General features: G+C 40.8%; 1 protein-coding gene and 1 non-coding gene across 2 annotated transcripts; both read right to left on the reverse strand.

The window, feature by feature from the left end:
- Positions 1-7,204: 7,204 nt before the first annotated feature.
- LOC124556820 (homeotic protein female sterile-like) lies at positions 7,205-80,095 on the reverse strand. The gene is made up of 7 exons (XM_047130835.1): positions 79,627-80,095; positions 72,395-73,878; positions 15,139-15,419; positions 11,400-11,569; positions 11,152-11,318; positions 10,453-11,061; positions 7,205-10,374 (listed from the first exon to the last, which is right to left on the reverse strand). Exons 2-7 carry the CDS (start codon positions 73,845-73,847, stop codon positions 10,262-10,264), a joined length of 2,793 nt encoding a protein of 930 aa, XP_046986791.1. The 5' UTR covers positions 73,848-73,878; positions 79,627-80,095; the 3' UTR covers positions 7,205-10,261.
- Positions 80,096-133,572: 53,477 nt separating this feature from the next.
- Positions 133,573-133,647, reverse strand: Trnat-ugu. The gene has a single exon. It is a non-coding gene; the product is annotated as a tRNA-Thr (tRNA).
- Between the last annotated feature and the right edge of the window lie 10,532 nt (positions 133,648-144,179).

Raw genomic sequence — 144,179 nt, forward strand, 5'->3', positions numbered from 1 at the left:
TGCATAACTGATGCTGACACATTCATGTCAGGCAATATATGAAGTAATGCACTGAATGTCCCATTTGTAGCCCATGAGCTGCTTGATTTGTACAGAGTATTACCCCTACCTTCCAAAATTGAGTCATGTACACATAACCAGAGAAGGATTATTTGTTAGTTGGCCAATCTATGTGGCACTATGCAAAACCAGAAACAACTGCTGTGTAAAGAGACAGACCATGTTCACAAAATTTGTAAGCAAAAGTTAGTTTTGAAGTCCATGTACGATCCCGAAACTTGTGAAACTAGGATGTTGCAAGCAGTAAGGGAAATTCCCAAGGATTGTTTAAAGAAGTTTGGAAACAAAATGATTTTGACTCCATTAAGCCAGGACCAACAGTAACTCATAGCTCCAAAGGAAGGGTTGACTATTGTGTGTAATGAAGACAAAGCCGACAGAAGTGCTGATCGGAGGTAAAGGTAACCTGACATTTTATGGCAAATATAAAGAACATGAACAGAAACTTTCAGACAATATGAACAAAAAATAAGAATTAATGTGACCAGTGAAGAGAGAGTTCCAGCTTTAAATATGGAGATCGGCAGCTATATGATGAACAAGGAACGGAGGAACATTTCTGAACCAAAGCTGGACACGCTGCTGGAGTATTTAATACAACGTTTAGAAGATCTTAAGGTAGCAGGTCTTAAAACAGCAGAAATAGAGGAGAAAACAACTTTCCAAGGGCAGCATAATTTCTGAAATGCCTTGGAATCTTTATTCGTTCTGGCCTTACATAGGAGCTGTAATACTTACCATTATGTTTATATGTTGGGTTGTGCAGATATTGCAAATGTTTTACAGATTGTTTTAAGTATACGTGGCAAGGCATGGGCAATGATTGTTGTGGCAGCATGTGCTTTAGGGCCCCTCCATTAAAGCAGACGAAATAATGTGGAGCATGATGTATGCCCCATTAGCTTTGAACACAATAAGAAAAGAGCCTTGTCATCCACATCAGTTCCACACAGATACAGAAGATAACAGAAGGCATTGCAATACTCCCTAAGTATTTAAGAAATTAGTATTTTGAGTCACACAGGGAAAACTTCACAAAAACTTTGTAAGGATACAATTTCTTTTTCAGGTTTATTACTGTAATCCTGGTTTTCAGTGAGCATGGGAGTGTAGAAGTGACATGATGATGATATTATTATTATTATTATTATTATTATTATTAATGTGTGTATGTACATTAAAGTGAAAAGGTAAGACAAAATTTGATATATAATATGTGAAAAAATATTTTAACCAACTGATTTATATTGTGTTCCTATGTGTATGCAAGTGCACTGAAAAAAAAAAAGAAACATATTTTATATTTATGTTTAGACGAATATGTAAAAGAAGTGAAAAATGAACTCCACAAAGTGCAAAATGTAAAGAGAACTAAAATATAATGTACGTAACACCATTTTTAGAGCTAAGGTGATTTAACTGTAACTTCTAGGCATCAACAGAAAATCTGAATAGTACAGTCATCAAATTCACAGTGATTTAGTGCCAAATAAATGTAATTGCTGATCAAGTGAGAAAATCTGCTGCTGCTGAGATGGCAATAACAGTGCAACAAACATACCATAACACTTTATAGAAGATGTGATTATAAGGAAATGGATGTAATTGCAGTATTTTTTCTTTTAAAAAGACATGTATCTGCATATTATATAGCCAGACTGCAAGTTCGTTGCCAAGTGATTATCAACCAATCATTCCCATTGCTGACTTATTGACTTGTGCGTTGTTAAGCTTAAGGCTGAAGCCAACAAGGATACTCCGAGATAGGGAACCAGAGAAGCAATGCTGAGAGCAGGCAAAAGTGGTAGCATTTAGGTTACCAGAGGTAAATAGTAACCATCTAGGCCTGCAAACCTGCTGATACTCTGGGCAGCTGTCCCAGGCTTGAGGTTTCAGTTCAGAGAATTAACTGGTAATGTCCTATACTGTCTAGATGCTGTTGTCAGGTGTCATGGTAGGTGTAGGTGTAGGTGGTGGTAGTGGTGGTGGTGACTAACAGGTTTGTCTTAGCCTAGGCAGCAAGCTTGATGCTTGTGCTCCTGAGAACAGCAGTGTCGGCGGATTCATTCAGGTTACAGAGGAATGGGAAACGTGAAATTTCTGGAGCAGCGGTCCCCACTCACAAGAGCCGTCAGGACGGGGCAAAGTAACATGTTGCTTCTAGCCATAATAGGAAGGGCAGTGATGGTTAGCTTTCAGTAAAACATTGCTGCTGCCAAACAAGGAGGTAGTCTGTGTAAAAGCCAAGAACATCTCTACCTACAGAGTATTTGGAGAAGACTAGGGATGTGAACATGGTTGTCCAAAGGCACTCCAGAGGTGCAGACCCACCCGTAAGATTGTCCGATGTCTGTAAGGTAAGGGTGGATTGATGGACCAACTACAGATAAAGGGAAACAGCATGCAACCACAATCCATGAAAAAAATTCGGGGTTTCATATTCAAGGGAGTTGTCAGTCAGATCACTGGGACACCAACTCTGTGTCCCAGACTGAATTGCAGGCTGACCAGTAACTCTTCCCCCCCCCCCCCCCCCCCCCCATCCCCTCCAGCACTGGGGGCAGTTCAACTGGTGGCTTCGAACTTTGTTTAAGCATAAAACTAAAACCATTCCATTCAAATAGTTACCACAATTGTTTACGGTCAGATCTGTTCATAATTTTCCAACACAATACTACTAGATATGTAGAAATGTTTCTACCTTTTAGACCACTGCAGTGACCAGATTAACTACTACAACAATCACAATCTTTCAAAAAAGATTCTGACAACATCAAAATGTTGACACTTCCAGAAAGTCTTTCCCCCTGACCCCCTTCCCTAGATAGTATACAGCATGCACTTGTGTGAAATGCTAAAATACACTACATAACAAACCTGAAACAAAATTCACCTACTTAAAACCATTCTGACTCTGTGGAACAAAGTAAATGCATTTGATAGTATTACTGAGCTCTGTCGGTCGCTCACTTACACACTGCCTTTAAGCAGCAAGTTTCAGGTTAACTATGACATCTAGGTGTCAACAGAAAATTTGAACGATACAGCCATCAAATTCACATTGATTCAACACCAAATAAATTCACCTGTTGTTCCAATGAGGAAATCTGCATCTGTTGGCATGGCAATAATGGTGCAACAAACTTAACATAGCACTTTAAAAAAGATCCTATTGTAAGAAAGTAATTTCAGTGTTTTTATTATGACAAGGCATGCTTTAGCATATTCAATTTGATACACCATTAATACCAGCACCACAACTCTCAAGAAAACACATAGGATGTTACCCTTGCTTCCAAGTTAACAAAAACCATAAAAATAATTAGGATCGAAATCTACAACATGCAATGGTCTCACCACACAGTCACATATATAGGCCAAAGCAAGATTCACCCTACCACCTACATACATGATTGTAGATACTTTTTACCTATCTTTCATACACCTAACAAAAATTAACACACACTTCAGCCATTTATCAATTTTTAAGTAGTGGGCAACAGTTTTACTTGGAAGAAAATCAGTAAGAGAGAGAGAGAGAGAGAGAGAGAGAGAGAGAGAGAGAGAGAGAGAGAGAGAGAGAGAGAGAGAGAGAGAGAGAGTGTGTGTGTTGGGAAACTAGACACACAAAAAAATATCAATTCCATTTATAATTTTATTGAAAAAAAAGGTAATTTGTTCCAAAAGTCATACATGTATCATTTTGCTTAAATATTGGAATTTTTACCTTGCATGCTTACACTCAGCTAATATGTTTCACACATATATTTCACATAAACTGACACCAAATGGAAAAAATGAAAGTCTGACAGATGCCATTTTATAATGAGAGGATTGAATATCCTAACATGAAAATGCAATGAAATGTTTTTCCACTAACTGCAGATACTTTACACCAAGTTGGTAACATCTTATACATGAAACCTAATGACACAACAAAGCCACAAGTTTTAACACTGAAGATAAACAGACATTTTTGCTTTGGTATCTTGTTTTCCAACCATAATAATGGACATACTAAACAACAATTTCTGCCTTGGCAGCATCCAAGAAAAAGAAAAAAATTAAGTTGTATTCAGTAATAAAGCCAATAAGTCTCCATACATGCAATTTACATTTTATATCCAAAATAATTTTGCATTCTCTGTATTTTCAGTCAGAAATACTATTCACTAAAAATTTCTATATCTGGTTCATCCAGCCAATTTAAATTTTAAATACACGCCAACAACCTGTACAATGAAAACAAAAGAAAGCAGAGGAGGAAGTTCAATATTTAAGAACTATACATATAAACATTTAACATTTTCCGATTGCACCAAAATGAAGCTACAAGATCACCATCAAGGTGCTAGCAAATCTTGACACTAGACCATATTCTGAGATTCTTCCTTGCAATGAACAAAACATTATGGACAGAGCTAAGCCTCGATGAATAAAAATGAAGCAACTCATGGATATAAGCACACATTTACAGATAAAAAAAAAAGTATGACTGTGCATTCGGAATTTCCTGTCAGTGAGTAGTGCAAATACAGTTGAAAGGTCAAGTTAACATTTGCTCATATGTGGCATTTCCCTCAAATATTTGATCAATTAATCCCATGCTTCACATACATGATACATCATTTTCTATTTTCATAACTTCATGATGATCTCTAGTAGCATTTTTACAAACCATGTGCAGTTCTTCTATCTGCTTTCAGTCCCAGATATCAATTATTCTGAAGGTATTACCCACTGCAGTTACCAACTGAATACAATTATTGAAGTTATGACACTCATTTCAACTAGGAACGACATTTTATTTGCTTGGCACAAACTATCTTCTTCATATCTGTATGAAAAATTCAAATATGAACAAAAATTTTCCACTGCCACACCCACCACTGACACGTAAAATACTGTTTTTAGGAAATACAGAAAGTTAATTTCATATTTAACTACTGGCACTCATTATTATATTGGATATATCAATGAAGATTAATATCTGTGTATATTTCACATAAGGTTCCACAAACGTCTAAACAAAAAAATATGGAAATTATTTTCGTAAATCCAGCCCCACAACTGAAACAAATGATAATATATGAACAGTACATCTCATCTTGACAATAAGTATCATGGTGTTCATTGCTCACACAGGATAAATTTGACCTAATATCTCAGAACCACTCTCGGTACGTGAGCAGCAGTAAAAAACCAGTGCCTAGAAGTAACAGACAGGAGATAATATGATGAAGTAAGAATATAAAAATAGAAAGTATCTAATTTTTGAAATGCAAACTACACCGTGAATCTGGTAACTTTCAAGCTCGTATGGCAAGCCGCCATGACAAGGCCATTGATGAAATACTGTTCCGCAAAACCTCAGTACAATTTGTACATACATCAGATGCAGAAGAAGAAATTTATTTGGTGCTTCACTTTTATTCATCTTATTTGCATGTTCCAGACACAATTTTTTTTATTATTCCTCCACAGATTCCAACTTTTCAAATTACACATGGTACTGAAGCCATTATAATTAGCAATATACGACGAAACAGCATGACACGATTTCAGCTGTCTACAATGCTAACATACATATATTCATATTTATATATTTATATATATTTATATATATATATAATTTTTTATTTTGCACACAAAGGCTGTTATACACTACCATAGAAGAAAAAGCTGTTGGCTTATTTCAGTCACAAATTCTTAAAACTCAATAACATACACTGTGAACTAAACACATGCACAATGTCAACTGATAAGATACAACTTTCCTATGCAGAAAATTCTACAAATGCTTTAAATTTAAAAATTAATTCCACACACTGCCATGTGTCTTGATGAGCTCAATACAACAAGCAGGGGCACTATGTTATATGAAACATCTAATGTTCACTGTACAGGACCACAACAGTTTATGAAAACTCACTATCACCTGCAGAGATCCAAATGGTGACAATAACAGCCAAAAGAAAAACATATGCAGGCAAGGAGTTTTAAGTGAAGCTTTAAGATTTTTTCCCCTTTTAGTTTTATTTAACAGGGAACACCATCTTTACCTTTTCCCACTTTTACGAGCCCCATTCAACATATCCAGCAGACATGATTTTCGCTACACATCATAAATGTCACCAAGACATTGATATCATGCTTCAAATATGCCCATTAATCAGTTATAGTGCGAGAGATGAAACACTCAGCTGAACCGATTTGCTTCAGATCAGCTCACCATTTCCTTCAAAGCAGAATGTTTGCTGAGCCCCAAGTAACTGCTCAAACCTTTACGTCTCTTCCATCTAACTGGTTTGGTGCGCTCTTTTTAAACCAAATAAATAGGCATTAGTCTAACTTCATTTGCAGTTTGTGCTGCTCAAGTTTACTGAACTTTGTAGCATTTGTACAATGAGATTGTGTTCCCAAAGACAAGACAAGACAATACAATACAATACAATAAAAAGTTGCACTGTTGATCCTCATGGGTTTCCACATTTGTGGACTTTACAAATTAAAAATAAGAACAATATGGCTGCAAGTGTCACATATCAACTAACAGTCCATCTACTGTACAATTACTACATATAATGTGCAAGCAAGCAAGCAAACACACACACACACACACACACACACACACACACACACACACAGTTCTCCAACTATCAAGATCAAGACCATTGTTTTAAAAAAAAAAAAAAAAAAAAAAAAAAAAAAAAAAAAAAAAAAAAAAACAGAATATCTGCCAGAAAGCTATTCACTCCCAATTCACTCAGCATCTCTTTAATTATGTATATATGATGAAACAAATTTCGGTATGCGCCACATTTGACCCATGACCACCCACCCCAGGATGGAAAGGGGAAGAAATCTGTCTGCAATTGAAGAATTACTCTATCATTAAAATTACACACATTTAGTTAATTAAGGTATGCCACTGTTAGCACACCAAAAGCGCATCTCATTAAAACAAACACCCAGCAAAGTAAAATGTGTACCATGGCACTGTTCTACATACACCAATAAATCCACTGTCCCATATGACAGACTACAACCACCATAGGAAGAACAACAGACAGGAAAGTACATCGAAGTATAGTTACACTTTCCAACCTGAAGTTAGAAAGCAACAAATGACACACAATACAACGAAAGAAGCCCAGTATCATCCATAATGACTGCAGGCATCAGGTCACTGTTAGCCATTTATTTTTTTTTTTTTTTTCTGGTGGAGCTACTGAAGTACAATGTGCTATATGTTGCAGAAGTCTAATATAAATACCCATGAATTGTTAGATTTAACTAATACATCAATTATCTCTTTGTGAAGATGAACATATCTCAACACACACCATTATCATTAAATGAATCAATTTTTTTTATTTTTTTACAAACGTCTGCTTCTGATAACATGGATCACAACAATTATATACATATATGACAATATGTTGAATTAAACTACTTTAAAGACAGATAATTGGTCATCATTGTTGAAAATATTTGCCAGGGCAAAGCATATAGCAATATAAGCTGGAGAATCAAACTTTCAGAAACCATAGTCAAGTCCACCAAGACGGGAGGGGGGGGGGGGGGGGGGGGGGGATGGTGAAAAAGCTTGAGAAGTTGGTAAACGTCGACATTGTAGTTGTCTCGTCCACAGTCTAAAGACTCATTTGAATGGCTCTCTATTACAGGGGCCATTAATGAAAGGCAAGTAGTCTTCCAGATTCCCAAAATATAAAATTTACAAGAAAATTTATTTATAGTTTGGATAGCTTTCACTGTTTGCATTACGTTTTGTCCTGGATCTAACACTGTACATTTAATCATGAATGAAAGAGGGACACACACACACACACACACACACACACACACACACACACACACACACGCGCGTATGTACGCCCAAAAGTTAACATTTGGTACAAATTGCAAATAATACCGTATTATCTATCTTTACTATAGTTTACACGTGTTTTACTTTTACTCTGAGATTTCATGATTTATGTTTGTACATAATCTGAAGAGTGTACAGCTGTACATGAATGACATGAAGAGGAAGTGAAGTGTAATGTAAATGAACAATGAATAACTTAAAAATTAACTACACTATTTATTGATGAAAACATACTGCTTCCATATACATAATTAACCATGAGATAAATCGAAAATCTCCAAAATTATGCTATAGACACGCTGATAATCTGATTCGTGATTGCAAATTGCTGGGGCAGCCTGAGATGTAAAATGTTAAAAACTGAAAAGACTAAAATAGTAGCCATAACGATTACAAGTTATACCATTATGCTGTCAAGCAGTTTCTTATGGTGAAGCTTGGACTAAACATGTATGTACTTAAATACCCCCAAAAACACTTAACAGAAATGCTACTTTCTTACCCACAGAATTTGCAGGTAACACAATAGTTAACACACACACAAACACTGAACAAAGATTTTTTTGCCATAAATGCTGTATCTGGAATTTGTCCTCTACAGCTTCCAATTATAACATTCATACACTCAGATTAATGTGCACTACTAATCACAACATAAAACCATTATGTAGTAATAATAGAATAATAACTACAATCTACCACATAGAAACACAGACAATACTCTTGGTGATTTAACTAGCTAATGGCATACTTTCCTGTTTTTCATTTTACATTTCTTTCAGTTCTTAACAAATTTCAGTGTGAAAGAAATAAACAACAAAGTCTGCTTACTACTAAGCAAGTGGTCTATTAAAAACAAGTTTTGATTACAATGTTACACTTCACTAAAATTGATATATACTTTATTTTCATTTAAATGAGCCTCACATAGACCTACACACGGCAAGAACACATGAGCTCAAACATACACGGACATATATTTCTGTATACACACATATGCAAATATTTTCAATGTCATCAGTGAAGTTGCTTTTGCTTTGTTTCAAGTCACTCTCTTGTCTTCACTAATTTTCAAGCTGCTTATAATTAAAAAGTCCAACACACACACACACACACACACACACACACACACACACACACACACACACACACACACACACACACACACACACATATATTTATATATATATATATATATTTGGGTAAGGAGGGAGTATGGGCAAATTGGGGGAGGGGGGGGAGCATGCACATGCGCAATACACAACCCCCCTCCCAGAAAAATCACGCTCGCTCGCACACGCACACGCACACATAGGTAAGGAGGAATTATGGGCAAATTGGGGGGGAGGGGGGGGGGGGGGGAGCACACACATTATGCACAAACCCTTCCCTTCCCCAAGACCACCACACACACACACACACACACACACACACACACACACACACACTTAAAATTCAACAACATGCAATTCAAACTCAGCATTGGCTGAGAAAACAGAGAGCAACTCTGTGTCAGAGCTAGCATGTGGCAACAAGTTGTTGCACCGTGGAATAAATATATGCAGTGAAAGTACAGTCACAATAAATTCTTAATTTTAGCGGTCATTGGGAAATGGTAAGGTATTTTTTGGAGCAGTTGGGAAAAATATATAGAAACAGCTGCTACTACACTAGAAAAATGTTTTACAGAAACGACATTTCTATGTAAATTTCACTGAAGAGTTAAAGCAAATCTCAACAACTGTCCATTCATATCATCTTTTTCTTTTCTACAAATATGCCATGAAACAGCAATAAGATAAAACACTGTGCAGATGATAATGATCCCACCTTCTCCTTGGAGATATTTATCTCCAAGATGCCAACAGCAGCAATTCACTTTTCAGATCCAATAAGAAACATCACAATAATCTGGGATGCAGAACACATCATGTGATACACATTCTATCCCAACTTAACGGTACAAAGTACCGCAATCAAATTTGCATTTTACAAGACTTCCAAATCATCTTGTACCCTGTCCCATGTCCATCCAGTTCTCTTTCTGCCAATAACCATTACAACAGCCATAAATCATTATAATATCTGATTTAGAACAAAAGTAATAGACTCCATTAAAAAGTAAAAGATTTGTTGGGTGCAATAAAACACTTTATGTCAGGTATAAAATATTCACTTGTTACTATCAACAGGTCCATATAGTTGTGGGCTGATAAAAACACTTAGACAGAAAGATATGTTTCTCCCTGCCACATATATCCACCCTTAAGAGTTGTTAATTTGATAACGATACATCACTCACTCACTGTCTTAGGCCTTCTTGCCTGGTTTCTTTCTCTCCTTAGCATTAACCCCCCTGCGTTCACGCTCCTTTGTCCTAGTAATGGGTGAAGTCTTTGAAGGGGCAGCTCCAGCTTTAACACCTAAAAACATATAGTCAGTGCAATGAAAAACTGCCAATGTTCATTAAAAAATTCAGGTATTCACAATACCAAACTTACTTCTGGTTTTTGCAGACCTTGTTGGAATAGAGGTTTCAGCTGAATCTGTTTTTTTAGTTGGTGTAGTTTTGATGTTCTTTTTCTCTGTAGTCACTTTTGCAGCTGTAGACGAGCTCTTTTTAGATTTGTTGCTCGATTCACTTTTCTCAGTTTTCTTTTTAGCACTATTTCGCTTCTCACGTGCATTATCACGCTCTGGTTTCTTTGATCCCTCCTTGTCCTTAGCCTTAGGTTTTTCCTTTGAAGGAGGTTTTGCTTTCCCAGTTTTCTTGGTGGATTTTGACTTACGAGCTGTCTTAGCTGGAGGTTCACCACTCTCAGCATCAGCAGCTGATGTGCTTGGTCCTCCTTCAGTCCCAGCAGAAGTTCTTTTCTTTGACACTCGCTTCTTCGAATTCCTCTTTTTCTTCAACTGAGCTTCATCTTTATATAAAGATAAATCAAGACCATCAGGATGTTCTTCAGTCACAGAAGGCTTCTCCACTCCCTTCTCAAATTGTAGTGCACGTGTCAATATGTTTTCAGTACGAGACCTCTCTCCATTGGGAAGCTCATATTTGTTTTTGTCCACTTTCTTCAAATCCAAATTAGTAAGTATACAGTCAAAATCTGAAATACATTTTTTGAATTTTAAAAATGTTAATAAGGAGAAAGTCCTTACACAGATCTGAAATTATAAAAAGGACATTAAGTGTTTACCTGTAGCATCATAGAAGTCAGGAATATACACATTGGAGTCTTTTTCCTTTGGCTCTTGTTCTGACAACCAACGTATACGAATACGAGGACTGCTTCTATAAATGTTTTGGAGAGTTTGGCACACAAAAAAACCTCCTTCTGTATTTCGTACAGCTAAAAACTCATTCCTAGAGGTAAAAGAAAAGAATACCTTTCATTTTCTATCATGCACCATCAAAACATTCATTCTGCTACAACTGTACACTTACTTGTAGAAGACTATGAGTCTGTCATCTGGTGACTTCATCAATGTCTTTAGTTTGGAAATGTACTGCAGTTCTGGTAATGGAGCCTGGTAAGGTTGTGTCCTGGTACGAACACGTTTTGACTTGCGCTCCTCACCGGTGTCTTTTGCATCAGATTTACCTGCCTCATTGGGCTGAACAGAAATGAAGAGTATGTGAATTAAAAAAAAAAGCAAAAATTTTCATACAATCTGTACAAAAAATTGGTTAACTAGATATTTTTGTAGGCTCAAATTTATATCAAATCACACACACACACACACACACACACACACACACACACACACACACTGGGGAGGGAGCAGCTGTTTTACGCTACACTCAGATAATATATGAAGACCCCGAAGCAATGTGTGACTGATAAAGCACACCTGCAATTACTAAAATTTCAATCAAGAACATAATTGAAATAAGTAACATGTAACAAGCAGAGAAAGGAGCATCACAGAGGAAAACATGGAACAGTGTGAAAAAACATAATTTTTTTGAGGAAATTGCACAAAACATTGAAGTATCTTCAAACTACTAACTTGTGATAAGAGTACAAGACGAACTGTTGAGGAAGCAGCACAGGATGAATACAAAGGTACTATAGTCACAGTCATTTGAAAGAAGCTTCATCTACAACTACATCTACACTCTGTGAAGCAACGAAGTACATTGCAGTGGGTACGTGCCATTGTACCAGTTAAGAGAGTTCTTTCCCATTCTATTCACGTATGAAAAATGGGAAGGACTGTTTAAATACCTCCATGTGTGCTGTAATTTACCTAACATTGTCATCAGATTCACTACAGGAGTGATATGTACAGGTTTGCGATACATTCCTAGAACCCTTATTTAAAACTTGTTTTTAAACTCTGTAAGTAGGCTTTCTTGGGATATGTCATGTCTATCTTCACAAGTCTCCCAATTCTGTCTCTTCAGTATTTCTGCGACACACCCCAATGTATCAAACATGTGACCATTCATGCTGCCCTTCTCTGTATATGTTCAATGTCCCCTGTTACTTCTATCTGTACGGGTCCCATACACTTCAGCAGTATTCCAGAATGGGCCACGCAAGTTATTTGTAAGCAATCTCCCTCATAGACTGATTGCATTTCCCCAGTAGTCTAACACTAAACTGAAATCTGCCACCTGTTTAACCCACTGAGCCTATGTGATCATCCCATTTTATATCCCCTACAAAGCATTACACCGAGGTACTTGTACGAGTTAACCGATTACAACTGAGGCTCATTAATATTATAGTTGAAGAATATTACTTTTTTTCTTCTTGTATTGTGAAGTGTAAAATTTTACATTTCTGAACATTTGAAGCAAGTCAGAAATCTTACAAACAACTGACTGAATATTTTTGCAGCTTGTTACAGACAGTACTTCATTACATATACTTTTATCTGCAAAAAGTCTGAGGTTACTATTAACCCTTTGACTGCCACAGATAAGACACACTGCATTCCTTGTTGAGTGTGGCTTTGTTGTCACTGTACTTGTTGTCTAATACAGTTACCTGTGCTGAAAGATGGTGTTCCGACCACTATGAAATACTTATCATCCAATTTTAAGAAAACTATTTGGGGAAAAATTTCATGTTTGCACATCTTACAGTCTCATATCTTCACTCGATAAAGGACTGAATGTCATAGTTACTGTGCTGAATCAAATTAAGTAAGGCACCGCAAGAAATTTCAGAGTGTTTGTAGAGGTAAAAAGGCATTGTGGAAACTTTGTGTATAGTTGATTTTAGCTCGTACATAGCTGTCTATGAAATGTACATAACATATCGAAATTTTAGTTAAAATCTAGAGCAGAATGATAACTCATTTCGTTCTCAAGTTTTTAGTTTTTATACCTGGCATGCAACACCAATTCTCTCCCTACACTTGGGGAATCATGTGGTCATAATAATTGCCATATATCAAACAGTTTGAGACATCGAAACAAGGTTTCTTGCAAATCATAGTACATAGAAGAGGCACGTATTTTGAATGATAAATACTACAAACACTTATTCATCAAAATATGGAGGTAAATTGTACGCAGCAGTGAGAGGGTCAGCACATGTAAATAGTGCGTAAAGAAAACCCAGAGCCCCACACAAACATTTTCTCAGCACCTGGGGAGCAGTGAAGCACAACACATTAGCTCATCCACAGCAGTCCAAGGGTTAATATTGTCAGCAAGATCATAAATATGCAACATGAACAGTAAGGGTAAAAACCTTCCCTGGGGCACTCCCACAGTTACCTATACATCTACTGACTATCCATCCAATATAACTAGCAGCATCCTCTGTATAAAAAATCCTCAACCCAGACACAAATTTTGTTCGATATACCATATCACACTTTTGATAATAAGCACAGATGCAATACTGGGTGAAATACTTTACATGAATCCAGAACTACTGAGTCTACTTGATTGGCTTCAATTATGCATTCAGTAAGTCATGTGAAAACTACACAATGAACTTCATACGAGCGAGCACAGAGAAGGTCATTCTATTCAAAATACTTCATTATCGAAGTCAGAATATGTTCTAAGATTCTAGAACCAATCTATGTCATGGATACTGGACAGCAGTTTGGAGGTCACTTCTGCTACCCTTTTTGTACGCAGGTGTGACCTTTGCTTTCTTCCAACTACTGAGTTCAGTTTTCTTGTTAGAGGTAGATATGATATAGTTAAAAGAAGGACTAACACAGCTGCAATTTCTTTACAGAATCTGATAGGAATTCCATCAAGCCCTGGAGCTTCTTTCAGTTCTGGCGATTTCAGCTACTTCTCAGTGCCACTGACACTAATACTTATTTCACTCATATTTTCAGTGATACAAGGATTAAAATACGGAAATTCTCCTCAGTTTTCCTTTGTAAAGAAACATTTTACAATTAAGCATTTCTGCGTTTTCCTTGCTACACTTAATTTCAGTTCTGATTTCACCTGCAACTGACTGGGTGCTAACTATGGTGCCACTAACAGCCCTTACATACAAGCAGAATTTCTTTGGATTTTGTGAAAGGTCATTTGACATTATTTTGCTACAGTAGTCACTGAAGGCTTCACACATTGCTCTCTTAACAATCAAATACGTGTCATTCAGCATCTCTCCCTATTTATACACCCCCCCTCCCACTTCGTTTTACACCTACTATGCAGTAATTTGTTTCTTCCGAAATTTATTTACAGTGGCTGTAAATATGAAGGGTCACTCCTATTGTGAACTGTTCTACTTGGTACATATCTATTTAGTGCTTGTTTTTTAACTTGAGCCATAGTTTCTCCAAGTGCTTATGCCATATGCTGAAAGTTTCAAGTTCCTCATTGAGACATCACACTGCTGCTTTTTTTCCTAGTTTGCTAAACATACAATAATAATAATTAAATTATTAAATTGTGGATCATTAACTCTGTTGTTGATTTGTTATGTAACCTAAGCTGACACTAAGTGATATACCAACATTTAGAAGAAAATGACGGTATTAATAGTTGCCCCAACTTAGAATTAACAATATTTTCCTCCCAATGCTCAATATTTCACTACAGTTATTGATGTATGGAACATTATTTCACTTAAAGTAATTTAAAGGTTTTAACACAAATACTAATCAAATGCAAAGGTAACACTGTGTCCTCAAGAACTGGGTCAGAAAAGTGTGAAAGAATGAGTGAATGAATAAATAAATAGTTAACCCACCTTTGTCTCACGTTTTCTTTTGCTGCTTCTTGGAGGCGTCGCAACTTTAAATTCAGATTTTGGACCATCAGCCCGAGATTTTGATGAATCACTTCTTGAAGAGGGCCCTGCTATCTGATTATCAGAGGTTGACGGACCAGCACTGGGCATATCACCATTTGAATCAGCTCCAGAACCTCCAACAACGTTATCTTCTGTCTCAGCAATTTGTGCCACTTCTGTAACAGCACTTGATGCATCTGGTTTTGCAGTCTCTGTCTCTTCTTTCTTAGCATCAGAACCTAGAGAAACAGTAGTTTCACTACTATAATGTGTACTGACACGTGAAAAAAATACAGTGCATGCTTTACTTCTGAAGATAAAGTGTGACAGATGAGCACAATTCAGTCTCTCAAATAACTAGCTACAACTTCTCCAGGGAACAGAGCCTTATCATAACACTGACCACGCAGGTGGATGTTTGTGTGTTCACATGAAGCTGAGGACTATGCTGTCGGTAGCATAGCCACTGGCAGGGTCAAGATGGCAGGTCTCAGCTGGTGAAACTGACAAAGTGTGCCCCATAACACCCCATTCTTCATACACCCATTTCCGTAGGGTTTCCCAAATTTCCTACGTACCCAACCCAAGATGTGATGCTATCAATGCTGACTGGTGTGTGGCAAATGTGTTGTGAAAGACGACTCAGGGGTACCTGGTGATATCCCTGAGTAAGTAGCCTTTCACCATAGTGGGGTGCCACTGGTGCCAACCTGATGTCCCCAATTCTTGTGGGACTGAAAGAAGAACACTGACAACTCAAAAACTGAAGAACTTGATATCTAAAATATCTTAACATTGGACAAAGAAAGTCTTCCTAAACATAAACTAGATAGAATGAAATGGCATTGAGCGTAAGGGGTGGGGTGGGGTGGGGTGGGGGACTGTTTCAAGGCAAAAGGAGTAACAGACCCAAGCCTCATCACTGAGAACAAGGGAGCATCTGGTACTCTTACATCGCAGGATAATTGGATACAGTAAATGCCACGGCAAGAAATAGGGAAACAGACCTATGATGCTACAGTCTCGGTTTTTAAGACAGTAGTTGTTCAACAGGTACATCCACCTCACAGCAGTAGCATGTAGTTCAGGCGGCTCTCTCTGAAAAGATTGCATGGACAGAGTGTGTGTGTGTGTGTGTGTGTGTGTGTGTGTGTGTGTGTGTGTGTGTAAATCTAGGCCTCAAATTTAGAAGGATCTACCCAGATTAAGGTGCTCTAATTTGTCTGTTTGTCTGTATGTCTGTAAGGCGATGGGAACAGTGGCTGGGCTTTAGGAGATGGAGCCAAGGCATCTCTCTGGGAGGAGGTGAAACTGCTTGTTGAAATGTAATACCGCATTTGTCACATGATTTCAAAGATAGTTTGGATTGCATGAGTAACTGTTACATCATTAGGTACAACTCCTAAGTAATTTCATCTTTTTATCATCATTTTTGACAACCTCGCGTCAAAGTACTCATTAATTATTACATCCATCCATTGGTAGGAGCATGTACTGTTAATTTGTTTACTTCCAATTAGGGCTTTTCAGTTATGAACAAGCGAGTAACAAAAGAGATATCAAATATACTGTAATTTTATTGTTTGACACTTAACAACTCTGCTTATCTTACTGTCAGCTTGCTGTGCTATTGGCTATCATCACCTAATTACCTAATAATTACTATAATTTATAAAAGAAAACCAGATTAACAATGTAAACAAAGTGTTTATTTGGGCTGCAGCATTATATATTGAAATTCTGTTTACATTAAAAAATAATTTACTCTTATTTGAAACAGGAAACAAGGTAGGAATATCTGGGACAACACAGTTTCAGCGTAATTAACAAACATGTAATCATCATTGTCTATTTACACCATTTCACTTATTTTTCTATGAAAACTAGAGACAGGCAATCATGTTTGTATCACATTCCATGCATTTCAACTGTAACCACCAGATAGCAAAATTTTTTGTAACCATCAACAACTTCTGTAGTTTTAATTTGCAAATTTACTATACGCAACTACATGTCAATTGTTAGCGAGAGTACATAAGACCCACAAGAAATCGTGTGGGTGGGTCAGTATGATTTAAGACCCTGAGCAGCACTCTGTGACAATTTTGCATCTGAAACAATAACTGACTTTTCACATTTTTGAAACCCATGGTGTTCTTGGTCCATTACTTACAGGAAACAACTGCAACGAAGTAGCAAAATGAAGGGAAGTTCTGGTCAATGTTTATTATTTTGAACACACTGAGCTACACCCACAAAATTTCAAGAACATTTATTTCAGCTACCATTCACAAAATTAATATTTCATACAGATGTTTACTTTTAATTATTTTCTGTTGACAACATATGTCACCAGCAAGGTGGTTACACCGCAATATGGCGAAATGAGCTGGGATATTGATTTCATTCAGGTTAAAGTGCTGAAGTCAACTACTGAGTTTCAGGTGGACAATTTTTAACATCAAGACTGAAAGACAATTTTATCTGGAAAGCAAAATATCAGACTGGATGCCCCAACATTCTGAAACATAACAACCACCAAACTACACCATCTACAATTACTTTATCATTTCTACAACATCGTCAATTCAGTGGACCGCGTGAAAAGCTTTTTGCTTAATGAGGTTTTTTTGTGTGTTTGTCACATAATATTATCATGATGTGCGACAACAGGAAGTTTAACAATCAAGAAATGGATGAAGCACAATATTTGATACAAGATAATGAGATAGTTGAAAGCAATGTTAGTGACTTAGAAGGGGAAGATGTTAAGTGGAGATTCTGACAGTATCTGTTCACCGATTCATGTTTTCAGTCACGAAGAGAGAGTTGACAATAGTGGCAATATTTTTAATATGCCTGCAAAATTCACAGGGGAGGGGGGAGATTAGATGAAGTCAGAAACTAGACAGTAGGATTAGGAAAAAAGAACTTTAAAAACAGAGCAAGAAATTAGACAAAAAGTTGGATCAACAAGGAAAAAAGTTTGATCATTTATATAAAACTTGGAGAGGCAAGCTCAGGCACTGAAACGTATCAGAAAAGATTTAGATGATATCAAAGCTCATGTAGAGAAAACTCCGGAGACAATTGAGGGAGTAGAAGTAGATTTAAATTATTTTAAAACACATGTAAACACAGAGTATAGGAATTTGAAACACACATTATTCTTTAGACTCAGAACTGAGAATGTTGAAAACAAGCTGATCAATGAGACAGAACAATGAGAGGAATCTAAAAATCATACATTAAATGAAGGAGACAGCATTAATTTGAAAATGAGTAAAAGAAATATATTCTTTAACAAAGAACTGTCAGACATAAAAGGTGGTGATAGGGCATGAATTAGTAACATTTCAATGTATGGCAGAAGTAGCTGAAATTGAAGAAAATGATGCAGCTAGAAATTTTTGTACTAACAATGATAGTACTTGAAATAGTATAAACATAAACAATTTTTCTGGGAAAAAAATCCACCCAGTGGACCTCATTTACCAGTGTAAGGATAATTTTACTAACAGTATGTCAGCAAACTTGAAAATTCATAAAGAAATTTTTATGATGGAGAGGCACTCTCTTGGCCTAATCAGAATATATCTACAGATATGACTTTTGCAGAATTTGAAAAATTATTTGTGAATAAGCTAGGATCCCATCAGATCTGTTCAGTCGGTCATGTTTCAGAGAAGGCAGCATCCGCCCAAAAGACTTTTGTTAACAGCAACTTAAGACACTTGTACATTTAGATAAACCATTAGATGAGATAATATAAACAGATGCATTAGAGAGGCTATTGCCACATAAAGTATACACTGGGGGTTGGTATATGGACCAGATGATTCTATTGAACAATTTTTAAAATACGTTGATAAACTAGATATGGTACAAGAAAGAAATGAGGGGCAGAGGGATAGGGAAAGAGAACATTGATTTTATCAGAATGAGGACTTGCCCAACAATGATGGAGAGAGAGTAAGAGGAAGAGAGAAGAGGCACAATTCTCACAATTGAATTTTGAGTCTGATGAAGAGCTAATAGATCACGACGTAGTTTAAGAAAGCTTACAACCTGCGAAAATTGGAGAATCTATAGAGAAAGATAAAGCTATGGATTTCAGAGAGATAAAAAGAGGGTTTGTAGTACGAAGATGAAAACATTGATAATTGTGATATACAGCGGAGTCCATATACTTTGGAATATCAAACAAACTAAGAGGTAGAATAAGAGATGGGGATAATTCTGCTAACTTTCCTGTAACTGGAATCAAAATTAAAGGTGCCACTAGAAAAATTTAGTGAATTCATCACCAGAAAGTTTCACTGTCTTTCAAAATAAATGTTTCTTTTGTGCAGTGGTGTTTAGTGACTGATGATTTAAATGAAAGTTTAATAATGAGAATGAAATGGACTGTCAAGGCTAAACTTGGTTTTAACTGGAATGAGATGAAATTGTCATTCACTGATACTAAGATGGGAATTTCTGAGGAGACAGATATTGTGATGTTAAATAACATTAACAGCAATCAGATTTTGGGGAGGGGGGGAGGGGGTCAAGGAATTTGATGATAAGAGGATACTATGAGGAAGATGAAGGATTTTGTGATGGGAAAATAACTAATGATCCTCAGAGTGAACTCTCAGCATAAAAGATAGGGGCAAGCTTGTCTTTGAACTTGGAGGATAAAGAGGAATTATAAAATTTTTTATGGGAATATAGTGACGTTTCTTTATTAGAGACCAAGTGGAGTGAAGAATAGCCAATTTAAACTAAAGCTGAAATCTCATGACCAATTTTTCATTAAGCCTTATGGTGTAGATACCTGCAAAAGAAAAACAGTTGAGTGAGAGTTACAGAAAATGCAAAGTGTAGGATAGTGAAAAAAGATGTCATACAAGCCATATGGAGTACCAATTTGTGAAAGAAAAGTGGTGGAAAGAAAACTACAGGTGACACTGATGTGGAAAATTAGTAGAGTCCTTCAGGAGGATGCACAATCATTTGTGCATCTTGCATGTAGCAAACACAAGGGACCCAAACACGTGACATTTACTCCCACAGCAACACATTTTGGATGTCACACATTTTCTTAGACTACCTTTCAACTTTCATACCCATGAATATACCTCTGACTATTTGATGCGTACACTTTGATCTTTGGATAGGCACATACCTTATAGAAGATGGAACTTTGACTATGAAGGTGCACTTTGTTTTTCTTTATGCACATATACTCCTCGTAACACACACACACACACACACACACACACACACACACACACACTCTTCAATGCCATGATACATGGTATTGGACCAGTAACCACAAACAAGAGTATTATTTTATTCATCTTGTTAAGCCATGTGTTTCAAAACTCTGAACTACAGACTCAATAATTAATTATTTACAATTTTAAGTACTTAAAGTTCAGCACCTATAGAGTGAATTCTATATATACACACCTTGAGCACACAGCTACTTATTAATAGAAGTGTTATTTAGCTATGTTGACCACAATGGTACACTGATGACTATGGATACTGTTTATTACACTAAACTATGGTACTCTGATTATGTTTGCTTATTCAGATTACCAGTGGAGTCAACTCAAATACTGTCACGGATAATGAGAACTGAAAATATTTTACATTTTGTTTTATAGATAATGGATTATGGCTTATAGTATTAACACACGGACAATATATTGATAATGAAGTTGTGAATTACTCTGCCACAATTTGAGATATGTACTGTTATGTGGAAGAGAAAATTGAATTTAACAATCATAAGAATCAGCTCTGTCATAGGAAAAAAGGAAGCTTATACTAATGAGCTCTGTGTGGAAAGAAAACATATATCTGAATGTAAATGACCTACATAGGGTAGATATTGATTGTATGTGCTTTTAGCAATGAGAATAGACTGATGGTTGTTAGACTGAGATTAGAGTAAACATGATGAAACGATACACTGTAACTTGACATTTTGTGTAGGGAGATCTATGGAAATATCACTACATGTTACATTTGAAATGAAAAACTGAGATAGCAGTTTTGCCTACTTAAAAATAAAAGTTACAACATATGTTGGTTTTGTCTGCCCCGTTCCAACACTAATGAAAAATGAGTTGTGTCATGAAAATGTCTAAGTTTGTACTATGTACTGGAAAGTTGAGAAAGTCTTGTTCTATAAATAGTAGTACTGTCACATGACCAACTGCTACTACAGTATGTATTGTAATTATATATACTGTAATTATAATGTTTGGAACCAGCAACAATTATGCCTCTCTTACTGTCAGCTTACTATGTTATTGGCTAACAACATCCAATTACCTTGTTATTACTGTAATTTATAAAACAAAACCAGATTAAAAATGTAAACAAAATGTTTATCTGGGGCTGCAGTATTATATATCGAAATTCTGCTAACATTAAAAAATTATTACTCATATCTGAAACAGGAAACGAGGTAGGAATAGTTTCAGTGTAATTAACAAAGCTGTAATCAGCATTGTTCATTTGCATCATTTCCCTTACTTTTCCATGAAATCAAGAGAGATGTAATCGTCTTTTATCACATTCCATGTAGCATTTCAGTCTTAACCATTGGATAACTTTTTTTTTTGTAATTATCACCAACTTCTGTAATTGCAGTTAGCAAACTTACTATATGCAACAGTACATCATTCACAAGAGTATATAAGAACATTAGAAATATTGTGGGAGGCCCAGTACGATGTAAGACCTTGAGCAGCACACTGTGAGTTAATAAATTTTACGCCTGCAACACTGACTGACTTTTCATACCTTTTGAAAATCATGGTGTGTTCTCTGACCCGTTTTCACTTAAGAAACTTACAGGTAACAACTGTAGTGAAGCAACGAAATGAACATAAGTTCTGGTCAACATTTATTATTTTGAACAAACAAGAGTTACACCCACAAAATTTCAAGAACATTTATTTCAGCTACCACTGACAAAATTAAAATTTCATAAAGATGTTTACTGTGAATTATTTCATGTTGACAACATTTCTCCTCGGCAATGTGGTTACACTGCACGGTAAAGACAGCAGTAGAACTCTTGAAGCAATGAAAGTATCAAATTGTGTCCAGAATGTCTTACACATGTTTCTCAAAAGATTGTTTGAGAAAGTATGGGCCCAGAACCCAAAGATCTCAACGGAGGACTCAATTGTAATCAATTGAAAGGTTGTGTCTGACAGCCAAACACTTGCGGTGGAATTCGGTGAGATATCGCTGAGGGCAGACTATATTTAGAGTTCTCACAAGTTACAGACTTTGGAAGCAAGAATGACTGCATGCTGGTGGCTGGAAGTGTTGCAGGTAAACCTGGAACACAATTAAGGGATCCACTACCATCTTGAGTCAGCCTCTGGTATGACCAGATGGCAGGCAGAATGCTGACCTAGGAAAATATATAGTGATCTAGGAAAATATATAGTGTGTCAGGTGTCTGAGGAACTGAATGTAAATTGATTTATGCTAGAAATTAAAAAAGAAAAGAAAAACATATTTATGTCAAGAATGGAATTTCATTCAAGCTAATGGTGAAGTTCCTGACCATCAGGAAGGAGCCACGAGGGAATTTTTATTGGCCTCAGCTTACCTTCCTTGCATGGAAAGTACTGCTCCTTCCCAGGAAGTGAGGAAACTGGTGGACAGCCGCTCCCAGCTGAATAAAAAAAACTGTCGGTTGGTTGTGATGCCAATGCCCACAGCCTGGCATGGGGAAGTGGCAACATGAACAGCAGAGGTGAGTACCTACTGGAATACCTATAGAAGAGCAATAGAGATCTCTTAACAGGTGTAGGGAGCCTACCTTTAGGTACAGAAGAAAGGAAGAAGTAATTGACAACTTTTTGGTCCATTCTATTGGATAGTTATGTCAAAAAATGGCACGTGGCAATGGAGCCACCCTTATCTCACCAAATGTATATTTAGTATGGGGTTGAAATGTGTGTTAAGCAGACCATGGCCTAAAAGATTCCTTAGGAAAACAGATTAGGACCCACATAAAATATAAGTTGGTAGAATAATAATATGAAATTGCAAAGGAAGCAGATAATAAGACTGCTGAACTTTATATAAGGAATATTTTATCCATGGCAAAATGTACTCTCATGTGCAGCAGAAGGGCCATTGGTAAAAAATAAGAGTCTAAACCCCAAGCGCATGTACTGCATATATCTCAGCAATAGATACTGAATATATATCTCCATAATAAGACCTACGATGATTTACGGGGCTACAGTACGGTGGAACGGAGAAGAACCAAAGGTGGCTGCTAAGGAGCTCAAGAAGGCACAGAGATTGGCCAGCCTAGACATAACTGTTGGGCTGGAGACCATGCTGAACATGCCTCCAGTACACCTCTGGATTACAACAGTGGCGGCGGCGGCAGCAGCAGCAGCAGCAGCAGCAGCAGCTTACACGATGAAACAAACTGGAGACCCTTAGGATATCCAGAATCTTCCACCAATACAATTAAGCCTTTGAGTGCTGCAGATGTGAAATCCTGCCATGCTCCACCTTTCCACAGGGGCTGCAGACATTGTTAGCTGCAGCAATAGTATTTTCCATGAGTGCTGCAAATGGCATTCACTGTTGTGGCTTGGCCAGTATACAAGTCCTAATGGTGGCTTTGGCTTTTACCATCAGCCAGTTCTGCTACCTGTGGTCTCAGCAGTATTTCCATTGGATTTCACAGTAGCTGTTCGACATTCATGCTAGCAGGTTCATGTCATCATCAGCATTCTGCTTCTGTGGTGTCGTTTAGCTTTCTGCTTATTCATCAAGATTTTTTAGAGTGCTATCACTTTTGAGGTCCACAAACAAATGGCACGTTGGTGTGGTTGTACTGACTACGAGATACTCACAAGGAGTGAGTGACAGTGAGTGTGGCATCTTCAGTAACTGTAGTGATGATGATGATGATGATGATTCTTCAGAAGAATCTCTTAGTAATGTGTGTCCACTTATTTCACCTAGTAGAGCTCAGCAGAATAGTTGTTATTCAGATTCTGAAAATTTCCCCAATTCTGCCCTGGCTCCAGAAGTACTCGGCACAGGGTAAGGTCAGCCGAGCGAAGAGCTCAGGCACAGACAGCAGTCCGCGCAGATGGCTATTAGTGCAGGTAAACGGATTAGGAGACTTCAAGGGCACACTCAACAAGGCCAAGAGAGGAAATGTTGGCTGACTGCACAATAACTTCTAGCTGCTTCAACAAACCTTTCGAAGTAACAATTACTGGAAGCAGCGAACAGGTGTAGAACAACCAACCACCCCGTGCAGGAGACATCATCTGTTTTTGATCCACCAAGCAAACCAGACTAAGGTTCTGGGCCTGCGGTATACAGGGGACAGCCTAGACCAGAGAGTGTAATCTCTCTATGGCAGCTGGTCAAGGTATTCCAGCTGGAAAATTATTTGCTATCAAGAGTGTGCGTTGAGGAGAATATGCACAGGTGCTACAAGGATTGTGGCATCTACAATCATTCACACAGCCAAGCAGCTCTAAAATCTCTATCAGTCGCTACAACGAGATCAATGATTTTTGCAGAATGCCATGAAGCCCTTGTGAGACCAGGGGAAAGCGATACGGTAAACCTGCTGTGGGTCCCTTGTCAATGAACAAGCTGATAGACTGGCCACGACAGGAGCGATGTCTCCATTTGTTGGAACAGAACCTGTCTTAACCACCAATAAGACAATGGTACAATCAAAATTATGTAGCTGGATCAGGTGGTGGTACACAGAATATTGGACTAAGACATAAAAACAAAAAAAGACAAGCGAATGATGCCAAAGTCACATTTTAGGAGAAATTCTGCAACCCTGAGCTGGAACAGGAGACAAAGTCATCTCATAGTAGGACTAATGACTGGCCATGGGAACTTAGAGAAATACGTGCACATGATTGGTAGACAGAAAAAAGGCCCACAAGTGTACGCTATATGGTGAGGGGACTGAAACAGCACCCTATTTATTCTTTCAATGTGAAGAATTGGAGGCCAAAAGGGACACAATATTTAGGTCATTAATTCCTGAAGAAATTGTGTCTTAAGGTAAAGGGTCTCCAACTACTACCATTTAAGGGTACTGTCTGTCTTTATTACAATGACAGGGACAAGAACCATAGGCAAGTCAGTTTCAGTGTGGGCAACAGCAGGGCTGGGATAACTCCCCCTCCCTACGCAAATCTGATAAACCACTTACAACATACAGGATAAACCCAAACTCCACTGACAAACTTTTGGTGGCTGTTCAGAGATACATTCTGCATAATTCTATACAAAGGACCCATGGCCTTCAGCAGATCATTATAGAGTTATTGGATTTCGTATGATTTCTTACACCCAGTTCTGTGTCTGTATTGCACTGAAAATATCCACACTATTGTGTCAACAGTATGTGCTGTACTTGCTTGGAAACAAGTTGTTCCATTGACTTAGTACTTGCTGCAGGCAATGCCCATTTCGCTCTTCTACCTGAAATTTTCATTAGGCAATGCTCGGTTCCATCTTGTGTTTGTTTCTCCAGCATTTTTAGTTGTATGTTAACACTGACATGCATCAGTATGGATATGTTTACTGATGAAGCGTTAGCCGACATGTACCTCATGTATGGGTTTTACCATAATGTAAACTGACAGGACACAGTTATTCACACTATGATTAAGGCGTCCACATTTCAACTGAAGATTGTTGCATTACTCTGCGTTTTATGCTTTACATGTTGGTGACAACATATTACAGGCTTTTTCACTGTAGTAAACGTATTTTCACAAATCATAGCTGGGTGGTCAGCACGTGATTGTTATGCGAAGGACCTGGGTTCAATTCCCAGTACTGCCAGCCATTTTTACTTGCTGGGAGGAATGGAGTCGTGTCCCCGCTGCCTTGCAAAACCAAATGAGGAGTTAATCAAACAATGGAAAATCCAGGATGGAATAATGACTAAATTATGAAAAGGATAGTGGGCTACTCGCCATACAGTGGAGATGAGTCTCAGATAGGCACAACAAGATGATGATCAAACAAGTAAGCTTTCAGCCATAAAGGCCTTCATCCGAATTTTACACAAACACACACACACACACACACACACACACACACACACACACACACACACACACTCTTCCAGCTGCCAAGAAGTTACCTGCATGAGAAGTAAAAGCTCTAATGTCTGAGAAGCTGACATTAGCCAAGAGAACTGTGTGCTGACCATATACCCTTCCTTACTGTATCTGAATGACACTAACGGCTGAGGATGAGACGGCAGCTGGTTGGCACTTAATGGATTATCATGGCTCCTTTATACTGGAACACTTAAACTTAAGTAAGTGTCCATGACCAGCATCCAAAACTGTCGGAGTTCAGTTTCACCCTGCGCTGAATGAGTGTGGTAAAATTTCACCAACAGCAATAACTTCCCAGGTAGCAAAGAGGTAAACCCAGAAAAGGAACACTAATAATCTTATAGAAATCGAACTATGTAGGTCAATAGCCAACTTTCACAGATAAGGCCAGCAAAGCAATCAGACATAATTCAATATTTAAATTATACAGAATTCAACAAATAAATGGATACAGCGTTCCAAAATTATGAGAGCATGTTCCCTTCACACAAATTGGCACACACAACATATGGAAGTCAGGAACATTCTGTGATAAACATATCAATGTCAGCTTTGGGTCTATTTGTGCCACATGCCAGTAACTACATTTTACTTAACAAATATCACATCAATTTAATTTTTAATTACTGTTCACTTCTGCAGGTTATGAGAACTTCAAATTTGTAGGAACTGCATAGTGTGTACAAAAGCTGCAGTCTGCCACGTTCAGGGTGGCTATGATTAAACTTTTACTTCAAACTTCCAAATCACGTTTTTTCAACTGTGGTATGGAAAGAGAACCACTCAGTATTCCTTTAATGTATGTATACCTGCAAAGAGCAGCAGAACTCTTGCTGTTGTTTTGATAAACCTGCTTCACGTTTGATAAACCAATTTTACGAGAAAAGCCGTCCACCTTCTTCAGACCCATGTTGACTGACAGCGTCTGTACTGCACACTGATGCTTGTATTCCAACCCTACGTCGCCATAACAATACCAGCACCTAACAGCTGGTCATGACACTAACACTACTAACAACTCAAATCCTGCAGCGCACAGTCTGATCATCATTCCTATAAAGCTGGGTAAGCCATGTGGTAAATGGTTTTTCTTCAACAGTGGATCAAGTAGCAAACTGTTTAATTATAACCACATTGTATAAATGTCTGCCAGCTTGCTTAAAATTTGCAAATTTAAAGAAAGTTTTCGACAAACAAGTTACAGACGAAAGCACTGAATAGTACGAAAACATGCCAAGAATTACTTTCCAGGGTTTAAAAACACTAACATACCCAAACTATAAGAATTTGTAGAACAGTGTAATAACAATGAATGAAGAGCCATCAACTGAGGTGGAAACATGGAAGCCAGTGTCAAGGTAGCTTGTATAATGCCAAAAAATATCCCCACAAGAGAGTTCCAGTGGAGCAGAGTATTATTTGGTCTCCAGGCAACAGTTTTGTCATACAGTGGTATTTGCACACGTACAGGGCATGCTGCTATGAGAAAGCTGCATGCCTGGAACTGAGGGATTGAAGATTGTCATAGAAATAAATGTGTGGGAATGCTCACATGACCACCAACTCTGGCTGGCTGAATCTTAAAATACAGCAGTGTTGGACAGATGTCACTTCAATTGGTCTTCCTGTAACACCACATGCAAAAGTTTGATGCTAACCCAGTGACTACATTCTGGAAGCTTGTACTGTTGAATGGAATGGTAAACAAACCAAAATTTACACTGAATATCTCTCTCTCTCTCTCTCTCTCTCTCTCTCTCTCTCTCTCTCTCTCTCTCTCTCTCTCAAGGTCCAATCAGTCATGAAACTAAAACAGAAAATCCAATGAAACTTTCCGATTCTAGTATGCCATCAATCATGTCACATCACACTTGTCAGTTCAGAGCATTCAGCGAGCAAGTAAACATGGCTACAACAATAGTCTTGCACCAAGTATGATGTGCATGCTGTCATTCGATTTCTTCATGCTAAGTGATGCAATGAAGCCAAAATTCATCAACAAATGAGTAATTGATACAGTGAAACTTTCACGAGTGATAGCAAAGTGCGGAATGATGGAACTTCGAAGCAGGACGTACAAGCATTCATGATGCAGGTAGTCAAGGAAAGGAAGCAAGTGTCAACCTATGACCTAGTTCAACGAGTGGATCAGGCAATTCAAGAAAACTGTCCGTTTACATTTTCTGTGTTGAGTGACCATCGGAGGGGACGAGACATAGAGCTGTTAGGAAAATGGAGACACAAGAGCACTCCCAACAGTGGATGCGTACTCATTCCCAAGTCAAACCAAGTGAACCCTCTCCATCAGATAGTGTATGGCTTCTGTGTTCTGGGACCGAAAAGGAGTTTAGTTTGTGGAATTCATGGAACATTGCACAACAATCAATGCTGCCTCTTACAGAGTGACTATTCAACATCTACAAAGGGCAATTCAGAACAAGCAAAGAGAAATGTTATCTGTCACTGTCCTCCTCCTACATGACAATGGTTGTTTGGTTTGGGGTATAAAGGGACCAAACTACAGGTCATCAGTCCCTTTTTCCTGATGCAAGCGAGGCTCAAGGTACAAAAACACCCAAAGCATATTTGAGAAAGTAAAAGGGGGAAAAGGAATGGGGAACCACACCTAAAAATAAAATGAATGGAATGAACAAAAAACGGGGAAAACATACACCACAAATAAAAGTAGAAGAAGGTATTAAAACCATAGAGCAGATGGTCTGGGCTGCCTGATCACAATAATAAAAGAGGATGAGCCAGCCACTCTGCAACACATTACATTTCCCCCCCCCCCCCTCCCCCCCCAAAAAAGGCGAGATGAACACATGTAGGGAAAAGACAGTCACCAATACAAACAAATGCAAAGAAAGTGCGACAGAGTTAAAATGGAGGGAGGGTGGCGGCCTCTGAGAGAAGGCTAAATGCCCACACTTATATGGTATGATAACCCCCCCCCCCCCCCCTTATGAATAAAATGTAAAACTAAGTCTGCTGTTGAGGCATTGTTGCCCAACACACAAGGTAGGGAGGGGCTAAAAGTGGGCAGTCCAGCAAGATGTGGACGATAGTCATATGTGAGCCACAGTGACACCAAGGTGGGCCCTCGTGACAGGAGAGGTAGCCATTTATTGGCCACGTATGGCCAATGCGGAGCCGGCACAGAACCACAGAGTCCCTGGTTCATTTTCTGTGATTCCAACGTGGCCTGAGGTGCACACAAACACTACGGAACGACTGGACCACTCCAGGGCATAGATGGACTCCTGGATGGTCACTACCGAAGGATGCCAGGGGCAGCACTGGTCGATAGCTTGTATGCTGCTCAAAGAGTCAGTATGGAGAAGAAATAACTCACCAGGGCATGAGTGGATGCGCTCAAGAGCACGAGAAATGGCCGCCAGCTCTGCAGTGAAAACACTGCAGCCATCTGGCAAGGAGTGCTATTCAATATGTCCTCCATGAACATACGCAAAGCAAACGTGACCATCAGCCATCGAGCCGCAGGTGTAAACCACTTCATGGGCCCAGCACATGTCCAGAATCGAGAGGAAGTGACAGCAGAGAGCTGCAGGGTTAAGTGAGTCCTTAGGACCATGTGAAACGTCCAGGCGAAGGTTCGGCCTAGGTGTACACCATACAAGTGTAGAAGAATGGACAAGTATAGGAGGTAAAGGCAAGGACTCCAGACAGAAGAGATTGGATGCAAACTGCAATCATAAGCCCTGACCTGGGCCTCCGATGTGGGAGATGAAGCACCGTAGGTGGGAAAAGGAGACAGTAATCCAGATGCTCAGGAGAACTACGAATGTGTGCAACGTAACTGGTGAGCACTTGTGCACGCCTAACCTTTAATGGAGGAACTCTGGCTCAACCAGGATGCTGGCTGGGCACCAAACTCGTCCTAAAAGCTCCCATTGCCAGTCGAACGCCACAGTGGTGCACTGCGTTGAGTAAACGCAACACTGAGGGCACCGCCAAACCCTAAACCAGACTCCCATAGTCAAGGACTGAACAAGGACTTTGTAGAGCTGCAGCAGCATAGAATGATCTGCACCCCAGTTGGTGTTTCTCAGGCAGTGCAGGGCATTGAGGTGCTGCCAGCACCTATACTTCAGCTGAGAAAGATAAGGAAGCCACATCAACCCGGCATCAAACACCAGTCCTAAGAATCAATATGTCTCCACTACAGTGAATGGATTGTCATTAAGGTAAAGTTCTGGTTCCGGATGAATAGTAGGACACCGACAGAAGTGAACGACACACGACTTTGTGGCTGAAAACTGGAAGCCATGGGCTACAGCCCATGACTGCGCCTTGTGGATGGCTCCCTGTAGGCGCCGCTCAACAACACCAGTACTGGAGGAGAAGTACGAAATGCAGAAGTCGTCTGCATATAGAGAAACTGAGACGGACGGTCTGACAGCTGCTGCTAGACCATTAATGGCCACTAAAAATAGAGATACACTCAATACAGAGCCCTGTGGGACACCATTCTCATGGATATGGGGAGGGGGGGGGGGGGGGGGGGGGAGAACTAGGGAACTATGGGAGGCACCAACCTGGACAAGGAAAGTACAGAGCGATAGAAAAGTTTGGGTGAAAATCAGGAGTAGGCCCCGGAGACCCCACTCATATAACGTTGCAAGGATATGATGTCTCCAGGTTGTGCCTTAAGCTTTTCGTAATAAAAAAAAGACTGCAACTAGGTGTTGGTGTCTGGAAGAGGCAGTTTGGATGGCAGACCCGAGAGAACCTAGATTATCGGTTGTACAGCGACCCTGGCGGAAATCGCCCTGGGACGGAGCCAGTAGGCCACGAGACTCCAGGACCCAACACAACCGCCGAATTACCATACGTTCTAACAGCTTACAAAGAAAGTTGGTGAGGCTGATGGGCCGATAGCTATCCACATTAAGAAGGTATTTGCCAAGTTTGAGCACTGGAATGATGGTGCTCTCTTGCCACTGCGATGGAAAGACACTATCACACAACATCCGGTTGAAGATAACGAGGAGATGTCACTTGTAGTCAGACGAGAGATATCTGATCATGTGACTGTGGATCCGATCTAGCCCAGAAGCTGTGTTACAAGTACACTGCGGTGTGTAGTGAGCGAGAGGACTTTCCTTTCCATCCGACATTTGAGGGTGCGAAATGCTGGAAGATATTTCTCTGATGTGGAGGCTTGAGCATAGTGCTCAGCAAAGTGCTCGGCAATCGCATTTGCTTCAGTAGATAACACACAGCACCCAATGATAGACATGTACGTCTCCCAACATTCCTGTTTCCGTCTTTTTATAAGCTGGCGAGCATGGGCACAAAGCCATTTAAAAGCTATTATGTGCTGTAGGGAAGGGTGCCGCTTATGTGTCTGTAGAGCTAACCAATGCTCTTTAATGGCGTCAGCGATTTTCGGCGACCACCAAGGTACTGACTTTCGCCGGGGGCAGCCTAAAGAACGAGGGATCGTATTTTCCACCACAGAAACGATCGTTCCAGTGACCTGCTCAACTACCAAATCGATGGTACCGTGTGGGGGAGATTCAACGGTGACAGCAGAGGTGAAAGCTTCCCAGTCTGCCTTGTCTAAAGCCCATCTTTGTAGACGTCTGGGGGAATGGCACTGGGGGAGTGACAGGAAGATGGGAAAGTGGGTTCTCCAGTGGACAGATGGGAGAAGTCCTGGGCTGCAGGGGGATAAATCAATGGCCGAGTAAGTGCCATGAACCACACTGAAATGTGTGAGGGCCCCAGTATTCAAGAGGCAGAGGGCGAGTAGAGACAGGAAAGTGTCGACATCTCTACCTCAGCCAGTAAGCATGGCACCACCCCACAAGGGGTTATGGGCGTTAAAATCTCCCAAAAGTAGGGAAGGATCAGGGAGTTGTTGAATCAGTGCAGCCTTTGCGTTCTGGGGTACTGCACCATCTGGAGGAAGATATATGTCGCAGACAGTTATTTCCTGTGTCATCCTTATTCTGACAGCCACAGCTTCAAGAGGAGTTTGAAGGGACACAGGTTCACTGCATACTGAGATCAGGACATAGACACAAACTCCACCTGACACACTATCATACTCACTATGGTTCCTGTAATATCTCGTATAGCTGCAGAGGGCAAGGAACTGCATTGCCGGAACCAGGTTTCCTGGAGGGCAGTCCAGAAAGCTGGTGTTAAGCTTAACAGTTGCTGTAGCTCAGCCAGGTGGTGGAGGAGGATGATATCGTGAGGCTGGGAAGGCATGAAGCACTCAAAGAAGCAGGTTATGCCTCAGGATCACCAGCTGCCACTAATATGAGTATTTGTATCCATTCCTATTGTGGATGAGGCATCAGTGAGATCCAGGTCCTCATGGGACACCAAGATCTCCACCTCATCCGCAGGTGCAGAATTTGTAGGGTGTGGCGGTGCTGGGGCCACTGGAGGGCCCTTTATCTTAGCAGACTTCTTTGTTTGCCTGCTCTCTCACTTCCCTTTAGGGGTTTGCTGGGAGGACTTCTCCAAAGTAGCTTCAGGCACAGAGGAGGATCGTGAAGCTCTTTGTCCAGCAGCTTTTGGCTCCTTTAGCCACTGGAGAGTGTCCACTGTTGCATTAGTGGAGACCTTGGGAGGGGACCCCTTCCGCACAAGAGGAGCTGGAGGAGACTTGCTTCTCCGGCTGCGGGAGGGGGGGGGGGGTAACAATGTCCCCTACATTTTGGGGAACCTTGCTCCTGAAGTAGGTACTTTGGGAGCAACAGACGGAGATTTTCCCCCTACCACCAAGGGGGCGTATGTATTCTGGAGGCCCAGAAGCACAGAGAGTGGTACGACTGGTACTTGTGACGACAATGGTAATGTAGCTGCAGCATAAGTGGATGTCAACCGAACGGGGTGTAATCTTTCAAATTTACGTTTAGCCTCATAGTAAGTCAACCGGTCCAGGGTCTTGTACTCCATGATTTTCCACTTCTTTTGGAGTACTGTGCAGTCTGGCAAGCAGGGTGAGTGCTGCTCTCCACAGTTGATACAAGTACGAGGAGGTGCACATGGAGTATGTGGATGCAGTGGACATCCGCAGTTTCAGCATGTGGCGTGCAGCGGGAAGACATGTGCCCAAATTTCCAGCACTTAAAGCACAGCGGTAAACCATCACCGCGGTAAACCATCAGCTTGACCTTTTCAGGCTGGAATCACCCTCAAAGGCCAAGCTTAAGGCACTGGTAGCAACCCTGTTGTCTTTGGGTCCCCTGTAAACGCACCAGATGAAATGAACACCCCACGGTTCTAGACTGGCATGGAGCTAGTCGTCAGACTTCAAGAGGAGGCCATGATGGAAAATAATCTCCTGGACCATGTTCAGGCTTTTATGGGGAGTGACAAATAGTAATATCACCCAGCCAGTCAAAAGTGAATAACACCTGGGATTGCACTGGGGATGCTGTCTGAATCAAGACTGCACTGCTTCTTATCTTGGACAGCGCTGTCACTTCCCCAAACTTATCCTCAAGATGTTCAACAAAAAAACTGAGGCTTTGTAGGTAGAAAGGAGTCCCCGTCCATTCTGCTACAGACAAAATACTGAGGTGAATATGGCTCTCTTGTTTCTGTAGCCCTGCGTTCCTCCCATGGTGTAGCGAGGGAGGGAAACAATTTAGGGCCATACCTGTCGGCACTGTATTCAATCTTGCCCTTCTTAGAGACTGCTGGTGCAGTACGGTCACCAGCAAGAGATGACTTAGTCCACTTCACTGCGGGTCATCTGCCCTAATGCCACCCACTCCAATCAGCGGCTCTCCTCACGAGTGCCATCGAGCCACAGCAAAGGCCAACTGGCATGATGGCTGTTGCTGGGAGTCCTGATGCCCCAGGAAGACAGTCATCTATTCCTTGGCATACGTGGGGAGTTTACAGCTCAGACATCTGCAGTACGACCCCTGTGTTGTCAGGGGGCTACCACCAAATGGGTACATGACGGCCCCACCACAACGGACTGGTTACCGTGCTGGATATTGGGCGCAGAGAAATCCAATATTGTCATGGGGCCAAAAGAAGACAGGAGACAACAAAAGAAGATGACATACCCCAGAAAGTGTCCTCGTCCAAATAGTTGAATTGCAGGTGGAGATGCAAGCCATGACAAAGAGGTTCAGGAGATCAAATCTAAGGGCACTATGGATAACTCATGCACCACGTAAGGCATTCTTCTCCATGTGGCCCGCAGTTCTATAGAATTTGGAAAGTGGCAGGTCAAACCATAAAATGGGACCTGAACTTCTATAGCTAAAAGTGAGGGACTCCTTTTAGTCACCTCTTACAACAGGCAGGAATACCTCGGGCCTAATCTAACCCCCAGACCCGCAGGGGGTCTTCATAAAAATGCCAGGCCACACATTGCAGCTGCAATAAAGATGTTCCTGCAGAGTTTTCAATAGGAAGCTCTTTATCCCTCACCATACAGCCCAGACTTTGCTCCCTCCGATTTCCATCTCTTCGCTCACACGAAAGCAGGCTAGGACAACAGCATTTTGACACACACAACAAGCTGCAGACCAAAGAAGTAGCAAGATGGTATAGCAAAATGTTGCAAATAAAATATTTTTTACTTTCATTCTACTTTCCATCTTGCGACTGATCGGAACTTTAAAAAAATTTTTTTTGTAACTCCTATATTTAAAATCAGCAAATTTATTTCATTCAAAGGGAATTTAAATTCTTCAGTGACAGAGGAGAAAATAAATACTTCCTGCTGAGATTCACTACTGGAAATTAATACGAGGTGTGGTAAAAAAGTAATGGGGATTCCTTTTTTAATTTTGCACGCTTTGTACATCAGAGTTAAAAAAAAAGTGTCTTGTTGGTTAACATGTTCCTGAATTAATTTTGCATTTTCAGCTGTTTTGAACGCTTAGTTTACTGTCGACAGTTGAGAAGGTTATACGCGTTTTCTGGTGCTCCGTGAATTTTTGTTTCAAAGAAGAAGAATTTGCATTAAATTTTGCTTGAAAATGGAATAAAGTGTAACACTACATTCAAAATGTAGATTGTGATTTATGGCAAATCTACCATGAGCAATGCAAGAGCTTAAAAAGTGGTATAAATGTTTTGAGGGTTGACAGGACGTCTAAGGTGACAACTGCCCTGGACCCTCAGCATACCAATCACAGATGACGATTTCTAAGAAATAAAGAAAATTGTTCTGGAAAAATTGTCAAATAATCGGAGACGTTGCTGATGATGGCCTTTCCTTTGGCTCATGCCAAACATTTTTTTGGATGTTTTTGGGCATAAAGTGTGTAGCAACAAAGTTTGTCCCAAAACCGTTGCATTTTGACCAAAAATGACTTCACGTACACACCACTCACTCAGGAAGTGCTGAATGAATCCAAAACTTCTTTAGAAGTGTATAACAGGTGATGAAACACAGTATGACATTGAAGCCAAGGCCCAGTTGTCCCAAAGGAAACTGCCTGATGAGCTAAGACCAAAACAAATTCAACAAGTTCACATGTGAAGGTTCTTCTCACTGTCTTCTTCAATTACAATGGGATACTGCACCACAAGTTCCTGCCTTATGGTTATACAGTCAACAAGGAATAGTAAACTGGAAGCTATGCACCATTTATGTGAAGTAATCTGAAGAGAAGAACCAGAATTGTGGCAAAACCACTTATGGAAATTGCATGATGATAATACTCTCGCTCACACCTCATCACTGAGTTACAATTTTCTGTGAAAAAAAATTTGCCATCACTGATGAGATAAAAGCAGAATCGCTGAAAAAAGCTGTACGTCATAACAAAAACTGAGTTCCAGTAGTATTTCCAAGATTGGAAAAAGCACTAGCCCAATTTTATTATACCTGAGGCAGAATAAATAAAGATACTTCAAGAAAAACGAAAATTCCCATTACTTTTTGACCACACCCCATATACTTGACCAACTCAGTCCAAATGTTCCAAGTAATCGATGAAGAGGAATAGTTTCAACATATAGCAGACACACAAATGTGTACATCTGTAACAAGGAATGAAATACAATTATCAATAAGTGCATGACTTCCAAGCGATTAAGGGACAACATATCGCAGTATGCTCTTTGAGCTATCACCTAGTCTATAATGTAATACAATTTCCAAATACAATAAATTTTGTGTTTACTGGTGATTACACATGATAGGAGGAGCTACTTGGTTAAACTCAAGTTTCCTCTAGACTTCTAACTGTTCACCAACAGAAACTGGCACAAAGTAGTTGTACAAGTACAGAGCCAGTATTCAAAATTTGGTGAAAGAAATAAGATTCAGTTGAAAATGAGGCTGCTGAGAGACTGAGTAAAACCCTGAATTGGGAAAGGATAGGAAAAGCGGTCGGACATACCCTTTCTTAAAGGAACCATCTCAGCATTTGTCTTAAGAAATTTAGTAAAACTATGGAATACCTAAAACTGGATGGACAGACAGGGATTTGAACTTCAGTCCTCCTGAAAGAGCCCAGTGTCTTTCACCACTTCACTCAGTCTACATTTAATAAGATGACGATAATGGGTTTTGAAGAGACTAAACTACTTGGTCATCAGTATCTCAATTCACAGGTAAATCAAATCAACAGATATGAAACAAGGAAAGTAGAATTTTCAGCTTCAGCACCTGTGATCATATCATTGTGCTTAAAAATGTGCATGGCAGCAGCTTTAGACAGAGGGTTTAAAACGAGATAAAACCCCAGCAGCTAAAAACTGAAGTGGGTCACTGACTGGTACACTTAAGAAGCATTGTTGTAATCTGTACAACTAAAGCTGAGTGAGAAAATAAAATGTGGCAAGAAGATGCAGGCTGTAGGGACTAAAGAGCTGATTTGCCTTGCACAGGCAGATAAAATACATAAGAGTTTAAGAATGTAACACAGTGCGGAAGGAGAGAGAGCCCCAAGGCAACTCTGGGCACACACCACAGTGATAGGTACTCCACTAAAATCATCCCTGACACCAAACGTGGTGTATTAAATTTTGTTATAAAATCAGCTTTCCCTCAGAAAACGTAGGACTTTGGTAGCTGCTAGTTCATTGTCTGTAAGAGAGGTAGGCAGGTTGAGTGCCCATCTCTGATGAGCCTGCAGCGAACACTCACCACTAATATGGGCTATCACGAAATGACGACACCAGCTGTACCGAAGGGATAATCTTGACGCAAAAGGAATTCACAGGTAGGTATGGTGTGGCCAGAGCTTAGTCAGCACAGTATGATGATGGCATCTTAACGAAGGGCATGGAGTGAAGTATGTCACACCTGGAGTGAAGTATGTCACACCTTTTCGTGGACCCCTTCACTGCTCTCAACTAGTTAAGGGTCATGGTAGCCTGCCATTCCATAGCCTAGGTTTTCAAAATTTTATGCCATGGCTGCACTCTGAAGTTTGTACCCGGTCTCAGAGTTCAAGTGTGCCACTATCATTTCTAGGGTAGCACTGAGATATGCCCTGTAAACAGCTTACAGAGTCACAGCAAATCACAAGAAGACCTTTGTGGTGAGAGTTTGAATGTACTGCAGAGTCTGTGTTATGGCAACCAACTCTGCGGTGTATATACTCCACCCACTCAGCAGAGAATACTTCTGATGCCCCTTTGTGGGTGAAAAGTATGACCAACCTGTCTTTGGCTTTTGATCCATCCTTTTAGATGCATGTCAAATATGGGTAGTAGTTGTAGAGAACTGAAAGGAATAGGTATCTGAGAATGGTGGGATCAGGATTTTTCTCAGGGCCATAAAATAAGTCTGTTCAAATCATAACACTGGATAAATACCACAGAGGTGCTGAGAGGAACTCTTGGAACAGACAAGAGGAGGCAGTCCGAGGTCCTTGCATATGGCCTTCAATCATATCCCAACTGGTCTACCCATTTTTGGGTGATCCGTAACAGTCTGGGCTGCTGATTGTGAAATAGTCGAGTAACACAGATGAGTAGGCATCCAACAGACTGTAACCCTATAATTCACCAAGAGTTGCTGAAGTCTGACCCTCAGTGGTAGGATAACAGCTTCAACCAGGAAAAAGCCTACAAATCTTAGGTGGAATGCTCCAGTTGCCAATTTCACATCACTGTGGTGGACAGGGTCTAATTAAGCTCAGTACTGGTTATGGTGTGACCCCATTAGTGACACATTTTTAGTCCGAGCAGAATAAAATCAAAGCTTTGTAGAACAACACAAGAACTGTGCAGCCTGTGCCCCAGGAGGTGCTGTTGAGAAATTTGAAGGTATTAAGTTTCTTCATGCAATTTGCCTTGAGCTGTCATATACGTGGTAACCACATTAACTTATTGTCAAATAAAAAGTCTAAAAATCTGAAAGTTTCAATGACTTCTAGTAACCTGTTATCAAGATAAAGTTCTTGGTGCGTGTGCACAGTGCTGAGTATACGAAAGTGCATAATGTTGGCTTTTGTGGGAGAAAATTTACATCCAAGATTCAGCAACAGCTACATATTTTCTGTATGGGCCCTTGACATTGACGTCCTGCAGTGCACAATGATGTAAAGCTGAAGTACAGGCAAATGTTGCCCACATACAATGATGGTGTGACTGAGTGTCCCACAGCAGTCACTATATCATTGATGGCAATAATAAAGAGGGTTACGCTCAAATCCGATCCCTGAGAGACCCAACTTTCCTGTGTGTATTGGTTGCTGAGGTCAACCCATTTTGGACCTGAAACAGTGCGAGGGAGAGGAAATTCTGGGTCAAAATGGGTGACCAAAACTAGAAGCCAATTCGTGCAGAGTAGTCAGGATCTGACAGAACCATGTCATATTGTACATCTTCTGCAGGTCAAAGAACACAGTGCTCAGGTGTTGGTAATGTGTGAAAGCACTGCGCACTGCAGGTTCCAGACAAATCAATTGGTCTCTGGTGGACCAAATGCCCAAAAGCCACTCCAAAAGTGTCATAAATGTTCTTTACCTACGAGGCATGAACGCAATCATCAGTTGACCATTCCTTCAAATAATTTACACAGCTCATTCGTTTGAGACAATGGTTGATAATTAGCTAAAATTTGATGGTCTTTTCCTGTTTTAATGGTAAGAATAATAATTCTCTCCCACCATGTTTCTGGGGTGTTTAAGCATTTGATTGTAGATTTTATTAGGTCCTGGGGCTGTGTCCAAACACTCTTCTAAAGCACTGTGGAACAGTGGCAAAGTGTCCATTAAGGCTCTAACACTGGACCTACCCAAAAAAATTCATCCAAGCTGGACTTAATCCAACCTGATCACGTACCCTCATACATATTTTCAAATATTTTACTTTTGAACTTCTTGTATGCACCAAGCAGTATAACTTATCACTCCTCTAGCTTTGCAACCAATAGCAGCACAGAATTCCATACTTATTACAAGCACGGCCAGTAAGCTCGTTTCTTTCACGTGGCAGACTGTGGTTTCTATGGCATGGATACAGTTTTTAAAAGCCAAAGTTTGATTAGTTCCTACTTCTCACCAGCAGGTGGATATGCACCCAAAAGGGAATGACAAGTCATTCCTCGGTACCCCAACAGATAGCACTACTTTGCATCGTCTACCACACTAGCAGCAAGCCAGGCAGAATGAGAAACCATTAACTCTAAATTTAAGTGTTTTAAATAAACACAAATATCAAGAAGACACTCATAATTCATAGAAAATAAATGTGAATGTGTCACTGGGTGTCGTTGCAAGATGACAGGAAATAGCCTACGTATTTTCATTGTTCTTCAGACTAAAATTTAGTAGCCTTACTTATTTCAAACATTGGTAGTTCTGTCGCATGTCTGTAGGTTTTCATATCAATAGTACTAGACATGCTTATGGTGAAACCTAGAACATGAATTTTGTGGTTAAAATGTAGTAAGCGGTGGTAATGATTAACTGATTAATGAAGTATATTTCGGTGTGCCATGTCATGTTTGAGGTGCCATCATCATGAAAGGAAAACTGTATGTTGTGTAATGTTTAAATCATTATCTTGTAATGCATGGTATTGTTGACTAACTCAAACTGCCATGGACACATTTGTATCATCACAAGATCTACTGAATCGTTTTAACTGAAAACCCTGCATTCTTCTCTTGTCTTTCTTTGGAAGATAAACTCCAGGTGAAAGAACAAAAGACAAAGCCAAGTCTGTCCATTAAAAAAACTTGCAGAAAATTTGTAAGACATTTTTTAACACAATGGCACAATTCCAAAGTGGAAGTGTCGTAAGAAAACAACTTTTTTGTTTTTACTGTGTACTATTTGGAATGGGCGATGACAGTTTCGAATGGTTTAAGCAAGGGGTGGGTGAAGAGTATCTTCAAAATTTCCTTTTGACAGCTAAAAAGCATGTATACTCCATTTCATATATCACAGCAACTTTTAAATACAATCAGTTAGGTACAGTAAAAATTGAACATGCTCTTTCAGAAGCAAGATGCCTGGAAGCTTTGAAACATAAGAAGGAGGTTGATCGAAACAGAAGTATAATGAAGAGACCCATTTCGACTATCTGCTTTTTAGCATGGCAAGATTTAGCTCTTCGAGAAAGATCATTTAGCATTTGATGGAGTATTTAAAGGCACTTCCTTTGACAAATAGAATGAATTCATAGCTTGTATTACAGATGTTGTTAAAGAACAATTTCAACTGAAGTTAAATATAGCACTTGCCCGCGAAAGGCAAAGGTCCCGAGTTTGAGTCTCGGTCGGGCACACAGTTTTAATCTGCCAGGAAGTTTCATATCAGCGACACTCTGCTGCAGAGTGAAAATCTCATTCTGGTTAAATATAGTCCTTTTATATCAGGATAATCCTACGAAACAACAGATGTCTCAATTAGAAGTCAAATGAGTGCAATTTTTCATTTTTCAAATAACGAATCAGGAGAAATATGAGAGAGATTTATAGGGTTTTATGGTGTATCAAAAAAACCGAGGTATACAAGAAATAGCCATTACTTTGTTGCAAGTGCTACATGGTTGGAATAATGATGAAAACAAATTATATTGCAAAAATGCAATTAAATAGCAGGGAAAAATTATGATGTCCAGTCTATTGCAAAAAAAGCATATCTTCATGCTCTCTTCATCCACTGCTATGCACATCAGGTGAACCTAATCCTCCTCCATGCTTGTAATAAAAATTACGCACGTAAAACTTTTTGTGGCCAATGTATCAGAATTTCACACATTTTTAGCTAATTCAGTAAAAGAAGTTAACTTATGAGGGAAAGGGGATTTAAACTACCAAGTTCTTGTGAAACAAGATGGAATTTTCATTCACGCACTGGACAAACCATTATTCTATGCAGACCTGAGAGCAGCATTTAATGAAGTGATAAATAATGAAGGCTGGGATGATAATTCTATACATATCTGTACATCAAGAAATTGGGCTAAATAGCACACTGGATGATCAAACGTTTCTTTTTCTACTGCAGCTGTAAAATTCAATTTTCCAGCATACAAGTATTTTGTCTGACATCTTACAAAAGTAAAACTGTGGACATAAGATGCTGTAGATTCAAAACTGGAAACTGCATTAAGGCTGTCCAAAGACTGAGATGTGAGGAAATTATTCTGAAATGCTTAGTGGAAGCTAAGAGCCTTATAAATTCAGCCCACGTATATCAAATTAATTTAAATGAAACAGAAGCACTTTCAGAAATTTAAAGGCTAGCATTTGAAATAATTAACACAGTAGTAAACATGGAAACTAGATTCCAGGGCTTCGTGAAACACATTTTACAGAACTTGTAGTAAATGAGGAAAAAGTTCTCGGTTATAGTATGCCAAAATATTTTCCAAAACTAAGTTTAAAAACTGCTTAAAATGTATCCTTTCTTTAACAGTGGAAAACTGAAAGGATAACTTATGTTTATTTACAGCACTGAGGATCAAGGGCTACTTCTCAGGACCTCCTTAAATTCATTATAAACAATGGATTGAAAACAGTGTTCGCTGATTGTGTGAAATTACTGTCACTGATTCTTGCAATTCCAGAAACCACTACGTCTTGCTAAAGCAGCAAAAGTACATTAAAACCTACCTTTCTAACACAATGACAAATGACACAGTCAAACTTGGCAATAGTGAAGGGAACTGTGAATCTTTAACCAAACGGCAGGAGTTCATATCTCGTGTTATCAATGTTTGCGCCCCGAAATAGGATGGGAGGATAGAACTAACTTATAAAAAAACGATGTAACAATGAGTTACTATGTGTTATATTTTTATTAAGGTGTAGCTGTTAAATATTTTATCCATTTATTTACAACAATTTCTGAAGTTGTTTCAATCTTAGTAGAAATATGGTGCATTGTGCTGCCACCTACTGCCAGGTACTCCATATCAGTGACCTCAGTAGTCATTAGACATCACGAGAGAGCAGAATTGGGGACTCTGCAGAACTCCCAGACTTTGAACGTGGTCGGTGATTGGGTGTCACTTATGTCATATGTCTGTAAGCAAGATTTCCACACTCCTAAACAGCCATAGGACCACTGTTCCTGATGTGATAGTGACGTGGAAATGTGAAGGGACACGTACAGCACAAAAACGTACAGCCCAACCTCTTCTGTTAACTGACAAGAGACCGCCGACAGTTGGAGAGGGTCATAAAGTATAATAGGTAGACATCTGTCCAGATCACCACACAGTAATTCCAAACTGCATCAGGATCCACTGCAAGTACTGTGACAGTTAGGTGGGAGGTGAGAAAACTTGGATTTCATGGTCAAGCGGCTGATCATAAGCCACACATCATGCCGGTAAATGCCAAACGACACCTCTCTTGGTGTAAGGAATGTCAACCTTGGACGATTGAACAGTGGAAAAACTTGTGTGGAGTGACGAATCATGGTACACAATGTCGTGATCCAATGGCATGGTGTAGGTATGGCGAATGCCCTGAACATAATCTGCCAGTGTGTGTAGTGCCAACAGTAAAATTCGGAGGCAGTGGTGTTATGGTGTGGTCGTATATTTCACGGAGAGGGCTTGCACCCCTTGTTGTTTTGCGTGGCACTACCACAGCACAGTCCTACACTGATGTTTTAAGCACCTTTTTGCTTCCCACTGCTGAAGAGCAATTTGGGGATGGTGATTGCATCTTTCAACACGATCAAGCACCTGTTCATAATGCATGGCCTGTGGCAGAGTGGTTACATGACAGTAACATCCCCATAATGGACTGGCCTACACAGAGTCCTGACCTGAATCGTACAGAACACCTTTGGGATGTTTTGGACACCGACTTCGTGCCGGACCTCAGCGACAGACATCGATACTTCTCCTCATTGCAGCACTCCGTGAAGAATGGGCTCCCATTCCCCAAGAAATCTTCCAGCACCTGATTGAATGTATGCCTGCAAGAGTGGAAGCTGTCATGAAGGCTAAGGGTGGGCCAACACAATATTGAATTCCAGCATTACCAATGGAGGGTGCCACGAACTTTTAAGTCATTTTCAGCCAGGTGTCCGGATACTTTTGATCACATGGTGTAGATGACAAATACTGTTCCCAACACCCCTGCTTTCTCCTTTTATTAAAAATCGTGCCTCCTCTAAGTCTCCTGAATGTTATAAAATGTTCTGCAGAAGGATGGTGTCTGTGTCTAAGCGATACTCTCTGACAGCTGCAGCTATTTCTTCAGACCAACTCGGCACAGGTATCCAATAGGAACAGTGCTCTGGAGGTGACCACTGTATTGTAATTGTTCCAAGGGTCGGTGGTTTACGAAAGAGAGAATGATAGGAAAGTGGTCAGAGTTGCATATGTTGCCTGGATGTACCACTGGATCAAGGGTAAGATGCACAGGCTACAAACTGTAAGCTCAATGACTGAGTAAGTTCCATTCGCCGTACGGAAATGTGTAGTACAGTTCCAGGTTTAGGAAGATAGACTGCAGTTCTGAAATTAATTGTCCTATTACTTGACCCCTGCTAGATGTGGTTTCCCTGCACTACAGAGGACTGTGGGCACTGAAGGCCCCAAGTGGGAGCTGTTCCACTAGCTGCACCGGCTCGTGATAGTATAAATCTGTCCGGAGGTAAGCATATAATAGTATATAATATCCTAACCGACAGGTAGATATGAAAAGGAACAGCTTCTAAAACAATGGTTAGTGGCACCTGCTCACTGACAGCTTCAGAGCATATGAGTGTAGACTCTTCCAGATGCCCCCTCAGCATTTTACAGTAATATTTGTAGCTTTATAGCTTATGTACACAAATTCTAATGTCAAATCTAAAGAAAAAGGTTTGATGCAATTCCAAGGCTCTCACTTCCAAACAGTGACTGTGGTGGGCATCATTTTACCTATTAATTACTATCCTCCTCTTAGTCTCCTCCAAATTTCTAACACTTTTACGTATCACCCTCCATTTCCTAACTAATTTGCAGTTTCTATTTTGTTAAATTTTCTTTTTAACTCTTTATTATTAGTTTGATTTTTCTTTACTGCAAACTGTATGTGTGTGTATAATGGAAATAATTAAGTTATTACATGATGAAAACTGTCATACATTTTAAACTACTTTGTAACAAGTCTTTATTTCATGTATTGCATGTTTAAACACATGAAAAGCTCTTAACAGTAATGAGTTGGGTTTCTGAGAACTGTCTCTCCTGGAGCTGGCAATGGTTGCTGTCACAGTTTCATTAAAGGCATATCATATTGGGATCTGAGAAAACAGTGAATGGGAAACGAGAGTACAAATCACTTTACTTTTGAGTAGTGTTCCACCACAATGTGCAATTCATCATTGGTATTCATATGCTAGAACTCTGGTGAGATTGGAGCTGGATCGACCAGTGCAGCAGAATTCAGTTTTACTTTCGATTTTTCTTTCTTCCCTTCCCATGTGAGATTTCTGTTTCTGTGATGACTTCCCTGTCTTGACTTCTGGGCCAGAAGGAGGTCATTTTTTCCTACGACCTACAGCCTGTGGCTCTGTCAGCCACTGGTTCACTTAATCCTCGCGGATGGATCTTGGCTGGTGTCCTCTTCCCTGATGCCAGATGATGACGTCTCTGGTTGCCATGATGGGGCAGTTACCAACCAAACTGTGGGTCTGAGGACTCGAGGAAGCTGAAGTCCCCTCCCCCGCCTGGAAAATAGGCCTGACATGTGGCTAAGACCAAGAGTTGCTATTCAAGACTGTATCGTCATGCTTGGTGCGGACCTTGACAATATTTGCAAAGTTTGACATCATATCAATTGGATGGAATTGTCAACTTTTTATTGGCATCATGGCAATACATGCAGTCACACAGTTTATGCTTACTTTTCCCTCTTGAAAACTGTTGAAGGGGGGGGGGGGCGGAGAGGAGGAGGAGTTCTGGGTATTTCACACATGTAGATGGTTGTTCCCAAGGGCTGCCCTCATGCATTGCCCTTAAACACAACCCACAAGTAACCTCATTAGTACAGTGAGAGGACGTGTGTCCCAACCTGTGGCACCTGAAATGTCTCATAGGAGAAAAATAGGGTTTGAAATCACACCTATAAACCATGACTCAACTTTTTCAGGTAAAACATTTCCATTGAAGGCTGGGGTGAAAGCTCCCTGTGTCCACTCTACTATCCTTAGGTCCTTTTTGAATACAACAAACAACTGATATATCTCCGAACTTGTGACAGACTCAAGCACCTGTGATTGGTTAGTATTCGAAGTTTCCATCAACAAAGATCCATTTCTCAATTCCTATACTACAGTAACTTCTCTAAACCTATACTCAATATTTTCGATGAAAAACAGTTGTTGTTGCAAAAGATTTATCAGTCAGTTCTGGAGTATACCCACACCTGATGATGTGGTCAAAAACGTAAACACCAAATGGTTGTAAGCCTCTGCATTAAAATCTTGCCTTCTGTCTGATGAGAAAGCTGTGTTGGCTTGTTCACTGATATGAGCGAGTTTGATCCACTTCACTGTGGATCATCCACCCTGATACCACTCACTCTGATGGCTAGCTTTCTCCATAGGTGCCACCCTGCAATGGCTAAGGCTGCCTGGCATAGAACGCATGCACAGAGTCCCAGTGTCTTAGACTGGGCAGGCACCTATTCCTTGGCACACACAGGTATGTTACAGCTCAGCTACAAACAGAGCAAGTCCTGCATTGTCAAGGGGCTGCAACTGTGAGGGTCCCTTATTCATAATCGACTGGTTACCCACTTATTTAGTCAATGGGTTTCATTTGAGTTGCTCCATGTGTGGTGGGCCTAATAGTAGGTGCCAAAGACTAGAGTGAATGGTGGATAGATTATGCATCTTTCCCCAAATGGCCCGAATTTTTATAAAATTTAGAAAAATTGAGGTCAACCCCATAATGGGTATCATAAGTAATAAAGCCAAAAATGTTGAGGGAGAAGTTGTGAGATGAGCTAAGGCTTACAGAGGTCCTAATAATAGCCAAATTGTTAATGTAAAAGTTTAACTAACAAGGGGAGGCCGCCAATTGTGAAATTCAGATTCGATTCATACTGCGCATAATAAAAGCTCATGGCCAGAGGTGTAATGTGGCAAAGCACCAAGATGCACTTCTCAGCCATTGTCGAGAAAATCGAGTTAAAAGAAACCGTTGCGGTCAAATACTCTCTACGATTAATAATTCTGTACAGCGTCGTGGCGCAGCGGTTAGCGCTGGGGTTTGTAATCCGAAGGTCGCCAGATCGAATCTCGCGCTATGCAACCTTTTTTAAGTATTTGTTTTTTTATGATTTTTTTATATATATATATATATAAAAAAAAAATTCCCGGCAATCAGTTGCAACAATTATGAATATAATAAGTTGTTGGAAGTCGTTTGTCGTGGAAAAACTGGCGACTTCGAACATCACTATGTTTTCCGCAAACAAAGTTGTATTTCACAAATGTTATTAATTGTCTTCATAATGTTAAACACGTATAGTTAACGGAAGACGTAGAAACGATATTCCGAAACGAATACGTATAGCGTAAGTCAAACATTCGAATTAGAATAGAGACCCCACGAACACAAATTTCCTGTGGCAGGTATGAAATATAAACTCCGTTACTCGCTCGTTACACTTGAATGACAGATGTTGAATTGGCCGAAACGAGCCGCCGCATAACAGCGTAGTTGCCTGCTAACTTCGAAAGAAGGTAGATGCGGTCCCTAGCGCAACTTATAACATTGTCTAAAATCAGTGCGGACGGGAGAGCTTTGGTACACCCTGTTTTAAAAAAAAAAAAAAAAAAAAAAAACGGAGAAATGGAGGCGGTACAATTGGAGAGCGATCCGCCTTCACCAACATGCATAAGCAATTTTCAAAAAACTAATAATTAAAAAAAAATTGCATGGCGCGAGATTCGATCCGGCGACCTTCGGATTACGAACCCGAGCGCTTACCACTGCGCCACGACGCTGTACAAAATTATTAATCATCGAGAGTATTTCACCGCAACGGTTTCTTAACTGTCGATTTTCTCGACAACGGCTGAGAAGTGCGTCTTGGTGCTTTGCCACATTACACCTCTGGCCATGAGCTTTTATTATGCGCAGTATGAATCGAATCTGAATTTCACAATTGGCGGCCTCCCCTTGTAAGTACAGGACTCCTTTTGGCTGCCTCTTACAGCAGGTAAGGAGTAACTGCGGGTCTAGTCTAGCCCCCGACACACAGTGGGATAAATTAAATAAGCTTCTGTTTAGGCTTTGAAGCTCCTCCAAAAAAACTGTGGTGGGCAGGCAGAAGATAGCATTACCAGGGTATGTATATGATGACAAGAAAATAAAATTCCTGCATTTTTCCCATACTTCCCAGTTAAAAATACATTTTCTCCCAGGCGAAAACACACTTTTTCCATGGTAAGTGACAGTATACTTTTTCTTGGAACAGTAAAGCTTACCAATCCATTGAACAGTTATGGTTTTATACACCACCGTAGAATTTCCCGGCCATTTAGAAAACCGAACTCAGTAGTAATAATAATAATAATAACAATTATAATAAATAAAAAAGTTTTTGAAATATCTTTGATGTGCAGCAACATGTACACTGCATATTTTCGTGTTATGAAAGTATAAATTTGAATTCCACCAAACACCGCATGTTACTTTCTGAAGCATTGAAATCGAGATTGCGATGCGCTTTTGTAAGCCAGTCACAGCTCATGTCACATGATCTCGCCAGCCAACGACAGCTGATATTCAGAGCATAGCACACGTGACAGTCAGCCAATAGCAACATCACTGTTAAGTATGGTTTAAATTAATATACATAGTGTTGCTTTCACATATAATATTGGTCTCTAAGATTAATAAGCTGCAAGAGGAGCTAAGCTTTCACATATAATATTGATCTTTTTGGTGCGTGTTACACTTTAAGATACATGACACAAATGTGACAGCAAAATTTTTAGTAACGATATAAATGCCTGATCATCTGGGCTCAAAATTTTTCTAAATGATCGTCCTCAAAGCGTTTATTTTTAAATGAGAGGCAAACGCTCTGTGATTTAAGAAATTCATTGTACATTCTCGCACATAGTTCAGCTTGCATAAAAGAAAATTTACTTTGAAAGTAACGCTTTTCAAACAACCATTTGCAATATTTTCCTGCCACCTGTTGGAAATAGGTTCGTTTCAGCAGTTGCCAGAAAGTGCCAGGTAACAGGCGTCACCGTGCATGTGCAGCTACGATGGCACAGGAAGCCCGTATGCTTGAACGTGTAAAACATTACATCATAAAAGATACAAGACATCAGAGGGTACTCCAAGAGCATTGAAATTTTGTGAACCATACTAAAATGCATAATTCGGCCTACAGTGCACATTCATATGTCCAGATTCGGATGTAAATTTTCTTGGAGAACCAGAACTGTATCATCTAATGTTTGGTTCTTTATTACGGCATAATGCCATATGTGCTAGAACAGTTGAAACTAGCCAACAGTGTGGAATTAAACACTTTGTTTCACATAAATTGACTGCCTCGGCAGAAAAGATTAATAAAAGACAAATTTCTTTAGCAAACCGACAAAAATAACTTCATTATTCTGAAAGGCGATTAATACTTGGCTGTCAGAAATGTGGAAATAAAATCTGAAACTAATAACATTTTAGCCTTCCATGAGTATGTGAATGTATTTTAATTCACTTGATAGCTCCCGGCCACAGAAATCCGTTTTGATTTCATTTGACGTGAGAGCAATAAACGAAGAGGAAATAGTAAAATCACTTAATGTAAATGCAAATCACGTAGACCACCCACCTCCCCACTACAACTCTGACTCCTCTGTGCATCAGCCCCATATTTACGATATTCCCTAACCATGGCCCCCCCCTCGAGCGTTTGAGGTAGGACGCCAAAAAGTTGAAGGGAAAAAAAAAAAAAAAATCAACTTTTCAAAAATATGTTCATTTTGTAGTGCACATCTTTCTGAAGAGTGTGATACATAAAATGTGTTCGAAGAAATGTAAGACATGTTATTTGGTCTGCACCAAAGTGCAGTGCCACACCTCTCCACACAGCATTCTTCTATCGCATGTCATTGTATTTCACTCTGTGGAATTCAAACATATAATGGATGCCATGTGTAACATAAAATGAAATATAGGATACATGAAACCAATAAAGGCAAATGACAAGCAAGACAGTCCACATTTCCTTAATCCTGCAGCCCCGGCATTTTTTTCTCTCTAACTTTGCTACAGCTTTGCGTGGTGTCCTTTCCTTTCTGCGAAAGGATCTATTACCTCATCAAACTTCATCAAATGCTTTGCCACATGAAAAAACGAAATGTCGTCGCCTAATACTGAAAAATCTGTTAATGCAAACAGTACCTAAAACTGGTGTGGTTTCTCAACCTGATTACATGTATTTTGTCACTGTCTGCAAGATAAAACAAAATAGGACTGTCTAATACTGCAGCAATTGTAACACACACTAAACAAACAGACTGTTTTAGCACAAATGGTCACTTTTTTTAACACGACAAGATATAATTCACGAAGTATTAATATCAAATGCCTATTAGGCCTACTACAAGCAAAAAGCTTTATGTTCAGAAATAGTTTCACATTTCATTCATACACTTCAGCTTCTCAAGCATGAGATCAAAAAGTAGTAGTGCGAAATTTTTACATCATAAATTTGGAATCGTCATTTTCTCCCATGATTTGTGTGATGTCCCCGTTTCTTCTCCTTCCTCATTCTAACAAACAATCTTGTCATCACTAATTCTGTAACTATTCCAGCCAGTGTCAAAACTTATTCTCCGCTTAATTCCATTGACCCTGCCACAATCAACTGCTTAGTTATTGCGCGTTTATTCTCTGGTTAGGCATTATTACGTGTTCTTACGAAGTGTTTTCCACGCTACTCCCAGAATAGAACTTAGGTGGCTGCTACTGGGGTCTGTACAACTGGCTACTAGTGTAACGGTCTGGCCAAAAATTTTCTATCAGAATTTCATTTTCTTGGATACATCGAGAAAATAGTACATAATTTTTCTTACCTGTTATTCCTACTAGTAGTTTATTTCCACTCTAGTAGTCTGAATCTACAAATTTCACTGGTAATTATAACAACGCTGATCATTCGCAAACCCAGTCAATCACATAAACAAACAGCGATTGACATTCACCCATTCAGCTTTATTCCGCTCAGTTCGTACAGCCCCGTCCCCTTCTGTTTACAGGAAAGTTTTATTTCTAGATGTGATGGGGATTCCCCTGGCAGAGACATGACGTACACTATGCACACATTCAAAAATCAACTTATGATCGATTCTGAAATAAACTTAGAATAAGTTTACAAATGTTCAAAAACCAACAGCGAAGAGTTTCAAAATCATATGAATAATCAATAGACCAACATGCGCTAGATACTAGGCGCTTTGTGAAACAAGGCTTTTTTCCTCAAGAATATGAATTCTTGCCGCCCACGGCAGATACCCCGGTTTGTGGACGCCAGTAAAATTTTTCCGGGTAGCATCTTGCTGCTTGTTGCTACTGCCTACACAGCTAACAGGCATACTTCTGTATCCAGTAACAGGAGAAGGTACTACACATGTGTGACAACTGCCCATGTGCATGAGCCCGCTCGCAACTGCTCAAACGAAACTAATGTAAACAGTTGTGACTTCACACTCATCAGAGGCAATCTGTTGTTATGAAGCACTACAGAGTCTTCCTAAAGCCTTTGACACATTCTGCTGTTGGAAGACGCTTGTATGAGCACTGTTTTGTTGTTGTATATGGCACATTTCCTTTTCAACTTAAGTTTTATTTTGGTTTTTTGTTTTCTCTCTCCCATTCATGTTTTGTTGCTGCAATATTTTTCTGCAGTAGCAGGATGTAGTAATATTCTTTGTTAGAGTATTGTTTCTTACCAGTCAAAATTACAAAAATTTAACTGAAAACTAAAACAAAAACGTCTCGCAATTCTGAAAAATTCCCGGGTTTTTCCCAGTTTTCTCCTGGATGAAAAAATTCCCAGGTTTTTCCCGTATCTCCCGGTTGTCCCGGGTGGTATACACCCTGATTACGTATGATATAGGGCAGTCATCCACAGCAAATCAACAAGCTACTGAAGTTTTTGATGGATGCTGATTTACTTGGAAGGTATCTATAATTTAATGGAGACAAGCCTAAAAATATTTTGTGCAGTATAAGGCAAATCACGAAGTTCAAAGATAATGCCCGACTGTACTTCAAAATTAGCATGCTGGAAAGTTTGATATCTGGCACGGACCCTACTACATAGCCTGAAGTACCATACAGATGTGCAATAGTAATCATAAATGAACACTTAGCTTCCCTTAAATGTGTATGTTGAAATTTATAGGTTAAAAAACAAAAAGAAAAACTAACTAACTTTGAGACTGACAGATTCCATCAGTGGCAGGGGGGGGGGGGGGGGGGGGGGCAGAGTTGCTAGTATGTAGCCAGCAGTGCATGACAAGACTCCTTATGTATCTACTGTATTTCTAGGACATAGCACTCTACAAAGAGCTCTATTGGCTGATTGCTGCTCCCTCTCACTCAGTCCACTGAAATGCAATCAAAGTTAGTATAGTTCAATTCTTTTATCTTGGCGGCTCGCGCATGCCTGCCCAGACGCGGGAGATTGCTGCGTTGCCAGTTGCACACGACGCACGCGCCAATAGAAGCAGCGCCATAGTATAGCATAGTTCGCAAGCTTACGTTTAGGGGGGAGCGCGCAGTTCATGAAGTAAAGCTACCACGGCCGCATTAACCCTTTCGCTGCTACAAAGACATGCTCCCTGCATTCCGCACTGTGCGCAATTTTGTCACTGCACTCCTCGCCCGTGCAGACACATCGTGTTCCGACTGCTTTGACACTCTTGTCATTCAATTCCACAAAAACTATTTGGCCCAAAAATTAGATTTTTACATGTCTTCTTGACTGATACCTTCCCCCCATAAATGGCTTAATTTTGTTTCGATGTTCAACGCAGTTATTATGCAGCATTAAATATTGTAAACCACTGCACGAAATTTTGAAGAGTTTGCAGAGGTAAAAGTTGAGGGGGGAAGGTATCAGTCAAGAAGACGTGTAAAAATCAAATTTTTGGGCCAAATAGTTTTTGTGAAATTGAATGATAAGTGTGTCAAAGCAGTGGGAACACCATGTGTCTGCACAGGCGAGCAGTGCAGTGATGACAAAATCGCGCACAGCGCGGAATGCGGGGAGCACGTGTCTGCAGCAGCGAAAGGGTTAATGAAGAGACAAAGCACTAGAAATTTCAAAAAATTGCATTCAAACGAATATAATTCGTGAAGTAATGCACTTCCATTTTGTTTTCAAATAATGAAAATTTTACACACCACACAAGGCTTGAACTCATAACCTTTGGCATGGAAGCCCAACACCTTAACCATTACACTAACACAGCTCGTCTACACACAGAATGCCATGAGGACTCTAACATGTCACGCAAAGTACTGACAAAAACTGTTGGTATGACTATGAATTACTCACGCTTCATCGAAGTACAATAGGAAATAAACAATTACCGCTGTTCTTTGTTGCGAAAAAGCGGTTTGTGAAATTGATACAAACACCTTTCCTTGCTATCGCCTGAATTAGGAGTCTTATTGCTTGTTTGGTTTAATTAATTAATAGAATATGAAGCTATTGGTATAAAGAATACTTTTTCCAAACTTTCTATAAAAGAAAGTCTGCTATCAAGACATTGCTTTTGTTCTATTACTTTATTTATGACTGAACGTTTCTAAAACTGAAGACACTCGTCCATGCTCTGCACTGCAGTCGAGATCTGGCAACGTCGTTCTCTGTTCATTGGCTGACTGTGTTTTGTGACGCCAGATGCGCAGAATGAACCTAACTCAGCCGCCAACATAAATGATGCGCACTTTAATAGCAGATATGGGTCTCCTGTATTAAGGAGTTGTCATTTTGTCAAATTTTCAATACAAATCAACTAAACAAAAAGAAATTACAAAACTATAACTTGGGGAAGTTCAGTAGGTTACACACAGTTAATTTACCAACAGAATCACCCTTGATGGTAACCTTACACGGTCTGCACATCCCCAGATTACCTATATGGCCGGATCAATGTAGCACTGAGTTACAACGTTTAACTTCTCTGTTTTCATGTCTATACCAGGTCAATATCTCCACCATACAGAGAGCAGTTGTATTTGCTCATTCCACCGCAGACTAAATACACTCCCTATGAATGTGTGATCTATTGAGCCTCTGTCATTAAGCATCCATATTTTTTTCAGAACATGGATTGGAGTATGTAGTTTAAATAGCCTCAGTGTGCTCCATTCACACTGGCTGATAACATGTAACACAGGGTATTTCACAATGTGAAAGAAATCATGAGCAAGGTAAGTTTTCAGCTAACATTAATATAGCTTCACACTGAAAAAGCACATGTGACTACACCATTATAATTATCATAGAAGCAAACCATACAACTGTCATGGTAATCTCAAATTATATACCAACTGCTTCCCTTTCATTAAGTCCATGACATGTAGGGTTTATCACATTCCTATTCACCTGTCAATATATTAATGAGCAGCTGTGCCCATAAAAACACTAGAACATCAGTACTCACCATAAATCTTCAAGCACAACACAAGAAAACCATGCATACAGTAACGACAATTCAAAACGTTGGCTTCTCTGACGTTTGATACAAACGTTTAGAATACTGGAGGAATGATACTGAAAAACTCTGACAATACTGTATCAAAAAATACTTCATTTACAATCTGCACTTACACACCACCACCACCTTCAAAACCACCACCTTGTACAGCAGTAGAGCACTCCCAGCATTTCTGCCACTGATAAAATGTGTCCTGGAAGTCTTCTTTTCGAAACTTGTCAAGCACCTTCTGCAATTTGTGCTGGAACTCAGTAGTGGTAGCAAAATGGTAACCTCTGAGCTGTACCTTGATAATCAGGAAGATGGCATTGTCTGCAAAAACCAAATCCGGTACGGTGGGGAAGGACTGTGATAATACTCTTTCTGGTGAGAAACTCTTGTGTTAATATGAAGCAGTGACAGGGTGCACAGTCATGCAGCAACCAGTTTTTCATACACAACAAACATGGTCCCTTTCACTGAATGTCCCCTCCACCTCCCCCCATTACATGGGTTAATACCTCTTGGTAGAACTCACTATTGACAGCCTGAGCCCTTGGGACAAATTCATGATGTACAATGATGCAAATGTCTAAAAAGACTACGAGTGTGCACTTTGTCATGCTGTGGATCTGCCTTGCCTTTTTCAGTCATGACTGGCTTTTCCACTGTGATGACTTGCTTCGTCTCACAGTCGTACCCATACACAGTGCACATTTCATCATCTGTAATGATCCTCGGCATGAAGGATGGGTCCTTTAAGGCATGTTGATGGTGGTCTCGGCAGACTTCAACACAGCGTTCCTTCTGCAACCGAGTTAGCAGCTTGGGGACAAACCTGATAGCAACATGACACATACTGAAATCACACGTAAGGATTGCCTGCACAACAATAGTGGTCACAACGCTGTGGACTGTTCTGACAATCTTCACGCGAAAGTTGCCAAATATATTTGACATTTTTCAGTGTTTTGCCTGTGGGATGTCGAACCGATCTCTCATGTCTTCTGCTGATGATGCTATCTTCTTGAAGCACACGTGCCAGTCAAAACACCTTGCACAACTCATTGCAACATCAGTGTACACTTACACAATCACAGTGAGCATCTCTGATGCTGATTTCCCCAGTTTCACACAGAAACTCACATTCACTTGTTCTAGCTTGCTACTCATGCAGACATGGAAACAAATGTGGTGAGAATAGCCACAGCTGTACAGCTCGCAACGTAAACAGGATGCTCTCTCATGGCACTTCTGGATATCGGTACTTCCAGTATCTGTGTGCAGCCTTGCACTGGTGTATTACAGAGCCAGTCATGGAACTTTTTGATATCTCCTTCAATATATCAAACAAGCGACACATCTAATGTGTGTAATCTGATACAATCACACTAGTTGGCACAGAACAACACCAGAAATTTATTTACTTTGCTTTGTTATAGTTCAGTCCTAATATACAGATGGATATCTGCTTCTAATGGCATTTCCTGTTCAACTACAACCACAACTGCTGAATCCATTGTATAAGCAATTATTATTCACAAGTAAATGCACCGGTGATGTTCAAGACAGTACATAAGACTACTTGTGTGGCATGTAGTAAAAAGTAAGAGGACTAGCAAATAGCTTAAAATCCTCCAGTGGCAGCTCACAAGTATACATTTTGGATGTTTACAAATTTTTTGACTCTTATAAACCTAAAAGCCTGAAATAGGCGTCTGCTGTATAACGGTTAAGACAGTTAACAAATTTATACAACTGCGGCCACTGCCAATAACAATAGTAACAATAATTTAATAATTACGTCCAATATAATTTTACTATATAGTGAGTCAATTGGCATATCTGAGGAGTGTGCTACCATCTAACGGCATTTATGCCAACTGCAAGAGACCAGAGGTAAATATCTGCACAGTGCATTGCCACCTGCTGGCACTGATGAAAACTTGTAGTTGAGTGGTAAGGACTAGCTGTGTATGCCACAAACTGTGCAGGTTGTTTATCAAGCCTGTATGTATTTGAACTATAAGGCAATTATGTCATCCCAGCTGCACAGGCGCAAAAGATCCATAAAATGTACACAATTGAAGATGTGCTCATAACTCTAGAGGAACAGTATTGAAGTATATCACAGTAGATTATCCTATCTACGTTACATTTAACAGCATTCAATGAAAAATAATCAATAAATCTGCAAGGTGTCAAAAGTTAGGGTGTTCACATACTCTTGTTACTCTTACACAGCAGCCATAACTGCAATCCTCAAATGTGATTTTGCGTTTTCTTTAGACAAGCGGTATAGTTGTGTTATATAGCAAGCCTATCCTCTAAACTCTTATTTGCACAACAGGCTTAAAAAGAAAAGCACAGAAGTTGAAAGAAAAGAGAAATCAACATAACTGTTAAAATTGAAGAGTCACATAAAAATATTCATACTTCCATGAACAGTGATCACCAAAAATGAGTCCCTTTAATAATTTAAAAGGAAAATTTGTGTAAGTAGTCTAGACATTGCAAACAAGACCATAAATTTCCTATTTTAGATTTCTAGGATTATTATCCTTGCTCTCATAGTCAGTCCAAAGATTGGTTCTATGCAGCTCTCCTGCCTATCACAACTGCAAACCATACAAACTTGGACCTGCTAACTGTAGTCAAACCTTTACCTCCCTCTAACACTTTTACCTCCACACTTCATCATGCTACCTAACTATGCCTTGATGCATCAGAATGTATCCTACGAACAGATTCACTATTGTAAGGGTATAGGGGTTTGCACGTAGCCGTACAGTATGAAACTCTTGCTTGCCAGCCGACCTATCTTGGAATGCTGACAATTTGCTTGGTCAGCAGACGTGCGTCCAGCCACAGTGCGCCACATAAGAGTACGCCACTGGCCGCCATCTGCAAGCCCGCCAGATAACCAGCGCGCGAATATGACTCTTTTCTTAACTCACCATGGAGCACTTTGATACGATTGTAATTAGCTGCTGTTAGAATGTCAGACACAGTGATGAGGGTGCGCGTAGTGTGCTTGTTTTATAATTAGCCATTTGTTAGTAAAACTATTTAAACTTATTTCTTTGTGTTCGCGTATTGCCGTACCTCAAGGACCCACCACGTACAAATTCTGACAAATATTTCGTGTAATCATAAACCGGGGCAACAACACAAACAACTGGTGTCAGCATTATGGAAAACCTACAGTCCTGAAGAGGTGCAGCACAACGTGAACTTTGAGCAGCAGCAGCAGCATGAACATCTTCCGACTACTCGGGGACATCCAACGCTGGAATTCAGGTTGGCCTACTCCAGTTTGGTTACAATACGAAAGGCAGTGATGGAGTTTTATTTTACACTTGAGTGACTCATTGGCGTTAAATTAGACGAAATACCGCAATCCAGTCAAGAGTAACATTGTCAATCTACAAACTGTTATTAATGAACTGCAAGAAGAGATTCGGCAGTTAAAAGCAGAAAGACTTGTCAAATGACAGTTCATGCAGAACAGGTACAACTACAATAAAGAATTTTTCATTATTGCCATCAGTACCAGTGTTTAGCGGGAAACCCGAAGACGATGTGAAAGTGTTTTTTTCGTAAACTTGAAGGTGCCGCACTGTAGGATCATGGACAGATTCCGATAAGCTAATGGTTACCAAATTAAGAATTCCGGGAGTAGCACAAGATTTCATTAGTGCAGCACCTACTTGCATGAAAACAGAAGATTACAATGAGTTTAGAATGTAAAAACATGATCAGATGTATAGAGAGCAGCTTTACAGTTTGCGAACGCAACGAGATGAATCTATCGAGCAGTTTGCCGACAGAATTCGAAACATCAATGCTCAAACGTACGAGTTAGTAGAAGATAAAAATGAAAATCGCATTCAGTTGTTCAAAGCCAACCAGAGAGCCTTGGACACATGTACTCATGGGTTATACGGAGAGGAAGTAAGCAAAGCTGTTAGAATGGCACGATGTAAAACGTTTCAGGAAGCAGTAGAATCAGCTGTTGGTTTCGTTGAAGCACTAAGACGACTGAATGAGATGCAAAAACAAGAACACAGAGTTTTCAACATAACAGTACAATGCTACAGATGCAATAAGCTGGCTCACAAGCGTAAGGATTGTAAAGAGAATCGAATCTGCTATCATTGTGGGATGCAGGGTCATGTTTCGAGAAATTGTCACAACAAGGATGGTAATGCGAACAACAGACAATCTGCCAGATCTTTAACTGAGTATGGGGACGTACGGGCCATCACTCTGTCCGCCCCCTGCCAGAGACAGTGATTCCTATTAGTTCCAGCAAAAATCAGACCGAAAATGACTATGATAAGTGCTTTATATCGTGGGAGAAACATCAAACTACTTATTGACACAGGAGCACAGACCTCATTAATGAGGTGCTGCATAGATAAAACAGGATAAACTGAGACTGCCGCTATTAAAAGTGCGAGGATTAAATGGAGGAAAACTACATAACTATGGAGAGGTTGACGTAGAATTAATTCTTGGCCAAGGCCAATATGAAAGTGAAAATAAAGATAAATACACAGCAAGGGCGCAGGTAGTTTCAAATAACAAAACGCGTTAAAATGGTGTACTTTGATTTTATTTCTTGTCCGCTAATGAGGCAGAGAGATTTGTCGCAGAAAGAAAGATCAGACTAGGCCATAGCAACTAAAACCTAGGGAATCTTTCTTCAGATCGTACTCAAAGGAGCAGCACTACTGATGTCGTGGAAATGAACCGCCCAAACGATGCATCAGTTCAAATTGTCCGAGTCGATGTTCAAATTAATCAGCCTCAGCAAATTCCCAGGGGAGCAGGAAAGACAATCTATGTTGAAGTTAAGTCACCCCAATGCAAGGAAGGAACTTTGTTATTAATTGAGCAATCCGAGAAAAGTGAGTTACTGGATACTATGTGTTGTTATGTCTCTAGCAGTGTAGGTGTCGCTACAATGGTGAGACGAATGTCACTAAAGTCCCAGTTACAATAACGAATATGAGCAATGAGGATGTTGTTTTGCCACGAGGAACAAAAGTTGCTGAAGTGTCGAGTATAAGTAAAAGTGACGTAATACAGATTCCAGATGAAGTAACAAACACAGCAGTTATAAACACAGATTTTGGTACAGTCCACACAATTGCAATGAGGAAACAAAGTTGATAATGAACTGAAGTGCAAGATTTGGAAGAAGATAGAACATTTGACAGGTGATGAACATAAGATTTTAGCACCTGTTTTGTTGGGAGTATGCAGATTTATTCCAAGAACTTGCGAATTTACCTGTCACTCATTTAGTTCAGCATCGTATTCATACAGAGAATGCAGCTCCAATCACACAGAAACATTACCGAATATCATTCAGTCAAAGACAGTTGGTAGAAGACATGGTTAAAGAACAATTAGAAGCTGGAATTATAAAACTAAGAGATCCTTCAGACCCACCGTTGTGTTCACCTGTTGTAATTGTAAAGAAGAAATCAATTTCTGGAGAACCACAGTTGCGTTTTTGTGTTTATAACCAATCTTTGAATGCTGTGACCACAACTGACATTTACCCCCTACCAAATTTAGTGGAAACCTTGGATTACTTGGGCAGATGTTGAATTTTTTCAGTATGAGATTTAACATGTGGTTATCACCAGTTAACAATGCATCCAGATGATCAAGCAAAAACTTCATTTGTAACAGCAACAGGAGTATGCCGTTTGGACTTCATAATGCTCCAGCTACATTTCAACGTCTGACGAATTCAGTTTTACAAGGGCTCACCCCAACACAAGCACTTGTTTACCTTGATGATGTAATAATTTTTTGTGAAAAAATGAAGCAGCGTACTGAGAGACTACAAGCTGCATTTGAGCGTGTAAGAAGTGCAAACCTGTCTTTGTCAGCAGATAAATGTCATTTTGTACAAAGAAAGATTAACTATGTTGTCATGTTATAACCAGTGAAGGTGTTCGACCTGATCGAAAATTAATTGAAGATGTAAAGAATTTTCCTGAACCACAGAATTTGAAAGAACTACAATGATTCTTTGCATTGTCAAATTTCTACAGACGATTTATAACCGATTGTATGAATATAGCATGTCCAATGACACAGTTACTGAAGAAAGGAGCCACATTTAATTGGTCAACAGAATGCAAAAGGGCAATGGAAGAACTTAAAACTGCTCTACCCACAGCCACAGTGTTCGCCTATCTGGATCTCAGTAAACCTTTTATTCTTTCAACAGATGCACCCAATTTTGTCATAGGTGCAATCTTGTCTCAAGAAGTTGATGGTCATGAACATCCAATCTCATTTGCTTCCAGACAATTAAACAAAGCAGAATGTAATTATACTACTAGTGAGAAGTAGCTTTGTGCTTTGGTTTTTGGTATAACACATAACAGATGTTTCTTAACAGGAAGGGAATTAACAGTTATTACAGATCATGCCACACTGAAACGGTTATTGAGCTTAAAGGATCCAAGTTTCAGATTAACAAGATGGGCATTAAGACTGAGTGAGTACCAATTTAAGGTTATTCACTGACCTGGTAAACACCACGTGAATGCTGATGCAACGAGTCAAACTCAACGTTTGTGTTACAGTAAGTTGAGAAGAAGAGTTAAAAGCAGCTCAAGAAGATCAACAATGCAAGTAATGGAAAAATTATCAACATTTTGTCAAAATAGATGGATTATTGTACAAAATCACTAGTAAAGAAAACCGCTTATTTATCCCAGAAAGCATGAAAGAGCAAATCATGAGAGAACAACACGATTGTTTATTATGAGGACATTGTGGTAAAAAAAGGCAACAAACATTAAAATAGCTCAAACATTTTGGTCACCAAGCCGCAAAGCTAATATTTTTGAGTTTATTTCACAATGTGATTCCTGTAACAGACGGAGTAATGTAGGAAAAAGTATAGCACCATTGCAAGAACTGCCAGAAACAAGTGAACCATTTGAATGAGTAGGACTAAATGTCGTAGGACCGTCGCCTAAGACTAAAGATAGAAACAAATACATAATGACAATGTTAGGTCATTTCTCTAGATACCTTCGCATGATACCAATACCTGATCACAACGCTGAGACTATAACTAAAGTTTTTGTAAAAGAATGGATTCTTAAGTCTGGATCACCATTAAGTATAATTAGTAATCAAGGAATGAATTTTATGAGTGAATTACTTAAACAGACTTATAAGCACATGTAAATAACTCAGGTAAGGACTAACCAGCACACCCTGAAGGAAATGGAAGAGTCGAGTGAGTGCTCAGCGAGCAACGTGCTCAGCAATTGCGTTTGCGTCGGTAGATAATGCACCATTGATGTTAATGCCAGGGACACCCGTTGGGGTCTGGTACCCAAAAAGACGTCTGATCTTCATCCAGACTTGGGAAGGTGACCTATGGCACCCAATGGTAGACATGTACCTCTGCCAACACTCATGTTTCTGTCGTTTTATAAGCTGGCGAACATGGGCATGGAGCCTCTTAAAGGCTATTAGGTGCTCTAGGGAAGGGTGCCACCTACGTCGCTGTAGAGCTCACCGACACTCTTTAAATGCCTCAGTGACTTCCGCCAATCACCAAGGGACAATCTTTCGCCGGGTCACCCTAAAGAACGAGGGATCGCATTTTCTGCCACAGAAACAACCGTTTTAGTGACCTGCTCAATGGCATCAATGGCACCATGTAGGGAAGATTCAGCGGTGACAGCAGAGGTGAAGGCTTCCCAGTCTGCCTTGTTTAAAGCCCATCTGGGTAGGCGTCTGTGGGTATGACGCCAGGGGAGTGACAGGAAGATGGGGAAGTGGTCACTACCACACAGGTTGTCACGCACTGCCGGGAACCAGGTTTCCCGGAGGGCAGGTATAAAGGTATAAAGCAGGTATAAAGCTTAACAGTTGTCGTAGCTCAGCCAGGTGGTGGAAAAAACCGCCACAATTCCACTGGAGGATTACATGATCGTGAGATTGGGAAGGCATGAAACACTCAATGAGGCAGCCTACACCTCACGGTCATCTGCTGCCACCAGATGAGTACCTCTGCGATCGACATCCATTGTGTCAGAGGGGCCAGCGAGATCTAGATCCTCAGGGGACACCAGAATCTGCACTTCATCCTCAGACACAGAGCTTGTAGGTAGTGGTGGTGTGGGTGGCACCGCAGTGCCTTGGTTCTTGAGGGTCTTTTTCTTTAAGTTTCTCTTGCTGCTCCTTAGGTTTGTCCGGGTGGGAGGGCTACATTGATTCAGTCTCAGCGACAGAGGAGGACTGTGAAGCCCTATGACCAGCTACCTGTGGTTGCTTCAGCCACTGGCAGGAACCTGGGAAGGGAGTGACCCCAAGGGACCCCTTCCTGGCGAGAGGAGCCGAAAAAGACTTGTGCTTCTGCAGCTGAGAAGTGGGGACTGACAAGCTCTTTGCTTCTGAAGTAGGTTGTGCAGGAGCAACAGTGAGGGAAGTGTCCCCACCATCAAGGGGGCAGGTGGAGTCTGACGGCTCTGAGAGCCAACTGTACGCAGGGGAACGGAAGATGGTAGAACCGTTGTCATAGCGGCAGCGTCGGTTGACGTAATATGCACAGGATGTAGCCTCTCATATTTTCTCTTAGCCTCAGTGTAGGTCAGTCGGTCCAGGGTCTTGTATTCCATTATTTTTCTTTCTGTCTGGAGAATCCTGCAGTCTGGCGAGCAAGGCAAATGGTGCTCTCCAGAGTTGACACAGATGGGAGGTGGGGCACAGGGAGTATTGGGATGTGTAGGACGTCCACAATCCCAACAGGTGATGCTGGAAGTACAGCGAGAAGACATATGGCCGAACTTCCAGTACTTAAAGTACCACATTGGGGAGGGATATATGGCTTTACATCACAACGGTAGACCATCACCTTGACTTTCTTGGGTAATGTATCAACCTCGAAGGCCAAGATGAAGGCACCGGTGGCAATCTGATTATCCCTCGGACCCAGGTGGACATGCCGGACAAAATGGACACCAAGCTGCTCTAAATTGGCGCGCAGCTCATCATCAGACTGTAAAAGGTCCCTGTGGAATACTATACCCTGTATCATATTTAAGCTCTTATGGGGCATGATGGAAACAAACATCCCCCAACTTGTCACAGGCAAGTAGTGCCAGTGACAGGGCAGAGGAAGCCGTTTTGATCAAGACCGACCCTGACCGCATTTCAGACAAGTCCTCCACCTCCCGGAGACACGCTTTGGAGTCTTATTTCTTAGCATTGAAGTTAGACCTTGACCACTTAGAGACTGCTGGTGTTTGATCACCAGCAAGTGATGACACGGTATGCTTCATGGCACGTCATCCGCCCTGATGCCACCCACTCTGACAGGGAGCCCGCCCCACGGGCGCCATCCAACAGCAGCAAAGGCCACCTGGCAGGAGGGCCATTGCCGGGAGTCCCAATGCCCCAGGGTGACGGGCATCCACTTCTTGGCATACGTGGGGAGTTAACGGCACAGGAATCAGCAGAGCGATCCCTGTGTGGTCAGGGGGCTACAACCAACAGGGTACGTCTGTCCTGTACAAGGAGTCAGTTCCTCCATATGAGTCCATTCATATCCCACTGGAGTATGGGAGACATTAGCGCCGTTGTTTCAGTTCACCCCTATCTTTTGGCCATGATGGTGAGGCACTTTTAGAGCTAAGGGAGGTGAAGGGGTTGTCCGAGCCTGGTAACGGGGCACTGAATCCATGTCACCGTCCTCGTCAGTCAGACATGTCAGGATGACATCTGTTGGTGTCCAAGACAACTTTTGACCCAAACATTGTGACCCCTCCCCTGCTCCCATTGCCTCTGAGGATGATGGGGAAAGGGGGATGTGAAGAGTCGCTTAGCTTTTGGATTGCATTCTTGATGCTTACGGCAAAAATGTCGCTTTTGTCTTCTGTCACAGCTGCCTGGATTTCTATGTCTTTACTCGCTCTGCTTTGGTATGTACAGGTGCAAGCCCAAGTGCTGGTGGTGCATAAGGGTGCACCAGACATGGTCTGAGTTGAAACTTCCACCTTAGAAACAGGTTTCTATAATATGGAAGCATATAAATTGGCAAAAGCAAGGGTTGTGTCACCTTATATTCTATTTTGGCTTCTGCATAGTGGACACCACTTATTTCCTGAATTTTGCATTCCTCAGCAAAAACAGGGCAGTCTGGGCTCCAGAGTGGTTGGTTCCCAGAGCAGTTAACACAAAATGTTCGAGACACGCAGTCAGTCCCACCAGATTCATGGCCTGCCTTTCCACACATCTCGCAGGTCGCTTCGCCTCCACAATGCAGCACCGTATGGCCAAACTGCGAGCATTTGTAGCACCACATAATGCCTAAGCCTAAGTCTCAGGAATCCTACCATAATGTGTTCAAGCAGCATTGGAGAACAGAAGGTCAGAACGAAGGTAGTGGTCTTCTCAACTTCTATTATTCTTTTACAACCACATCCATTATCCCTTGAGATGCCCAATGTTGTTCTAGTCCCGTGATGTCTCTGTTCATAATATCGAAGCACACAAACCTACTGCAGCCTACATCCTTCTGAATCTGCTTAGTGTATTCATCTCTTGGTCTCCCTCTACGATTTTTACCCTCCACGCTGCCCTCCAATACTAAATTGGTGATCCCTCAATGTCTCAGAACATGTCCTACCAACCGATCCCTTCTTCTAGTCACGTTGTGCCACAAACTTCTCTTCTCCCCAATTCTATTCAACACCTCGCAATTAGTTATATGATCTACCCATCTAATCTTCAGCATTCCTCTGCAGCACCACATCTCAAAAGCTTCCATTCTTCTTGTCCAAACTAGTTATCGTCCATGTTTCACTTCCATATATGGCTACGCTGCATACAAATACTTTCAGAAATGACTTCCTGACACTTAAATCTATACTCGATGTTAACAAATTTCTCTTATTCAGAAACACTTTCCTTGCCATTGCGAGTCTATATTTTATATCCTCTCTACTTCGACCATCATCAGTTATTTTGCTCCCTAAATAGCAAAACTCCTTTACTACTTTAAGTGTCTCATTTCCTAATCCAATTCCCTCAGCATCACCCGACTTAATCTGACTATATTCCAATATCCTCGTTTTGCTTTTGTTGATGTTCATCTTATACCCTCCTTTCAAGACACTGTCTATTCCATTCAACTGCTCTTCCAAGTCCTTTGCTGTCTCCGACAGAGTTACAATTTCATCGGCAAACCTCAAAGTTTTTATTTCTTCTCCATGGGTTTTAACACCAACTCCAAATTTTTCTTTTGTTTCCTTCACTGCTTGCTCAATATACAGATTGAATAACATCAGGGATAGGCTACAACCCTGTCTCACTCCCTTCCCAACCACTGCTTCCCCTTCATACCCCTCGACTCTTTTAACTGTCATCTGGTTTCTGTACAAATTGTAAATACCTTTCCCTCCCTGTATTTTACCCCTGCCAACTTCAGAATTTGAAAGAGAGTATTCCAGTCAACATTGTCAAAAGCATTCTCTAAGTCTACAAATGCCTTTCCTTAATCTAGCTTCTAAGATAAGTCGTAGGGTCAGTATTGCCTCACGTGTTCCAATATTTCTACGGAATCCAAACTGATCTTCCCCGAGGTCGGCTTCTACCAGTTTTTCCATTCGTCTGTAAAGAATTCGCATTAGTATTTTCCATGCATGACTTATTAAAGTGATAGTTTGGTAATTTTCACATCTGTCAGCACCTGCTTTCTTTGGGATTAGAATTATTATATTCTTCTTGAAGTCTGAGGGTATTTCACCAGACGGTACATCTTGCTCACCAGACGGTACATCTTGCTCACCAGACGGTACATCTTGCTCACCAGACGGTACATCTTGCTCACCAGACGGTACATCTTGCTCACCAGACGGTACATCTTGCTCACCAGACGGTACATCTTGCTCACCAGACGGTACATCTTGCTCACCAGACGGTATGGTAGAGTTTTGTCAGGAATGGCTCTCCCAAGGCCATCAGTAGTTATAATGGAATGTTGTCTACTCCCGGGGCCTTGTTTTGACTCAGGTCTTTCAGTGCTCTGTCAAACTCTTCACGCAGTATTGTATCTCCCATTCCATCTTCATCTACATCCTCTTCCATTTCCATAATATTGTCCTCAAGTACATTGCCCTTCTATAGACCCTCTATATACTCCTTCCACCTTTCTGCTTTCCCTTCTTTGCTTAGAACTGGGATTCCATCTGAGCTCTTGATATTCATACAAAAGGTTCTCTTTTCTCCAAAGGTCTCTGTAATTTTCCTATAGGCAGTATCTCCCATTTTTCCCCCGATTTCCTCCTCCCTCTTTATCACTACAAACACAATACAATTTAAGACTCCTTGAACCCCATTGCTAAATGCAATATGATTATCAGGACTAGCCTCTGTCATTCAATCGGATGACTGGGTGTGACTATCTGCTTGACTGAGTAAACTTTATACAACTGAGGTGCAGCAGATCCCCAAAGGTCACCCATTGAATGCTCCACCTTAATAGCCAAGTACCTCATTGGTGCACACCTCACCTTTAAGATTGAGAGTTTTCTTTCTTTAGAGAGGTTTGTACTGTCCTCACAACCTGGGCAATTAAGTAGAGATCTCCTGTCTCTGTGACCTATGACACACAACATTCCATTGCCATGCCACATGAGGGTCACTGAAGAATGCCCAGAGGTTACAGTGACAGAGAACTGGAGGTGATCACCAACCTATAGCTCAGGAACTCTGAGGTTGCCAAGTTTGTATCCAGCAAAATAATGCTGAGCCCCAGAGGGCTAATAATGTGTGTCAATACATCACAACCATGACTAATTAAACTGATGGTTCAGCAATATTCACACCCAGCACTACCTGCCTCCTTTGGAATCTGAATTATTACAGTCTTCTTCAAGTCTGAGGATATTTCACCTGTCTGTATACCAGGAGAAATAATTTGTCATAGTATGTTGTCCCAAATATCTCTCTAATTATGAGGGAATGTCATTTATTTCCACAGCCTTGCTCTGACCTAAGTCCATCCAGTGCTCAGTGAAATTATTCTTACAGAGTTGTATCATCTGCATTTACTTCTTCCCTTTCTGTAACATGTCTTCAAGTTCACTGTCTTTGTATGGCACTTCTACATATTCTATCTTAAAGCCTTCCCTTCTATGCTTAGTACTGGCTTGCCATGTAAGCCATATTCCTACAGCTGCTTCTCTTTTCTCCACATGTGTGTCTAATTTTTCTTTCCCATCATCCTGCTCGATTCTACTGCTGTTCGTTTCTCCTCTATCTGTTCCTGTTTTACCACTTTGCACTTCCCTCAATCGAATTTTTCTATACACCTGCATTACCTTTTGCCTTCTTTATTTGCTGCATTTTTATATTTCCTCCTTTTGCCAATTAAATTCAACAACTATTGTTATCCAAGTATTTCTACTGGGTCTTTTTGTCTGCTTTCACTTCTCAACCACTGAAAGCTACCTGTCAGTCTTTTAGCGCATTCCTTTCCAATGTAAAAATCTTTGCCTAATGCTCCTTTCTACATTTAATCTGCAATTCACAACCAATAAATTTTGGTCGGAGTCCACTTCTGCCCCTGGAAATGTTTTGCAGCTTACCCTCTGCCTTACCACACTCCAGATCGTGAAAAATGCAAAGTTTACAGCACAATTTGTCACACGGAGCCATGACACAAACTGACTAATTTCTTGCTAGTAGTAAACTTTTCTCTTCTGCACAGCTATCACATATTCTTTGATTACATTCGATGTAACACGACTATTGTCTTATGACCAGTACCACCAGTTTTCCAGCATGGGCCATTTTGTGTAAAAACTGCCAGTTTTGTTCAATCAAAGGTTTATCAACACATTCCTATGCCACATCCAGCCGACACAGATTTCACATCAGCTTCCCTGGTCACAACTTTTATCTCTGGTTCGATTTATTTCAGTACTTCACTTAGTATTTTGTTCTTTTAACAGCATTTGGCAAGTTAGTTTCTTTCCTCACTCTTCCTTCATTTAGCTCCCCGCCCCTCCTTTCTTCAGACACACCTCATTTGCAAAACCATTTTAGCAGAAATGGTCATGGACAATAACCAATCCTTCCAAACATCGCCCCATTTTTAACTTCAAAATTCTCCTTCAGCTTATTAAGTTCCAATTATGCCTCAGCTATCTTTTATGGTTTTTCAATAAACCAATGGCAATGTCAAAATTTTCTTGATTTTGTGGTGATTTAAACAGATTTGTGTGTATGGGGAAGGCAAATAATTGTATGTTGTCAACGAGTGAGAGGTGACACGATTCAAAATGCCTTCCATTGTTCTACTTCTCCCTATGAAGCATTTTGTTGGCGCATTGCTGATAACTCATTCATGAAAAATCAATTGTGTCTACTAATTTTCGCCCAATACTTGCTATTTTCGCTGCTGTATCATTCTGATCAACAATTGGCATCCCCAAAAATGTGAGGCTTCTGTTCCAGCAAGTCCTTACATTTGACTTACCTTCTCTGTTCATTTCATCATTCTATCCAGTTTTATAAGAAAGCCTGTTCATGAATTTCGCGCATTAGTGAAGCAAATGGCTTTTCCTGAACTATGAACTCATTATTAATCCATTCCCTTCAGTGTATTGTAGTTTTTATCTTTTTCCATGTTGGTACTGCATTTCTCCAACAGTGGTCTTAAGGGCTATAATTGTCACTGCACTGTATTTTGCACTGAAGATTCTACACATCTGCTTAACAGTTCTGCAATAGTTCTGAATATACTTCCACTCAACACTGTTCTGTTAAACAACAAAAAAAGTACCTCACTTGAATTTCTAATGTGCATCTCAGTGCATTTTCCAACAGATTATCTGTATTTATTGCTTAGTATTTTACACAATTTGTTAGTATTGCTGTGTGGCACTTTTGGGTTGTGAAACTCAGTCCAAAGACAGGTTCGATGTAGCTCTCCACACTGGTCTACAGTCTTCCTGTCCCTCCTCTTGTCTGCATAGTTATTGCAATCTATATATCGACTTGCATCTACACGTTGTAGCTATCGTAACATGTAAGGAATTCTCTTTCTGCAAAACATACTGAACTGATTTGCATATATTTCACACAGTTGCATGTATAGTTCGACCAAGATCAAGCTGATGATATGACAATTGTACAGAACCTAGGAAGACAGATTTTACTGTACAATCAGTGATGGGGCATTGCAGATGGACCAAAGATTCTGACTGGACATGAATGGAGCAGAAAATTAAGGGTGGCATTCTTTAAAAACATGAATCTGGATGCCAGAACCAAGTGTAGAAAGGACCATATCTCTAATTGCAAATTTAATTCAAACTCTTAACCACACTCACTTGAGAGCTGTCTAAAGCATCCTCAAATATTAAAATTCCCTATAAAATATAAATACAACATGATAACCACTATGTTTTATCGCATCTGCAAAGTTAGACATTCCAGCACACATTTCTTCTTCATTTTGTTTTGATAAAAACAAATTTGAGTTGTGACTCCCGGCCTTGGACAAATCTTTCAATTTTACGGTACTTCAGTGGCTTGCATGCCAATTTCCTTGTTTACTTTGACTGAAGCAGTTTCTCATTTGGTCTAACGTAACCGAGAAGATTCAGTTCTACAGCTTTCCATCGCAGAAATACCAGAGTGTCACAATGAACTGAATTTCAGCCCTACTGTTAACAGTGAGCAGCATTAAATAGTTGATAACAAAGGCAAAAATGTTTTATATTGATGCAGCATACCTGGCAAACATTTAACCACGACAGAAAGTATCTGTGACAAAAAGAAACAGACAGACATTACCTTATGGATGGAAGAAAAGAACCATGTTCATTGTGGAGTAAAGAGATATTATAGTGCTGTAACATTACAACAGCAAATAGTATGTCAATACATTCCAATTACATCTTACTACCACAAAGCCACTTAATACAGCTTAGCTTACAGAAGTTAACAGCAACTGAATCTTCACAATGCCTTTCATCATTGTTGCCTTTCATCTTATTCGAGTCCCCAGCTGCCATTTGTCCTCTAAATAAATACTGCCACTGCACTGCAGCTTAATAAAGAAACTTTTTTTCTGGTATATGGTATCACAGTTTCTCAGAAAAATTGACATGGGTAGTAAGTAAAGCAATCTAAAGTTTGCTTGAAATGCTCTAAAAGTCATAAAATATCGGCCCCTCATTACTTTCAGTGACCACAAGCATTACTAAAATGACAAACTAAGTTACAGAATGAATAAGTTTTGCAATCTAATAACATTCGTCACTTGAGTGCTCAAACACATTTGTTACTGCAGAGACAAATGTTTAGTTGGCAGTGTGTAAGTGATGTGCAACAAACACACAAATTTTATAAATTATAGAGTGCAGCCATCATGCATCCTTTTTTAGATTTTATTACGCAAATCCAGATTTCGGCTAGTGACTGGCCATTCTCAATGCACTAAATGTGACTGACGCCCAAACAACAGGGACTTACATGCACCGAGAATAGATTATAATATTTACTGAAAATCACTTTACTTCCAACAGTTGCCATGAAATCCTTTATGATTTGCTACGAGTTTCAACTGTTAAAAAATCACCATCAGACACAAGAAATTTTTCCAATCCAGAATCCGTATACATACATGATATCTCGGTCCACACAACACAAGGAATGCACAAATCGCTTTTCATGTTTAGAACATGCATTTGATATTACACAGAGTGGGGAAAAAACAACACATTTGTATCCAAATGTATAATTTGGGGGGGGGGGGGGGGGGGGGACACCCTTGTGTTTGACAAGGATTTTTAACAATCTACACTAGCAGCAATAATAAAAGTCTATACAGTAACTGATGGTCACGAACATGATTTTTAATAAATACATAAAATTTTACACACACACACACACACACACACACACACACACACACACACGCACGCATGCGAGATCAAATGGGAGGTTGACACTTCTATGGGTCTTTACTTTTTGTGAAACTTTAGGTAGCAACAAATGTTCTATTGAACGCATGTTCTCTAACAAGGATGTTCTCTTGCAAAACAGCAGAAATGGTTTCACAAGCACGTGGATGAACAATACATCTCCTTGAGTGCCCACCTTCAAACTATTATTATGGAGCATGTGAGATGGTAGAAAACACTTCTGGGAATAATTTAGCAAGGGTATACATCCATACAGTCCAAAATTCAGCTAAAAAATAGGTCACTTGTAGTCTACATTCACCATATAACATTAATTTGGGCATACAACTGTGTGAAATATTTTCATTTTTTTTTAAAAAAGCTAGTCTTCTCTCCAATTACCAACACCAGAAATCTTTCACTCAAACATCAGTTTTCTTTTAACATCATGAAGTCCTAATGTGTGTGTGTGTGTGTGTGTGTGTGTGTGTGTGTGTGTGTGTGCGCGCACGTTCACACATCATATGAAGCATGTATCTTGTGTGTATGCTGTGTATACTCTTAGACCGAAACAGCATTGTTTCCATCCATGAAAGGCAAATAAATTGACCAATATAACACCCATCACATAATTAGAGCATTGATGTGGACAGCATGTTCTTCAGACCTGTGGTGCCATTCAAGCCAATAATGTATAATGTGTAACATGTTTGATTAAACTAAATATACATTCATGGATACTGAATGAGTATTTCTTAATACAAATACCCCAAAAAATTACATACTGTAACAATGTACCAGCCTGAAGAAGCAAGGTCTTCTGTTACCACCAACAACAAATTAAAATTTAGTAACCCTGATTCACCATAAAACATCTAACCAACATGTCTGCTATACGAATTAATGGTAAAACACACAAAATAGTTAGTTCTAAAGATGATTTGGCAACTTGAAACTACAAACAGCTTCCACATACCTGCTGTACTTGAAGGTGTTTCTGTGTTCTCTGACGTTACATTTTCATCTTTAGGGGTCCGCTCCTTTCCACTTGTTTCTGCTTGGGAATTTTGTTCTTTTTCCCCCTGTTTCTGCTCTTCTGTTTCACTTTCTGGTACACTGCTGGCGACAGCTGTCGTCAACGTAACAGCAGTCGACACTTCTTGGCCCTCCAGTCCAGAGTTTGGTTGTGTCTGCGTTTCCTGGTTATCCTGCACCGTAGATGGCTGTTTCTCTCCTTGGTTCTGTTGTTGTGGCTGCTGCTCTTGCAACTGCTGTTGCCCTTTCCCATGTTGTGCTTGGGCTTGTTGCACTGAATGTGATATTGTTGAATTTTGTTGCTGAGATGGCTGAACCTGCTGCTGTACAGATTGTGGTGTCACTTGTAACTGAGGTTGTGCTTGCTGCTGTGGTTGCATATGTTGCATCTGCTGCTGTGTCTGAATATGTGGAGGTTGGAGATGCTGCTGTTGCTGCACTTGCATGTGTGCTTGATTCTGTATCTGTTGCTGCCCTGGAACATGCTGAGCTTGCATGTGCTGTTGAGCCTGCAGCTGTTGTAATTGCTGTGCTTGCATCTGTTGCTGCTGTGCTTGTAGATGCTGTTGGGCTTGCAGGTGTTGCTGTGCTTGTATCATCTGTTGTGTCTGCATTTGTTGTTGGGGTATTACGAGTTGACCGATTCCCTGTTGCCCTAGCATCTGTTGCTTCTGCTGTGCAATCATATGTTGTTGCGCGATCATTTGCTGTTGTGGTAGTATTTGTTGGGATGGTCTTGGCATCCCATGTTGTGTCATAAACTGTGATTGTTGCTGCTGTTGTTGCTGTGGCAACATCTGCTGTTGCATCAGTGACTGTTGCTGTTGGGGTACAATTTGCTGTTGTGACATCATCTGTTGCTGTGGTAACAGCTGCTGCATCTGCAGTTGTTGTAACTGCAACTGAGACTGTAACTGTGTTCCCTGCTGTGTTGGCAGAACTGATTGTTGTGTTGTCTGGGATGTAGGTAATGTGACACTTGAATCAGCTGAATGATTTGCAACTGCTTGTGATTCATCTGACTTCTTATCATTTCCTGAATTTGTTAAACTGTGTTGGGGCTTAGTTGGGGACCCTTCCACACCATTTGATGTAGGTTTCAGAGCACTTGAAGGTGCAAGATCTCTGTTCTTGTCAGATCCTCTTGGTGGCCCAGACACGGTCTGGTTCTGACCGCTTCCATTTTTGTGTTCCTGAACTAAACTAAGAGGCATATTTGATACATTGTGATTAGCATTTCCTGATGCTGGTGGCTTAGCTGGGCTCACAGCTGACAGTTTTGGTACACCTGCTGACTGAGAGTTATTTGCAGCCCCAGAAGCAGGTGCACCTGGGCCAACTTTAGTTGGAGTTCCAGAAGCTGGGAGTGACTGTTTCACAGCAGGGGCACTCATTTTAATGTTCACAAAGATGACTGGTATATTCCTGCAAAATAAAAGTGAATGTAAGAATTTTTTCCTCTATAATTTATATGGATAGTGCCTATTTCTACTGTATGTTGACACCACATCCAACTGTGGGTACCAGAGCCAATTTAACAGGAAGCTGGTCTACAAGTTAGAGGAACACATGGGCATTTTGTACCCAAAAGGACAATGTAAAAAAAGGGGGGAGAGGGGAAAGGAAGAAAAAAGAAAGAAAACTGTAATTAAAACAGAACTTTAGAGTGACAATTGCTTGCCTTTTATACAAGAACTGAGCTGTTTTAAAAAAGAATTTCACCCAGTATACACAAGGACAGTTTAAAAAATGAACAGAAAGAAAAAAAATTAATCTTTTCTAAATAAAACTAAAATCATCTATAGAAAACCTTGTACCCTGAATACAAGTATAGAGGCCAACTATTTACAAAGAAACCACATGGAACAAAACCCAAATTCTCAAAGGCAAATAGTAAACAAAGTCCTGCAGTTAATTTGAATTCACAATGCAAGATTTATAGAGATCAATTTTGTCCCCAATGGTTTTCCCCCCTCTTATGTATCATACAAAACATAAAAACCATTTTAAGACATCAAGCTGCAACATAAATTCAGGTAATTATGAGTTCATGTTGAAGCCAAACTTCTACAAAATTTCCAAGGTTCTCCAGTGTATTTCCCAAGTATTTTAGTATAAGAGAATCATAGGCTTATGTGGCTCATTACAGAGTAATAACAACCATGATTTATTTGGCTTGTTACCCTAACCACATTGTAAAGCGCAATCATCTAATAGTAAAAGTGTAATGCAACAACCTTCTGATGAAAAACATAATTACCAAAGTTTGGACGTTTTGTTCTGCCAGTGTACAGTTTAGTAACACCAATATTTGAGGCGCCCAACAGCAAACTCATCATCAGTAAATATATCCATACTGTTGTATGTAACTTAACATACAGTTAACATTGCCAGTATAAGAAACCCAGGACTGCGCCAAGCAATACTGATCACAAGCTTGAGGGCAGAAAGTTAAATTGGTATTACTGCTGTTACATAATGAGTGACTCAAGAAAGTTTGTTTCCAAACGAGGACACAGCACATTATTCCTATATTTGCACCACTGTGTAGATATTTTCCATTTCATTTCAAGTACATAGACAATGGGAGTAGGATATTGCATGAAATGCAGTTAGTCTGATAGGTCACCTGACACCATAGGTCCCTTATACCAAAATACCGAGGAAATATTATTAACAATCTTTGAAATTTTGTCCGAGTTTGGGTTCATCCTATATAGTGTCTTCCACACTTGGTGCTAGAGGATTCTACAAATATTTTACACATACTTCACCGTGTAGCTACTGATACTAAATGAGTCTTGGCCTCTGCCATGGTATTAAGATAAACAACTTACTTTGAGAAATCCTGAAGTTTACAGTTCCAAAAGCAGTACAATTTTTCAACATTTCCCCCAAACTTCGCTATAAACCAAAATGGTTCTCTAGAGAATAATTACACAAAATAAATCAGTACTTTAATATATTTGTAAAAATACTGAAAATGAAACTGTGGAAGACAAGAACAGATACAAAGATGTCTTAACTACACAAAAATGAGATGACACACTGAGGCCTACTTCACTTACAGAACCAGAGAATAGAAACGAGAATTCTTATGGACAAGCAGACATCCAACACAAGTTAATTTGTGATTTGAGGGCAGCAGTTCATCTCACTGTAACTGCATATTAACAAAACCGTAACCTGAAATGTGGGAATAATATAAAGACTCAAGAGTTAAATTGCTTATTACCACTGAAATCTAAATTACACTGTAACAATAAATCCCTCAATACACAAAAATCAATGAGGAGTCTCACTAGCAAAATACCACAGAAGATAAAAAAACTGCCCATGTGCCAGATGACGGGAATGAAATTTAAGAACATACGTAACATAACAAGATTATAGGGAGGGGGGAAATAAAGGAGTGGTCGAACGATGTCAGTGGAATTAGTGGTTTGATGAGACAGTACTGGGGCACAAGGTAACATGGGAACTAAAATAAAAGGAGGTTAATATTCTTAGCATCCAGATGAGAATTAATTTATATGCACTACATTTCACTGTTCAATTGTGAATAACTTGTGTTGATTTTCTCTTCATTTTCTTCCTTTGGTGGCAGTCTACGTACAGTCTACTCAATTTTTCTCTTTGTCAATACACATTATGAGTAATGGCCCGAGTTGCCGGTCATGTGTGCATGAGGTGTGCTTGCTTGTGTGAATATGGTGTGTTTCTCTCTCTTTTTCTGAAGAAGGCGATGGCTGAAAGCTTACGTGTAAGTGCCTTAATTGTGCCTGTCTGCAACTCAATGTGTTATTTCTATGGTAAGTAGAAATCTATCTTTTCCTACATTGTCCACATTATGAGACACACCTACTTTTCTTACATTTCTACTCAATTTCATGTCACGTTCTCTGCAATTCTACACATTTGCTGTTTCCTTGTTAACTTATTTCATATCTCCTATTTTCCACATGACTTTTTTATTTCACCTTTACTATTACAATATTAGTGATAACTGTTGCTTTACTGTTATTGCCCAATCCAGCCACATGAGAAGAAGCATTATCAACTTATCAACAGGCCTACAACCCCAATTAACATCTCAATTTTCTTGAATTTTCTCACTCTGTGAAACTGAAGGGCAATCTGCTTAATTGCTAAAAACCATTCAACAGTTGTGATCGCACATTTCTTTTTCTTCTTTTAAGACAACTGGTTTCAACAGACTATGAAAAACCTTTTATAATGTGCATGAGGTCAGGGTAAAATGGAAGTATTTTACAACAAAAGATTTTAAGACCTGAAGATAACAGCATATTCTGTTGAAATTGATTCTCTTAGACAAAAAAATATTTTATGCAATCTTGGTTGTTGAATGGTTTTTAACAATCTCAATTTGCGTCTTCCATTTTATAATGACCAGCTTCTCCTTAGCTTCTAGCTTCACCAGTCTTGGCTTTTGTACCTGGTGCACATTCCACTCTGTTACAGAGAAACAAAATACTCAATCACAAAACATGGCCTTTTTATTTCCATCACTTTTAATAGTAAGCGATTTTTTTTCATTTTTGAACCAATAATAAATTTCCAAAAGAATCCTCCATTACAACACACTTCTTTTTAGGTTACACGCAGCCGATGACAACTTGAAACAGCAATGAAACAACAACAAGGCTGTTAGACTTTAAGAAAAGTTATAATACTTTCAAACATATTTCTACAATGAAAACAAGTTTAAAAGGCATAGCTGAGTTTTCAGTTTTAATTGCCTATTCTTGCACAAATGGATAAATAAAAAAGGAGGGAGGGAGTAAAGCAATGTATGTTCATGCTGGGATTTGAATCACAATCTTAATAATTTCTCGTATTTCCTCAAGTGCCATTGTCCTGCGTTCATGTTCAAAGAACTACCTGTTGCAGGTCTTCCTGAATTACCAACAGATAATTTTCAACATTAACTGCATGTGACCTTAACACTCATGATTTTTGTTCTAAAGGTGAAAGTTTACTTCTCTTGCAATCACTATCAGAATTTTGCAACTGGTGAAAAAAAAATTAATGCATCTTTGAGACCCTAGTTTTGCAGCTTGAATCGCTACAGTTTAGCTCAAATCTGAGACAGAGCACTACTTCGTTACCACCGACTTCAGCAGTCAATACTAGCATGACATATTTATATTTGTTTATCAGGTCACAGTTGCCATTGGAGAAAGGTATGTGGCTAACAACCTGAAACTGTGTTTGAAAATCTCGTACAGGTAACTGAAGAGATACACAGTTATGCACATTAATGACTACGTGGGTACAAGCAATCTGTAGGGATCTTAGAAAGACAAGCTGTTTCCTTTTGTAACACTTCATTGGCTGCACTATGCCCATGATCCTATACCTTCTTTTTCACGTGAAAATGCTTCCTTTTTACTCCATTTCTTATATATACTATCAGGAAAATAGTTTATGAGAAGCTATGTTTACCATTCAATAAAACTATTTATTTTATGCTCTAACACGTTAAATGTATCTTAATTATGATTTCTACAAGGAAATAAATGAGATGGCTGAGGACAGAAAGATTGGAAAATTAGATCTCTTCAAGCTTGCAGAAGCCTGCACAAGATCAGTGTAGTAAATACATGTACTAATATTCATATTCATATCCAGCCACTTCAGAAGCACAGATCTAGTAGAAGGGCCAACTCCAGACATGCTTCCTAGGGTTGACTCAGAAATGTCTACAGTGGATAATTTAAATTATCACTTCATTACAACTTCATTTAAAATCTTACGTATGTTTTATAAAACTCAGTTGAAACATTAAAGCTGTGAACATGCTACATATGTTTAACATCCCTGTAAACTCAACCCTTAATATTACATTGCTTCAAGATGCAAAAATCCCACTCCCATCTCCTGGTATGTAATCTATACCTTAATCATGACTACAATACACCCACTAACTAATAAGATACACACATCTACACACTGCATATCAGCAGAATATAATTTAAATGGAACCACGAGAATATTTCTGTAAGATGTCATTAACCTGGATTCTGCATTAAGTAATGTATCACATCACAAGGTATGTGATGCACATTTACCAAATGTCCGTAACTAGAAAGTGTCTGAAGTTAGAAATGTAATCCAGTTTCAACACAAACCCATGAACTCACTAACTTTTTAAAAATGTAATATACGGTACACTTTGTGTGTGTTGCTCGTTCACATGAACTCTGCATTTGAATACATATATTGGTTCTCAACTTGATTCATTAGTAGTGTGAAGTACCAGGTAACACCTACAATCTATGAAGTCTCCAATAACAAACACAATAAATGAAGCACTGCCAAACAAAGACAAAAGTAATTTATTTTAAAAAGTAAACATAGCCACGATTGGAAACAGTAAAACTTGTGTAGCACTGAAAGCTTACATCAAAGCAATATTAGAAACCTAAAACAATAATTAGTTTAAACACACAGGCAAATTAAAGCATATTTCACGGTTTTAAGTGCCATGCTATTACTAAAAAATCTCAATTTTTTTCTGTATACAGTTAAAATCGATATCTTTGAGTTAACTGAATACAAATGTTTCGTCCTAGAGAAATGTGCCACTCGCTCAGAGAATTTGATGAGTGTCACAGTAATCTCTCGTGTATATACAAAGGACGTCTTGTTTACAATTACGATACACACTGGATAATATGTTGATAAAACTGTAACTTTCCACATTAATATAAGCTGAGTTATTTGAGAGTTTATTCAATAATGTAATTACCTCAGTAATCAACCGACATACGCCTTATGCGTTCAGCACGAAGTCTTATAAATGTAGAACTATACAAAAGAGTGCACAGCCAAAAGTACACATCACTGGGTATCAGTAAGTTTCCAACAAAAGTTTGTTTATGTTATAAAAATTCTTCATTATGTACGGAATTTAAATTACACTAAAATTTGAAATAAAACAAAACAAAGCTGAAAAAAATAAGTACATAACATGCAGTGTGATTAAACAAGTTACAACATGCCGAGATAATGGAAAAAAAGGCTGGCAATTAATACTACGCATCAAAAATTCGTTATCGTAGAACATAAGCCACTTCAGTAAAACAAAACAGAAACTATACTAATATATCATATAAGCATACGAAATGGGATTAAATGTGTATAACATACGTTTTGTTTACGCCAATCGAGTCGGTTGGGAAATGTCCCACTACCCTCTTCTGTAGATGCTACAATATTGCCTTTCCGTTTAGAGAAAACTTCACCGAAAATACAACACAGAAAACTGAGTTCGATGAAACACTTAGTACAATCACAAATACACTTATTGATTTAAATCATAAAGAACGCCACTCTGCTGCCGTCTATCGCTAAAAGTTGCGCCATTATGTCACAATTTTTGCTCTCTGGCAACAACTTTAGATGGCGTCTCACCGCTCCCGAAAGGCTTTGCTACAACAACGGACTGTCGTTAGACGCTAATTGTACGTTGCCATGACGTAATTTTATGTTTCCTGCGAAGTAAAATAAACATACGCGCGTATCTGAATTAAAGGAAACACGACTATTTACGGCCTAAATGTATCCACACAAGAGCAACTTCTACTAATAACTTCTCGGACGTTCCGAAGTAACGTATACAATAATGTCGACAAAACACCAAAGTACATCGTTTTTGAATCCTGGTCGAAACTTGTTTTCAGAGATTGCAGTTTACTTTGTGCTAGTTCATAATAGTGAAAAGGGTTTTTACTTCATCAGTGCTTAATTTCGGTCACGCAACACGTAATTCAACCTTTTTTTATTTCAGCTAATATAAGCTGATGCTAATTGTACTATTGACATTTAATTAAAGACATACAAATGCTACAAACAACAAGAGTACAAAGCATCTGTTAACCAATTATTTATCTTTATGGTAATTTAATGAATATAGAACGATTCTCTTATATAATAGTATATGTTCTTTCCTGGCTCTGACAAGAAGCTTAATGAAACTACTGAAACTACATCCAATTGCAGTTAATCAAGATGTTACATCATTTGTAGACAATGTCTTGAGACTAGGAACTACGGGGGATGCAAGATTTCACTGTCTGCAAGCATTAAAAATTAACATAGTGGGGCCGCTAACTCATGTTATAACAACGGATTTCGTGCTTTTGCGGATTTCCAGCCCATATTTTATTAGTTTCCTCTGTTTTAGGGGCTAACTGCAAATGTTTCTTGACGATGTGGATATTTCTTCCGCATGTTTTCTTCCTCAAGAAAGGTAAGAATGGTGAAAGTGGGATAATGGGTCATATGAATAGAACAGAGAATGTACTGTATTGTCGGAATTTCGAGAAAATTCTCAGGTTCACACAAGTAAAGCAAGTCGTAGAATATTCTTCACATGAGAATGTTCTCAGTTTGACTGAAAGGGTGAGGAAAGTTGTTCAAAGTGGAGAACGTTCTCCAATTTCATATGAATAAAACTAGGGAAGATTCTCACAAGTAGAGAACATCCTACAATTTTTAAAGTAAGCTCTGTAGCAGACTTCGAGCTGAGTAAGTTCTGTTGAGGTTAAGCTTTACAGAGCTTTTTAGTAAAAATGGTAGTATTTATGTTACCCAGAAGCCAAAAATAGGTACACATCGCCGAAAGAAATACTGAAGAGAGAAACTGTAGACGTAATGCCTATATAAATTTAGCAATGAATACATTATTTGGCTGGCGAATCACTTCCTGAAAATCATGAAAGAAGAGGGGGGGGGGGCATTCTTCCAAACAAATAGCAAACGAGAACGTTTTTGTGCTATTTAGTAGACCTAGTTCTTCAGACTAGTGTAGGAGAAGACTTATGCATACATCAGACAACTTTGCCACTGACATATTTAGATGTTCTTCATAATGTTACTAATGAGCACCTTTGCAGATGTGATTTCCCAGGAACTTGGGAGATCTATAAACAGTAAAACATAAATGGCAGTCAAGATATCAGTTTCTATGTCCAGTTGTAAGCACATACCAATCATGGTATTTAATGCACTTGGAGACGAATATATTAACGGAAAGGTTTTTTTCTAGTACCAACCTGCAGGTGACATGTGATTATGGTGAAATGTTTACTAGTGCCAATGCTTTATGGCCTCCATCTGTACATGATGCTAAGACATGGGGAAACTGTGATGTATGCCAGATACTAACCAAGAACCATTCCAATGCATGAATTGTAGGAGGCAATGAGTGTGGCATCGCATGGAGACTAATGACACCATTCCAGAATCCACAAACGCCTGATGTGAGGCATGGCAGAAAGAACTGTTCCAGAAAATTCAGTGGGCGAGATGATTATTTCATCAAATATCTACAGTGATAGTGACACTCAGGTAAACTATATTGGCATAAGTTTTGAAATTTTACTAACAAAGCCTTATTATTAACTAATTTTAAATGAAGTTCATCTGAGGAATTCAGTCTGCATCAGGCAATATAAATATTCCTGCAATACTGGCATACTGTTTTTAGTATCACTTTTGGTTTTCCTCACAGTGGCAGTGGGCCTATCCCTCACGGCATGAATATTATGTTTTGTTACGTTACGAATAAAAAGGTGACTCATAAATATTAATAAATCATTAATTACAAAACTACTGATCTGTTTCTTTTAACAGAACTGCTCTGGCAACCAGATAGTACAGGGTGTGTAGTCACAGAGGTCCAGAGTAGGCCGCACTTTTCATATGACAGAGGAACTTGTCAGATATGCTAATGCATAATTGAGGAAACGATTTAGGCAGGGAAAAGTTAGTAACAGTTTTGGCTACCAGGTGCAAACCTGGTGTTGTACGAAAAGGAAGGAAGATTAGACTTTAACGACCCGTTAACACGAGGTAGCTGGAGTCAGAGCACAAGTTCAGATTGTTTCAGGATGCGGAAGGAAATGAGCCACGCCCTTTTCTAACCGTCTTGGCATTCGCGTGGAACAATGTAGGGAAATCAAGAAAAACCTAAAACAGGATGGCCAGACACTGATTTGAACTGATATCCTCCTGAATCAGCACTGTACAACATCTTGTCAATGTCCCCAGTACTTATTTTGAACAAATTGTGTGATCAGCAGTTAATAATAAAACCACCATTATGCATTTCTCACTTGCTTGACCTTATCTGCCCACATCCCATTCCTGGTCCATTACATACGGAAACATTTCTTTATGTTTTCCTTGCATTCACAGCACCAGATTTATACTTGGTGGCACAATTGGAACTAACTTTTTTCCCACATAAATCATTTTCCCGTTAACACATTATAATATCTACCAAGTTTCACTGCCATACAATAATTACAGCCCATACTGGACCTCTGTAAGTAGCTGCACTTTAATTATAACTGCCCAGTTCTTGACATGCAAGTGGACCATGAGGTGTCATATTTGGGCAAATTTGTCTTGTATTAGATAGCTCTGACAGAGCTCTGGTTTGGAGTAGATGAAATTGTGATGGTTTCTTAAATTTTCGTGTTCACCAAACTTCAATAACAAAAGTGTTTCCCACATATCGAAAATTCGATTTTTGTGAGCTGTCCTTTTAATGTCTTAATAATTTGTTGCCACATATAAGACTTAAGTCAAAACATAGTATAACTCTCCCAGAGTACACTGTTGATAGTTCCATATTTTTACACTGAATAGTTTGACTGTTTGAACGAACTGAATGAAATGCAAGATTTTGTGTGTGTCCTGTGCGGGATGCGGAATGGAACACAGACTGAAAACTTTCTCAAGAAGAAGGGGAGGTACTAAGAAAGAACTCCCTGGTCAGAGAATATGCTTTGAATTTTTTATTCATATAAAATTGAGAATTTTCTGAGAGAATGTTCTCTTGTCTCGAAAATCTTTTCTGGGAAATGACCTCCTTTTTATTCGTACGACCCTATGGATGGTATGAATAAAACAGGGAATGTATTTTACTCTCAGAGTTTTTGAGAACATTCTCAGATTTCCACGAATAAAGTGAGTTGGAGAATGTACTTCACCTCAGAATGTCCTCAGGATGAGTGAAAGTGTGGGGGAAGCTGTTCAACACGAAGAACATTCACCAATTTTGTATAAATTGTATTAATTCTCACATGTGGAGAATTGTCTCCATTTTCTGAAGGGAGCTCTGTAGCGTACTTCGAGCTGAGTAAGTTCGGTTGAAATCAGTAAAAATGGTAGTGTTAACGTTGCTTGGAGTCCAAAAAATGAATACAGAGCTCCAAGAAACATTGAAGAGAGTGACTGTAGAACTTTATTCAGGTTTAATAATAAGATCATTATTTGACAGGCAAATGTCCTACCCAAAGATCATGAAAGGAGAGATGGCGACCTTTCAAATGAAGTGAAAATGAAAACATTTTTGTGATATTTAGCAGGCCCAGGTTTTCAGATTGGTGTAATAAAAGACATAGATATACTCCAGACAATGGTGTTACTGACGTTTTAAAATATTCATCATCATGAAACTTCCTGGCAGATTAAAACTGTGTGCCCGACCGAGACTCGAACTCGGGACCTTTGCCTTTCGCGGGCAAGTGCTCTACCATCTGAGCTACCGAAGCACGACTCACGCCCAGTACTCACAGCTTTACTTCTGTCAGTATCTCGTCTCCTTATAAGACCATGCCTTGGATAACCAATTAGTGATGAGAAAACGTATTTCTCAGTATTTCTGAGTATTTCTTGGTTATTCTGCCACTCTTTGTCACCCAGAAAGTGTGATATTGTGGCAAGCCAATTTCTTGCCATCTTCAGGCATTTCAGATGATTGGTTACCTTCCACTGGGAGCCGCCATTGTATCCCCTTCCCAGCCCCACCCCACCCCCCACCAGCATACCATCGCTGGGTGCAGACCTGCTGCAATGGCAGGGGAGTGCATCTGTAGGGAATGATCTGATGTCTTCACTCCCACTGTCACCAGTGCTAGACACTGGGGTGGTGACAATACGTTCTTGTCCTCTTTAGTTGCCATGACAAACGCATATCTGCACACAGGTTTTTGTTGTGCTTTGACCATGGTTAGCGCTGGATCCCAGCTCTTGCTTAATTGAAAACCACTGGCTTTATTTATTGATTCATAATGTAGGCAGATCTTTGCAGACTCTATCAGAATAAAAGGAGTTCGACTGCTGTAATAACTTGGTGCCATTCTAATTCATATTTCCATAGAAGATGCAGTGCTCTGCCACAGTGGACTTCATCGAGCGTTCAGTGTATGTGTAGCATTTATGCTCAGCACGTCTCTCTTGTACTGTTCAAATAGTCTGTCCTACATAAAGTTTCTCATACTCGCAAGGGATACAGTAGACTCAAGTCCTAAGTCATCCTCGACTGATCCCAACAAGGCTTTCGTCTTGGCTGGTAGGCACTTGACATTATGTTTCCAGATAATTCTTCCGATTTTTGCTAATGTGTTCGCAGCATATGAGATTATCACGACCGCAACAGTTTCCTCTTCATCCTCAGCAGGCTGTGGCCTCGACTTGTTTGGTCTTATGACACACTGTATCTGACAGTTTCTGTAATTCCTCACACAGAACATGGTCTGTGGGTGCTGTAGTTCAACCGCTAGAATGTCTTGGTCTGAAATCTCAAGTGGTCTATATACAAATGAACTTAACATGGAGCAGTCCAATGCAACATGCCGAAACCTGCCCCGAAATTTTTTATACAGGAAAAATACATTGAAAGAAACAAATGTCAAAAATTTAGCTGCTAAGTAACATTGTATTTGTTAAAAATGTTGAAAATTGCCAAATTCGTAGCTGGCCAGGTGCGTGAAGAAATATGCACCCCTGCTGTAGCTGTAGCACACAGTACATGCACAAAATGGTGGGCACACCTCATTTGTAGAAAGAACATTGGTAAACAGATCAGGTGGCCCAATGTGATCGTAATTTGTACAGTGAACTTCAGTTGCCATTGATAGTTTCTCTGACTGAAATGCTCACAGTTACTATTTGCTCGAGTTTGCAACTCATTTAATATCCATAATAAATAGCGGTTGCCTTTGTGCTATCACTAAGTATTAATAATCAAGATAAAAAAATGAATTTTCTTTGTCATTTCTTAATATATGCTTGTTGATAGCATCTGTCTTTTTGTGCAGGCTCCAGTGTTTGACTGTGATGTGGAATCCAACCTTGTGGAGTGGACATATGAAGAATGTGGTATGCAATCACAATCACCTACTTCTCCTGAAGACCAACATTTGTGTTATTTATTAGTTAATTTCTTCTACACACATTCGAATGACGTCGATATTTCGTTAGAAATTGTGGAAACATTAGAAGAAGCAAGAAATTTGCTTGTGCAGTCGATGAATGTGATGACACATTCGTATACAACAATGCCAATGATAAGTATCGGTGGAATATTGTTTCCTCAGTTTTATATCTGTCTTCAGGGACATCAAGGCAAATTATGATTAAAAATTTAAAAAAAAGGACTGTTTACTTAAAAGTATCTTATAATCGATGTAGCAAAATCTGGAAAAATGGGAGGGAATCGTTTTTAATGTTTCATCCGAAACGTCTTCCTACCATTTGTAGAAAATAATTCTTTACTTTTGTTGGACTGCTGACTGGGACCTCTGTCTTTAGGAGGAAGTCGAAAAGACCGTTAATATCACTCGGGTTCCATCCAGAACTAATAGTGTAATTCAGCCTCTCGATAAAAATGCATCTATTAAAGCATCTTGCACAAAATTATTAGACAGTATAGTTTATAATAGCTCTTTGTCATATCAGATTTTTCAGCAGAACAATATTGCTCAACTTCAGTCATTCCTGTATTGTCAGTTTGCATAACCACACTTTGAGAATTTGACCAAGTATGCCTGGTGAGCAGCACAATATGCAGAACAATGGACACAACCATTACTTACTCCATTCCAGATCTGTCTAAAAAATCTAGTAATATCTGTGAAGTACCTGAATGTTTGTTTTCATCATCCAATACACACACTTCGCATTTTTGTGATGGATAATGGGAATAAAGAAGGAACTGTTTCATTACTAGTAAAATATAGAGATTCAAAAGTTATCATAAGATCTGCAGGACAGGAGTTGTTATAAAATTTTTAATATCAACAAATTAAAGTCCCAATTATGGGAAATCAACTGTGGTGTAACGTCATACACTGCCTTGATTTTCTTTCCTGTGCTAGTTACTTGTGGAACAATTACATGTGCAGCAGTTTAGCTGTCAACATGAACTGCAAGTTATGGAAAAATTAATGATTTGAGATTTTTTAGTCTCATTTAAATTATTACAATTCGCCCATGCATGTGTGTGTGTGTGTGTGTGTGTGTGTGTGTGTGCTTTTTTGTTTTTTACTGAGTAACAAAAGGGCAAATAAAAAATTTCAACAATATGTGCCATCAAACTGAGGAGTAATGAAGAGGGAAATGGCACGTTCATTTCGATATCATTTTTGAGTAATATGCCCTACAGGATTGGCTGTCTTCTGACTAGAAAACAGTCCTACAGGATTGCTGTCTTCAGACTAGAAAATATGGTTGTAAATTTACCTTCTCTGCTAACAACAGATTGAAGAAAAATTTTATACATACATTAAAAACTGAACCAGATCCTTTCACAAATTCAGGCGTCTACAAAATGACCTGTAAATATTGCCCTATTGCATAAGGCAGACTCGTCGAGCTATTAAAGCCAGATATAAGGAGCACCTACTGGGTACAAAAGGGGAAAATGTTCATAGTTCTTCATTTGATGAACATTTACTTATTTCAGACCATTCTCAGAGGAAATTAGAAGAAATCGTAATTTCACATAAGGAAATAAAGGACTGGACATTGGATTTATTAGAAGAACTTGAAATTTATAAACATCTTGCGAAGAGAGATGCTAACATTTTGAACGATCAGTTTCAACTTGCAAATATGCACTTCCTTGATGGATTTAAACTGCTGCTCACGGTCACATGATACATGTTTACCAACCTCCGCAAACATCGGTGTATGTGCCATTTTCCTCTAAATATTTTCTCTCTACTATATAGCTACAGACATCTCATAAGACTGAGTTTCGTTTTTCGGAGCCTTTTGAGCACATGTTCCAACAGTTGATATTAAAAAAGTTAATTGTATTTGTACACTTAATCAGAAGATTCTCATTTTTTATCTTATGATGTAACTTGCTCTTGCTCTTCTTTCACTATGCCTTTATAACAGTGGTCCTTTGTAAATAGAGGTCTAGCTTCTGCACGCTGAATTTACCTACAGGCAAGTTCAGGAATGCAGTAATACAAGTCACTGAAGAACTAAATGAATAGGAAGTACAGGGAAGTTATGACGAAACGGCTGCATGAAAAATGTGAAGAAATCGAAAAAGAAATGATTGTTGGAAGGACTGACTCAGCATATAGGAAAGTCAAAACAACCTTAGGTGAAATTAAAAAGCAAGAGTGGTCTTTTGCCACTACTGTTCAATCTGTACATAGAAGAAGCAATGATTGAAGTAATAGAAAGGTTCAGGAGTGGAATCAAAATTAAAGGTGAAAGGGTAGGAACGATATGATTCGCTGATAACATTGTTATCTGAGTGAAAGTGAGGAAGAATTACAAGATCTGTTCACTGGAACGGACAGCCTAATGAGTACAGAGTATGGATTGAGAATAAATTGAAGAAAGACAAAAGTAATGAGAAGTAGCAGAAATGGGAACAGGCAGAAACTTCAAATCAGGATTGATGGTCATGAAGTAGATGAAGTTAAGGGGAGCTACAGAGGACAAAAAAGTTTTTTCACATTTTCAGATTTTCATCTCATTATAAAATTTGCTATTTTTCGAATAAAATAACATGTAATTTTTTATATAGAAGGCTCCACATTTCTGTGTTATAAAAGTTAAATTACATGTCTGTATAGGTAGCAATGTCAAAAACAGTATCGTATCGTTTCATAGTATAAACACGCGTTGTATGTCGAAGTGCTAACGTTTTTCCGAGGAAAAATGAATAATAGTTGGTAAATCTCTCAAAAAGTAAAGAATGACGCCAAAACGAAGTGTTTTTTAAGAATCGTAGGTTTCATAATAATTGATTTTCGAATAAAGGGAAACACTGTGTTCAACATGTGACATGTGAAGTTGCAGACAATGAAATACAGGCAATTTCGTCAGTATCTATTGAAACACCCATTAGTGCTTTGAAGATTAAAATAAAATGTTGTGATACACAGTTTTGTCAAAACGAAATTGATGTAATTGGTAGGTTGAGTTATATTCTAATAGATTTACGAATCCTAACAGGGGGTGAATGTGTGTGTTGTAAAATATGTGGAGGGCCAGTTAGTTTACATAAAGACATTGAGGTATCAAGTGGACTAGCCAGGAAACTTGTCATTAATTGTGCCAGTTGTAAATATACTATCATTAATAGTGCCAGGTGTAAATATACTCATTCATTTTTTAATTCTGATAAGTGTAAAGGTAATTATTTTGAAGTAAATGTTAGGTGGTTTTATGGATTGAGAGCTATTGGCAAAGGACACACTGCAGCAGAAACAAAATGTGCTGTGATGAATATGCCATGCCCACCTTGTAAAATCGACAAATATGCAGGGTTTATTGGAGCTGCTGTGGAATCTGTTGCATGTGAATCAATGAAGGGTCCTGCAAACGAAACTGTTGCAATAAATAATGGTGTGACTGACATACCAGTAGCTTTTGATGGTACTTGGCAGACATGAGGCTAACAGTTCTAAGAATTCTGTTGCTACAGTGACTAGTGGGGATACTGGAAAGGTAATAGATATCCAGATTTTAACCAAACATTGTTGTGAGTATAAATCAGGGAATGAAGAAGGGCATATCTGTGACAGAAATTATGAAGGAACAAGTGGTGGCATGGAGGCCTCTGCAGCTATTGAAATTTTTAGTCGATCTGTGAACGAAATGGGAGTGTGTTACTCTAAGTTCTTAAGTGATGGAGACTCAGAAGCATATAACAGTGTAGTAGCCGCTCAGCCTTATGGTGAGAAGATTATCACAAAACTGGAATGTGTTGGTCATGTCCAGAAGAGGATGGGAACCAGGTTGAGGAAGTTGAAACGAAGTTTGAGAGACAAGAAACTTTCTGATGGTAAAACCATAAGAGGCACACTGCCAGACAAAATGATTGATGAACTATGGCAGTATTATGGGATGACCATTAGAAATAATACTGAGGATTTGTTGAAAATGAAGCAGCCAGTACAGGCTGCCTTCTTCCACAGACTGTCAACTGATGAAAAACCGGTACATCATCTTTGCCCTCCTCTACCTGATTCATGGTGCAATTACTGCAATGCCTAGTGCTCAAAAAGTTCATACAGTCATAAACGTTCCATCCCAGCAGCAGTCATGTATATCATAAATGACGCTGTGGCCGAGCAGTTCTAGGCACTTCAGTCCGGAACAGCGATGCTGCTATGGTCGCACTTTCGAATCCTGCCTTGGGCATGGACGTGTGTGATGTCCTTAGGTTAGTTAGATTTAAATAGTTCTAAGTCTAGGGGACTGATGACCTCAGATGTTAAGTCCAATAGTGCTTAGAGCCATTGAACCGTTTTTATATCATAAAAGCTATTTACAGAGACCTGGCAAATCCTGAATTACTGAAAAAGCGTCTGCATGGTCAGACTCAAAATCCCAATGAGTCGTTCAATTATCTTATATGGACTCACTTACCAAAAAAGGTTTTTGTTGGAATGAAGACACTGAAGTGGGGCCTCAGTGATGCTGTTACTGCTTTTAATGATGACTACACTGGTAGGGTGAAAGTGCTACAGCATATGGGAATTAATCCTGGAGCAAACTGCATCAGAGAACTTGAACAGACAGACAAGTCTCGCATTGATAAAGCAGAGTATGCAGAACAGTTGGCCACTAAGGAGTCCAGAAAGAAGAAAAGAAGAAAAAACTAGGAAAAAAGATCAGGAGGAGTATGGTGTAGTGTGCTTCTGAGTGACTAAAAACAAAAAATTAAGCATATATTAAGTGAGTTACAATATTTTAAAACTTTAGAGGCCATTCCCGAAAATTTACATTTTTGTTGCATTTTGCCCTAAATCTCAGAAACCACTTCGAGTAGAGTATTCAAATTTTCAGGGAGTAATAACATACATATCCTGAGTCTATTGAACTAAAAGATGAGTATAATGTTATGTATAATTAAAATTATTTAGGATAATGTACAAAAAAGTACACGAAATTTTAACCATGTAACTAAAAACTGGTATTTCCAAAATCAGTGGATGAAATGCAATTATTGTAGTTTAGTAGACTCAGTACATACAGTGTATTATCCCATAAAAGTTTTATGTCAATGGCTACAGTGGTTCCTGAAATACAGGGAAGCGAAGTCACTAAATTTAACGTTCTCGGGACAGGTTGTTCCAACTCCCCGTACAGAATTCCACCACCTAGGCAACAAAACAACCAATTATGGATGGAGCAGGGAGGGCATCAAAAGCAGACTAGCACTGGCAAAAAGGGCATTCCTGGCCAAGAGAAGTCTACTAGTATCAAACATAGGACTCGATTTGCAGAAGAAATTTCTGAGAATGTACGTTTGAAACACAGCAATGTGTGGATGTGAAACATGGGCCGTTAGAAAACCTGAACAGAAGGGAATCGAAGCCTTTGAAATGTGGTGCTACAGACGAATGTTGAAAATTAGGTGGGCTGATAAGGTAAGGAACGAGGAGAGGAAAGGAATATGTGGAAAACACTGGCAAGGAGAATGGACAGGAATGATAGGACATCTGTTAAGACATCAGGGAATAACTTCCATGCTACTAGAGGGAGCTGTAGAGGGCAAAAACAGTAGAGGAAGACAGAGATTGAAATTAATCCTACAAGTAATTGGGGATGTTGGTTTATGTGTTACTCTGAGAAGAAGAGGTTGGCACAGGAGAGAAATTAGTAGCGGGCCAGATTGAACCAGTCAGAAGACTGAGGACTCAAAAGAAGTGTAACTTTATCCATTTTATTCTTTCCTTCACATTTTTCTAACAGAAGTAGATTTTTGTAATAGAATTGTTATGTCTGCAAACTAAATTTACATGCAGTATCACTCTGCTACATAAATGTTTTACAGATCATTTTACACTCCTGGAAATGGAAAAAAGAACACATTGACACCGGTGTGTCAGACCCACCATACTTGCTCCGGACACTGCGAGAGGGCTGTACAAGCAATGATCACACGCACGGCACAGCGGACACACCAGGAACCGCGGTGTTGGCCGTCGAATGGCGCTAGCTGCGCAGCATTTGTGCACCGCCGCCGTCAGTGTCAGCCAGTTTGCCGTGGCATACGGAGCTCCATCGCAGTCTTTAACACTGGTAGCATGCCGCGACAGCGTGGACGTGAACGGTATGTGCAGTTGACGGACTTTGAGCGAGGGCGTATAGTGGACATGCGGGAGGCCGGGTGGACGTACCGCCGAATTGCTCAACACGTGGGGCGTGAGGTCTCCACAGTACATCGATGTTGTCGCCAGTGGTCGGCGGAAGGTGCACGTGCCCGTCGACCTGGGACCGGACCGCAGCGACGCACGGATGCACGCCAAGACCGTAGGATCCTACGCAGTGCGTAGGGGACCCCACCGCCACTTCCCAGCAAATTAGGGACACTGTTGCTCCTGGGGTATCAGCGAGGACCATTCGCAACCGTCTCCATGAAGCTGGGCTACGGTCCCGCACACCGTTAGGCCGTCTTCCGCTCACGCCCCAACATCGTGCAGCCCGCCTCCAGTGGTGTCGCGACAGGCGTGAATGGAGGGACGAATGGAGACGTGTCGTCTTCAGCGATGAGAGTCGCTTCTGCCTTGGTGCCAATGATGGTCGTATGCGTGTTTGGCGCCGTGCAGGTGAGCGCCACAATCAGGACTGCATACGACCGAGGCACACAGGGCCAACACCCGGCATCATGGTGTGGGGAGCGATCTCCTACACTGGCCGTACACCACTGGTGATCGTCGAGGGGACACTGAATAGTGCACGGTACATCCAAACCGTCATCGAACCCATCGTTCTACCATTCCTAGACCGGCAAGGGAACTTGCTGTTCCAACAGGACAATGCACGTCCGCATGTATCCCGTGCCACCCAACGTGCTCTAGAAGGTGTAAATCAACTACCCTGGCCAGCAAGATCCCCGGATCTGTCCCCCATTGAGCATGTTTGGGACTGGATGAAGCGTCGTCTCACGCGGTCTGCACGTCCAGCACGAACGCTGGTCCAACTGAGGTGCCAGGTGGAAATGGCATGGCAAGCCGTTCCACAGGACTACATCCAGCATCTCTACGATCGTCTCCATGGGAGAATAGCAGCCTGCATTGCTGCGAAAGGTGGATATACACTGTACTAGTGCCGACATTGTGCATGCTCTGTTGCCTGCGTCTATGTGCCTGTGGGTCTGTCAGTGTGATCACGTGATGTATCTGACCCCAGGAATGTGTCAATAAAGTTTCCCCTTCCTGGGACAATGAATTTACGGTGTTCTTATTTCAATTTCCAGGAGTGTATATTTAATGTATACCTCTAAAATTATTGCATTTATTACTGGCCTATAAGAGATTGTCATTTTGCTTTAATGTAAAATTACGTTACTTAACACCAGCAAGACACAGTACTTGTGTGCATATGTGTAGCTCCCACTGCATTCTAATTTTCCTTATTACTTAAGCTTCTGTAGTGTTAAGCGGAAGTTTCTCTTTTTAGTGACTTTGTTTTAGCTCATATTTGCTCTTCTCTCCCCACGCATTTATAACAGAGATTCTTTATAAATAGATTCTGTCTTCTGCACAGTTAATTTACCTATAGTATTACTGTGTCAACAAATATAGTAGAGATTTTATGCATATGTATACCCGTAAATTTATTGCATTATTTGCAGCCTTGTGAAGGAAATTTTCATTCTTACTTTAATGCAAAACGCTGTTACTTATCAGCTGGGCGAGAAGGCCGAGCGGTTCTACGCGCTACAGTCTGGAACCGCGCGAATGCTACGGTCGCAGGTTCGAATCCTGCCTCGGGCATGGATGTGTGTGATGTCCTTAGGTTATTTAGGTTTAAGTAGTTCTAAGCTCTAGGGGACTGATGATCTAAGCAGTTAAGTCCCATAATGCTCAGAGCCATTTGCACCATTTTTTGTTACTTAACACAAGAAAGGCGTGGTTCTTATGCAGATGTATTTAGCCTCCTCTGCAGCCCAATTTTTCGTTATCGTTTGAGCATGTACCTGTGAACAGTTGGCCTTTGTCTCTGGCATGCTGGATACTTAGATTATGCAAATATTTTATGCTGTAAGTCCGCAGCCCGTGGTCTTGCGGTACCGTTCTCGCTTCCCGCCCACGGGGTCGCGGGTTCGATTGCCGGCGGTATCAGGGATTTTCCCTGCCTCGAGATGACTGGGTGTTGTGTCGTCTACATCATCATCAATCATCCCCATTAGGGTCGGAGGACAGCAATGGCAAACCACATCTGCTACGACCTTGCTTAGTCAGCGGTGTGGGTCTCCCGCATCGTCCCCTACGCTCCTTGGAGTATGGGACCTCATCATCATTATCCTTTAAAATCTTGTTATAATTTATGTTGACAAGAGCCTTTACCACTGTGTAAATACATTTATGCTGAATCTAATCTGACTGCTATCTTAAGCAATGGCATGTGACGTTTCTGAGGTTTTTTTATCGACTTTATGTATCACAAGAACCGCTCGGCTTCAGCTACTGTAATTAATCACCATGTGCTGTAACAAGTGAGTACGCTTACCTCACAAATATTTTTCTATTATTAATATTTTTTGTGTATGTAAAAACAGTTCATAGCTGGTTATATACATTTTTAGGATCCACTCCTTCTGAAGAAGATATTTTTAGAAATATCGACACCTTGATCTAGCATTAAATAAACCTTTGGTTTGCAACTGACTGGCTGATTTTTTCAGTCTCTTCAACTTTATACAGTTGTTAATGAGCAGCCATTTTTGGGATTTTTACATACAAACGTATCAAAAATGAGATGGACAGGAAGTGAAAAATGGCTCAGCAGGGATGGCTAGAGAACAAATGTAAGGATGTAGAGGCACTTATCACTAAGGGTAAGATAGATACTGCCTACAGGAAAATTAAAGAGACCTTTGAAGAAAACAGGACGACTTGAATGAATATCTAGAGTACCGATGGAAACCCAGTACTAAGCAAAGAAGGGAAAGCAGAAAGGTGGAACGAGTATATAGAGGGTCTACACAAGGGCGATGTTCTTGAGGACAATATTACGGAAATGGAAGAGAATGTAGATGAAGATGAAATGGGAGATATGACACTGCATGAAGAGTTTGACAGAGCAATGGAAGATCTAAGTTGAAACAAGGCCCCAGGAGTAGACAACATCCCATTAGAACTAATGACAGCCTTGGGAGAGCCAGGCCTAACAAAACTCTACCATTTAGTGAGCAAGATGTATGAGACAGGCGAAATACCCTCAGACTTCAAGAAGAATATAATAATTCCAATCCCAAAGAAAGCAGGTGTTGGCAGATGTGAAAACTACAGAACTATCAGTTTAATAAGTCACAGCTGCAAAATACTAACACGAATTCTTTATCGACGAATGGAAAACCTGTAGAAGCCAACCTCGGGGAAGATCAGTTTGGATTCCGCAGAAATGTTGGAACACGTGAGGCAATACTGACCCTACGACTTATCTTAGAAAATAGATTAAGGAAAGGCAAACTTACGTTTCTAGCATTTGTAGATTTATAGAATGCTTTTGACAATGTTGACTGGAATACTCTCTTTCAAATTCTGAAGGTGGCAGCGGTAACATACAGGAAGCGAAAGGCTATTTACAATTTGTACAGAAACCAGATGGCAGTTATAAGAGTTGAGGGACATGAAAGGGAAGCAGTGGTTGGGAATGGAGTGGGACAGGGTTGTAGCCTCTCCCCGATGTTATTCAATCTGTATATTGAGCAAGCATTGAAGGAAACAAAAGAAAAATTCGGAGTAGTTATTAAAATCCATGGAGAAGAAATAAAAACTTTGAGGTTCGCCGATGACATTGTAATTCTGTCAGAGACAGCAAAGGACTTAGAAGAGCAGTTGAACGGAATGGACAATGTCTTGAAAGGAGGATATAAGATGAACATCAACAAAAGCAAAACGAGGATAAGGGAATGTAGTCGTAATTAAATCGGGTGATCCTGCCGGAATTAGATTAGGAAATGAGACACTTAAAGTAGTAAAGGAGTTTTGCTATTTGGGGAGCAAAATAACTGATGATGGTCGAAGTAGAGAGGATACAAAATGTAGACTGGCAATGGCAAGGAAAGTGTTTCTGAATAAGAGAAATTTGTTAACATCGAGTTTCGATTTAAATGTCAGGAAGTCGTTTCTGAAAGTATTTGTATGGAGTGTAGCCATGTATGGAAGTGAAACGTGACGATAAATAGTTTAGACAAGAAGAGAACAGAGGCTTTCGAAATCTGGTGCTACAGAAGAATGTTGAAGATTAAATGAGTAGATCACATAACTAATGAGGAGATACTGAATAGAATAGGAGAGAAGAAAAATTTGTCGCACAACTTGACTAGAAGAAGGGATCGCTTGGTAGGGCATATTCTGAGGCATCAAGGGATCACCAAATTAGTATTGGAGGGCAGCGTGGAGGGTAAAAATCGTAGAGGGAGACCAAGGGATGGGTACACTAGACAGATTGAGAAGGATGTAGGTTGCAGTAGCTAGTTGGAGATGAAGAAGCTTGCACAGGATAGAGTAGAATGGAGAGCTGCATCAAACCAGTCTCTGGACTGAAGACCACAACAACAACAACACAACTGAATTATTTTTTTTCAAACAGGTGGTCTTTATACTCTCCTCCATCTTCAGTGGACAATGAGCTGCATTTACAACCCAGTTGAAATTTTAACCCAACCAAATATAAGTTTGCATGCATTGCTTTCTATACTACAAATGCAGTGATACACTGACCTATCTATGCTGATATCCCTTTTTGCACGTATCTCCTTAGCTCTGTCAGCTAAAATTCGATCTTTACTGTAATGTCCTAGGAGATCTTTATTTGCAGTGTAGGTTATGTCATGTTATCTGCAGGCCTCGTCTAGTAGAATGATTCCCTTGCCACCATGCACAAGTCGTTTCTCAAGCTTCATTTCTGGTCTGCGATAATTAGAAGTGGGGATGCGCAGTTTCATAGATAACTTCTTGAGGACACTACTACCTCTGCTGATGAGGCTCCTATCATACATGTCATGTTACGCTATTACATAGTTTGATGTTTGTGAACCTTGTTGCAAAGCAAATCATTGTCATTCACCTAACTGTTGTGCAAAGAAGGGAATGCATTAAACGAGAGCCTTGTTTCCCTGATGCTTTGTGATGCCTTCTACGAGAAAGATGGCTGGTTCATATCTTCTCTTTAGTTCTTCACTGTAAAAACTGCCTACTCCTTACTGCCACTGCTATACTTTAAGATGTAAGTACTAAGGTTTGATCGTTGCACCTTGGAAACTATAAATATCTCTGTTGGCCAATTTCATAGGTATGATTTCTCAAATACAGTCTTATATTTTGATATACATACTAAGTCACATACATTTAATTAATGCTTGTGTGGATCTGCCGGCCGCGGTGGTCTAGCGGTTCTAGGCGCGCAGTCCGGAACCGCGCGACTGCTACGGTCGCAGGTTCGAATCCTGCCTCGGGCATGGATGTGTGTGATGTCCTTAGGTTAGTTAGGTTTAAGTAGTTCTAAGTTCTAGGGGACTGATGACCAGAGACGTTAAGTCCCATAGTGCTCAGAGCCATGTGTGGATCTACCATTGTAGCATACAGGGTGTCCCAGCTATCTTGTCCACCCAGCCAGCCGCGGTGGCCGTGCGGTTCTGGCGCTGCAGTCCGGAACCGCGGGACTGCTACGCTCGCAGGTTCGAATCCTGCCTCGGGCATGGGTGTGTGTGATGTCCTTAGGTTAGTTAGGTTTAAGTAGTTCTAAGTTCTAGGGGACTTATGACCTAAGATGTTGAGTCCCATAGTGCTCAGAGCCATTTGAACCATTTTTTTGTCCACCCAAAATATCTCTGGAACAATTACAGCTACTGGAAAACGACTTTCACCGGTATCAATGTAGGGCTGGGGCCCATGAATGTACATATTTGGAAACATTCTAAAACGAAAGCATATGTGTTTTTTAACACAAACTTATGTTTTTTTAAATGGACCTCCTATATTTTTTCTTCAGCAATCCATAGCATGAAAAACCACATACACAATGCCGTTGATTGCATCGCAATATTCCCATTACATCCCGAGATACTAAGACGCGAAGTTGACGCTTGAAACACCCGACATGCGCTGCTAGCGCACGTCCTGAGGCACAGGCGTGAACCCCATGCTGCCCGTAATCGCGATGTGACTGACATGCGTAATCACACTCCCATACTTATCAAGAGGTCCGAAGCGAATAATACGGTCTGCTACCATCCTGCATTAACGTCGTACATTCCAGCAGGTATTTATCCCATAGGCTAGGGGTGATGCGGTTCTGTAACATATCTGTGTACCGCAACGTTAGTCACAAAGTTAACTTCGCTTATCGTTAATCCGTTACTAAGAAGGTAATGCCGTTCAACGTTAAAACTTTACTTTACTGTTGATCTAGAGCAAGTGACAGTTAATCATTCACTCGTAATAGTAAAATTCATGTTGATTGTTTTAGTGAAACGAGCAAGTGGACTAAAAGTTTTACCGTTGTTTAGGTAAAAATGTTTTGATTTGGGAAGTTCAGGTAGGACATAGAAGATGAGTGTAAACATGTTTAACCAATTAGTTTTATTATCACATAATTATCAATGTTATGTTTATCTAATGCGTTAAATGACAAATTGTTGCAAACAAATGTTTCTTAACATCACTGGGTAAAATGACCCTTTGTAGAATCTTCCACTGTGATACCAGTACTACATACTAAACATAGCGTTCACATCTCATGCTCAAAGTGATGCCCATTGGCTTGCATACATAGGGTCACTCTGCGGAAGAAGGATGCCCTACTTCGTGCTACTGTTTCCTCTTTGATGGCTGTACAGCATCAATAATGCGTTGCTTCATGTCCTCTGGTATTGTTGGTTCATGTTGGTAAACAGCATCCTTCACTGCTCCCCAAAGAAAATAACCCAGCGGTGTAAGGTCTGGAGATTGGGCAGGCCACCTAACTGGGCCACCTCGTCCAATCCACCTACCAGGGAACTTACGGCTCAGAAGTCGTGCTCGTAAGGCGTTATGTGCAGGGCATCCGTCATGCTGATACCACATGACCATTCTCCGGTTCAGAGGTACGGTGTCCAAGAGAACAGGAAGATTGTGTCGTATAAATCTGGAGTATTGTCTGCCATTTTGGATGCCATTTATAAAGAAAGGTCCGATAATGGTATCTCCAGTAATCCCACACCAAACATTAACTTTCCACGGACGTTGATGCTCTACCTGACGGAGCCGTTTTGGATTGTCTGCGGACCAATAATGCATATTCCTCATATTGACAATTCCTTTGTTGGAGAATGATGCCTCGTCGGTAAAGAGAACATCTGCAAAAAAATTTGGATTAGTCAGAAGTTTTTGCTGAGCCCACCGACAAAATGTTACGCTATTGCGGAAGTCATTTCCATGAAGATCCTGGTGTAAATGAACATGGTAAGGATAAAATTTATGACGTTTAAGAATACGCTGTGCACTTGATCTCGACACACCAACTTCACGTTCAATTTGACGTGTGCTGATTTGAGAATTCACAGCTATGGTAGCGAGCACAGGAACTTCAGCCCGTTCATCTGTGCGTGTTCTAGGACGATGTCGAGGTCTTGGATCTAAGCTTCCCGTTTCACGTAGGCGAGATGTGAGACGACCAAACATCCGGCGCGAAGGCGATGGCTTGTCAGGGAATCGTCTTCTGTACAGTCGTTCTGCCTGAACAGCATTTCGTCCACCTACAACAGGGTACAGTACAGGTACGTAGAGTAGGGTAGAAAACAGACATATTAACTTAATAATCATAATGTTCGCTAACAGTACTATCAACAACCAAGCAATCTCATAACGTATTTCCCGTCAACGTACATTCTCCATAGATCAGCAGCATTTCCACCATATCTTCATGTGTGTACATTATACTGTACAGTATAAGTTCCACAACACAACGTTTATTCACAATGTGTACTACCTCCGTGCCGTCACTAGATTACTCTGATGCACAACTACACTGGCAAGCGGTGTACTGCACGCCAAAGCAACAACAAATGGGCTGCTCGGAGGGTAGTGGAGTACAGGAGTTTGCATGGGTCGCAAATCATAAACAAGGCGAAGTGGTAACTGTTGCAGTAGTGGGAACTACGTTGGACACTTGACTAGGTAGAGCCAGGCCCTGCGCGACAGGCACAGTGGGTCATATAACGCATTAGATAAACCTTATTTTGGGTGTGCAGGATAAATAAGACAACCTGACGGGTGTACACCGATGGGTACTGGTTCATATTGTGTACGTAGGTACGTAAAACGTGCAAGAGGGAAACCATTATGTGCTTATGAGAGTTGATGGCAGCAGACCGTATTATTCGTTTCGGACCTCTTGATAAGTATGGAGGTGTGATTACACATGTCAATCACATCGCGATTACGGGCAGCATGGGGTTCACGCCTGAGCCTCAGGACGTGCGCTAGCAGCGCATGTCGGGTGTTTCAAGCGTCAACTTCGCGTCTCAATATCTCGGGATGTAACGGGAATATTGCGATGCAATCAACGCCATTGTGTATGTGCTTTCTCATGTTATGGATTGCTGAAGAAAAAATATAGGGGGTCCATTTAAAAAAACGTAAGTTTGTGTTAAAAAAAACACGTATGCTTTCGTTTTAGAATGTTTCCAAATATGTACATTCATGGGCCTCAGCCCTACATTGATACCGGTGAAAGTCGTTTTCCAATAGCTGTTATTGTTCCAGAGATATTTTGGGTGGACAAGATAGCTGGGGCACCCTGTATATTTTGTATTTAGAAGCTCATTGTCATAAGTGCCGGTTGGTTTCATTTTTATTGTTTGGTGCATGGTACGATTATACTGGTCAATGGTTTGTGAGAAGATATCCATCAATTTTAAAGCTCTCTACGATGGTATGTTTGAATGCTGTCTGAGAGCCGATTGGTTCCCACCTGCAGCAATTCACAGTCACCTGTGCAACTGCTTTCCTTACTTTGTATCTTTGTTTTCACAGGTAAGACCGAAGAAAATTTTGAGCATGTACCAATCACCATTAAAATAAATTTGAAACATTTGTTATTCCATGAATATTGTCCCACATCTGTGAGATCTCCCTGCCATAAGTTGTCCAGTCCTCAAATTACAAAATCCCTCCATAGAAATGTCTTGCATGCTGGTTTGTGGATATCTTGACCTATTGTCGCCATTACTCGATAATGTGTCTTTCTTGAAGCTCTTAAACTACTGATGCTTTCATTTGTATGAATTGTTTTCTCATGTGCAGTCAACACTGTGAGTAGTCTTAATCGTTAAACTATTTAATCGTTAAACTATTTTGTTGGGATCGTCATAGTATTTGTACTGTGAAAATCAATTTTTAATTTTTTATTCTGAATGTCGATAATTCCATCGCCATGTATGGCCTCTAGCGTTGATTTAATCATATTTTTCTATTTCGAACTGCTGAGACTTTTTGTTCCAAATCCATTGGCTTTCTTACATACTTCAGTTATGTGTAACATCTGACCCTATAGGACTCTTTGTTTCGATAAATATTTGTCAATTTCTGAAGCTTTTAAAAATATTTGATTCGGCAAACGTGTTGTTCTCTCAGATTCTCAATCACTGATGTGTATTGCATCATTGATTTAACTTGATTGAAAACAGATGCAGTCGATTAGCACAGATTTATGTTAAATCACGACCTTCAATCATCACATTACATGACTCTCATAACAAGCAGTGGTAACAAATTGCGTTTGCGTGGAGTAAAGCGCGATATATCAAAAATAATTCCTATCGGCTGACCCAGGCATAATGCGAAGTGCGAGAAGAATTCTACAATACACGGCCCATGAAACCCTCGTGGAAACTTTGCCGACGTGATCCAACAAATTATCAGTGGCCAGAGCGGGCGCAATATCACCGAATTCAGCGTGGCGGAGCAGCGTCGTTGTGTGGACGTCGACCGACCTTGTGGTGCTGCAAGGCTGCGCTCGTCTATTCACTCCCAGCTATCTTGCTCAGTACATAGCTGAACCAAAACTTCCTATCTCCAATTCTCTCAATTCCAGATACATATTCACGCATAGTGTTTACTACTTCAATTAATGCAGCATCTCTCAAATTTCTGTCTTTGTATGATTTGCTTTTGTGGTTCCAAAGGCATTCTCGTTCTTGATACACCTCCAAGAATCTCACAATTGTCGCTGTTGACCACTTTTTCGACTTATTAATAGCAAAAGCACTATCTGCGAACGAATATGCACTAGAAAGGTTTGAATCCAGCCGCGAGGTAGCAATCGAATGACATTATTGATCGTGGAAAAGGCAAAATTGCGCAACAAAGTAGAACCAAGTTCAACTTTTTGTGGCGTGACAAAAGTTGCGCTTCTTAAATGGCGCCACCGAAAACTAGGAGTTCACAAATGCAACTACAAAGCAACTGCAGTTCGCCATTAGTAGTGGCGATACTTTTGTTGTCTGTGTGAACCCGTCTTAAGTCCTAAACTGCAGAGATGCTCACTCTTTCTCAGGCAAGCTGAGTCAAGAACGCCATGTCCGCACTCTAGGCAAGCTGCGAACGGAAGACCTCTATGGAGACTTCTCATAGGCCGCTCATTGCCTCGGTTTCCCCTCCAGCAAAATCACTTACGCCAATTGCAGCGCAAGTCGCGTCAATTATGCGTCGCTTCCCAGTACCGACCAATGCCTGCTCTGGGAAGTGAACAAATTCCCACAAAATATTTCTTCCTCTCAACTTCTGCTATTGTGCTCCCCGCAGGCCACCCATCAAGGTTAGCATCTGCACAAACACCAATTTTTCCGGAATTCTGACTCCCAGGAGAGTACTTCAAATTCCTTGTTCCTACAATCCCATTGGAGGCTGAAGTATTTCATGCTGTCGCTCTTCACCTGATTTACTTCAGGCTCTGCGGACCGTGAATTCACCGTGAAGTTGCTATAGTCACAAACACGCATATTTTGATGTCTGTTGACCGCTCCACAATAGCTTTGCACGGCTTTTTAACATGTTTCACAGAAAACGGGACAACGGACATTTATCAACAGGCGTAAAGTTCTCCACCTGTTTCTCAGTATACCAGCATGGAGTCGGGGTCAACCACCCACTCACTGTCACTCATCTTAAGGCAGCTGGAGGCCGCGCCGCATTACCGCTTTCTCAGAGCTTGAGCCGCCCTAAGCTGCCTATTGTCGCTTCCCTTAGCCGCTCTGCCGGCGGCCACGGTCAATTCTGAGTACTTCCCTGTGGTAAACTAGCCTCCAGTAAATCGACGCATTTCCACAAAGTTTTTATGTCATGTGAATTACTTTAAAACCATCACCCGACATTAATTATTCCAATACGTCCACACTATACCCTTTACAAGATGCATTGTGCCTTGTCAGTCATTTTTGTTCAGCACTACTGTTCGCTCAATGTGAGTTAGGTGATCTTTAATGACTTCATGTAAGGGGCATAGTTCTTACCATCTTACATAGCCCCTCTCTTCAAATCAGTTTTGTAATGCAGGTGATGACTCCTATGGTGTTACCACCTGTGGTACATTATTAATATCTCCATAACTGTTAGTTTAAATCGTTCGCGTGGTTAGTTACAGGCGACTGAATACCAGTGCCTCCTCTCTGATGCAAACTCCGACTCATTCCTAGGGTACCTGCCTTCAATGACTGGATTTCCTGTTAAAGACGTGGTCATTATTTAGTCTAATTTTACTTTAATCTCTGCCGATTCCTGAGACAATTATTGGTCAGAGTACTCAAAAGAAAACTACAATTATATTACAAGGACACACGTCACAAAGGGCAAATACACATGTTTAAGCACCTCTGTGCTTGTCATTTGAATGGCAAGACCCGCAATTATAACTTAAGGTCCATTCCCTCTCAGTTATCCATCCCTACTCGACTTAAATTACTAAAAACATACATGAACAATATTCGTGTAACATTTTGTGAGGTTGATAGTGGTTGCTCTCAATCAATTATATGTGAACGCCCGTTTGACATTTTCTAAATAAAGGGTTTTTTTGTGTCTCACTATCTCTGGACGTTTATATTGTGCATGGTGCAAGTGTCATCTTTACACAAGTCAACAAGGTCTGGCCCAGTCCAGTGTCTGGATTGTGTACACACATGTACCTTATATATATATATATATATATATATATATATATATATATATATATATATATATATATGAAACACAAGCAAGATGACAAGAATCATTGCGTATTGAGCAACCACTGTTGTGTATTTGTAACAAGGTATAAGTATGAAATCTTATTCTAACACAAACAGACGTGGCATGACAAATATATGACGTTTTAACAGATGGCACATTTATAAAATCATAACCTTCTTATAACATAATTCATAAACAGAACAAATGAGTACGTTCGTTGTGGCGCACGTTATTCTTTTGAATCCACACTGACACACTCACACACATGGCACAAGTTTCTTGCAGGAAAGGAAGTGATATTAGTTCTGACTAGCAAGTTGAGGGTTGGCTAACGGCTGAGAAGAGAAACGTCGATTACGAAGATGGCGCCACAGGGGCCCGCATCTTCTTGAGGCAGGATGGCTCTCACCTAAGAGCTCGTTGTTGACATCTTGTCCGACGGGCACAAGACCCCATCGGTGCGTCTATGATCGGTGATCTCTCGCGGCTCAGCCACAGGTCATTGCTCGTTCTATAGACGTTTTAGGGCAAGGAGGGACCGTGATCAGACAAGAGCCTATTTTTTGCTCAGGCCTTCAAAGTTGGTGTCATTAGGCGCAAAAGGTCATCTGGGCTGTCGCTCCGCCTGATGTGGCGAGCAACAAATATAGAAACCTTCTCGGACCTCTTCATTGCTGCCCCCGATCCGTACCGTGTACAGAGACCAGGACCGACCTCTTTGTCGTACACAGAGGTGCTGGATGTCACCTCTCCTTGGCTGCTGAGTTGACCACCGTTCCCATCGATTCAGGGCGTGGTCTGCATGCCATCACCATCGTCAGCTGTGTGCTCCCCTCATTGCTGTCGTCCTCGTTCCTTGTCAGCTCGTGTGTGGTGCGCCAGGTGTCGTAGCTTCAAGTCCCTCTTGCTCAGTTACGCCACCTTAACACACTAAGACAACTAATTTTAGTACATGGAAAGTGCTCATGTTTAACCATCAGTACCATACATTTTTTTATACATAAACATAAAAAATGTACAAGACAACTTGCTTCACAGTCGTTCACACACACACAATCAAGGGATAGGGAATCAATACTATCTGGACAGGATCCCATCACCATTTCTAACTACCAATTCCTACGACTAACACGGTGTTGACCAACCCGACTACATATCTACTATTTACTACTTTTTATCTCTAATCTTGTTTTTTCTTCTGAATTTCCTATGTGACAGACGTACCTCATATTGTGCCTGCGAACATGTATAAAACACAACAAACTTAGACATGTGTCAGTCTTACCAAGATTTTTTTGCTGGAAGTTTGGATGTGTCCTTTATCGTGTTCTATTGCGACACTTCTTCTCTCCTCTACTTTCTTTCCGTTTTCTCCTTTTGTCACGAATGGTTTTATAATAGCTGTGAACATGTTTCGGATTAGCAATGCCATAATGGCACAACACAAATATAGCTCACTGCTCACACTCGCAGTTGTTATACTATCTATGTGTCAACAAGTATTTCTGGCGTATCAGTGCTGCTGTTCGCTCTGTAGATGATTACATCCGGTTCATTTTAACATACTCTGGGTGCGCTAATTCACGCAACTGCGCATAGCTGTCCACCTCTTACGTATTCAGCGGCATACGAGATGCGTCGGTGCGTCCTCGTAACGACCTACGGGACTGGCCACCTTAAATATGTTCTCCAATGACGGAGATACAATTACCGGGAACTTTTCTGTAATTTACAGAGTTCCTAATCAATCTTTTTCTAGGGGTACGCTCAGAAATACTTGTATTCCATTCTTTAATCATGTGTTTTTACAAAATACTCTAATGCTTCACTTTTACAACATCGAGAGGCGAGATATAATTATTAATAATAAAACACAAAATATAGGCACATATAAACGAGACATTCTACCACTAAGATCAGTATATACACAAACAAACAAGACACTTTAACAAAATCCTTATTCTAAGCCTATATTTAATACGTCCGCGCTCTGGTCTAGTCATTCGTAATCCTGCCCGTTAAGGTGGGATGGACCAGGCTTCGGAGGGCGGACTTCGACCTCTTCCTGGTTGTTATTTTGGTAACCATTATTCCTGTTCCTTCCCGATTGCTGATTACCGCCCCAAGTCCTTTGTAATTTATTATGTTGCACCGGAGAGTGTCGCTCATCTTCCGTGTACCTTCTTTTCGAGTTGCAATTACTCTTATTTTGATTGTGGCCGTTGTAGTTCGGCACTGGCCTACTATCCCACTGAGGTCCATTATTGCGACGGTTGTTATTCTGTTCACGCTGTCGGCGTTTCTCCCGCGCCTGTTCCTCTTGAAATGTGAATTCCAGTTCGTGCAAAATGCCCTTAAATACCTCAGTATCACTACCACAACGACCGGAAAGTGATTGTTGATACGAGATGGGAAGTTTCATGTAGCATAATCTGATAATTTCCGCACCGCTACATGGGTTGTCTAGGTACTGGTTCCTTTTTGTCATATTTTCAAAAAATTTGACCAGACTCCGGTACCCTGCCCCTTCCATATCTCTGGGCATCATAATTTCTTGTTTGATCCTTTCTTGGGTTTCTTCAGACCAATACTTGCCCAAGAAGACATTTTTGAATTCTTCGAACGAGACGCTCGTCTTCGCTACATTTCTCATGTACTCAGCGGTCGCGCCCTCCATATGGGAGCACACAAAATCCAGCTGGTACATCAAGGGCCAGTGTGGGGGCAAAGATAACTCGAATTGTCCCATAAAAGTTTTTGGATGCAAGCTATTACCTTCGTCCTTGTAGTGATGGAACTTTCGGACTGACACAAAATGCTTGTGGTCAAACCGGTCATCATTCCAGTTATCATTTCGCCCGTTCTTACGATTCGTATGAACTTCGGGACGTGGACTAATTCGTTCCGACACGCTATCGTCATCTCTCCCCTTCTGTATGTTCGACAGTTGTTCGGTACATCTAATCAGCTGACAGCAACTGTGCTCACTGGACAGCTGCGCGTTGCCCGTATTTACCTCGGTCGTTGCCTCAGAGCTGTGAATGAAGGCGTGGCTCCCGTTGCTTATAGTGTCAACTTTGTCACACCGTGAAGCGGTTATCTGTGTTCCGGCAAGTGACGGTTCAGCCGACGCAGTACTTACACCCTTCTTCTTTCCTAATCTCTCTGTAATGAGACGTTTTACCTCGTCCTCTAAATTTCTTTTTAATATCGCCAGCTCCTCTTTCAACATCTCGTCAGGCCCTATGTCCGGTTGCTCTTGTTGCTTCTCTTCGACACGTTTTATCCGGCTTTGTAGCCTTGATAACATGACCTTTCCTACTTTTGCCGTGCTTTTCGTGGAGTCCCGAGTTTCTCTCGCTATTTTCCTTGCACCTTTCGCAATTAATTTGGCTTCAATTGCCGTTCGTTTGTTGATGGAAATCTCTTTCTCTATTTTGACGCCGAGATTCTTTACCTCCTCTTTTACTTGCTCTTTCAACTCCGCATTCGCCTTTTTAATTTCGGCATTAAGGTTCTCTTTCAGCTCCGAATTCGCCTTTTTAATTTCGGCATTAAGGTTGGCGCTCTGCTCTAAGTTCACCGTTTGCATCTGTTGCAACAGGTCCGTAATGTTTGTGAGAGTAGCCGCATTTTGATCCTCGTCCTTTTGTGGTTGAAAATGCGACTCTTCTCCTCTGTTCTGAAGAACCCTTCGATATCTAGACCAGTACCGTCTCCACGCCCCCGTCGGATCACTTGTGAATGAATCGTTTGATAATCGTCGGACACCGTTTTGTTCCAACACACTCTGGCTTCTTACGCTGGATCTTCCATACTTATGGATAAATCCCGTACTCCCTGCGTCCCCCGAGCCCTCAGTATCACTACCTGAATCAACGTCCTTGCTATTCAGCGGACTAAACCAGTCATGAGACGCAGTTTCAGGAAGTTGCAACTCGCGTTCGTCACGCTCATCGGTAGAGGTTTCCCTACTATCACCCATGTTCTCCCGAGTAACAGTCTGATTATATTCTGCCGTTGTCTTGGCTTTTCCCCTCGTTATCATTTGCACTTTTATGTTACATGAAAACTCAAAACCCAAGTACCCCTTACACTCAATAATTGGATAACACAAAACATATATCAGGACACAAACTGATACACTGGGTATGAGCAGTGACCCGACAAATAGTTCATGAAGCATTCCCCCAAAAGGGCTAGTAGCAATGATTCTGTTCTGTGTGCTCAGCATCGGCTGATTACGGCACTGCACATCACAAGTACTCCAACAAATCACAAATATAATGCATAGGCACCTATAAATGTCAATTTGAAAGGACAGCGCATGAAGAAGACAATGTAACTTATTGTAACTAATGCTACCCGTTTTTCAATTAACAATGGCTAAGCAAGGCAAAAAGGCTAGTACCAATGATAGTGTTAAGTGTGCTCAGCATCGGCTGATTACGGCACTGCACATCATAAGTACTCCAACAAATCACAAACACAATGCCCAGGCACCTATAAATGTCAATTTGAAAGGACAGCACATGAAGAAGACAGTGTAACTTATTGTAACTAATGCTACCCGTTTTTTTTTTTTTTTTTTTTTTTTTTTCTTTTCAATTGAAAGTGGCTAAGCAATGGATCACATGGAAAAATTTCCTTTTTCAAGACTGCTTCCTAGCAAATCCTGAAGTATCTTATCCTGGCATGGGCCAGCCATATGTAACATCCCACCCGTCACTTATCTGGTTTTGGTGTGTGTTCACCCCAGGTAATTGACTAACAGATCAACAGAGAGTGCAAAACTGCCGCAATATCGGATAACGCAAAGAAAGCAATAAGGCCCTGTGACTCCTGACTGAACTGTGGTGGCAGTGTTGACATTAATTGATTCAGAGTTGATCCCGTTTAATTAAAACGGGGTGCACATTGATGTTATATTCAGATATTAAACACCAGATGCAAATGTTGAACATAAAATTAACTCAGAAAGTGACTTGAGATTTCAACTACTTGATTGAAAACAGGTGCAGTCGATTAGCACAGATTTATTTTAACTCACGACCTTCAATCATCACATTACATGACTCTCCTAACAGGCAGTGGTAATAAATTGCGTCTGCATGGAGTAAAGCGTGATAAATCAAAAGTAATTCCTATCGACTAACCCAGGCGTAATGCGAAGTGCGAGAAGAATTCTACAATACACGGCCCATGAAACCCTCATGGAAACTTTGTCGATGTGATCCAACAAATTAATCAGTGGCCAGAGCGGGCGCAATATCACCGAATTCAGTGTGGCGGAGCAGCGTTGTTGTGTGGACGTTGGCCAATCTCATGGTGCTGTAAGGCTGCGCTCCTCTATTCACTCCCAGCTATCTTGCTCAGTACATAGCTGAACCAAAAATCCTATCTCCAAGCTCAATCGTTCCCTTTGCTAAGTCCTAAACTGCAGAGATGCTCACTCTTTCTCAGGCAAGCTGAGTCAAGAACGCCATGTCCGCACTCTAGGCAAGCTGGGAACAGAAGACCTCTATGGAGACTTCTCACAGTCCGCTCTTCGCCTCAGTTTCCCCTCCAGCAAAATCACTTACGCCAATTGCAGCACAAGTTGCGTCAATTATGCGTCGCTTCCCAGTACCGACCAATGCCTGCTCTGAGAAGTGAACAAATTCCCACAAAATTTTCCTTCCTCTCAACTTCTGCTATTTCGCTCCTCCCAGGCCACCCATCAAGGTTAGCGACTGCACAAACACCAATTTTTCCGGAATTCTGACTCCCAGGAGAGTACTTCAAATTCCTTGTTCCTACAATCCCATTGGAGGCTGACGTATTTCATGCTGTCGCTCTTCACCTGATTTTCTTCAGGCTCTGCGGACCGTGAATTCACCGTGAATTTGCTATAGTCACAAACACGCATATTTTGATGTCTGTTGACTGCTCCACAATAGCTTTGCACGGCTTTTTAACATGTTTCACAGAGAACGGGACAACGGACATTTATCAACAGGCGTAAAGTTCTCCACCTGTTTCTCAGTATACCAGCATGGAGTCGGGGTCAACCACCCACTCACTGTCACTCATCTTAAGGCGGCTGGAGGCCGCGCCGCGTTACCGCTTTCTCAGAGCTTGAGCCGCCCTAAGCTGCCTATTGTCGCTTCCCTTAGCCGCTCTGCCGGCGGCCACGGTCAATTCTGAGTACTTCCCTGTGGTAAACTAGCCTCCAGTAAATCGACGCATTTCCACAAAGTTTTCATGTCGTCTGAATTACTGTAAAACCATCACCCGACATTAATTATTCCAATACGTCCATACTATACCCTCTACAAGATGCATTGTGCCTTGTCAGTCATTTTTGTTCAGCCCTACTGTTCGCTCAATGTGAGTTAGGTGATCTTTAATGACTTCATGTAAGCGGCATAGTTCTTGCCATCTTACAAAATGTTCTCCACGGGGAACACACTTTGAAGATGTAGAGATTGTCAGTCATGCATGTAGTGAAAACATGGCTACGACTACAGGACAAGAGCTTTTATCAGCAGGGAATGCATGCTCTTCAACAATAACAGCTATAGAACGTAATGGAGACTACATAGAAAAATAGGACATGGACAAGACATGTTGATGTATATTGTCACCAAATTCTGACTCTTAACAATACATACGTTCTGAGAAAAAAATGTGACTCATTACTTATTGAACGACCCTAGTAATTCTTAAATAACAATGCAGTTCTATGCCTACATCTAGTGTGTTAAACTCATATATAGTTCTGTGTAAAGATGTGTATCACATGTCAAAATATTGAGCTATGTTTTCTTCAGTGAGATTCGGAATTTGCTGTGACAGTTCTATTAAATTGATCCATAAAAGCTATAAACATTAGGCTGGCAGCTTAGTCTCTGGTCGAGTGCCTAGTGTATAGTGTAACTCATATACATTGATTTCTTGAAGGTCTTCTCCTCCATGTGAGTGGGCTCTGTTCTGTTGAAAAGTGTAGCTGTTCATGAGAAGTCATCTGTGCTGGTTGTGTGATGACACAGTAACACTGCGGATGTATTAGTATTTTAAACAATCATACACACAACTTTAGTTGAATTATCACACAACCTACACCATTCTGTAGGGGAAAATATCACTTTACTGCCACAGTATTGTGGGTTTTCAAAAATCACAGCTGGGTTGAAGCCCCAATTTGACATAATCCCAATAGTGATACGTTTACTTTGGCTTCAGTTTAAACTGAGTGATATGTTGAATATTGATATGAGCCCTGTTATGGCATCTTTATCTGGGGATACTTCACAACGTCACGTGGAAATAAAAACAAGTGAGTTAAAGCATGCGCGCGCACACACACACACACACACACACACACACACACACACACACACACACACACACACACTATGCTCACCCAAAACTTACATATGGAATTATTACTGCACACAGTACGTTAAAAAATAATTCCACTTAGTTCCCTCACTGTAATGCTAATAACAGACTGAATTCTTCTTGCAGTGTTAAGTTCCTATCCAGCTTGTAGTGCTACATCACGCAAATTGAATCTTAGTGATTTTAGCCGCAGTTTAATTCGTTCATCCCTCATGATAAATGAACTGTATTTCACAGGCGACAAGTTCCTCCAGTTGGAATACTGTCCCCTGAGTTCCACTGTACGTTACTGAAGATCGACTTTGACATGATGCTTGAACAGAAAGTCTAGCCCTAGGATTGTACAGTAACTTCCACGTGCATTACACATTACATTGCAAGTGTGACCACTTTTGTGAATCTCTCGATCCTCAGGCACACATTCTTCAAAGGATTTCTCCTTGTCAACCCAACCATTAGCCTTATCAAGTTCCCTCGTTTTCTCCCACACAGCGCCTCTCCCCCCTCTGAGGGGGCGGCGCCATCGCAGGTGGTGACAAATCTGTGCCATTCATAAATAAATGCGTCTGTACCACTTCATTACTCACATCTGCAACGCAGATGACATTATCAATAGCTACCTGTGCATCCTCCGCAGTACCTACAATAAAATTACTGTCTGCAGTTCCACACTGCATTACACAAATATTCGTGGTCATATGAACTTGCCTATACATCTGGCCCAGGTTCCACAGTCTGTAAATAACACTCATTATCACTCAGTGGGATATACATTACTGCACTTAAATCACCCTTGTTGTTTACACACGCTCATCTACTTCGGAACAACACACACTTAATTCGTCTGGCGCTACAAACGATCCAAACTTTTCATTTCCACAAGATCTTGCAGGCGACAATTCTATATTACTCTTCTCAACTTCTACCACATTAGTACTCTGCACATCAACTGAATTTCCCTCTCCTTACTTTCCGCTTCTGCGCAAGTAGGCCTCTTTTTATCTTCTTTCAGTCTTCTCCAAAATCCTCGTATTCCTTTCTGACAGAGAACTGTGATAGTTTTAAACGACAGACAAGTAAAATTCTTTCTGCGTCTTTTCTGCATGTAGTAACTCTTCTGTGCAATGCTATGTTCTGTTTCTCATCTTTACTCGCTTAGGTATTAGTGCATTATGCTTCACATCCTACCAAACTGAACTGACAAAGTTTGCAATGCTTTCTCAAGGGTAGGCATCTGTGCTATTGACGACAACATGATTAACCCTTTGCGAATTACAAAAACAACAACAATGAGAACAAAACAGAATAATGACAAGGACGTGTAAATGTAATACTATCTTACTACTTCTCGACAAAACTCACCTTCACCTCCTGAATCGCTACACATAGTTAACACCCTATACACTTCTAGACAATTAGACACACACTTCCAAAGGCATACACCAAACTGTAGAGGTCCTTAGTGGATGACCTCTGCAGTCTCAGGGTTCAGATGAGGCAATGGAGAGGGGGGGGGGGGATGTTTAAGGGGGACTAAACAGCGAAGGTCATCAGTCCCTGAGGCAATGGATGACGACCAATTGTTGCTCAGAGAAATATCATTATTAATCAAACATGCTACTGGAGAACGAATTGTAGCACTCGTAGCGATGCTCTGCAGTGACAGTTCCCATCTGGGCACAAGCTGAAGACAGCGAGTGTGGAGGTGCTGATGCAAGCGGGCTGCCAATGGCCTGCTGTTCTGCTAGCAGCTGGGCAGGATTGTTCGCATTCGAAGCCCGCAGCAGCACTTGAACTGTCCGAGGACACATCGGAAGACACGGAAACCTATAACGATTCTTGTAGAGGAAGACATCCGTCAGTAGAGGTGTTCGTCCTTTCGAGTAGATGCTTATAGTATCAGTATGCCAACACAGGCGTAGATCATTGAACAGCTGCACTGCCCTGGCCTCGAACTGCTGCTCTCAATGGCAGAAGGCAGGCTGCAGCTGAATGGAGCCCGGAGGTGGATCGCTGGCTGGAGGGCGCTAAGTTAACAACAGTGGACTTGGAGCCAGCAGTTGCCTGCCGTCGGCTGAGGCCATGTCTTGTGGTGGCTGCTTACAGAGACGTGTCTCCCTGTCATCTGCTTTAGACCTCCTCTCGTAGATGGTGGCTGCTACACCGTGATCCCTTTAGCTAAAAATGATTGGTATTTATACTGTTTGTACTTACTTTTTTGCCGAAACACTGCTTCTGACAACATACTCCAAAACAAGTCTGTAGCTCGGAAGTGTAGTAACCGGCCTGCTGACCCTGCAGTCGCACAGCCTTTGTCACGTGTCGTTGTTGGCACCTAGCTCAGCCGCAGTGTTGAAACCCACTGGTGGCGTTGACGCATCTGTCGTAACGATGTTTTTGTCGTCTCCGCACTTGCCTCCTCGTATGACCTATTGCAACACCCGTGGCAGCTCGCTATTTTACGCAGTAGCCCTGAAAAATGTTGGCTACACTGCACCGTAATAATACTTTATGTCCTTTAACAAATTTCATTGCAGATTTTATCAGGTAGCTAATGTGTAAGTTTTATACACAGTATATTCACATTTCATTAATGATGACTTATTGACATGATTTACCTTATATGTACTCTAATAAAATCCTAGAAGTGCTTTGCATATGACACCGCACTCATCAGGAACTCTCAGTAATTTAGCAGCTATTCAAATGTGATACAATTTTGACATAAATTACTACAGGTGCTAATAACAGGAATGTAAATGCTAGCCTTTCTTCAGGGTATGTTACATGTCAGTTATTCGGTTATTAGTGTAACGCTTTGAAATTTCCTCCTCAATTGTAATGCGAAACCAGAGGGAAGTGTCAACCAAGATATGTGAAAAGTTTTGGAATAATGATAAGGAAGGCTCGAGCTGAAGTTCAGTGTTATGTGTACAGGTCCCAAGTACTTCACACGTGCGCACAAATCCAGATACCTAGGCATACGTTCTTCTTTTCCTACACCATATTGCTTGCTTTGTAAAAATTAATGCGCTCGCCATGCAAACTAATCCTACCTGAATACCGTATACTACAGGTCAAAGTTTTCGATGAACTACCACAACTATGGGTTTGTGGTTAAAAGAGGGATTTCGTTTTGAATACTCTATCATCTCCTCGTTTTGATAATAAAGAGAGTTTAAACATGTAAAGACTAAGCGCTTCCTTGACTGCTTGTTCGCACAGTTACACATCACTTTACCTCAGATGGTTCCATTCAAATAGGCCTCATTCCTTCAACTGTCCGTGTAGCGTACAGTACCCAGTTTACAATACACTGTGGGCATTTAGTAGTGTGTTTAGCCGGCCGTGGTGGCCGTGCGGTTCTAGGCGCTCCAGTCCGGAGCCGCGCTGCTGCTACGGTCGCAGGTTCGAATCCTGCCTCGGGCATGGGTGTGTGTGATGTCCATAGGTTAGTTAGGTTTAAGTAGTTCTAAGTTCTAGGGGACTAATGACCACAGCAGTTGAGTCCCATAGTGCTCAGAGCCATTTGAACCAGTAGTGTGTTTATACACCAGATCATGTTCACACTATGTTACCTCTTAGTAGGACGGAAGCAGGAGATTGCAAATGCAAAACATGCTGCAGAGTCGCTCTGCATCAGAAAGTCTATTCTAGTAAGACAACAGCAACAAAAAGTGGCGTAGCCCAATTTATAGTAGTGTATACATTGCAGTGGTTCTAGTAAACTCCGTGCGGTTCTAGGCGCTTCAGTCTGGAGCCGCGTGACCGCTACGGTCGCAGGTTTGAATACTGCCTCGGGCATGGATGTGTGTGATGTCCTTAGGTTAGTTAGGTTTAATTAGTTCTAAGTTCTAGGCGACTGATGACCTCAGAAGTTAAGTCGCATAGTGCTCAGAGCCATTTGAACCATTCAAGTAAACTGGTGGCACTGCAAGTGCTTCGCGACCTGGTAGGCCTCGGGTAACATTATACTTTGAAGAGGTTAAAATCTAACCATATTGTATTGTACTTAATGACAGAGGGAAAAAAATATTTATTTTGTTTGTCTATTGAGTTTGTACGACGTGTTTGTACACCGAAATAAAGTATATTATTTTCATCGTGGGTGATCAAAAACTGTTGACTGGAAGTGTAGTTTTGCATCTTGGCTGTAACTAGTGTTGTTTGGAGTGAAACCTGTGCAGTCCCAAAAATCAACCACCGTTAGTAGGGTTGGCACGCTGTCCTGGTTCCCTTCCAATCGCACCAGTTGTTCGTGGGTACAAATAGAGAACACTGTCACACTACCTGCCAATTATCTTTCGCTTCCAGAGTAGACTTAATAGAAATAATGCATAGCATGTGACGCATAATTTTGGAATGATGAACAGATTAAACTGAGTGTAGGATTAACATTTCTGCGTCTCTTTGGAAGGCTTGGAGCAATATTGCTATCTGTGGACGGGCGATGGGGGGCAATAGAAAAGGATTTAAATGTATCAGAAACGACCGATATGAGTATTAAATTCTCAATTTTCGTGGTGTATACGAAGGCTGATAACATGGTTCGTTTAATCGAAGAGAACATTCTGAAAAAATATTTAGAAACTAACAGAACTTTTAGAATCTTCTATAGGAACTGAAATGAAAGATATTACCTCATTACGTTTTGAAACATGGTTCATCTTTTTATTACACACATAAAAATAGATGAACGTAACTTTTATTAACTAGAATTAAGTTCCATACAAATTTCTCGGGTACTACTTTCAACGTATCTCGAATAACTCAGGTATTATTTTCAGTCTGTCGAGTGAGAGTAATTACTGAAAATTAGCTGCAATTTACTGCATACAACGGAGAGTGCACATCACAGTTTTGTTGGTGTAATCACAGTGCGCAGTGCAAACACTGCATCTCGAAGGCATACATCCTTCTTTTAACTGCTTTGAGGGGACGAAGTATACGATTGAATTGCTAACTCGTCTAAACTCTGAAGTTGTTTTTTCTGACCATCTCTAAACTAGGGGTGCTCAAGAAATATCGTAGCTGTTAAAAATAACAAGCTAATGAGACGTTACAGTTCTCGGAATAAGAAATAGGGCAGCGAGCGATGTAACGCAGTGCTTAGCACTCTGGTTTCGCATTCGGGAAGACGAGGATTTTAGTGTTGAACGTCCCGTCGACAGCGAGGTCATTAGAAATGGAGCACTAGCTCGGATTAGGGAAGGATGGATAAGGAAATCGGGTGTACCCTTTCGGAAGAACCATCCCGACATTTGGCTTGAGTGATTTAGGGAAACCACGGGGAACTTAAACCAGGGTGGCCGGACACACGTTTGAACCGTCGTCCAGTGTGCTCACCACTGCTGTACACCGCTTGGCCGAGACGACGACATTTCAAATGCACGTCCGGCCATTCAGATTTACGTTTCCCATGATTCCCCTAAATCGCTCCAGACAAATGCCGGGATGGTCCCTTTGAAGAGGAACGGCTGATTTCCATCACCACCCATGAAACATTCCGAGCGTGTGCTCAGTCTCTACAAGACCTCGGTGTCTATGGCACGTTAAACCCGGATCGTTTAGGGTAGGCTCTTAAATCAGTCCAAACTTCTCGTTCTACGGAATTCATAATATAATGAGAGTCACATGTCATTTCGACTGTTCTCAAGAACGTTACAAGAACTAAAAGTCGTTGACGGTTGCAACTTACATCCACGTGTTCATTTTTCTCTTGCATTTCCTTTTTTTTAATTTTTTTTTATCGGGTGTGGAGATGCCTCAAAGGCTTATCAGACCAAGCCTGACATGAAACATGCGGCCATACAGATAAACAAAATAGAGGGTGGATGGCTACGCTAGGCCTGGCGAAGTGTGTATCCCTGACGTTTCCCCTTTTCCAGTTTTCGACGTTCCTACTAAAAATCTAAAACAGCAGCTGAAGTAGTTGCGCGCCGGCGAGTACGATCTTCTGCTTACTTCTGTCAGTGATAACAAAATCTTTACGTTATTCTTCAACTGATCCTTCTAAAGCTTCAGAGGAGCACCACTTCACTGTAAAAAAATTTGTCGAGGAAGTCGGTCGTTTCTCATGCGTTGGGGATGTTCAGTCCATCTGAGTTGATGACTAATGACGGTGGCTACTGTTCTGAACATCTTCGGCTTCTCAGGAACACCATGTTTGATATGAAGTCATCCCATTTTATGTTCATAATGTATCCAAGCTTCTGTTGGTTGAAGCGTTCTAGTTTCTTAAGATCACTGCGATAAAGAGTCTAGGTTTCGCAACCATAGGGCTGGGTAGAAACAACAACTGCTCGGCACACAATCACTTTGCTGCACAGTGTCAGATCTTTGTTCAGGAAGACACGACGTGTTACACGTCCAAAAGCAACATGGCAGCACGTATAATGTTGTTCACATCCTTTTCCGATGAGCAGTTACTTAATAACAAACTTCCGCAATAAAGGAAGTTATCTACTTGTTACAAAGATGAACTATAAATAGAAAGAATGAAATCTGGAAAGGCAGCTCCAGGAGCAGTCTGTGAGAGTGCCTTTGTTTCTGCGATGTTTATGGTCAGGCCGAATCGTTCATATCCACTACTGAGACAATTTACAGAAGGTTATTACTCTATGGGTGCACGAGCTGAAGCAGCATTGTCGTCTGCGTATTGCAGTCGAGTTACTTGGGTGAGACTTGCGAACGTTGTAGAATGGATTCAGGACAGTTTAAATAGTCCTCCATCAAATACATATTTAAGTTGTACACCTGCATTGTTTACAGACGATATCTCATAACGCATAGCTGCGAGGTAGAGGTTAAACAATGTTGGCGTGGGGACATGCCCTTGATTGAACGCACTAGTAACAGCGAATTTATCAGATATTCCACTCTGGTATAGCACTTGCCAGGATATGACATCACGGATAGCTTGAATCAGTTCAATAAAGTGTTTATGGCAGCCGAAACATTTCAATACCTTTCACATAGTTTTTCTGGGCACCATATCAAAGCCCTCTTCTTCATGATAGGACACTAATAATAAGGGATTATGTTGTTCCCTCCTCTTCTCCTGCAGTAGTCGTGGGGCCGAGCCACGCATGGTTGCTTTTATACCCCACAGCTAATTCGCTGCAAATAATAACCTGTAGCTGTGTCCTGCTGTCGGACAGTCTATGCATTGGCTAGAACTGCGAGTTAATAAAATGCGCAGAAATGACAAAATAAAAATAAAATGAATGATTTTAATGACTCGGGTTCTATTCTCCCATGAGGGGTTGCTGGTCCTCATAGTGCACCTCCCCAGGTGGCGGATAGGGGGATGTTCAAGCAGACAGATGTCTGGTGGGTACCGGGGAAATTAAATACCAGCGGTGGACCAAAACTAGTGAAGAGGATGTTAACTTCTCTGATGACGGAAGATAATTTTTATGACATTCCAATGGCAGAAGAGGCGGAAGACATCTCTACAGGGGAAGCAGAGCTCGTAACCTTGGAAAGGAAGTCTGCTTAGGAAATGGTAATCCAAAACATTACTCAGCAAGCTTGAAAGCTGTGTGATGGGGGACCCATCACCAAGCTTAACCTGTGCAGCGCTCATAACGCGGCCAGAGGATTTTTACATACTGGCTCGCATCAACAATATGCCTCGGATAATGGATGCAAAGGAAACAGATGTAGCATATGGAACAGGAATTCACGAGATGGAAACAAGAAACGGGACTTCACACTCGGTTGGCTCTGAGCACTATGGGACTTAACTTCTGAGGTCATCAGTCCCCTAGAACTTAGAATTACTTAAACCTAACTAACCTACGGACATCACACACATCCATGCCCGCGGCAGGATTCCAACCTGCGACCGTAGCGGTGGAGCGGTTCCAGACTGAAGCGCCTAGAACCGCTCGGCCACTCCGGCCAGCTTCACACTCGGGACATGGAGCGTTCGTAGTCTTAATAAACCAGCTGCGGCAGAGACTTTGATATATGAATATAAAACATACAAGATACATATTGTAGGTATACAGGAAATTAAGTGGCTTGGAGAAGGGACACACACAGAGGGTGATCGTGTCATGTTTTTATGGGGGAGATGAAAAACAGAGTGGATTTGGTACTGGATGTGCTGTCAAGAACAAGACTGTTAATATGGTTAAAGAATTCTATCCCATTAACAAAAGAATGTCTTGCATCACAATCAAACATCAGTTGTACGATATAACATTCATAAACGTTCATGCACGACTGAAGATTCAACTCCAATAAGATATATAAGAATTATCCTAGAAAATTTTAGTGGAAAAGTAGGTAAAGACGATATGATCACCCCCGCAGTAGGAAAACATAGCAAGCACTGCACCACAAACGAGAATGAATTCGCTCCACGATGTTCCCTCACAAAGAAATTCACAGAGGTATATGGTGCTCTCCAGATGGAAAAACTGTAAATCAGATTGACCATGTTATGGCAGACAAAAGATGCAGTCCATTCATAAGAGATGTCAAAACACACAGAGGAGCAGATCGTAACTCAGATCACTTCCTAGTGGTGTGCGAGATGAAAATCAAGATGATTTGGAATCAACAACCACAATCCACACCAAAACCTAAGTTCGATGTAGAAAGACTGAAGGAATTGTCTGTTAAAGAAACCTACGTAATCAAAATTAATAACCAGTTTACAGCATTGCAAGGAGTTGGGAAGGAAGATAGTTTTGGGAAGGCTTGGGAAAGAGTAAAGACAGTAGTAACAGATGCGGCAGAGAAAACATTGGGCTAGAAGAAGAAATGAAGAAACGGAAATGGTGTAACGAAAGGTGTCAGAGAACAGTGGAAATGAGAAAAGAAGCCAGGAGGCTCTGGCTGCATAACATGGAGAGTGAGGACAGGAGAGAGATCTTCAACACAGTGAGAAGAGAGACAGCAAGAGCTCTGTAGCAGAGAAAAGGAAATATATAACTGGAGTCTTGGAATCCATAGAAGTGGAAAGCAGGAATAGAGACTCAACGAAGCTGGTTCAGCATACAAAGAAGAGTAAGAGAGGTTATCAAAGCGAAAACCTATTCATAAAAGATAAAAATCAAAACATGCTAACACAGCTGGAAGATATTCTGGCAAGATGGAAGGAGTATTTCCCAGAAATGCTAAATTGCATTGACCCCCACATGAACAGGAAGTGGTACACACCATTCAAAAGATGAAAAACAACAAAGCTGCAGACGAGGACCAGATATCAGCAGAGATGTTACAAGAGGGCGGAAACAAAATACACAAAGAAATTTATAACCATATCACAATGATGTGTAAAAGTGAAACACTACCTAAAGACTGGAACACTGCAATAATTTGCCCCATAAACAAGAAAGGAAATAAAATGGAATGTGGAAATTACAGAGGAATCAGTTTGCTGAGCATAACATACAAAATTCTGTCAATCATCACTCTCGACAAAATAAAGCATTACGCAGAAGTATTATTCAACAGTACCGGGCTGCATTTCGACAAAACAGTTCCGCAAATGATAAACTGTAGGCAGATTTTTGAGAAATACTGAGAATTTAACAAAAACATCAACTGTCTGTTCATTGATTTCCAGCGCATCTACGACAGCATCCACAGAAGTAGCCTCTACAACACACTAAGAGAATTTAGGAAACCCAGTAAAACCATTACGATAATACAACTGTACATGGATGGCTCATAGGCAGCAGTGAAGTTCAGAAGAGCTATTTTCCCCAACTTCCCGATCAAAACAGGCTTACGATGACGAGATGCTCCTTCATCTCAACTTGCATTAGAGAAAGTGGTTCAAGAGCGTAATTTACAGCTATATAATGGTCTCCGATTCGATCACAGTGAAGTAAAACTCCTGGCATACGCATATGATACAGTTTTACTCAGTGAAACAGAAGAAGAGCTGAAGGACATGTACAGATCTCTCAGGCACAGTGCCAGCAAAATGGGACTTTCTATAAACCAAGAAAGAAACGAATATATGGAAATAGGTCGAGTCATAAACCCAAATCCCCACTTTTAAATTGACCACCATTCTAGAATCAGAAAAGTCCATCATTTTAAATACCTCCGATCGCGATCTAGCAGAAAAAATATCATAACACTGGATATAAATGAGAGAACAATATCAGGATCAAAATGTCTGTACAGTCTAAGCAGCCCACTCAAAAGTGAGGCTTTGTCAGTCACCAGTACGATGAAGATATGTAACACTGTCATCTGCCCAGTAGTACTGTATGGTTCAAAAAGCTAGACGATTACCAAGAAAGAAAGAGAAAAAGTGAATGATTTCTAAAGAAAAACGGTGAGAAAAATCTGGGGACCTGTGTTGGAGAATGACATATGGAGAGTTCGAAAGAACACTGAAATTTATTAGTTAATGAAGCAACCCACTATCGTCCAGAAATTGAAAAGCAGGAGATTGCAATGGGCTGGGCATGTGCCAAGGATGGAAACCAACAGAATTCCTATGAAGGCGTTTGAGGGCACTACCCAAGCAGCAAAACGATTGGGCTGACCTCACACACGGTGGAAAGATGACATAGAGAAGGACATCACAGCGTTAGGAATCCACGCAGGGTGGAGAGAGACAGCAAGAGATAGAAGAAGATGTAAGCAGATCATTGATGCAACACATAGTCTACAGGGCCTGTGATCACTGAAAAGAAGAAGGGTTCTAGTCTAACGTTTGGGGTCTCCAGTGCGTGTCTCTATTGTTAAGTCACCGCAACGAAGGTCAAACCGCCCAATGTCCTAATTACAGATCACGTTACTAAATACCACCGACCACGGACCACGTATCAGCCTCCTTTGATGGCGCAGCCCCCAAGCAAAGTATTAAGTCGCGTCATTCTGCTAATCACGAAATTCCAGACTCGCTTGTTGTTTGTGTCTTTCTCAAGAGGCCACTCCCTTGTTGTCTGTGTGCACCGAAGCTCCAAAACATGCGGACGGAGGATTGCATCTCTCCTCAGAATACATTGTTCCTATTGGCTAATGTTGGAGACAAAGGGAGAGCTGATACAATTTCTATATCAAAAATAGAGTGAAATAAGTCATTTTCACTACCCTTTCAAACTAATTATTTAACAATTTATAGCAGCCAAATAGATCGCTTAAAACACTCATCTCCACCTTACAACGATCCTTCTCCGTAATAAGACATATTTTCAAAGTTTGAGTATCACACACAAACATTATGAAAATCAAGTTATGAAATAGACTGTAGTGCTAAAGATATAGGAGGTCTTATATCCACCAATATTCGAGAGCGCAAACACCCTCCACCAGCACCACGTTCTACTAAACATATTTGGTGAAAAAAAATCCTACCGATCACACACACTAGCGATAGCGAGGCGCGCGCCGTTTGCTGTCTACATCTTAGCCCCCACCCGCTCCAGCTAGAGAGAGACCCACACACCCGAACGCATGAGTGCGTGCAATACATCTATCAGAAAGGCGATTGGGTTTTGAAAAGTAGACACGACATAATTAAACTGTGATCAGTTCGGTAGTAATAAGCTGTTCATGGATAAATGTCGGAGATCGCTATCAATCGGGAATCTGACATCGCGATTGGGTTGTTAAAGCACTATATAACCCTTAAGCTGCTTCTCTCCACTTCATTCGGAGGAAGGACAAGGAGGAAAGCCTACTGGATGACAGGGTAGAGACAACAAGTACCATGGCAAGACAGAGTCCACTGCAATGTACTGAGAAGCACTAAACAGGACACACTCAAACCACGATACAGTTCACAGTGACAAGTTGACATGGTGAGAAGTCAGAGATCTCTATCAATCGTGAATCTGACGTCGCGACTGGGTTTTTAAAGCACTATAGAATTCCTAAATTGGTTCTCTCCGCTACATTCGGAAAGAGGGAGAAAGATTCTGCTACATGATAGAACAGAGACAACAGCAAATACCACTGGAAGAAAGAGTCCACTGCGATGTATTGAGAAGCACTACACACGACCCATTTAAACCACGATCTAGTCCATAGCAATAAGGTGTCATGGCTAGATGTCGGAGACAGTTGAAAATACTCTCACATCCTGCGCACTCTTGTCCTGAGGTCCACAAGTAATGTGCCCGTTCCCCTGTACATCGCCAGCGCCGACGTACAGAGGTTAGTGGAAATTTCCGCTGCCGCCGCAGCCGGAGTCATGGACGTGTGTGTATGACAGAGTGTACCACCTCCGGCCATGGAGGCCATCCGGGGACGATTGGAGTGATAGCAATGCAGATGTTATGAATACGTCCGGGGTAAACGTCCATCATTTTGAAACTTCTCTCAGCAAAATCCACGTTGTTCTTCCATTTCCTGTATACTGTGGAATCTTCCTAATTTTCCTGATAAGAAACACCACTATAACTGTTCGTATTGCCTTTCATACAACCTCGTGTTATTCCTTCGAATAGTCGAACCACAGTCCTGTCGCATTAACTCATTTCTGGTAGAAATGCTGCCTGCGATTTGGAATCAAGTCTCTCCATTCAACCACATGCTTTCGTTGAATCCTATAGAAACGTCTTTTAATGATTACAGCCACTCGTGAATAGTATCCGTGCCACTCTCATATCCCGAAACGAGTCACCTTCTTCGAATCTATCTGCTACAGCAAAACTCCAACATGGTTTTAGACATCTTGCAACATTTCCTCAGTCTCTGTCCCGGCCTCCCTGCAGCTTCCTCCATGTGATCGTCCCAATTTAAGTCAAAACTAAACGGAAGTTGGAGAGCGCTATATCCACCACCTTCTGTAACCCATGCAGAAACAGGCTGAGCAGAGTTTTCTGTACGTCTGTGTTTGTGCATGTATCGTGGATAGCTCCCATGACCCAGAGTAGACCCAAGTTAGGGTTTGAATCTGGATCTGCCACACGTTACATCCAGACTGATGCTGAGAGGCGGATCCACAATATGTCACATCTAGGATAGGGCTATAAGGTGGACCAACCACACGTTACATCTGGAGATGCACTCTATGTGCATAGTTGGATCCATCAGTGGCAACACCAGGTCATGAGAGCCTTCTGCGTCACATGCACAGACACAGACATACAGAAAAGAGAGCAAATGCATTGGAACTGGGGAGTATGTGATTGAAGGTGACTGGATGCATTCGAGTACAGTGCTATACTATGTCACCCGACCAGAAAAATAGTGCATTTGGGCAAGGTGTTGGCAACTGTACTACATTTACAAGCAATTTTAGAATGTGGAACGAGAAGTGATGTCAACTGTATGTCTATTGAGGCAACAATGATACATGCTGGTTGACTGCTGTCTTTGATGCTTTCCTGGAAAAACGAGAACCCTCTGCCTTCAAACTTACGGGCATCTGCGTTAAAGGATGACAGGGAGTGAATGGATCTATCGGTTGTGAAGGAGTTGTAACGAGGTGTGATTTAATGTAGGAATGATGATGCATTCTAGAGAGAGGGGGTGACGTTGGTGCAGGTCATTTGAACATTTTTTTCCAGTTGTTCTGTTGGGGTGCAATAGTTGTGTACCATACCCTGTGTTCGACTCTTGTACAACTGCGTGTTCTGTATGTGACTTATACAACTGTCTACTTGCGATCATTAACAGCAAACCTCTCAGTTATCAGAGGACTTCCATATCATGAGTGATGTTACGTGTCCATCCTATTTGGACACATTCCTCTAGTCTAGACGAACGAAGATTTATGTGGCTTACTCCATTCTCCTGCCGAATCTTGGGCATAAAATCGAGTCTTCAGTTTCCTAACTGCGGTGGTTGTAAGTTAGCAACATGTGTCTGTGATGTACTACACTGTCCGTGTATTCATCTGCTTGACAGATGTCCTGTTTATTACGGAGTTAGTGGCGGCATGCTGTATAATTTCACCTGTCACACACTGCTGCTATGCTTCCTGGCAGATTAAAACTGTGTGCCCGACCGAGACTCGAACTCGGGACCTTTGCCTTTCGCGGGCAAGTGCTCTACCGTCTGAGCTACCGAAGCACGACTCACGCGCGGTACTCACAGCTTTACTTCTGCCAGTATCTCGTCTCCTACCTTCCAAACTTTACAAAAGCTCTCCAGCGAACCTTGCAGAACTAGCACTCCTGAAAGAAAGGATACAGCGGAGACATGGCTTAGCCACAGCCTGGGGGATGTTTCCAGAATGAGATTTTCACTCTGCAGCGGAGTGTGCGCTGCCATGAAACTTCCTGGCAGATTAAAACTGTGTGCCCGACCGAGACTCGAACTCGGGACCTATGCCTTTCGCGGGCAAGTGCTCTACCATCTGAGCTACCGAAGCACGAAGCTGTGAGTACCGCGCGTGAGTCGTGCTTCGGTAGCTCAGATGGTAGAGCACTTGCCCGCGAAAGGCAAAGGTCCCGAGTTCGAGTCTCTGTCGGGCACACAGTTTTAATCTGCCAGAAAGTTTCATGTCAGCGCACATTCCGCTGCAGAGTGAAAATCTCATTCTGGAAACATCCCCCAGGCTGTGGCTAAGCCATGTCTCCGCTGTATCCTTTCTTTCAGGAGTGCTAGTTCTGCAAGGTTCGCTGGAGAGCTTTTGTAAAGTTTGGAAGGTAGGAGACGAGATACTGGCAGAAGTAAAGCTGTGAGTAGCGCGCGTGAGTCGTGTTTCGGTAGCTCAGATGGTAGAGCACTTGCCTGCGAAAAGCAAAGATCCCGAGTTCGAGTCTCGGTCGGGTACACAGTTTTAATCTGCCAGGAAGTTTCATGTCAGCGCACACTCCGCTGCAGAGTGAAAATCTCATTCTGGACTGCTGCTATGCGTTTGTCTCTTTCTTTGTACGAGACGTTCTCCATTACTAACAATAATTTTATAAAAGACTGATGGGAGCATATTATAATTCCTGAACTGTGATCAGGTGTGAACAGTGGGCGTTATGAACCACTGGAAAGCTATATCGTGCATGTATGACAAAGAATCGGTGTTATAAGGTAGCAGTTTTTTCATTTTACAGTTTGTGACCGTAGTTTGTCGCAGAGAATCCTGCAAGGAGAATGTATGTCATGCGCTGGAGATATATTTCTTACATTGGGATAGCAGCAGAGTTGCATTTCACACGACTAATGGGTCGGAAACCGCAATCATGTAACATTATAGCGAGTTTTAAGTGCAGAACTGTGTAGTCTTAGCAGTGTATGTGTTTATGTTCTCTCCTACCGATACCTTCTTGGTACTGGCCAGAGACACTAGAACAGAACAGTACTTTACAATTGATAGCTTTAAACTCCATCCATCTGGAGCGCGACAGAAGCCGACATGTGTGTGTTACATGAGAGAAGATTGAAAATGATGGACGTTTGAACTGGACGTATTCATAACATCCGAATTCCTACCACTCCAATCGTCCCCAGATGGCCTCCATGGACGGGGGTAGTACACTCTGTCATAGACGCGCGTCCACGACTGCGGAAATTTTCACTGACCTCTTTATGTCGGCGCTGGCGGTGTACATGGGGAGGGTCGCGTTGCGTGTGGACCTCGGGACAAGAGCGCGCAAAATGTGCGAGTATTTTCAGCTGTCTCCGACATCTAGCCATGCAGCTTATTACTATGCACAGGATCGTGGTATAAGTGTGTCGTGTGCAAATTTGGAAATTAGTGTACGGCCTATGGGACCAAACTGCTGAGGTCATCGGTCCGTATACTTACACAAACTACTTAATCTAACTTAAACTAACTTAAGCTAACTTACGTTAAGGACACCACACACACCCTTGCCCGAGGGTGGACTAGAACCTCTGGCGGGGGGGAGCCCGCGGGAACCGTGAAAAGGCAAAATAGACTCCGCACCTGTCGTGTATATTGCTTCCCAATAAACCACAGTGGACTCTTTCTTCTAGTGGTATTTGCTGTTGTCTCTATTCTATCACGCGGCGGAATCTTCCTCCCTCCTTCAGAATGTAGCGGAGAGAACCAATTTAGCAATTCTATAGCGCTTTAAAAACCCAATCGCGACGTCAGATTCCCGACTGATAGAGATCTCTGACATCTCGCCGTGACAACTTGTCACTGTGAACTGGATCGTGCTTTGCGTGTGTCGTGTTTGGTGCTTCTTAATAAATTGCAGCGAACTCTGTCTTGATGTGGTATTTGTGTCTACCCTGTCGTGAATTAGGCTTTCTTCCTTCTCCTTCCTCAGAATGTAGCGAAGAGAATCAATTTAGGAACCCTATAGTACTTTTCAAAACCCAATCGCCTTTCTGATAGATGTATTGCGCGCACACAAGCGTTCGGAAGTGTGGGTCTCTCTCCAGCTGGTGCGGGAGGGGGCTACATTGCAGACGGCGAACGGCACTCGCCTAGCGATCGCTAGTTTGTGTGATCGGTAGGATTTTTTTTTTTTCACCAGAAATGTTTAGTAGAACGTTGTGCTGCAGTAGGGTGTTTGTGCTCTCGAATGTTGGTGCGTATAAGACCTCCTACATACACTCCTGGAAATGGAAAAAAGAACACATTGACACCGGTGTGTCAGACCCACCATACTTGCTCCGGACACTGCGAGAGGGCTGTACAAGCAATGATCACACGCACGGCACAGCGGACACACCAGGAACCGCGGTGTTGGCCGTCGAATGGCGCTAGCTGCGCAGCATTTGTGCACCGCCGCCGTCAGTGTCAGCCAGTTTGCCGTGGCGTACGGAGCTCCATCGCAGTCTTTAACACTGGTAGCATGCCGCGACAGCGTGGACGTGAACCGTATGTGCAGTTGACGGACTTTGAGCGAGGGCGTATAGTGGGCATGAGGGAGGCCGGGTGGACGTACCGCCGAATTGCTCAACACGTGGGGCGTGAGGTCTCCACAGTACATCGATGTTGTCGCCAGTGGTCGGTGGAAGGTGCACGTGCCCGTCGACCTGGGACCGGACCGCAGCGACGCACGGATGCACGCCAAGACCGTAGGATCCTACGTAGTGCCGTAGGGGACCGCACCGCCACTTCCCAGCAAATTAGGGACACTGTTGCTCCTGGGGTATCGGCGAGGACCATTCGCAACCGTCTCCATGAAGCTGGGCTACGGTCCCGCACACCGTTAGGCCGTCTTCCGCTCACGCCCCAACATCGTGCAGCCCGCCTCCAGTGGTGTCGCGACAGGCGTGAATGGAGGGACGAATGGAGACGTGTCGTCTTCAGCGATGAGAGTCGCTTCTGCCTTGGTGCCAATGATGGTCGTATGCGTGTTTGGCGCCGTGCAGGTGAGCGCCACAATCAGGACTGCATACGACCGAGGCACACAGGGCCAACACCCGGCATCATGGTGTGGGGAGCGATCTCCTACACTGGCCGTACACCACTGGTAATCGTCGAGGGGACACTGAATAGTGCACGGTACATCCAAACCGTCATCGAACCCATCGTTCTACCATTCCTAGACCGGTAAGGGAACTTGCTGTTTCAACAGGACAATGCACGTCCGCATGTATCCCGTGCCACCCAACGTGCTCTAGAAGGTGTAAGTCAACTACCCTGGCCAGGAAGATCTCCGGATCTGTCCCCCATTGAGCATGTTTGGGACTGGATGAAGCGTCGTCTCACGCGGTCTGCACGTCCAGCACGAAAGCTGGTCCAACTGAGGCGCCAGGTGGAAATGGCATGGCAAGCCGTTCCACAGGACTACATCCAGCATCTCTACGATCGTCTCCATGGGAGAATAGCAACCTGCATTGCTGCGAAAGGTGGATATACACTGTACTAGTGCCGACATTGTGCATGCTCTGTTGCCTGTGTCTATGTGCCTGTGGTTCTGTCAGTGTGATCATGTGATGTATCTGACCCCAGGAATGTGTCAATAAAGTTTCCCCTTCCTGGGACAATGAATTCACGGTGTTCTTATTTCAATTTCCAGGAGTGTATTTAACTCTACAGTCTATTTCATAACTTGATTTGCATAATGTTTGTGTGTGATTCTAAAACTTGGAAAATATGTTTTATTAAGAAGAAGGATCGTTGTAAGGTGGAGGTGAGTGTTTTAAGCGATCTGTTTGATTGGTATAAATTGTTAAATAATCGGTTTGAAACAGTAGTGAAAATGGCTTATTTCAATCTATTTTTGATATCGAAATTGTATCAGCTCCTCCTTTGTCTCCAGCATTAGCCAATAGGAACACTGTATTCTGAGGAGAGATGCAAACCTCCGTGTCCATGTTTTGGAACTTTGGTGCACATAGACAACAAGGGAGTGGCCTCGAGAAAGACACAGACAACAAGCGAGACTGGAATTTCGTGATTAGCAGAATGACGCGACTTAATACTTTGCTTGGGGGCTGCGACATCAAAGGAGGCTGATATGTGGTCCGTGGTATTTAGTTACGTGATCTGTAATTAGGACATCGGGTGGTTTGACCTTCGTTGCGGTGCCTTAACGATATAGACACACACTGGAGACCCCAAACGGCGGCTACTATACTGCACTTCATTCCATTCATGATCTGTAGTCCACTTTTGTAGGGTTTAAATGTCAATACAGTAGGACTGCTGACTGTTTCTCGATCTGTAAAAAATAGTTTGCCTCTGAGATTCTAGTAATTTGTCCATCTGCAGAAAGTGACGTTGTGTTGTGAAATATGTCATGAACTTTTAGACATGTAATTGTTCTGATTTTCCTGTCTGTGATTAGACACGAATGTACTTCGAAAAGTGAGGAAAATAAATAATATGAGCCTTAACATCCCTGACTCCAGCAGCACATATAAACTAAGTCTACTCACCATTTCCATATGCGATCAGAAGAAAAAATCGCCGCAATTGTTTAAATATTCCGTACTGTGATTTGCTAACGAATTCTTTAAATAAGCTATATCGCATACACCATCTTGTATCCTGTAAATTGTTTAAATAACCAGTATTCCATACACTGTAGTCAATTTCCCCTCAAATTCTTTAACTAGATAAACAGACCATATTCCATACACATCCTTGTATCACATAAATTGCTTACATAAACAATATTCAATACACTGTAATCGATTTCCTGACAAATTCTTTAACTAAGTAAATAAACTATATTCCACATGTCACCTTGAATCCCATAAATTGTTCAAATATCCAATATTCCACACATTGTCAAAATCGTTTAAGCAATATTGCATACACTGCAATCGATTTCCATCCAAATGAGTGATCAACTGAATTTTTGTCCCACCAGTTTCCTGGTGGTGGTGGGGAGGGAGGGACTGGGGTGTTTTCCAGACTGTGGATTTAATTAATTGATCAACTTAATTAATTAGTCAATCAAATTTATATCAAAAGTGTGCATGTATGGGCGAGGGGAGTTCCCTGAGGGATGGTGGAGTAGGAGGTAGAGGAGGAGGAGGAGGAGGAGGGGGAGTGTGGGGTAACAATAGGTTAAGGACGTGCCATTCGGAAGGAAGCATTATCCTCAGGGGGCCATAACCTATCAATCGAAAGTATAGATTATCCCCAGGGGATCTTAATTCTCTTAGCAGAACAATAGATTAGGGACCTGTCAGTCAAAGGAGAACAATAGGTTTGTCCCTGAATGTGGACAACCTGCAATAACAAAGTGCACCAAAACGAAGTTTACCCTACTACTGGCCATGTGACATCCTCATGCAGCCAACTTCCAGTCACCCCAGCAAGCAAATTCGGCTCTTCTCAGTACCAGTACTAGGTGGACGAATAACCCACCTACATACTCATAACATCACAACTTAAAATGATCTCCATGGGGATGCTGTCAAGTCTGAAAGCCTTTCTCTTCTTCATACTACCTAGAACCTTATTAAATTCACGAAATGTCAGTGGGACTGACTTCAAAGTTATGTGACATGTTTGAGGAAATCATCAGCAGCAGTCAAGCTATGGTTTAAGAGTAAACTGAAGTGTTTTTTCCAGCGACTCAAGATGTCCTGAATGTCAGTGAGGATGCTTGTACTACCAGCAGCTTTTCCGGGGTCCTGATGAGGAACGAACAGTTCCATATATGCCTTTTATGAGATAATAAGTGTTTGCAGCATGAATGTAAACATTCACTCTTATAGCGGTTAGGTAAGCAGAATTGCCTGTCGGAGATAAAAAGCTCATACTCAGCAAAGAGACCAAGAAGTAGCAGTCCATGAGGTTTCCGGTATGTTGATTATCTATGATGTTTCCCCAAAAGCCACTCTCTCTTCTTACCCTAGCAATGAAGTTCTCAAGCAAACAAGAGTTCATCTTTGGTATGTATCTGGACGAAAACAAAGTTCAGTTAATGGTAGAACTGATTATATTGCAGCTGGTCCCAGCGAAGGTTCAAGTCCTCCCTCGGGCATGGGTGTGTGTGTTTGTCCTTAGAATAATTTAGGTTAAGTAGTGTGCAAGCTTAGGGACTGATGACCTTAGCAGTTAAGTCCCATAAGATTTCACACACATTTGAACATTTGAACTGATTATATCTTCATCACTGTCTAAAGTGGGAGCATAGCCAAAGATGAAAGGAATTCAAAGATTCATAATTTTTTCACTGACAGCAACAGGGATAATAAACATGGGTAATCGATTTTCTTTCAGTGCTTATATTTTTACTGCAAATGCTACAACACAGACATATGGTTGCCCTGCATCCTTTCCTTTCCAAAAGATGGTGAAGGAGCTAATCTCACTGATGGATCCTTCGCCTGATAGCCTGGTTTCACATGAGGCAGCAATGTCGATATCTAATCTGACTATCTCATGGGTGAGAGTTGTTCTTTTTTCTAATCTGTTACCATTTAAGTCCATAATGTTCTGACATTCCATGTCCCAATACTCATAACCATATTGTTATACCTCGGTTTTCGTTCGCAGATTAGGAGTGACCGCTGGGTACAGATCACCAGCCAAGTGCAAGTGTAATTACCGATCTTTAGCACACCTTTTCTACACCCTTCCCCATTTGGAATGTGCAGTGGTTATCCAATAGGTCTGTCTAGTCCCAGATGCAGCACCAGATTGTTGAGTAGTCTCAGGAGTTCTCAGGAAGGCGACCATCACAACCTGCCACTAACGTGCAGGTCCAGACTAGCAGCTTCTATACTCGCTTAAGCATGCTAAGACCGTTCTTATTCCACTGTAATTCAACTTTGAGGACAATGCCAGGTAGAATTGCCAATCACATGATTTTATTTAAGGTGGATCTCTCTCTGCAAGGAAATATCCCACTCGCTATGATTCTGGAACCATTCATCACAGCAGACAGGTATGAACAAGTGATTTCAGACAACAGAACTGCAGCAAACTGCTGCAAGCTTAAGGACAGTAGAACAGCGTCTTTACAGCCAATTCTTGTGACTTGGTACCTTTTGGCTATACGATTGTTTGGAAACTCAGACGTGGAGCGTTCCTCTTCCTTCTGCTTTGCTGTTGGGCCTAGAGTGTAGGGGAAAAGGACTATGGAAAAGTATGTACTAAGAAATGTGACATTGTGAGACACCCTTCGTCAGTTTCATCCGCTGAGACATTTCCAGCTTGCGAGATCCTGCCAGTAGCTGCTGGCATAGCACTCAGCTTCACGCAAACTCATAAACCTCTCCACCCACAAAGTTAGTGCTACAATAAGGTGGTATCCTCTTGAGAGAAACATCTAAAAGTAGCATTCAGCGCTGTTTGGCATTAAATTACATTGCATTAATACTTGTCTATATATGACGGTAGTATCCGTTCCCGAAAGAACAGTTACCATGGATGACCATGCAGCTTTGCTAGAAATGAAATGATAATTAAATGGTCACCCTAGCTGCAAACAGACGTTGATGTACTTCATTGGGGACATGTTGAAAATGTGTGCCCCGACTGGGACTCGAACCCGGGATCTCCTGCTGACATGGCAGACGCTCTATCCATCTGAGCCACCGCGGGCACAGAGGATAGTGCGTCTGCAGGGACTTATCCCTTGCACGCTCCCCGTGAGATCCACATTCCCAACATGTCCACACCACTACATTCGTAGTGCGCCTAATAGATGTTTGCCCATCATACTCATTACTCATGGTAGATTAATCTACCAAGTCCCGTACGAGTTCGGGCATAGCGTGTGCATTCGCACAAGAAGGTCAATGGCCGGGAAGCCATATTTTAACTATATATGACGGTAGTATCTGTTCCCGAAAGGACAGTTACCGTGGATGACCATGCAGCTTTGCTAGAAATGAAATGATAATTAAATGGACACCCTAGCTGCGAACAGGCGTTGATGTACTTCATTGGGGACGTGTTGAAAATGTGTGCCCCGACCGGGACTCGAACCCGGGATCTCCTGCTTACATGGCAGACGCTCTATCCATCTGAGCCACCGCGGGCACAGAGGATAGTGCGTCTGCAGGGACTTATCCCTTGCACGCTCCCCGTGAGATCCACATTCCCAACATGTCCACACCACTACATTCGTAGTGCGCCTAATAGATGTTTGCCCATCATACTCATTACTCGTGGCAGATTAATCTACCAAGTCCCGTACGAGTTCGGGTTCGAGTCCCGGTCGGGGCACACATTTTCAACATGTCCCCAATGAAGTACATCAACGCCTGTTCGCAGCTAGGGTGTCCATTTAATTATCATTTCATTTCTAGCAAAGCTGCATGGTCATCCACGGTAACTGTTCTTTTGGGAACAGATACTACCGTCATATATAGTTAAAATATGGCTTCCCGGCCATTGACCTTCTTGTGCGAACGCACACGCTATGCCCGAACTCGTACGGGACTTGGTAGATTAATCTGCCACGAGTAATGAGTATGATGGGCAAACATCTATTAAGCGCACTACGAATGTAGTGGTGTGGACATGTTGGGAATGTGGATCTCACGGGGAGCGTGCAAGGGATAAGTCCCTGCAGACGTACTATCCTCTGTGCCCGCGGTGGCTCAGATGGATAGAGCGTCTGCCATGTAAGCAGGAGATCCTGGATTCGAGTCCCGGTCGTGGCACACATTTTCAACATGTCCCCAATGAAGTACATCAACGCCTGTTTGCAGCTAGGGTGTCCATTTAATTATCATTTCATTAATACTTGTTCCTTAGATCATGTATACAACATTTCATAATGATGTGCAGTGTGTCAGTTTAGCATAAGTTATGTTCGCATGATAATTTTTTTTCAGTTACTACTTTATATCTAAAAATTTCTCTATTAAGTGGAAGTAGTTGTTGTTCAGAAATTATTTTAATTTATTTTTAAGCCCTTGTTGGCTATCTATCAGACTTTTAATTCTATTTATTAAAGGACCAAAAATTTTTGTGGTAGCATAATTCAGCCCTTTCTGCCAAAATCAGATTTAACCCAGAATCGTGAAGATCATCATTTCTTCTAGTGTTGTGGCTATGAACTTTGCTATCATTTTTGAACTGGAATGGTTTATTAATAACAAGGTTCATAAGTGATTATAAGTATTGCGAGGGTACTGTGAATTTTCCGAGTTCCTTACATAAATATCTGCAAGGTGATATTCGGTGGGCTCCAGTTAGTATTCTGATTACACACTTTTCTGGAATGAATACTATTCCTCGATGAATTACCCCAAAATATGATGCCATATGAAAGCAGTGATGTGAAACTTTCCTCACCTCACTTTACTCCCCCTTATGTTACAACATTTGCTATAGCTGCATTTTTGTTAACTGGAAATCTATGTGGAATCATTTATTGAATTCGTGCTTCTTAACACTTAATAAATGTAAATCTGAAACAGAAACCACATACGAGTCTATTTAAATCGAAATAGTAATGATGGCCTGATATGACACAGTCAGAGGAAACATTTAATATCGACCAATACAAGAACAGGTAAACCCTAAAATCAAATATTCTCTTCATTACCGTCACTCAAACATTTTCTGCATTTATTGTGCAAAAGAAGTGCACTCATTGCATACAATAGCTGTTTTCCAGGTTAACATTGTTTGGGAGCCAAAGAATAGCATTCCATTCCACTGCAGAATATGCATTCAGTGCGTTTTTCTTCAGACCGTACATCTGAAGCACTGTCCTGTATTAAACATGTATCAGACTCCAAATAACAGGAATATTATAGTTTTGTGTTCTCCTCTTTTTGTTTTTCAAGAACAAAAATGTCACTTCTGCCTCCTTTGATTCCACTACAACATTCTTCTCTCTGAATTTTTTCAAACGTTCACTTATTTGGAGACAATATTTGTAATTAACAGATTCAGAAAATGACGATTTGACTAAATCTGGTGGCTCTTGATTAGATTTCTGATTTTGAGACTGGGCCAGATACCATGTAGACTCATATTCACTCTGTTGTTTGCATCTTGTACATCAGACTCCTGGCGTATAGCAAAGTCATTATCTCTAAGTATGAGTATTTGCTTGCTACATGGGAAGAGTCCCGTATTCCAGATGCTGTTTAAAACACTTTCCATTGTTACTGCTCACAAGTAGACCGCTCCAAATAACCTTGCAATCAAAAAGCAGATTACTGCTTGCCCTAGATTCGAGGGCGTCCATACAGTATGTGTATGTGTGGGAGAGGGGAGGGGCGGCTTGACCCGGCTTGCCTCCTGCCACTTATACTAAATTTATCTGCCCTTTTCACGTCTGGCGATAGGCTGGACTCTTTAGTTGCATCTAAAGTCTCTTAGGTTCATCTATTACAGGAAAATGTATTGAAGAGCGAGATTCTGATTCTCCATTATGACCACGGTCCGACTTACTGCCACAGCAGACTGGTGAGACTACACAGCAGCACAGCTCACTAGACGGGGTTTAATGTTATATAGGGAGCATACCATTGCCACAGCTCCGATAAACCCAGTTTGTGCTTTAGTATCGTTTGTTGTGGTATTCAATAGACCACTGCAGTTTCTAAATTAATCGTTGGGTTGTATTGGATTAATGATTTAATGTGCAGATAGAATATGGTAGCCCTCCCTCCACTTGCCAATCTTGTTAGTTGTCATCAGTGATTGAGTTTGTTTTCTCATAGAATGTTGATGCATGTACTTTGTAATTGGCGAATATAATAAGTAATCAGTTTATGTTTTATTGGCATTTTTATTTGAAGGTAGACATAGTTCCCTTCAATTCACTGATTTATTCTATTGATTGAATGGATAGTTGTATAGTAAGAGTACTGCAATTTCCCATCTTATGATTCTCTGTTAGGGCATTTCAAGATAGCAATTTCATTACGTAATTTATCGCCATGGAGTCTTAAGGGGAGTATGACGGAATCTGGGTAGGTCCATTACCCTGATAGGTTTCACAATCTCACACACTGCATGATATTGCAACATTAGTGAACTCCCCCAGAATAGGCACCTTTCCTTTGTATTCAGAGCATTTAGAATAATTACAGTATCATTTTGTGGTAAATTAAGAACGAAGTCAATTCATAACATAAACAGGTATTTTCTCAAATAAAATTCTAACTGCAGGAAGGCAAAGCATAGTACCATTCCATCATCTGACACCTATAGTTTGATACGCACAGGCCATAGTAATTATTAAATCAGGGAGAAAGGAACGATAATTTCCGTCGAAAACCATATTCTAATCTGGTCCTGTGAATTAAAAGGTCGTGTAATTTTGTATCTCCTTATCGTTTTTGGGCCATTATACACGCCCAACAGGACTTTTGTCTGGCAGAATTTGAATGCTGAATAACTAAAATTATTGTTACCAGCATATTTGTAATTTTACTTCCAGATCAAAATTTAATAACTCGTCATTAAACATTTATTCTCTCTTATTCAATTTCAACTTAATGATTTTTTCTGCTGCACCTGCTTTCCCATTCTGTCTGCTACTTCTGCGAATAATTTTATGGATAAAGACAAAACTTTACCTTCAGAAACTTAATTTGGATCTGACTGTTTTCGAAATTGAGACTGACAGTGAATTTTAGTGTTCCTGAACAAAAGGGCCAAATGATTTCCATTGAGCTTGGCACTTGCATTTGAAAATGTAATTTGAAAAAAAGTGTATCATTACCAGTTTCATTTGTGCCAAGGAACTGAATAATTATCCAATTATTTGCTTTCTCCAAAATCTGACATCCAAGCTTCCTCAAAGATATAATTTTACCACAAGTCTGACTGATCTAAAATCACTTATTGCTCAGAATAATAATATTCTCTCATGGCTATAAAACTGAATACCCTTAAAATAAGTTGGATGAATTTTGTTAAAAATGTTGTGAGTTTTTTGATACAGTTTTTATGAGCTTGTTCTACAATAGTTCTCTTAAAGACTACAAATAATTTGCTGCTGTGTTGTGCTCATGAAGACAAGATAAGCCACTATGAAGGCCATTGACACCTACCATGATGGGGAGAAAAAATATTGGCCAGATGGCGGAACCAATGAGTGACAGATAGGCACTTCAACTGTGAACTACTTGCACAGCTACACCAACACCTCCTTCAGCCTGCATCTAATGCTGCCAGTCAAATCATTACATATTTCGTGATAGCTTCCTCTTATACAGTATTTGGCAATTGGAGTCATATAACATCAAAACGAAAAATCATTTTACAACACTTATTTACAATGATCGCATTACTGCACTGAATTTGTACAAAAGTCATATTATATGTTATTTTATTATTAGTAACATACCATGAGTCGATTCATCAGTGCAGTAGAAGGAGTTGCCCACCAACAAATTATTTAGGCTCCTCTTAAACTGAACTTTATTAATAGTTGAATGTTTTATTACTGCTGGCTAGTTATTGGAAATGTGTATTCTTAAACAATGGACAAGTTTCTGAATCAAAATAAGTGACTTATTACTCTTATTTCTAGTACTGATTCCATGGATAGAGCTGTTGGTTTGAAAAAGAGATAATTTTTAATGTCAAATTTCATTAAGGAATAAATATATTGGGAAGAAGTAGTGAGTATCACTGGTTTTCTAAACAGGCCTCTGTAGGATGTTCTTGAGTTTACACCACAAATAATTCTTATTAGATGTTTTTAGACTTAGAGTTACCCCAAAGAAATAATCCTGTATGACATTATACAATGACAGTCAACAAATTGTGCTAGTTTTTTAATTTTTATATCACATATGTCTGACAACAGATCCACTCGAACAGGAATTTGTTAGGTGCTCAAGCAGTTCTGTGGTATGCTTCTCCCAGCTGAGTTTGTTATCAAGCTGTAATTATAAGGATTTAACGCTGTTATTCTATTTACTTAACATTTTATTTTAGGTATATACTGGCAGGAAACCTCTTACAAGTTCTAAACTGTATACAGTGTGTTTTATTCAAAGTTCAGTGACAAAGACTTGTCTAGGAACCATTTATTAATGTTCATGAAAATATCATTAACCGATCTTTCTAAGACTACACTTGCTTTCCTGTTTATTTCAATATTTTTATCATCTACAAACAAAACAAATTAGACATCTGGTAATGTAGTCACTGACATTCACAAGAAAAAGTTCATGCCCTGAGATGAATATTGTGGGACACCACATATAATTAGTTCCCAGTTGTATAATGGATGATAGAATAATACATTGAAAGTTTAGCGTCTTTCCTCCTTGCCTAGGGACGCCAGATGAAAGTTGATGTCAAGCCCTGAATCAAAATTGCGCAACGGATAACTGGGGAGAGGAGCTTGAGAGCGCTACCTAGAAAGCGTGTCCTTTCTGTACGATACTAGGCAAGGGGCTGGAGGGCTCACACACTGATGTGTGGGTCCCTGCATTCTATAGCTTTTATTTTAAATAAATTCCTTTAATACGACTTCTTTGTGATTTTTAAGGTATGTTAAAGATTGATGACAATTGATTACATATTTATTTTAAATATTATCACTCGATTTTACAGCCATTGCAACAATTGTTGCAGTTTACAGATATTACAATATTACAACTTATAGCTCGTGTATATTATATAGGAATCTGCACTCACTTTTCTATGGGCAAGGCGGAATTGCGTTGGCCAAATGTATACCACTGAAGCCTCCCGATATTTTACATAGGACATCCACTATGCGAGGAGGATAACAGGCAAACTGGGGACCAGATACATTAACACAGGGGGTCAAATTTCCTAAATTAACGAGATCATTCATTTCATTACACAATCCAAAGCTAGAAATAAAAGAATTAGTACAAATATTCAAATACCTCTCTTCCATGCGTGAACATTGAGACAGACGCACTGAGGGCACGTCTGCTCACATACCCATCTTCTGTAACACTCCTAGAATATGGCGGGCACCCTGAGGTCTTCCTGGGCCCCGGTGGAGGGGCTGGTCGAACCACTTGGCCGTGACCAACCTCTCCACCCCAAATCTTGTGACACTGGAAAGTCTTTGACTTTTACCTGCCTGTGCTGTCTCTCTGATCCTCTAGCCAGGAGTAAGGTTGGCACTACTATACTACAGAACTACTTCCCAACAAAGATTTGGCCATGCTTTACGGAAAGGTGTGAGGAGGATTAGGAAAGTTCATGTGCAGAATCACATTCACGTACAAGAAATGCATAATACACGACACATATAAATACGTATTATGAAGCCTGACACATTTCTTTCAACCCGTCCACATGGGTTCTGTTGCACCCGCGGCCGGCCGCATCATGTAATAAAATTGGCTGCGGAGCCACCTCTGTTTCTATTTCCCGGTGCAAGCGAGCAGCGAAACCTGCTGCTTATAGAGCGGAAACTACTGTACCGTTTCAACATATCTCCTCCATCTGACACCCTCTGTTTTCTGTCAGAGATATAGGATTTGAACCATTTAGGAGCAATTTCTAATTATAATTTACTTAACAGGATATTGCGATTTATACAGTCAAATGCTCTTGACAGATCACAAAATATACCAGTAGCCCATAATTTATTGTTTAATGAGTTCAGTACATTCTCATTATATGTGTGGATAACCTTCTCATCAATTAAACCATTTAGAAACCTGAACTCTGACTTTGGCAATATGTTATTTGTTGTCAGGCGAATCAGAAAGCGATTTTATTGTACCGTTTCTAAAATATTCGAGAATGCTACCATTACTGAAGCAGGACGAATTTTATGATATTTCCTTATCTCCTTACTTCAGCATATTTGAATCATTGAAGACATGTTTCACTGATAAGTGACTGGTTACAAATATAGCATAATATGTTGTGGAACTCAGAAACACACTCTTTAATTAACTTTGTGATATTTTATCAAAACTACAAGAACACTTTTTAAAACGTTTTATGATGTAAATTACTTCTGTTGGTAATGGGGATGTTATTTATAAATTAAAGTTATTTGTAATGACTGGCCTCAGATATTACATGGCAGTATCTTCTAGTAACAGTTACAAAATGCTTGGTAAAAAATTTTGCAACACAGCTCACATCTGTTACCAATGTCTCATTTACTCTTACTGGCATCTGCCCCTCTTCAGCTCTTGTTCTGCCAGTCCCCTCCTCCACTATGTCCCAAACTGCCTTTGTTTTGTTATGTGATGCAATTAACTTTTGCACTTAATGTATTTGCTTTGTAGCCCATATTACTAACTTTAATATTTTGCAGTATATCTTGTAATGAGCTACAGCATCAACATCAGAGCTAAATGGAAATGAGCGTATGGCATCGTTTGCCAGGAGGCCCCATCCAGGGAAGTTCAGCCGCAAAGTGCAAGTCTTATTTCAGTCGACACCACACTGGGCGTCCTGATGAGGATGAAATGATGATGAGGACAACACAACACCTAGTCCCCGAGTGGAGAAAATCTCCAAACTGGCCGGGAATCAAACCTGGGCCCGCTTGCATGGGAGGCGAGCACGTTACCACTCAGCTAAGCAGGTGGACAACATCAGAGCTGTTTCTGATTGACAGATACAGTCCCTTTTTGTCTTGCCAGATACCGTTATTCCTTGAATAATCCATGGATTTTTGTGGACCTTGATTTAATATGGGTTATTTTTAGGGAAAAACGATTTTCAGTTAAGATAAAGACTTTATTAAAAAAAGATTTGCATTTTTCATTACCGTCATGAATGCCATACACATCACTTTCATTCATGTCTTTGAGGAGTTTCCTATAGTAATCATTTTCTGGCTTAATGCCTACCCACTTGAAATCAGATTTAGTAGATTTTTTTATCTTATCCAGTATTAACATTTCACAAAAGGAACTGCATGTCATGGTCTGAGAGGTCATTAACTAAGGATTTTGTAATATAAGGAAAAGCATATTTTGCTTCTCACTGTAAAGATAACACTTTGAGTTGCAGACAGGTACAACAAAATGACTATTACGATAGTTTTTGGCCAAAGCCTTCTTCAGAGAAGAAAACACGCACACACACACACACACACACACACACACACACACATTCATTAACGCAAGCAAGCACACCTCATGCACACGTGATAACCATTCCTGGCAGCTCAGACTGGAATGCAAATGTCACATTGAACAAAAGCAGTTACCTTGAAGGGGTGCGGAAGGCGGAAGGGGAAGGGATAGTAGGGTATGGGTGGGGGGTGAGAAGAGCGCTGTCTGGCGGAGAATGCATGGACTAGATAGAGGTTTGAGGATTGTCAGGCGCAGCTTCGGAAGGTTCTGCGGCAGGAAGGTGGCGGGGGGGAGGGGCGAGGAGGAGGGGGTTGGAATGGGGAGCAGAGAAGGAGAAGAGCATGGAAAAGGAAAGATGGGTGGGGGCATTGGCAGAGGGCGGCACACAATGAGGGTGAGGGGATGCAAATGGGGAGGAGCTAATAAGACAGATGAGGTGGAAACTGTTGGGTGGAGGGTGTGGAGAGAATGCATTACCATTGGTTGGCACCGGGATAATTCTGGAAGTTGACAATGTCTTGTAAGGGTAACCTATCATCATGCCCTGAAATGAGGGACATCCTACCCAAATGCTTTCCAATTCTCCTAATGTGGTGTTCCATGGCTCACCCTAACTCCACAAGATCCTATTCCATCCATGTGACACTCCCAATCCCAGTCCTTTGTGATGGGGATCAAATCCCTATAAAAGATTTAGGCGCAAGACCTGCCCAATCCATTCACCCAGCACTTCCTATTCCAGTCGCGTCACAGGCTCGTCCTACTCCATCAGAGGCCACCTGTGAAAGCAGCTGTGTCATATGCCTGCTCTGCTTCAGTCATTGCACAACTTTTTCCTTCAGCATGACTGCCAACCAGCTGTCCACCAGGATTAACGGCTACCTCCAAATTGTGGCTCAAAATGCACACAACATGCTTGATTTAAAAATGTCTGCTTCAGAATCCAGGCCATCTGGATCCTCCCATCAGCTATCAGCTGTGCAGCTAGTAATTATCCTTACAACATATTATCCACTCCTGAAATTATCCCAGCCTCAACATATGGTAACCTACTGTCTCCCACCCTCTACCCAATAGTTTCCGTCCCCTCCGCCCTATCATCTTCTCCCAATTCACATCCCCTCACTCTCATTATGTGCTGCCCTCTGCCAAGGCACCGGCCTGTCTTTCCCCTTCCCTGCTCCTCTCCTTTTCTGCTCTCCATCCCCCCTTTCCCTCCCTACCCCACAATCTCCCAATGGTGTGACTGGCAGTCTTCATGCCTCCATCTTGTCCCTGCATGCTCTGCCAGACAGTGCTTCTCTCTTCCCCCACCTATCCCTTCCCTATCCTAATATCCCTTCCCCATCCTCTTCTGCAACCCCTCCAGATTGCTGCTTTTATTCAATGTGACAGTTGCATTCTGCTCTTAGCTACCAGGGATGGTGATCATGTGTGTGTCAGCTGTGCTTGCTTCTGTGAATGAAAATGTCTGTGTTTTCTTTTCTGTAGAAGGTTTTGGCTGAAAGCTAAATCGTAACAGTTTTTTAATTGCGCCTGTCTGTAACTCAAGGTGAGTAAGTAGCAATCCATACTTTTCCTTATGTTATTGATATTCCAACCTCGTGTTTCCATTGTTTTGCTTTGTAATATTATCTTGTTCATTAAACCTTTTTATAAACATATTGTCAATGGTTGTTTTTGAGCAGTTAGCTTCTTTTGTTGGGGAATTAACAGTAGCAAGTTAACTGACAGTAATAAATTCTTACTGAAAGTTTTTACGAAAATTTGCATTAAAATAGCTGTCAACCGCTATTTCTATCTTTTTTGTTGTTTAACCGGCCAACAGAGGTTAAGGTGATTTGTGAACAGATTATAATTACATGTGGGTCATCAGTACAAACTTATGATTACGAAGGATTAATTATGGAATTCTATTTTTGTCACACATGCTGCCATGTGCCCTATGCAAAATTTATTAAGGTTTATGTTCTTAAATTTATGACAGTTCCTGAGTAATGAGCTACTAATACACAACTGAGTTGCAACCCTTCGAAAGTTGATGTTATCATTCAAGATTTTTATATCTTACACAACATTATTCCCATTTGTGTTGGGATATTCTCAAGACCTCAGTTTGGCAACACAACTATAAGAAACCAAAAACAATTAATTATGACCACAATAGCTATCTCCTAGATTTATTACAGAGTGTCATCCGACATACTTCCTAAAAACGTTCTCACATTTCATTTCATTGCGTTCACTGAACACTTGCATGTACATAATTTTATTTGTAACAATGCTCCAGGTTAGAAGCTTCAGATAAACCTGTTTACATTTATGCTAGAACTGAAATGTATGAACTCTCAGGTGGTAGCTGTCATTAAGTTCAGTCTCACTGTCAATCAGACTGTGTGGCACCACATTTGACCCACAAATAAAAACACCAGAGTGCCACTTGGACTTTACTGTCATGCATCACTTTGGATCATCTGCCGTGGCTGCAAACGTATGTGGCACAAACAATGAAAGAAGTCTGTGACCATGCCATATCTGGGTGCAAAACAACACCATATCTTC

The sequence above is a fragment of the Schistocerca americana genome, chromosome X (genome assembly GCF_021461395.2).
Source record: "Schistocerca americana isolate TAMUIC-IGC-003095 chromosome X, iqSchAmer2.1, whole genome shotgun sequence".
Classification (NCBI taxonomy): Eukaryota; Metazoa; Arthropoda; class Insecta; order Orthoptera; family Acrididae; genus Schistocerca; species Schistocerca americana.

What these genes read in the sequence shown, in the direction of transcription:
- LOC124556820 (XM_047130835.1), bottom strand. Translation starts at nt 73,847, where the DNA reads ATGAGTGCCCCTGCTGTGAAACAGTCACTCCCAGCTTCTGGAACTCCA. An exon ending in TGACTTCTATGATGCTACAG is followed by an intron (nt 11,062 to 11,151) that starts GTAAACACTTAA and finishes AATGTATTTCAG; the next exon opens with ATTTTGACTGTATACTTACT. An exon ending in AAGGTCTGCAAAAACCAGAA is followed by an intron (nt 10,375 to 10,452) that starts GTAAGTTTGGTA and finishes ATATGTTTTTAG; the next exon opens with GTGTTAAAGCTGGAGCTGCC.